The 135,062-nt window shown below is 50.7% G+C and overlaps 40 protein-coding genes across 40 annotated transcripts in view; 21 read left to right on the top strand and 19 right to left on the bottom strand.

The window, feature by feature from the left end:
* Positions 1 to 3,194, top strand: part of KD926_003958 (putative HEAT repeat protein (DRIM)) — a gene marked incomplete at both ends in the record, with an annotated part of 7,897 nt that extends 4,703 nt beyond the window's left edge. The window contains one exon of the mRNA XM_053098774.1: positions 1 to 3,194. This exon is cut by the window's left edge and continues 3,293 nt beyond it. Coding sequence (XP_052961101.1) covers positions 1 to 3,194 — 3,194 coding nt within the window.
* A 356-nt stretch (positions 3,195 to 3,550) lies between these two features.
* Positions 3,551 to 4,144, bottom strand: KD926_003957 (DNL-type zinc finger protein; the record flags this gene model as incomplete). The annotated part of the gene is made up of 1 exon (XM_053098665.1): positions 3,551 to 4,144. One exon carries the CDS (start codon positions 4,142 to 4,144, stop codon positions 3,551 to 3,553), a length of 594 nt encoding a protein of 197 aa, XP_052961100.1.
* A 410-nt stretch (positions 4,145 to 4,554) lies between these two features.
* KD926_003956 (cullin family protein) lies at positions 4,555 to 7,330 on the top strand (the record flags this gene model as incomplete). Its single annotated transcript, XM_053098555.1, has 4 exons — positions 4,555 to 4,596; positions 4,776 to 5,162; positions 5,230 to 7,103; positions 7,159 to 7,330. The coding sequence occupies 4 exons, from the start codon at positions 4,555 to 4,557 to the stop codon at positions 7,328 to 7,330; spliced, it is 2,475 nt and encodes an 824-aa protein (XP_052961099.1).
* Positions 7,331 to 8,454: 1,124 nt separating this feature from the next.
* sld5 (putative GINS DNA replication complex subunit Sld5) lies at positions 8,455 to 9,321 on the bottom strand (the record flags this gene model as incomplete). The annotated part of the gene is made up of 2 exons (XM_053098444.1): positions 8,455 to 9,093; positions 9,145 to 9,321. The coding sequence occupies 2 exons, from the start codon at positions 9,319 to 9,321 to the stop codon at positions 8,455 to 8,457; spliced, it is 816 nt and encodes a 271-aa protein (XP_052961098.1).
* A 1,277-nt stretch (positions 9,322 to 10,598) lies between these two features.
* nimT (putative tyrosine protein phosphatase MIH1) lies at positions 10,599 to 12,484 on the bottom strand (the record flags this gene model as incomplete). Its single annotated transcript, XM_053098335.1, has 4 exons — positions 10,599 to 11,733; positions 11,806 to 12,007; positions 12,091 to 12,152; positions 12,231 to 12,484. 4 exons carry the CDS (start codon positions 12,482 to 12,484, stop codon positions 10,599 to 10,601), a joined length of 1,653 nt encoding a protein of 550 aa, XP_052961097.1.
* A 9,075-nt stretch (positions 12,485 to 21,559) lies between these two features.
* Positions 21,560 to 24,800, top strand: KD926_003953 (DNA-directed DNA polymerase POL5; the record flags this gene model as incomplete). Its single annotated transcript, XM_053098226.1, has 5 exons — positions 21,560 to 21,931; positions 21,996 to 22,590; positions 22,647 to 23,455; positions 23,518 to 23,823; positions 23,904 to 24,800. 5 exons carry the CDS (start codon positions 21,560 to 21,562, stop codon positions 24,798 to 24,800), a joined length of 2,979 nt encoding a protein of 992 aa, XP_052961096.1.
* Positions 24,801 to 25,040: 240 nt separating this feature from the next.
* On the bottom strand, positions 25,041 to 26,183 carry KD926_003952 (MOSC domain-containing protein; the record flags this gene model as incomplete). The annotated part of the gene is made up of 1 exon (XM_053098115.1): positions 25,041 to 26,183. One exon carries the CDS (start codon positions 26,181 to 26,183, stop codon positions 25,041 to 25,043), a length of 1,143 nt encoding a protein of 380 aa, XP_052961095.1.
* Positions 26,184 to 26,596: 413 nt separating this feature from the next.
* KD926_003951 (putative pyroglutamyl peptidase type I) lies at positions 26,597 to 27,520 on the bottom strand (the record flags this gene model as incomplete). The annotated part of the gene is made up of 2 exons (XM_053098006.1): positions 26,597 to 27,346; positions 27,410 to 27,520. 2 exons carry the CDS (start codon positions 27,518 to 27,520, stop codon positions 26,597 to 26,599), a joined length of 861 nt encoding a protein of 286 aa, XP_052961094.1.
* Positions 27,521 to 29,126: 1,606 nt separating this feature from the next.
* KD926_003950 (cytochrome P450) lies at positions 29,127 to 31,057 on the top strand (the record flags this gene model as incomplete). Its single annotated transcript, XM_053097896.1, has 6 exons — positions 29,127 to 29,351; positions 29,431 to 29,547; positions 29,598 to 29,706; positions 29,769 to 29,837; positions 29,898 to 30,500; positions 30,567 to 31,057. 6 exons carry the CDS (start codon positions 29,127 to 29,129, stop codon positions 31,055 to 31,057), a joined length of 1,614 nt encoding a protein of 537 aa, XP_052961093.1.
* Positions 31,058 to 35,216: 4,159 nt separating this feature from the next.
* KD926_003949 (uncharacterized protein) lies at positions 35,217 to 37,202 on the top strand (the record flags this gene model as incomplete). Its single annotated transcript, XM_053097785.1, has 1 exon — positions 35,217 to 37,202. The coding sequence occupies one exon, from the start codon at positions 35,217 to 35,219 to the stop codon at positions 37,200 to 37,202; it is 1,986 nt and encodes a 661-aa protein (XP_052961092.1).
* A 2,052-nt stretch (positions 37,203 to 39,254) lies between these two features.
* On the bottom strand, positions 39,255 to 43,265 carry KD926_003948 (putative checkpoint protein kinase (SldA); the record flags this gene model as incomplete). The annotated part of the gene is made up of 3 exons (XM_053097674.1): positions 39,255 to 41,566; positions 41,738 to 42,110; positions 42,273 to 43,265. The coding sequence occupies 3 exons, from the start codon at positions 43,263 to 43,265 to the stop codon at positions 39,255 to 39,257; spliced, it is 3,678 nt and encodes a 1,225-aa protein (XP_052961091.1).
* A 605-nt stretch (positions 43,266 to 43,870) lies between these two features.
* KD926_003947 (DNA-(apurinic or apyrimidinic site) lyase APN1) lies at positions 43,871 to 45,623 on the top strand (the record flags this gene model as incomplete). The annotated part of the gene is made up of 5 exons (XM_053097563.1): positions 43,871 to 44,252; positions 44,326 to 44,362; positions 44,422 to 44,541; positions 44,596 to 44,730; positions 44,804 to 45,623. 5 exons carry the CDS (start codon positions 43,871 to 43,873, stop codon positions 45,621 to 45,623), a joined length of 1,494 nt encoding a protein of 497 aa, XP_052961090.1.
* Positions 45,624 to 46,434: 811 nt separating this feature from the next.
* On the bottom strand, positions 46,435 to 48,311 carry KD926_003946 (putative nucleotide-sugar transporter; the record flags this gene model as incomplete). The annotated part of the gene is made up of 2 exons (XM_053097452.1): positions 46,435 to 47,778; positions 47,850 to 48,311. 2 exons carry the CDS (start codon positions 48,309 to 48,311, stop codon positions 46,435 to 46,437), a joined length of 1,806 nt encoding a protein of 601 aa, XP_052961089.1.
* A 3,201-nt stretch (positions 48,312 to 51,512) lies between these two features.
* On the bottom strand, positions 51,513 to 55,487 carry KD926_003945 (uncharacterized protein; the record flags this gene model as incomplete). Its single annotated transcript, XM_053097343.1, has 9 exons — positions 51,513 to 51,656; positions 51,751 to 52,282; positions 52,388 to 52,580; positions 52,909 to 53,037; positions 53,455 to 53,863; positions 53,939 to 54,367; positions 54,434 to 54,885; positions 54,962 to 55,149; positions 55,471 to 55,487. 9 exons carry the CDS (start codon positions 55,485 to 55,487, stop codon positions 51,513 to 51,515), a joined length of 2,493 nt encoding a protein of 830 aa, XP_052961088.1.
* A 1,460-nt stretch (positions 55,488 to 56,947) lies between these two features.
* KD926_003944 (RNP domain protein) lies at positions 56,948 to 58,093 on the top strand (the record flags this gene model as incomplete). The annotated part of the gene is made up of 1 exon (XM_053097234.1): positions 56,948 to 58,093. The coding sequence occupies one exon, from the start codon at positions 56,948 to 56,950 to the stop codon at positions 58,091 to 58,093; it is 1,146 nt and encodes a 381-aa protein (XP_052961087.1).
* Positions 58,094 to 60,777: 2,684 nt separating this feature from the next.
* On the top strand, positions 60,778 to 61,946 carry KD926_003943 (uncharacterized protein; the record flags this gene model as incomplete). The annotated part of the gene is made up of 3 exons (XM_053097124.1): positions 60,778 to 61,340; positions 61,394 to 61,503; positions 61,702 to 61,946. The coding sequence occupies 3 exons, from the start codon at positions 60,778 to 60,780 to the stop codon at positions 61,944 to 61,946; spliced, it is 918 nt and encodes a 305-aa protein (XP_052961086.1).
* A 37-nt stretch (positions 61,947 to 61,983) lies between these two features.
* Positions 61,984 to 62,418, top strand: KD926_003942 (uncharacterized protein; the record flags this gene model as incomplete). The annotated part of the gene is made up of 1 exon (XM_053097014.1): positions 61,984 to 62,418. One exon carries the CDS (start codon positions 61,984 to 61,986, stop codon positions 62,416 to 62,418), a length of 435 nt encoding a protein of 144 aa, XP_052961085.1.
* A 1,015-nt stretch (positions 62,419 to 63,433) lies between these two features.
* KD926_003941 (putative chromate ion transporter) lies at positions 63,434 to 66,139 on the top strand (the record flags this gene model as incomplete). The annotated part of the gene is made up of 5 exons (XM_053096904.1): positions 63,434 to 63,667; positions 63,721 to 63,842; positions 63,905 to 64,470; positions 64,534 to 65,150; positions 65,537 to 66,139. 5 exons carry the CDS (start codon positions 63,434 to 63,436, stop codon positions 66,137 to 66,139), a joined length of 2,142 nt encoding a protein of 713 aa, XP_052961084.1.
* Positions 66,140 to 68,705: 2,566 nt separating this feature from the next.
* KD926_003940 (NUDIX hydrolase) lies at positions 68,706 to 69,284 on the bottom strand (the record flags this gene model as incomplete). The annotated part of the gene is made up of 1 exon (XM_053096795.1): positions 68,706 to 69,284. The coding sequence occupies one exon, from the start codon at positions 69,282 to 69,284 to the stop codon at positions 68,706 to 68,708; it is 579 nt and encodes a 192-aa protein (XP_052961083.1).
* A 455-nt stretch (positions 69,285 to 69,739) lies between these two features.
* Positions 69,740 to 70,605, bottom strand: KD926_003939 (uncharacterized protein; the record flags this gene model as incomplete). Its single annotated transcript, XM_053096685.1, has 4 exons — positions 69,740 to 70,233; positions 70,299 to 70,351; positions 70,398 to 70,452; positions 70,509 to 70,605. The coding sequence occupies 4 exons, from the start codon at positions 70,603 to 70,605 to the stop codon at positions 69,740 to 69,742; spliced, it is 699 nt and encodes a 232-aa protein (XP_052961082.1).
* A 554-nt stretch (positions 70,606 to 71,159) lies between these two features.
* On the top strand, positions 71,160 to 76,494 carry KD926_003938 (putative ABC transporter; the record flags this gene model as incomplete). The annotated part of the gene is made up of 14 exons (XM_053096574.1): positions 71,160 to 71,669; positions 71,743 to 71,914; positions 71,966 to 72,869; positions 72,921 to 73,043; positions 73,095 to 73,193; positions 73,247 to 73,371; positions 73,430 to 73,477; positions 73,524 to 74,193; positions 74,255 to 74,332; positions 74,381 to 74,840; positions 75,003 to 75,254; positions 75,309 to 75,598; positions 75,662 to 76,115; positions 76,366 to 76,494. The coding sequence occupies 14 exons, from the start codon at positions 71,160 to 71,162 to the stop codon at positions 76,492 to 76,494; spliced, it is 4,314 nt and encodes a 1,437-aa protein (XP_052961081.1).
* Positions 76,495 to 77,006: 512 nt separating this feature from the next.
* KD926_003937 (uncharacterized protein) lies at positions 77,007 to 78,777 on the bottom strand (the record flags this gene model as incomplete). Its single annotated transcript, XM_053096462.1, has 2 exons — positions 77,007 to 78,126; positions 78,185 to 78,777. The coding sequence occupies 2 exons, from the start codon at positions 78,775 to 78,777 to the stop codon at positions 77,007 to 77,009; spliced, it is 1,713 nt and encodes a 570-aa protein (XP_052961080.1).
* An 82-nt stretch (positions 78,778 to 78,859) lies between these two features.
* gmdA (putative general amidase GmdA) lies at positions 78,860 to 81,363 on the bottom strand (the record flags this gene model as incomplete). The annotated part of the gene is made up of 6 exons (XM_053096351.1): positions 78,860 to 79,157; positions 79,441 to 79,558; positions 79,617 to 80,028; positions 80,092 to 80,139; positions 80,200 to 81,033; positions 81,088 to 81,363. The coding sequence occupies 6 exons, from the start codon at positions 81,361 to 81,363 to the stop codon at positions 78,860 to 78,862; spliced, it is 1,986 nt and encodes a 661-aa protein (XP_052961079.1).
* Positions 81,364 to 82,009: 646 nt separating this feature from the next.
* alkB (oxidoreductase, 2OG-Fe(II) oxygenase family) lies at positions 82,010 to 83,151 on the bottom strand (the record flags this gene model as incomplete). Its single annotated transcript, XM_053096241.1, has 2 exons — positions 82,010 to 82,785; positions 82,857 to 83,151. The coding sequence occupies 2 exons, from the start codon at positions 83,149 to 83,151 to the stop codon at positions 82,010 to 82,012; spliced, it is 1,071 nt and encodes a 356-aa protein (XP_052961078.1).
* A 650-nt stretch (positions 83,152 to 83,801) lies between these two features.
* On the top strand, positions 83,802 to 85,029 carry nimX (cyclin-dependent serine/threonine-protein kinase CDC28; the record flags this gene model as incomplete). The annotated part of the gene is made up of 4 exons (XM_053096130.1): positions 83,802 to 83,838; positions 83,970 to 84,478; positions 84,530 to 84,693; positions 84,762 to 85,029. The coding sequence occupies 4 exons, from the start codon at positions 83,802 to 83,804 to the stop codon at positions 85,027 to 85,029; spliced, it is 978 nt and encodes a 325-aa protein (XP_052961077.1).
* Positions 85,030 to 86,390: 1,361 nt separating this feature from the next.
* On the top strand, positions 86,391 to 89,190 carry KD926_003933 (calpain-like protein; the record flags this gene model as incomplete). Its single annotated transcript, XM_053096021.1, has 7 exons — positions 86,391 to 86,825; positions 86,881 to 87,067; positions 87,120 to 87,384; positions 87,433 to 87,693; positions 87,743 to 87,848; positions 87,898 to 88,089; positions 88,141 to 89,190. The coding sequence occupies 7 exons, from the start codon at positions 86,391 to 86,393 to the stop codon at positions 89,188 to 89,190; spliced, it is 2,496 nt and encodes an 831-aa protein (XP_052961076.1).
* Positions 89,191 to 90,163: 973 nt separating this feature from the next.
* KD926_003932 (thioesterase domain-containing protein) lies at positions 90,164 to 91,135 on the top strand (the record flags this gene model as incomplete). The annotated part of the gene is made up of 3 exons (XM_053095911.1): positions 90,164 to 90,416; positions 90,535 to 91,016; positions 91,079 to 91,135. The coding sequence occupies 3 exons, from the start codon at positions 90,164 to 90,166 to the stop codon at positions 91,133 to 91,135; spliced, it is 792 nt and encodes a 263-aa protein (XP_052961075.1).
* A 78-nt stretch (positions 91,136 to 91,213) lies between these two features.
* Positions 91,214 to 92,194, bottom strand: KD926_003931 (uncharacterized protein; the record flags this gene model as incomplete). The annotated part of the gene is made up of 1 exon (XM_053095800.1): positions 91,214 to 92,194. One exon carries the CDS (start codon positions 92,192 to 92,194, stop codon positions 91,214 to 91,216), a length of 981 nt encoding a protein of 326 aa, XP_052961074.1.
* A 1,142-nt stretch (positions 92,195 to 93,336) lies between these two features.
* KD926_003930 (cytochrome P450) lies at positions 93,337 to 95,312 on the bottom strand (the record flags this gene model as incomplete). Its single annotated transcript, XM_053095689.1, has 10 exons — positions 93,337 to 93,578; positions 93,664 to 93,741; positions 93,798 to 93,899; positions 93,945 to 94,039; positions 94,093 to 94,401; positions 94,454 to 94,686; positions 94,737 to 94,783; positions 94,832 to 94,904; positions 94,949 to 95,118; positions 95,165 to 95,312. 10 exons carry the CDS (start codon positions 95,310 to 95,312, stop codon positions 93,337 to 93,339), a joined length of 1,497 nt encoding a protein of 498 aa, XP_052961073.1.
* A 544-nt stretch (positions 95,313 to 95,856) lies between these two features.
* On the top strand, positions 95,857 to 97,755 carry KD926_003929 (flavin-containing monooxygenase; the record flags this gene model as incomplete). Its single annotated transcript, XM_053094821.1, has 7 exons — positions 95,857 to 96,022; positions 96,076 to 96,086; positions 96,164 to 96,560; positions 96,617 to 96,681; positions 96,751 to 96,972; positions 97,049 to 97,374; positions 97,506 to 97,755. 7 exons carry the CDS (start codon positions 95,857 to 95,859, stop codon positions 97,753 to 97,755), a joined length of 1,437 nt encoding a protein of 478 aa, XP_052961072.1.
* A 351-nt stretch (positions 97,756 to 98,106) lies between these two features.
* Positions 98,107 to 99,942, bottom strand: KD926_003928 (MFS transporter; the record flags this gene model as incomplete). Its single annotated transcript, XM_053093717.1, has 6 exons — positions 98,107 to 98,457; positions 98,526 to 98,671; positions 98,725 to 98,869; positions 98,925 to 99,262; positions 99,328 to 99,623; positions 99,704 to 99,942. The coding sequence occupies 6 exons, from the start codon at positions 99,940 to 99,942 to the stop codon at positions 98,107 to 98,109; spliced, it is 1,515 nt and encodes a 504-aa protein (XP_052961071.1).
* Positions 99,943 to 102,297: 2,355 nt separating this feature from the next.
* On the top strand, positions 102,298 to 111,311 carry KD926_003927 (type I polyketide synthase; the record flags this gene model as incomplete). The annotated part of the gene is made up of 21 exons (XM_053104279.1): positions 102,298 to 102,380; positions 102,432 to 102,837; positions 102,889 to 102,967; positions 103,020 to 103,059; positions 103,111 to 103,630; positions 103,681 to 103,804; positions 103,857 to 103,969; positions 104,019 to 104,961; positions 105,013 to 105,650; positions 105,703 to 106,884; positions 106,934 to 107,257; positions 107,306 to 107,402; positions 107,449 to 107,474; positions 107,526 to 108,392; positions 108,439 to 108,717; positions 108,771 to 108,845; positions 108,896 to 109,112; positions 109,168 to 109,291; positions 109,341 to 109,815; positions 109,876 to 110,719; positions 111,019 to 111,311. 21 exons carry the CDS (start codon positions 102,298 to 102,300, stop codon positions 111,309 to 111,311), a joined length of 7,749 nt encoding a protein of 2,582 aa, XP_052961070.1.
* Positions 111,312 to 112,044: 733 nt separating this feature from the next.
* On the top strand, positions 112,045 to 114,368 carry KD926_003926 (fatty acid activator Faa4; the record flags this gene model as incomplete). The annotated part of the gene is made up of 4 exons (XM_053103175.1): positions 112,045 to 112,451; positions 112,521 to 114,075; positions 114,130 to 114,203; positions 114,344 to 114,368. 4 exons carry the CDS (start codon positions 112,045 to 112,047, stop codon positions 114,366 to 114,368), a joined length of 2,061 nt encoding a protein of 686 aa, XP_052961069.1.
* A 1,478-nt stretch (positions 114,369 to 115,846) lies between these two features.
* KD926_003925 (uncharacterized protein) lies at positions 115,847 to 118,301 on the top strand (the record flags this gene model as incomplete). The annotated part of the gene is made up of 5 exons (XM_053102074.1): positions 115,847 to 115,860; positions 116,014 to 116,103; positions 116,252 to 116,701; positions 116,792 to 117,939; positions 117,997 to 118,301. The coding sequence occupies 5 exons, from the start codon at positions 115,847 to 115,849 to the stop codon at positions 118,299 to 118,301; spliced, it is 2,007 nt and encodes a 668-aa protein (XP_052961068.1).
* Positions 118,302 to 119,713: 1,412 nt separating this feature from the next.
* Positions 119,714 to 120,127, top strand: KD926_003924 (heat shock 9/12 family protein; the record flags this gene model as incomplete). Its single annotated transcript, XM_053100971.1, has 3 exons — positions 119,714 to 119,747; positions 119,826 to 120,018; positions 120,088 to 120,127. The coding sequence occupies 3 exons, from the start codon at positions 119,714 to 119,716 to the stop codon at positions 120,125 to 120,127; spliced, it is 267 nt and encodes an 88-aa protein (XP_052961067.1).
* Positions 120,128 to 120,793: 666 nt separating this feature from the next.
* KD926_003923 (map kinase) lies at positions 120,794 to 122,397 on the top strand (the record flags this gene model as incomplete). Its single annotated transcript, XM_053099874.1, has 9 exons — positions 120,794 to 120,849; positions 120,921 to 120,968; positions 121,052 to 121,181; positions 121,237 to 121,280; positions 121,334 to 121,433; positions 121,498 to 121,854; positions 121,929 to 122,007; positions 122,070 to 122,253; positions 122,328 to 122,397. The coding sequence occupies 9 exons, from the start codon at positions 120,794 to 120,796 to the stop codon at positions 122,395 to 122,397; spliced, it is 1,068 nt and encodes a 355-aa protein (XP_052961066.1).
* A 191-nt stretch (positions 122,398 to 122,588) lies between these two features.
* KD926_003922 (PP2C family serine/threonine-protein phosphatase) lies at positions 122,589 to 123,826 on the bottom strand (the record flags this gene model as incomplete). The annotated part of the gene is made up of 4 exons (XM_053098773.1): positions 122,589 to 123,074; positions 123,200 to 123,485; positions 123,561 to 123,670; positions 123,788 to 123,826. The coding sequence occupies 4 exons, from the start codon at positions 123,824 to 123,826 to the stop codon at positions 122,589 to 122,591; spliced, it is 921 nt and encodes a 306-aa protein (XP_052961065.1).
* A 2,215-nt stretch (positions 123,827 to 126,041) lies between these two features.
* On the top strand, positions 126,042 to 126,806 carry KD926_003921 (uncharacterized protein; the record flags this gene model as incomplete). The annotated part of the gene is made up of 1 exon (XM_053097673.1): positions 126,042 to 126,806. One exon carries the CDS (start codon positions 126,042 to 126,044, stop codon positions 126,804 to 126,806), a length of 765 nt encoding a protein of 254 aa, XP_052961064.1.
* A 353-nt stretch (positions 126,807 to 127,159) lies between these two features.
* Positions 127,160 to 129,051, bottom strand: KD926_003920 (cytochrome P450; the record flags this gene model as incomplete). Its single annotated transcript, XM_053096573.1, has 5 exons — positions 127,160 to 127,636; positions 127,700 to 128,435; positions 128,488 to 128,504; positions 128,557 to 128,665; positions 128,741 to 129,051. 5 exons carry the CDS (start codon positions 129,049 to 129,051, stop codon positions 127,160 to 127,162), a joined length of 1,650 nt encoding a protein of 549 aa, XP_052961063.1.
* A 656-nt stretch (positions 129,052 to 129,707) lies between these two features.
* KD926_003919 (extracellular exo-polygalacturonase-like protein) lies at positions 129,708 to 131,263 on the bottom strand (the record flags this gene model as incomplete). The annotated part of the gene is made up of 3 exons (XM_053093716.1): positions 129,708 to 129,947; positions 130,026 to 130,375; positions 130,468 to 131,263. The coding sequence occupies 3 exons, from the start codon at positions 131,261 to 131,263 to the stop codon at positions 129,708 to 129,710; spliced, it is 1,386 nt and encodes a 461-aa protein (XP_052961062.1).
* Between the last annotated feature and the right edge of the window lie 3,799 nt (positions 131,264 to 135,062).

The following is a 135,062-nucleotide window of genomic DNA, read 5'->3' as shown; positions in this document are numbered from 1 at the left end:
GCAAACTGCAAGCCTCGAACATCAGCACTATCTTCATTCCTCTCAATGAGCACTTTGTGTTCGACGAAGAAGTCGAGGAGAGTGCCCATAACCTGACCGCAGAAGCCGTGGCCACAATCGGTGCTCTTGCCGAATCATTAGACTGGAGCCAATTTAGGGCTATCTTCCGCAGGTACCGTGGATACATGCAGAGCAAGTCAGAGATGGAAAGGAACATTCTCAGGCTCCTGGGTAGGATGTCCGATGCCTTGACGACCGCTATGAGCCAAAAGAGCGTGCCCAAAGAAGCCACCGAGGATGGAATGGAAGGAGTCGAACTTACGACTTCTTCGAAATGCAACCTAGCTCGAACCTTGCCCTCTGCGGCCAAGGTTGCGACTGAACTGACCACGAACTTCATCCCTTTCCTCACAGACTTCATTCACCACAAGGATGAAGCGCAGATGAGTCTGCGACTACCTGCCGCGGTGACATGTATCAAACTTTTGAAGTTGCTGCCGGAGGCAGAAATGGCCATTCGACTACCGCCTGTTCTATCGGATGTCTCTAACACTCTTAAGAGCAAATCACAAGACGCTCGAGACACGGCGAGGAAGACAATTAACGATATCGCCCTGCTCCTGGGGCCTGTCTACTTTGCTTATATTCTCAAGGAGCTCAGAGGTACCCTGACAAAGGGTTACCAGCTCCACGTTCTCTCTTTCACCGTCCATTCCATGCTCGTGGTGACGACAGATGAATTTAAACAAGGAGACCTGGATTACTGCTTGGGAGATCTCACAGCGGTGGTGATGGACGACACTTTCGGAACCGTTGGTCAAGAAAAGGATGCGGCAGATTATATCAGTAAAATGAAGGAAGTGAAGAGTAGCAAGAGCTACGACTCGATGGAACTGCTCGCAAAGAACGCCTCTGTTCGCAATCTGGCTCGCCTAATCCAGCCTCTCCAGTCGCTCCTCCGGGAGAAGCTGAATTCCAGCATTGTGAGAAAGGTCGACGAGCTTTTACGGAGAATTGGAGTCGGTCTTCTGAGAAACCCCGGTGCGGAAAGCCGTGAACTTCTGGTGTTTTGCTACGAAGTCATCAAGGATTCGTACAAGGACCCAAAGCAAAACGAGAAACGAACCGATGTTTCCGCCGCGGAGGAGCGCTTCTTGGTCCGGATTAGAAAACGGGGCGAGAAGAAAGATACAACTTCTTCTCATGTTTACAAGCTGACCCGCTTTGCGCTGGATATTCTGCGCTCAACTATCAACAAGTTCGACTCTCTACTCACTCCGGCGAACATCTCCGGCTTCGTTCCGGTTATTGGCGACGCATTGGTCCAATCGCATGAAGAAGTAAAGGTATCGGCCCTTCGGTTGCTATCAACAATCATTAAACTTCCCTTGCCCGAGCTCGACAGCAACTCCCACGTGTACTTCACTGAAGCCGTGAAGGTGGTCAAGGAAGCCCCCAGCACGAATACCGAAGCCGCGCAGGCATCCTTGAAATTGATATCCGCCATGCTAAGGGAGAGAAAGAGCACCAAACTCAGGGACGGACACCTTGCCTACCTTCTCCAGCGTCTCACATCTGACATCGAGGAGCCGGATCGCCAGGGCGTGACTTTCAACTTCATCCGGGCTGTCATGGCTCGAAAGTTTGTGGTGCCTGAAATGTACGAGCTGGTCGACCATATCGCTTCTATGATGGTTACCAACCAGACTCGCTCTGCGCGCGATCTCGCACGCGGTGTTTACGTTCACTTCCTTCTCGAGTACCCTCAGGCTAAGAACCGGTGGACGAAACAATTAAGTTTCATGGCCAAAAACCTTGAATACAAGCATCCCGAAGGCCGTCAGTCCGTTATGGAAGCGATCAATTTGTTGCTGTCCAAAACAGGACATGAGCTGGCTCAAGACATTGTCGGCACTTTCTTCCTGCCCATCGTTATTGTCATGTCGAATGACGACGCACCCGAGTGTCGTGAGATGGCAGGTGCTCTGCTAAGCCAGTTCTACAGCAGGGCGGACAGGGAGACGATGAAGACCTTCCTCACGCCCCTACGCTCGTGGCTTGAGCAGACGGACAATATGCTCCTGACCAGCACCGGTTTGCAGGCCATGAGGATTTACTTCGAGTCGGAAGAGACAGAAAAAGAGAAGCAAGCTCGTTTCGTCAGAGAGACTCTACCGTCTGTGATGAAGCCTATCCTTGAAGCCGAGGGCACGGAGAACTGGCAAACGCTCTATTTCTCGCTCCAGCTCTTCGCCAAGATCTGCAAGGCCGTCCCTTCGATTGCGATTTCTAAGGACTGTGCTAACATCTGGTTCTCTATCCGGGAGAGTCTTTTCTACCCCCATGCTTGGGTCAAGACCTGCGCCGCGAACCTTGTTGGCACTTGGCTTGCAGACCTTGCCCGATCGAATGCGGAAACCGGCTACGGTTCAATTCCCTTGCCCAGTACCGCCGGGTTAGCGCTAGACAAGGACGCGATGATTCATCTGATCCGTGCCGGTTTGCGCTGTCTCCGTACTCCCTACGTCAGCGAGGAGCTTGCCATGCAGAGCGTGCGCAACATCATCTTCCTTGCCCGCTGCTGTGCCCAAAATGGCCTCATGATCTCCAAGACAGATAACCAGGAAGCCGACTCGGACGATAGCGACAGCGACGAGGATGCCGATGAGGAAGAGACGACGCCGAAAGAACAGACCGCCCTTCATTATATCTTCGTCCAAGCGTCTTCTACCCTCCGCCGAGAGTTCATCAACACCCGGGCAGCGGCTTTGATCCCCAAGACCGCCTCCATCGGACTCCTGGCTGCTCTTTTCCGGCATCTCGAGGCCGAGCAGATCAAACCGTCCCTTTCCGTTATCCTTGTTCCTCTTCAACACCTGACGGACGCGTCAATTCCACCTCCTCGTTCATCCGACGAGGGCTTCCGCAACTCGTACAAGGCTCTTGTGTCCAGCTGCCACGAGGTCCTTGACCTCATCCAGAAGAAGCTGGGCACCACGGAATTCGTGAACCAAATGGCCCTTGTCCAAGAATCCATCAAGGAACGACGGGAAGGCCGCCGAGCCAAGAGACGCATCGAGGCCGTAACCGAGCCAGAGAAATATGAACGTGACAAGAAGCGCAGAAACGACCGGAAGCATGACAAGAGACGGGAGAGGGGAATGGAGCACCGGTCCAAGAGACGGGGCTGGTAAGCCGAGCCCTGCTTGGGTCTATTATCTGATCACTTTTGCGAGCATGTTTTTGTGATGTGAATATACAAAATAAAAGTCCGGAGTTCGGAGATCTGGGATAGATTTTCATTTCATAGTACAAAATATTTATATCTTATGTTCACTTCTTTTTCTTCCCCCGTCTTATCTTCAAGCTAGTTTATAGTACATATCGGAGCAGAGTGTGTAATGTACAACATCGCCAAGGTATCTAGGACAAAATCAATCAATCTAACGCCAATCACTTTTCTCTGTACCTTGCGCACGAAAAGCGCCAACTTTGACAAAACACCAGCAGTAGTCAAATCATTCCAAATCATTCCCCAGAATCAAATCATTCACGAAGACGACTCCCCAGAGCCAGATCTCTTATGCGCCACACCATCATCCCAGAACTCCATATCTCCATCCACATACCCCTTCGTGACCTTTGCACCCTTCTCGGCCAAGATATCCTCTATCGTGGTCTTCTTGTCAAAGAAGATATTCAAATGGTCGCTCATGACATGGCGGTTCTGGCACGTCGGGCACTTAATCAGGACTGTGCCGCGGTGATACCCGTGCTTAGAGACACGATGCGCCGAGCGCTCGCCGCACGGCTTGCAGGTGAAGACGAGCTGGTAGGCGGGTTCCTCTTCGCGGCGCTTGCGGTTCTGTTCTTCATTCTCGGCGTCGCGGGCCGCGCTGGATTCCTGGTCTGTGAGGGGTTTGTTGGCGGGGGCGGAGTTTGAGTTTTGGCGGATGGTAGTCGTAGATGTTGGGAGGAGTGCTCGGTTCTGGATGTTCAGGGGAGAAGAGAACGAGGCGAGGGAGGGACGAGTCGAGCGGTAGGTCAAGTGTGAGAGAGATCGTGAAGTCGAGGGAGAGACGGTGCGAGGGAAAGAGTGTTGAGTGGCACGAAGGCCACGGAGGAGCGAGAATGCAGAGCGCATGGTGAAATTGAGCGTGGTGAGTGTTGGAGTATTCCGGCGCAGATTAAGGGACGAAAGTTGCCAGAGGAATGTTCAGGAAAGTAAGGAAAGAAGATCCGTCTCGATGACGGAGTTTGGCCGGAGTTGCGCCGGAATTACGTTGTTCCAGCTGCGGTGTTCCTCCGCGGCGTCAATGAGAAGCTTTATCTTCCCCTTCCAGTCCTCGAGGCTCGTTGCGAATCCAGTGAATCGGTGCTCTCATTGGTGGTCCCTGCCAAGAGAACTCCCTGCCAGAAGGACTCGGTCGGTCTGCGTCTGGATCGTGATCAGTTCATTATTGCCTTGTCTGAGAGCTCTCATCCTCAATTAGCCCCGCTCAACTGAGGTCTTCGCGAGTGCAGGTGGATGGCAGTTCACCATTGCTTAGCAGCATGGCTATGAGAGCAAGACACAAGATTCGGGCCCCCCGACGGGTAAGATATTTCCCCTATGTTCCGTTTTCAAGCTGGAATCGTGTTGGTGGATGTGCTCAATATCCTCGTGGAAGAACTCTCCGATGGCGACGGATACTCGGGCAACGGCAGAGAAATTCCATGACTTATATCCTGGGGGTCTAGGTCTCAGAGTGCCTATCCTAACTATCTACTTGTAGGGCCTGACCTCGAGCAAAACTGACGAATTCGAAACCTACTGGAATGTCCTCTCCACGTCTCTTAAGATGATCCACACCAAGAACGCCTCCAGCCTATCCTTCGAGCAGCTATATCGAAATGCCTATAATACTGTTTTGATGACGCGCGGTAATGATCTTTACGAAAAAGTCAAGGAGTTGGAGCAGGAATGGCTAGATACCGATGTCCAGAAGCGAGTCACGGAGGCAATTGCTCCTGGACTTCTTCTGACAAAGGACACTGGAGATGCGGGAGATCAGGCAAACGAGAAGAGGGCGGCAGGTGAGAAGTTTTTGGCGGCTCTCAGGGAAGTGTGGGAGGACCATCAATTATGCATGAGCATGATCACCGACGTTCTCATGTACATGGTAAGTCCACATGTGTTATTGAATGGCTATCTAGGATGGGAAGAATTAACGAGTTTCGTTGAAATAGGACCGAGTGGTTTCTACGGATAAGGGACGGCCATCGATCTATGTTGCCGCCATGGCTCTGTTCCGTGATTCTGTCCTCCGAGCCCAAATCCGGTCGGATCTAGAAACGAGCGTCGTTAGCGTCCTGGAATCCACAATACTCTTCATGATCCAGCTAGAACGGTCAGGGCATATCATAGACCGGACATTGATTCGACACTGCGTCTACATGCTTGAGGGTCTCTACGAGACTATCACGGAGGAGGAGTCATCGAGACTCTATCTGACTATCTTCGAACCAGCTTTTCTCGAGACAAGCCGAGCCTTCTATCGAGCGGAAGGCAAACGATTGCTGGATACGGCAGACGCGGCTACATTCTGTAAAGTCGCTTCCGAGCGCATAGCGGAAGAAAAGGAACGCTGTCTATACACGCTATCCCCTCTGTCCGAGTCGAAAATCAGAGACGTCCTGGACAATGAGCTGATCCGCAACAACATTGCCGAGGTTGTTCAACTCGAAGGGACTGGCGTCAAGAATATGATCGACAATGACCGCTTGGATGTCTTGCGAAGTGTCTATACACTCAACGCGCGAGTGGACAGCAAGAAGACCCCTCTGACTGCGGCTGTTCAAAAGCGCATAGTGGACCTGGGAAGAGAGATTAATGCTTCTGCAGCGTCCGCCCAAGCACCCCAGGCAAAGCCGACAGAGAAGAACGCCGATGGTGGAAAGAAACCGGAGAAGGAGAAAGAACGGCCTGTGAATCAGCAGACGGTCTCTGCTATCAAGTGGGTGGACGATATCTTGGCTCTCAAAACGAAGTTCGACAAGATCTGGCAGAACTCGTTCCAGTCCGATCACGTCATGCAAAGTGCTATCACCACTAGCTTTTCGGAGTTTATCAATACAAACTCACGCAGCTCGGAATACTTGTCTCTTTTCTTCGATGAGAACCTGAAGAAGGGTATTAAGGGCAAGACCGAAAGCGAGGTTGACTCTCTCCTTGATAATGGCATTACGCTCCTGCGCTATGTCAAGGACAAGGATCTTTTCGAAGCATACTACAAGAAGCATCTGTCTCGGCGTCTGCTGATGAAGCGCGCAGTCAGCATGGATGCAGAACGGCAGATGATCTCGAAGATGAAGATGGAGGTTGGCAATCAGTTCACGCAGCGTTTAGAGTCCATGTTTAAGGACATGACAATATCCGAGGATCTGTGTGCCAGTTACAAAGAACACATTCGACAGGCAGGAGACCCTAGCCGCAAACCAATCGATCTGGAGGTCAATGTTCTTACCAGTACCATGTGGCCGATGGAAGTGATGTCCGCCACCAAGGGTGACGGCGCCGCCCAGTCCTCTTGCATCATCCCGAGGGAAGTTGAGAGTGTCAAGCAGAGCTTCGAGAAGTTCTACCTGGGCAAGCACAGCGGCCGGAAGCTCTCGTGGCAAACCAGCATGGGCTCGGCCGATATTCGCGCGACCTTCCAGAGATCCAACGGCAAGACTCAACGCCATGAGCTCAATGTTTCCACCTACGCTATGATCATTCTGTTGCTATTCAACGACTTGCCCGCCGACAAGTCTCTTACCTTTGAAGAGATTCAAGCTCGGACGCTCATCCCTGAACATGACCTGATCCGAAATTTGCAATCCTTGGCTGTTGCACCTAAGACACGAGTCCTGAAGAAGGAACCGATGAGCAAGGATGTGAAACCTAACGATGCCTTTTTCTTCAACAACGACTTCCACAGCCCGTACATGAAGGTCCGCATCGGCGTTGTCAGCGGCGGTGCCAACAAGGTCGAAAACCAGGACCAGAGAAAGGACACGGAGAAGCGCATGACCGAAGAGCGTAATTCCACGGTCGAGGCAGCCATCGTGCGAATCATGAAGTAAGCTGCTCTGCATTCGGTCCTATTCCTCAAACATTCAGCTAACGTGCAATAGGCAACGCAAACAACTCGCGCACACCATGCTTGTCGGCGAAGTCCTTAGCCAACTCGCATCCCGCTTCGTCCCTGACGTGAACATGATCAAGCGACGTATTGAAAGCTTGATCGACCGCGAATACCTGGATCGGGTGGGAGAAGATCCTCCGACTTACGGATACCTCGCCTGAGAATCCCTCCGAGTTCTTTCCCCCTTTCCTTTTCCATTCTTTCTTCCTTTTTAGCCTTGATTCATTGATCTCGTTTTCCCATCGATCTGGGAAACCTTGTTATTTCGGTATAACTTTGTGGGTTTGAAACATATTGAGCTTAGCGGTGAAGGGCGCATAATGAGGCTTCATTTTTATTTTCCTGTTCACATAGATTTTGGCCTGGTCGTTGTTTTTCTGTTTTCTTTCTTCCTTTTCTTGTTTTCTCTTCCTCTTCTATCTGCACCTTTATGGTCAGTAGATGGATGGATCGACGAGCTTCCGGCGATGCATGACCAGCAATATGAATTATTATGATTTGCTCTTCTGGGATGAGCTGAATGATGTGAACGATCAGAGACAAGCGGTGTGGGAGTGATCAATTTCATTTTTCATCAAGAAAAGAGAGGGGAAAAAAGCAGTAAAATACATTTCAAAGTTCATGGGAAGAACTTCACTGTGTTGAATCCTTCTTTGTAGGAAATCTATTACATTATGTATTTAAGGCGGAAGAGTATAGAGCCCTCCCTGAAGACCCTCTTCTCAAGACGGGATTTTGACATACAACCTAGTAAGTTTTCTGTAATGTTCTCGATCATATCTTGAGCAGGTAGGTAGGTAGTTGATAGATTTAATTGATTATGCTCACTCTTAAGACATACGAGCAATAAACCATCACACCATTTGTATAAGATACATAGTTACCTTTTTTCATACATACAACCTACACATCAATCAATCTAGACGATCAATATCAGGCACTCCCTATCTATATTTCAAATATAAATTTAGATGAGCTCCGTGAAGGAATTCAGATATGTAAAGCCCCAAGGCACGACACAAAGATGAAACAAATCAACCCTCGGGATATAAAGGCATCTAGGCATCTATATCTATTATCACATCATAATGGAAATACAACAAGACAGACAGATAGAAGCAAAACAGAAAGTAGACACCCCATGCTAACGCCCTAGAAAATGCTAAAATGGCATGGCAGATGCATCATTCCCATAACCAACCAACAAGACCAAATAGAAAAGAAATGAAGCAGGTATCCAGAAACACCCACACCCACAGAGAGTGGTCGAGAGAGATCAATTCCCCTATAGAATCTCAACCTCCCCCCTCACCCAAGCCCCCCGAATACCCTCCCACCGAACCGCCCAAACATCACCCATTCGCATCGCCGTCCCGAACTGCTCCTCCTCGATGCCATCCCCCGGTGGCACAACAACCATGACCTCCTCCACGAGACACCTCACGAACACCACCTCCTTCAACTCCGGACCCTGCACCATACTCGTGCCGCCGGCGTTATCGTCCAGACGGCGCAGCTGCGGAGGAAACGAGGAGAGGAACGAGGCGCCGAAGTGGCCCGCAAGAAGCGTCTGGTGGGCGTGCAGGAATGTGACCTCTTGCGGGGAGAGCGGGGAGGGGTCGGTGACGGCTGTGAGGTTGGGGATGGAGTCTTCGGGTTGTTGCTGGGTGGAGGGCGGTTGGGAGGTGGAGGTGGAGGATTGGGGGTTCGTGTTGGCGGGGCTGGAGGCGATAAGGAGGAGGTAATGCATGCTGTGGGTGGTGAGTTTGGAGAGCCGTTGGCGGAGGAGAGAGCGGATGAGGTATTGGGTGCGGGCGAGGTCGGTTTGTAGGATTGAGAGTTTGAGGTTGAGTGTGGGATTGTGGGTGGTCGTGGTGGGGAGGGGGTCGGATGAGGAGGCGGCGAGGTCTTCGATTGATTCAATCTGAGAAGATATAATTAGTATTGATAGAGAAGGTAGAGGAAGGCAACTGACTTGTCTTTTCACGCGCTCCATCATGCGCTCCATCAGTGGTCCCGGCCATGGGAGGAGCTCCGACACGCCGCGTTCGGCGACCCAGAAGCGCGTGAGGAGCTGGTGGTCGAGACTGGCGGATTCCGGCGTGGAGACATCGCCGCGGTCGACGGAGGCAAGGATGTCGTCGATATCCATGGCCGAGGGAAAGGATTTGCGACTCGGATGGTTGAGCGCGCGTGGGACGGAGGGAAATGGAGAAAGGCGGCGGGATGGAAAGGCGGAGCGGAATGAAGGCGGAGAGGGATGCTGCCTCAGGCAGACAGTCCAAGGATCTCCGTTCGGGACGTTCCGCTCGAGATTTCCCCGGAGACCGACATCCTTCTAGAACAGTTCCAGGTATACGCTACTATGACCACAGACTACCATTCTACTCTTGCACAGAAAATAGTGATCAAGTTTTTGTTCATTCCAACAAAGGAAATTACTATCTTTTTACCCTCGTATCCTCCCCAGGTTATGCCATTATATGCCAGTGATGTACCGACTGCCAGTAGTTATGTATGTATGTACAGCCGCATGGATCAATCCCGGTCCTTTCATCTACCTAGATCGCGGGTGATAAGGCCTCGCAAGGAAGCCAACCATGCTTGTCGAAATTATCGCCTTCATGACGAGCCGTGCATGGATATGTACTGCGTACGGCGAAGTGTGACCTGATCCCTCGAGTGTACAGGAGGGAACGGGGAGAACGGATTAAAAGACGGTAAGGGTGAAATAGCCCAAAGATGTTTGAGAGAGAAAAAGAGATGCCGGATGGCGTGGTATCATGAGAATGTTCGGACCAAGAGCCGAACTCGAATCAAAAAATCAGGTAGGAAAGTCGTCGAAGACATAGGAAAAAGGAAAAAGGAAAAGTGGTGAAGGAATGGTCGCTGAAATGAGCAAGAAGATTCGAAACTGGCGGCGAAGAAAACCCGGTGGATCGGGTGGTGGACAATCGGTTCCTGGTTCGAGAAGGAATTCACAGGTAATCAAAATCGAGAAGATTGTCGTGTCGTCAAAAATCAAAAATGTTCTATCACTGGCGCCGGCCGAAAAAGTGGAAGAATCCGAGAAGAAAGATAAGGAAATAAAAATCAAGCGAATGGACAGGACCTTGAAGTGGCGGGTTTGGCCCTGGTCTATTATCATCGCAGATCCAGGGGCCTACCTAGTGGTTTCAAGGTCCAAAGTAGAAGAAGCATGCTACACCAAGAGCTTCATGGGTTTTTGCCGACCCGGTGTCCAATTGATCGGTAAACGATCTGTGCAGATCGATATCCTGAAGGCGTGTAAAATGAGGAAAGCTGATGTAAAAAGGAAAAGAGCCGGACGAGTCGGCGGTGGCTAAGGCGCAACGCTTCAAATAAAAAGTCATGTCATCAAACTGTCGTAAGGCAATGTTAGAAAGTCGGAAGGTCAAGGTCCGGGTTTCAGTACGACAGCATACGGCGTCCGGGGAATCGAGCAGACCCGGGGCTCTCTCCGAAGGGAGACCCAAGGAATCGACCACGATCGCCGGGGGTGTTACGGCATCTCCCAGTAGGACTGTCTTCCATTCCGGGCGAATTCTGTCCGAAGGCAAAGGTTTGAGCTCGGTTGAGCTTGGACCGTTGCTTGACCTTTCCAAGGCCACGCTCGCATGCAAATTCGTGCTCCTTGGCGGACATTTCGACGTAATTCTGGGGATAACAGAAGGTTCGGTGCTCGGCGAAGAATGAACTGTAGCCTCCTTCCAGGATGTACATATCCGGATAACTCAGGTTGGGATATTGGTCAATGTTGAACGCGCGATCCCGATGGCGGATGTACTTGGCCATGATGGGAGCTCGGTGGGCGGAATATTCGCAGTGCAGAACCAGGGCAGTCCTCGGTTTGGGGCTGGCAAAGAGTTCCGCCGCCAGGTTTTCCTTGTCGTTATAGTTCACAGCGCCGTTGATATGTCCTCCCTCATACTCGTACTCAAAACGGCAGTCGATAACCAGGATGTTGTCGAACTGATCGTTGAATTTTCCATCCATGAGCTCCAAGAGAACGGTTTTGTCGATACGGGGCAGAGAGTCTCCTTGATCCTCATGGATCACATGAGGCAGGTGGAGGCTCGGGGTAGCTTCAATGTCGCAAACGGACTGAAGTGGTGCATTTGATGTAAAATTGGCCTCTTTTTCGACAACTACATCCTCTGGATGCTCATACATACTCAACGAACGCCTGCACTGTTTACGAGGGCGCATCAGGGGGTGGGAACTTTTCCGAATGGACGCGGCGGAGGGCGATCCATTTCCACGAACATGGCTGCCGCTATTACTGGACAGCAAGGGCGGCCGCAACCGGGGGTTCATCAGCCCGCTCGACGAATGGTTTCTCAACAGAGGCCGTTCACGCTGCGGGGATTCGCCAAACATATCCTCCAACGACGCCGAGGTGCTCAAGGATGTCTTGTTGCCTTTGCTCTGGAATCGAAACGGGGGTGCCTGACTCTCTGGGGCGGGCTTCGTCAGGCCTAACTGAAAGGACTGGGCTTTGCTTTTGGCGAGGCTGGGCCGCAGGAACGTCGGACGCCGTCTCCTATAGATCACACTCGGATTAGATCCCATGCACAAGCAAATATATTTCCAACTCTGCAGGCAGTTCTCTTACTCTGGCTGAGCATCCTTCGGGGGCACCGAGGGTGAATCCTCCAACGGGCTGGCCATAGGCGAGTCCTCCATGGTTGGTGTAATAATCTCGATCTCGCTTGTCACGCAGAATGGCGGTTTATGGGGCAAAGGTGACATTTCCATAAAATCCAGAGCGGGGGCAGGCGAGGAGGACGGAAGGGGAGGGGTTGTCATGCTGTCTTCTATTTAAGGTATGGTAAGTAAGTATACAGGAGCTTTCCATGGTTGAGAGAGGCTGAGGGGACAGTGAAGCATGACCACATACCGTTGCCATGGCCAAACAGGTTCGAGGAGAACAAAGACCGCCGGGGAGTTGCTAATTGCGGACTGTCTGTGGTCAGCCGGAAAGTTCTTCTGTCGCGAACCGTTGTCCAACTGGAAGGACAAAGAGCATCCGGGACAAACCTTTGGTCAATATGAAAATTTTGAGAGAGATCTGCAGCTAGACTCGCCGTGGGCGACGAACCACGGACCGGTTTCACGTTAAAATAGTCACGCTGGGACTTCTTCATGGACAGGTCTTTGAAATTGAAACTAGGAGGTTTCAGCCCAGACCTGGGACCAAAAGAGCCATAGGATGTTGGTACATCCGAGCGAAAGCAGTGTCCGAACATCACTGACGGAGGCTGCATCGCAGCCAACGGTGATGAATGTTCCATTCTTCTTCGGGAGGCCTATCTTTTCCCCTTCCTCTTCTTTTTTTGGTATTCGAAAATTTTTCTGGCTTCCTTTTCTCTTTCCTGCTTTCTGTTTTTCTTTGTCCTTGTCCTAATTGACCTAGACACCGTCGGGGTAGAAAACTCGCAGCAAAACAGTAAAGCCAGACAGTCAAACTGCACGCTATCTACCTGGCATGTACTACAACGACAGAGCAGAGTTCTCCGTCGTCACGGTGTCTATTCAAAGATCCTTCCGCCACAGTTGTCGAGTATTGAATCCAATTCGTAGTGTTGAAGAACGGCTTTCCAAAAACCCGCACGCAGCTAACCAGCAGGTAGCGGCACTTCCTGGTGTCGAAGCCGAACTCAAAGCGACATGACTGCCAGATGAGAAAAGTGTCGATCAGGGCTGAGTGGGAGACGGCAGAAGGAGGGAGGGTCCGAGGTGGGAGGAAGACCAGGAAGAGGAGGGGCTAAGAGGAACAGAGAGCCTTGGAGTCAGCAGATTACTTCTATAAGCATCGGCAATAAGCAGGGAGCAGCAGCAGCAGCAGCAGCAGGACAGTCAGACGGCATCAGGGGAGGAGGCATAGACGTGGTACGCTAATGCATTGGGGGAAAGTTACCGAAGAAGAGGGTGTGAAGAAGTCTGGACACGGGATTGGAGTGGAGGAGCGTCTGGTAGATAAAGCATGGGAGTTCGAGGAGCGACGCAGGTCTTAAGAGGGGATAGAAGAGAAGAAGAAGTTTAAACAAGGCTGAAAGAACGAAAAGAAAGAAAGCGAGGAAAGAAAAAAAGAAAAAAAGAATTTAAAAAAAGACCTGGAGAAAAGGTGAAGCTGAAGGGATGACCTTGTTGCAATGGCAACGAAAAAGTGGGGATGCGATCTCCAGATGCTCAGGAAAAGACGAGCTTAAGCGACGACGGGTTTAGGCCGTGTCAGAATCCCAGCGTCGAACCGGTTTGGGGGGATTTGCTATTGGTTCTCGAACCGCCCGGGATGGGTAGGGGGAATTGGGTGGATTAATTGATCTTCTGGACTGGGTATCTAGATCTAAGAATTGAATGTCTACGGGAGGAGCGTCTGTTCATAGTCTAGGAAGCAGTAGAAGTCGAAGTAGAAGCAGCAGCAGAAGAAGAAGAAGCTACTCCGTAGGTAGGTGTTACTGTATGTATGTACGGTCCAGACGGCGTGACGGAATGGAGGTCGTACAGTATGTACGGTATCGGGTGGAATCGACGTATGTATGATGTACTTGCGAGGTACCGCCGTGATCTCCGAACGGCAGGTACGTCGGGGGGGGTACCATGCAGGTACTCTGTCCTGTCTTCGGGGAGGTACCGTACTTGGCCGACGACATCATCGATGGATACCATACCATACTGAATTAACAATTCAGGTACCTACTGTACCTATCTGTAGGTAAATGTATGTACTCCGAGTACGTACAGAGTACAGACAAGTCACTTCTAGGGCTTCGTTGCCCGGACTCCCTTGCCGCCATCGCCAACGCTAGCCGCTGCTCAGCAACCCCCCGCCTATCAGCGTCCTTGCGGTCGTCTCCGTTCGCTCTCTGCCAATCTGCGCTGGCTGGCTGAGGCATGGATCGTGCCTGTCTCACGGCCTACCCAAGGATCATCCTTTTTCATTACTTACCTCGCTCCTCTCGCCGTTTCGTTTCTACATACCCCGTAAGTACGCATTCCTTTTTGGCAGGTTTCACCGGTCTTTACCGCTGAAATCCCGTTTGATCTTGATTACGCCCCAGACGCTCCTGCACTGTGCTGTGTGCACTAACTTTGACACTTCCTGCTGGCAGCTTGCAGCTTGCCCTAGGGTATCTACTCTGGAATTGGGTGCATTCCTATGCCCTTCCTCAGAGCTCCTGGCATATGCTAGGTGAGAGATCCTCTCTTAGTCTCACTTTAAAAATTTTTGAGGGGGGTTTTCTTCCCGACTTAACCTAGATGGGACTTTTTTTCTTTCTAGAGGAAACAGAGGACTACGAAATGGTCCGACAGGACGGTTCCATTTGACTACTAGAACAGCGAAAAAAGAGGACCTCGGCCAATAATCGACGCAGTAACGAAAATTTCACCTTATCCGTGTGTGCCGTTTTTTTTTTTTTTTTTTTTTTTTTTTTCTTTGGGTCCCGTTTTATTATACATCATTCCAAAGAGCCCAAATGAGAGATCGAATCTAATAAAAACTCCACCAGAGCTCCACTCGGTCGGAAAAAAGAGCTTGTCCGGAATCTCTCAGCAACGAGTCGCGCCGGCCAATGGTGAAGGCTCGAAAGAGCAAGCTGTCAGTCGTGAAGCTGCCGCATTGGGTACGTCGACAGGTCCCTGGCCTGGGGAAACTGCATCCCTGGGGACCGGTATAAAACTTCCGAATCTAAGATATTGAAGCCCTGCCTTCGCCAATCCTACCTCGCCGGGCGAGACGGCAAGCTGCGCATACCGATTATCTCATCTTATTCGACCCTGGCCGGTCGGAGAACTACGGCTTAGCCCAATGCGGTAATGCGTGCGACGGCCAGTAACCCTAGGATAGATTGATTTGCAGCACATACCAATTACCAGGGCAATCATCATTGATCGATAATTCGATCGGCCTGTGCAAAACTGCAATGCAATTATCGAGTGCAAATCTGGGGGTTCATTCCCCCTCTCTTCTGCATCCCTGTTCCTCACGACCAAGCATTTTCGATGAGATCGCTTCAAGCCTTCAACTATGATCATCGCCGCCCCCTTCCCCAGACTCGCCCAGTAAGCGATGGGGACTGTACGGTATACATGCCGCCCGGACATTACTTGCGCATAATTATTATTGTTCCCGCATTCCCGCCGATCTTGACCGGGTGTATTCTATCCCTGCCAGTATCCTTTTAAAGGGCGCTATCGAGCTAGGCACTATCACTTGCCCCCCTGATACCGCAAATGGTCACCTTACAAATCAATCTATATTAAGGAATTGAGACTGAATCCTTATCATCGGCGACCGATGATAATTACGCGGTAATAGTGCCTCCGACGGCGCCTGGTCGAGCTGATGTCTTCGGTATGATTATTGTGGAGATCTCATAGCTCCCAATCGCACCCGAAGAGCTGACGACGTCACGACGAGGGGCTAAAACTTGCTAGGTCCGAGGCTCTGGCGCGCGAGCTCAGCTCTCAGTTGGGTCGTTGCTCGTCTCTCGTCGCCGTCATTGAAAACTGAGAAGAAAGCGATACCATCATCGTCTCGTCGAGACCTACGCAGTCGGGATTAGCGTCGCGCCCGCACGTGTGTCCTGATGGTCCGAGATCCAAAATAGCTCGTTGCATCCCTGATTCAATCGATGCACAGTGCATAGATTAAAAAAATTAAAAATAACCAACACTTCGTCCCGCACACCGCCACTAGTAATATGACGCTGATATGGGATGAGGTCGACTTACTGCTGGACGATCGCCGGGCCTGCATTATCGGGGTTCTGACGCCTCGCCCAGAGCCCCTCACTTGTGAGACACCGGCTCAAGTCTTAGGGAGGCAAAACAAAGCCCAAGAAAAGGGCCCCAGAGCTGAGGAGGATCCTTCCCCCTCCGTACGGTATTATTTCTTACGAGGGCCGAGTGGGATGATGCTGACCGGCCGGCTGCGGCTCGTCGGCTCTTGATCTCGAAGTAAGAGGAGCGACCTAAACAAAACAATCGATTGCTACGGAGTACAATCGACAATCACCAATCCCATTGAATTTGGAATGCGGCGTGACAATGGTGAATGGAGGTCCTCGACCTGCATCTGCAGGCCTAAGGCAGTGTGATCGGCCGTGATCTGACGGGCGCGAGGCGCTATTTGACGGCGTAGGCGCCGGGCTCGAGACTACGGTTGTATCTCGGACCCTCCGATCTCTTAGTTAGTGGATGGAGCCAGGATTCTGATCCATCACCTGTGGTGACATGAGCATGTGCCCGCCTGGCAGATTGCTTTGTTAACCGGAGGTTAGAGATGTAGGCTTAGGTGTAAGGTGTAAGGTTCACGCAGTATGTCCATAGTTACATCCTGTGTATGAACCGAGAAGGTATGGACGTATAGGTAAGGTCCTCCCCGATGGACTTGAAATTACAGCGAGACTCTTCGGCCGCCGACGGAGACTACGGGGTACACGCTGAGGTTCCAGACCCGTCGCCTCTTGGCTGCCAGTGCGGGGTTCTGGTCCGGTTTTGGCCCCTGATTGGGGACCACTGCTCACACTGCTCGTGCCCGGCAGAGTCTGGCTGCAACTTTATTCTCCCAAACCTGAAAACCTGAGGGTCTCGAAAGTCGAAACATGTTAGAGAGAGAGCGAGGGTGATGTCACCCAACGAGGGGATCCGGTTTCCTCTTCCCCTCTCCCGCACCTCACCTTAAGGTATGATGTGCTGCGTAGATGCGCTGGCCGTGCTTGTTGTTGTTGATTTCCCCATTTGGGTGTTTGCTTACGTTTTTCTTGTTGTTTTCTTCCTCTTGCTGTCTTCTTTTCTTCTTGTTCGATGGCTAGTCATGTCCCATGGCTCGCGTCGTAGAAAGTAAATAAAGCAGAGGGTGAACCGTGGTAGCGTGCCGTGTGTTGCGGACAGAGAACAAACGCGACCGTCATGCCTTCTCCCGTGACCCTCCCCTCCCGTCCGGCTGTATGAGATCATCGATTTCCCGTTCCTTGTGCCTTGCTTTTGCCTTCTCTTTCATGACGATGACACGTGCAATGTTTACTTGTTTGGTGTTGATATTTTCGTCGCGTCTATCCTGGACACCTGGATGCCTGACCTCTCGATCGCACCGTCGCAGTGGTACTGACTACTGAGCGGAGGAATCAATAATGGCCCCTCCCAGGAAGATGACCACCGACTCCTCCCTACTACTCCGCTAGCCATAATACTACCCTCAGCCGCGTTATTGGCCATTGACCCTTAAGACAATCGGGAAGAAGATCGACATACACTATTAATATTCAATATTCGGTCCCCCTCGATCTCAATCAAATTCTCCAGGGGCATCCATCCCTCTCGGCCCATGTGCGCTGTTCCAATCCACGCCCAATTCTGGTCCGTCTATTAGCTATCGAACCTTATGAGCTCCCCTTCAACCCCTCTACGTAGAGCCCTAGACAGATAGCACTTGCATACTGGAAGGAGTCCGCCCTCACGGTGGCGTTTCCTTATCGATGCCTTGCACGAGCTTTTTCTCCGATCCCAAGGCCGTTACCAGTCAACCAGTACTCAGTAGTGCCTCCGTGGCTTTCCCTTTTCTTTTCTTTCCTTCTCTAAGTTGGATCATCCGTTCTAAATGGTTAGGTAATTCTCCGTAGATACTCCGACCGAACATACTGTGTAGAGAGTAGGTTCTGGAGAAGGGTTTGTCCATCCCTTGATAAGGGCTGCCGCTTATCGAGGGATATCAAGTCGGAGATTCTGTTCGCGACATCGAACCTACTCCGTGCTTTGTGCGTGCTTTATTGATCGTTATCATTTGGTTTTTCTTTTTATTTATTCATCTGTAGAATTGTGTTCATGTGTCTATTTATGCCATCGGGTTGTGGTTGAGACGAGTAGGTTAGGCGCATACACATGCCTCACCTAGATATATACTTCCCGTTGCACCAAGTATACAATCTGAGCATTTATTTATACCTTCTAGACCTGTACTTACCTAGAGAGTTCATCAGGTTTTCCAGTCCTAGAAAGAGAGCATCCCATCCCTACCATTAATCGTCAAAGCTCCGTTATATAAAATAAAGTTTAATTGTCCCTAACTACACTGCATACTGTACCTACGCAGGCACCGTAGGGATAAAATATCCCGTTCGGAATATAAAAGCCACAACGCAAGCCAATATATGCACATACATATATACATACATAAATACTCCCCCTCTATCCCTATTTACCTGGATTCAGTAGGTAAGTAGGTAACCCGTACGTATTTGAACTTACCATGCGGTGTCTTCCAACTACGCCCCCAAAGCATCCACAAAGCTTAGTTCTGCGCGCTTCGAGTCGAAAATCGCCCCAACCCACCATTTCTGCTTCGAATTTCTCCGCAGGAAACCATAATCAAGATATATACATATAATTGAACTAGGTGCATAATTAATCAACTCCTTCTTCAATCCTAGCTAGCTAGCTACCTAGCGAGCAGAGACTGTCTCCAGATCGATATCGATCTCATCAATTATAGAAATCAGGGAAGATAAAAAAGAGATTCTTATCTAGACCCTTACATTCAACAAACACCACATTCACCCTCACCGATAGCCATCAAGTTCTAAACCGGGAAGCTGTCATCTCCGCCATGGAAGGGGATAGAGTTGACAAGGGCGTCGCGGCGTCCTTGCTGGCCAAACTAGACTTCTTCTGCACTGTTGGGTTTTAGAAATTAGGCATTAAACATTAAGCCTTAGGTCTTGGGCATTGATATGTTCTCACTTTTCAGTAACACCCTCACTTCAGATAAAAGAGCGGGGAGTGTCTTGTCCCGGTCTCGGATTTGAGTTTGACAACTGCGTCTTATGTATGTACAGTATATGTGTGTACCTGCTTACCTAGTGTATGGTGTATACTAGATAATGGAGTTGATAGGAGATATATTTCTACTTGGAGATCTGGATTCCTTTTTCGCTTCCCTCTCCCCATGTATCATGTACCCCGTATCTCAGACCCCGTACATCCGGAGGATACCTTCTTATACTTGGGGGATGATGTGCATGTTTCATAGACGCCACAGACTAGTAGTTAACAATAGGCGAAGGTTCAGTCTACGAAGGATTGTTACGCAGCGTTTGTTTTGCCGGGCTATAGTACTGCACATTACACTATACCCAGTAGCAACAGAGTAGAATACACGTAGTACTTCAAGAGAACATACCAAGCAATCTACATTAACCCATAGACGAGGTAACTAGTATGTAGACCTCAAAGGCGCTACCCAAATCGGATCAAACAGTCGTCCAATCAACCCAGCATTCCTATATTCTTCAAGAAAAGATCCCGCATTCCACGGCCCGCATTCCTTCATCGTCAATCTTCATCATCTGGCCCTACATGAGATAATAGACTATGCCTGAAAGGTAGTTAGGTAGAACAAGAAAGTGGAACCTCGTCAGGTACCTGGAATGTTCAACCTTGGAAAAACATCCACTAACTCACTAACTCACTAACCAATTAATTGACTATACCTACTAACCCTCACAATCTAAGGCATCCCAGCTACCCGACGACACCGTAGAGACGGGATCCCCACATTCCAAAGCAAGCACTATACGCCGACGAGCAAGGGGTTGGAAATCGAGTGGGGAAGAAGCACCGTTAGTTACCGTACCTAGGTATGTATGTAGTGTATGTACAGTATGTATGTATATCTGATGGAGATCAGTATCGGACCTGCATGTCCTCTGTATTATTTGCAGGCTGCAGGAACAGTACGGGGTCGTATGTATGTGAATATGTAAGTATGGATGTAGGTACAGAGTAGACCTACCTCTGTCTAACCTCTATGCGTTACTCGCAGCGTGCAGGGACCATGTTGCGTGCAAGGGATATGTACGGAGGTGACCCCTGTCGGGGTCTTGGGGGAGGGGAAGGTCTTGCTTGGGTAGATTTTCTGGGGGCTGGGAATGTAAGGGAAGGTGGGTGAGTAAGTGAGTGAGTGGTCTTTTGGGAGGGAGGGGTTAGTAGTGTTTAAGGTGACAATGGATTTGGAGGGTTGAGGTTGGAGGAGGGTATGTATATGATGGTGATGTGTTCTCGGTGAGGCCATGGGGAGGAATGGATTATCAGTATCACCGTTATCTATTCTAAGGTGGATATGAATGATATATGGAAGAAGAAAAAGCGCTGTGAGTGGTTTGTTTGAACAATTGATCTATATCATGTTGCTCTTCTGAAGATATTCGTTTGACGAAATAGATAAGCTAATAATGTTCGTGAACAAGTATAAGCATCCGCTCTAAGTATTGAACAAGTTTACTCTGCGTTTAAACATTGATTTTTCTTTCCCATTCCTAGGTCTTATAAGTGAGTAGCCTATACAAGACATCGAGTCTGCTAGCTTCCGAAAAACATAGTCGTACATAGCAGATCCGGTGAATGTATAAAATATTGAATTTCGTAGAGCTCATAGACGTAGGTGGAGTCAGTGAGCTATATGAGGGTTTTTTTAATAGCTGTTTTGCTAGACTAATTCTTGTTCTCTCAATGACATTTGTGTTGAGCAATATCAAGAACGATTGATTCTATGTGAGTCCTCTTTAGTTTAACTATTGCTGTTCGATGGCCGAAACTTTTATGTAAAACCTACAGAATATTTTTGGTCGGGTTTATAATGCATGCATTGTAAATGCTCCTATCAGTTAGAGGGTTTATATTGATCTCATAGTTGAGGCTACGACAATGCTTGGTGAATATAATAAACACCTTTTTTACCACCAAGAGGACTGTCTTACAATTTATCTGGATAAGCTAATGGAATGATTTTGCAGGTAGTCATGTCGATCTGCCGTATGCCTAGAATCAACAAATCGCTGCATATATAGAGCAAGAACCAAGTGAATTCAGTCAAACACCTTGGTAGAAGAAGAGATTTTTGCGCGAAGACTAGGGAAGCAAAACCAATGCAACTGACCTCTTGAGTCAATACCTTCAATTAATCAGGTCACAGATTCTTCGAAAAGTTCGAAGGTTACTTAACCGGAAATAGTGGTCTACTGCCGCTTTCGCCTTAACAAATAGATGTACCATGTGCATTTATGACAAGCCACTTAAGCAATACAACATTGAATGATGAACAGAATAGAATCTCTTATAATATCATAAATAATTTCAATTGACAGAACTAAGAAGAAGCTGTATAGACAACCAATCACATGACGGCGATCCGTTGCTATAACCAATGGCGCTAACCGGATTCGGCGCTGCAGCTCATATTTTTCACGGCTCGTCACCAGCAACCCGATCACTGTCCCCCAGCATCTAGAAGCTGATTCTTGTGCGGAGTTTGGCTTCACAATTCAAAAATACTTAATTGAATTCTTACCGCCAATTAATCTCGCACAATGGCCCAAAATTATGCCGCCTCGAAGAAGCGGCGTCGTGAGGCATTCAATGTCGACACCAAGTTGGTCGAGATATACGAGGACCTCGCCAGCGAGAAAGACGAGATTCGTTTGAAGTCCGCACAGGCTCTGGTGTCGCAGTTCACCCCCGACAAGAACCCGACCGATGAGCAGATCCAAAAGGCCCTGCAGAGACTCTTCCGTGGTCTCTGCAGTAGCCGCAAAGCTGCCCGAATCGGCTTTTCGATCGCCTTGACCGAGATCCTCACGCAGGTTCTTGCTTCCCCCAGAGATTCGTCCGACATTACGGTGTCGAAGGTCATGTCCATCTGGGAGTCGCAATCGAGTTCCTCCGGTAGTGAGTCGGGTCAGGTATGTTTTGAACCCCGTCGTGGAAAGTCTTGTACGAGTCGGTGTGCTGAATTCTTATCTACAGGAACAACGAGACCACCATTTTGGACGTCTCTTTGGAGCGGAAGCTATCATCAAGTCTTCCATTCTGTTCAAGCCTGAGGCACCGTTCAGGGAGTGGACTAAACTCTTGGACCTAGTATTTGAGCTGGCCAAGAGGAAGCCATGGATCAGGGAAGAGTGCGGCTGGATCGTCTATCGCTGTATCTATGAGCTTTCGGCCCAGAAGGCGGACACCAAATTCGTGGAAACTGCTTTAGGACAGTTGTGCTCGAACGACTTGGCGAAGACGCCTGAGGGTGTTTCCATCTGGCTGGCAGCCAAGGAACTGTTCCCGAATGTCAGCTTTCCCAGTAAAGTGTGGAAGCATGATGACCCGTTGGACGCGCGGGAGAGGAAAAGTCTTGCTAAGGTCATGAGGGACTCGTCGTCCTCTGAGTCTGAGAATGGCGACAATGCCAACGCTACTAAATCCTCTGGAGTCTGGAACTCCAAACTTCATTTTGCTTGGGAGGCTGTTATCTCTAGATTCAGCGCTGCTCCTGTGAAGGAGAAGTCTAAGAGCAAGAGCTCCTCGTCCCGTTTGAGTTTCATTGACTTCTGGACTGAAGTTGTTGACAGTGAGTTTGGTATCCTTAACCTAGTCTAGAACACTTTCTCACCCGTGACCTTACAGATGGACTTTTTGCTTCTGCTTCCTCGGAAGAGCGCAAGTACTGGGGCTTCCTTCTTTTCAACAAGGTCCTCAACGATGGCCCCTTGCACCTGGCTTCTCAGATCTTCACAAAGAACCTTGTCAGATGCCTCATGAACCAGCTCGCCGTCGACGACCGCTATCTTCACAAGATGGCCGCGAAGTCGGCAAAGACCATCCAGACTCGCGTGGCGAAAGAGCCCGAGTTCGCCGGCGCCTCCGTCATCGGACTGATGGGCTCAGCCGGATCCGTAAACTTCGACCAAGTGACCAAGACGAAAACCGTGGAGAAGATTGTGTCCGAGGCCAGCCTGGACGCGCTCAAGCAGATCGTGCCCCTTTTCTCCAAGCTGATTGCTAGCCCAGGAACGGACGACAGCAAGACTGCGGCCTCTACCCGCCAGATCCTGGCCGGCTTGCTCCTGGCTATCGTCAGATCTCAAGCCTCGACGAGCGGTGATTCTCATGGGGAAGCTGAGTCTTTGCTGGAGCATATCCTGTTCACTTTTGTTCAGTTCGCCTACTTCACTGAGGGCGAGGACAAGAAGGCTGCCGCGCAGCCAGCCCTCACTCAACAAACCCAGGAACTGTTCCGGAGCAGGATCACTTCTTGTCTCAACAGCCTGATTGCCTCTCAGAAGCACGCAGCTACCCTCCCCTACGCCGTGGTTAAAAAGATCCGCGATGCCGTCAAGTCCGAGGAATTCGGCAAGTTCATCATCAATATGGACGACACGCTAAACGAATCGGTAAAGACCGCATTCAAGTCTCTGAAGAAACTCTCCAACACCGTACGTAACTAATCCACCTTCTAGACCCGTTCAATCTCCAATGCTAATTCATTTCCAAACAGGAGAAACACAAAAACGCCGCTGGCGTCGACGCCTTCAAACTGCTCTACTCCATGACCATCCTACAGGTCTACAACGGCGACGCCGACGCCGTGTCCATGCTTGACGAGCTCGACTTCTGCTACACCAAGATCTTCGGCGACAAGAAGTCCAAGAAGGAAGAGGCTTCGGATGCATCGGACGCGCTGGTGGAAATCCTGCTGAGTTTCGCGTCCAAGCCCTCGCAGCTGTTCCGTCGTATGAGCGAGCAGGTGTTCAATGCTTTTGCGAACCAGGTCACGGAGAATGGTCTGGAGTCTTTGATCTCTGTATGTCTATCCCATATCCTCCTGTTACGAGTCTAAATGCTCCGTGTAATGGTGAAACTAACAAGGTCATTTCCATTTAGATCCTCGAAGCAAAGGAAAGTCTTGCCGGCCAACAGGAAATGTTCGACCAGCAAGACGACGAAGAAGGCGACGAGGAGATGATGGACGTGGACGGCTCAGACGATGACGAAATGGACAGCGACGTGGAAGTAGTCGACGCCGAGGGCGGCTCCGACAACGAAGACGACTCGGGCTCCGAATCCGAAGACAACGGCGCCGGCGACGAGGATGACGCAGAGACCGTCGCCTTCGAAGCCAAGCTGGCTGAAGCCCTAGGCACCCACCGCGGCGACCAAGACCTCGACGCAGAGTCCTCCGATTCGGACGCCGACATGAACGACGACGAGATGGAGCAGGTCGACGACGCACTGGTCAAGGTGTTCAAGGCGCGCCGGGACGCCCTGGGCCAGAAGAAGGACAAGAAGGATGCGCGCGAGAACATGGTCAACTTCAAGAACCGCGTGCTCGACCTCCTGGAGATCTATGTTAAGAAATGCCACTCGAGCATCCTGGCGCTGGATCTCATCCTGCCGCTGCTCCGCCTGACGCGTCGGTCGACCGTCAAGCAGGTCTCGAACAAAGCGAACGCCGTGCTGCGCGAATATACCAAGCTGTGCAAGGGCTCGTCGCTGCCTGCTATCGAGGAGACCGAGCCCGTCTGGGAGCTGCTGAAGTCCATCCATACCGAGGCGACCCGGAGTGGGCCCCCGGCTCATGCGTCTGGTTGCAGCCAGTCCAGTTTGCTGGTGGTCAAGGTGCTCGTGGCGCAGGATAAGGATGCGGTGGCTGGCGTGGTGGATGTGTATGCTGATACGCGGAAGCAACAGCTTCTGAGCAAGAAGTGTCATGTTCAGCCGTCCTTGTTTACAGACTGGAATAACTGGTGTGTTTCGGCCAGCAAGCAGATGAAGAACTAGACGGGGCTTTCACGGTGGTCGCTGTTCTGAGGAGAGTGGGAGACTGGCTGCGATGGACACAGTATGTAAAAAGACTAATTGATCATATGTACGAATTGAACTCTCAGAACTATAAACATAAAGTCGTAGCCACATCATCTGTAGACGTTTCAGGTAGGCAGTCCGAGCACATACTCATCGCCCCTCAACCAGAACCTCACTACACAAGCAAACTTTTTTATATACATGGTCGACGCCAAATCAGAAACCCTTCACATACCGATGATTCCTCGTCTCCTCCAACACCTCAAACTTCATCCCCACCTCAATGGACCCCTCGTTGCGCGGCGCACTCAGCATCCCAAAGCACGGCTTATACGTAATCCCCTCATCGATGCGCCGATACCTCATCAGCGTATTCCACGGCTGCGTCTTATGCTTGTCCGCCGTATCCGGATCCACATTGGGGACCTGACACCGCGCACATCGCGCCACAACATCAATCGTCAGCGACGACCTCCTCCCGTCCTCACCGCATCCACTAATGCGAACCACCTTCCACGAATCCTCTATCCACGGCGCACTGCCCCGAATGATCACATTCGGACGGAACCGCTCCACGGTAATCTGCTCGGCGCCGTTCTTTGCCAACCTTCCATTCAGCTCCTTCAGCGAGGCCTCGGACGCAATCAGCACCGGATGCACGTCGGGGAAGTTCGTGCTCTGCGTGCGGCCCAGAAGTCGCGGGTCGCCGTTGCCCTGGAGGACGCGCGGCGTGGGACCCTTGTAGACGAGACAGACGTCGCGCTTCAAGAAGGACGAGAAAAGGTCGTTGACCGAAGCCCCGTAGACGTGTCCGTCCGTCACGGTGTCCCAGATCTTGACCTGTGCGAGAGTTGTGTGCGCGGCCAGCCACGCCTCGTCGGGGTAGGCTGGGATGCGAACGCAGCCGTCCACGCCGGTGATGGTAAGGACGAGGGTGTCGATTTCGGCATCACTGCTGCCAGTAACATTTCCATTGGCAGTGCTATTACAGGAGGAATTCTTGTTCTTGTTGCTGTCCAACGCCGTGTTAATAAGCGTCATCTGCGGAATCTGGCGAATCGTCAAAAACTCCTTCGTGTTCGCATCGACAATCATCCACCTCCGATCGAGATCCAGACCGTGCATACGCAGCTTAGTCTTCGGGAGTTCGAGCCCGCGACATGATTTGATCGGGTACACGCGCAGTGACACAACCTCGCTCGGTGGCTGACGGGATCCTCGGAGGCGTTGTAGGAGACTGGATGCAGTGGATTGGTTGGGCTGCGTCCGGCCGGATGAGAATCGCGGAATAATGAACGCCGGGGCGGCAAGGAGGAGCAACAGGACAACTGCCGAAATAGGCGAAATGGAGTCGAACATGATGATGAATTATGGCTGGGATTTGGCTCGTTCTGCTTCCTGCAGATGGAGGGGAGGAGGGGAAATAATTACCCTTCTGCCAGTTGTGACCGCCTTGTTATCGGGGGTGGAATGATGAAGTCATTGATAAGAGATCGACAACACTATTCAGTATGCAATTATTGTAAGATCGTGGTGAATTTCCATTGGGTTGAGCTTGGTTTATCAATTCATTTCCAATAATAATGCTCTTTCGGAACATATTCCGAGACTTCGAGATACGAGTCCTGGCCTCTCCACGCTCTTAAATCCATTCACCTAATGTTGAAGAAGTTCTGCAGTAAGAAAGAAAACATCAAATGCATCAAATCACGCTACAATGCAGTTTCCTGGTCATTCTCCCCATAGATAAAACGCCCTAAATCTCCCATGCGTCATTCACTCTTCCGGCCAGTCCAATGCATGACCAACCCCTTGATCAGAGCAATTGCCGCCTCCTTGCCTTCTCGAATGGCGTCATCGCCGCAAGCCGCAGGGACGTGAAAGAACACGACATTGCGATCCTGCCCTTCCCGAAAAGCATGGGCCATGCTGGTATAGTAGATAAATTCGCACAAATAACGTCCCGCGTCATCTGAGATGCGAACGTCGGTTCCCGCGGGAACGAAGGATTTCCATAGCCCGAGAAGATCGTCGTTAGGCTGGCGAGGGGTCAAGGAAGGACGTTGTACCTGGAGGGGATCCTCCGTTGGTGATGGTGGGATTGGTTCTGCAGAAGTTGGTTTGGGGTTCGTTGCAGGTCCAGCTTGCAGCACCGCAGGCAAGCCTAGTTCGCGCCACAGCTTTTCGCCATCCTCGTAGCCGCCTTTGCCTTTGATATCGGACATGTGGTAGGCGTCCCGACGGGCCTGTGTCTCGACCGAGTAGAAGTTCCTCATGGCCGCTATACCCATATGCATCACGATGTCTGGCCGACGGCCCCCGTGGCACTTAACGTAGTCCTCGAGTATGACCGGGATGGACTCGCGCACTGTTGAATAGGCCACGGGGATCGGCTCGGGATGGGCGTGGATTGCAACCCGCCGGGACACAGACCCCGTTGCATCCGTTGTGGATAATTCAAATGATGGCGGCAGGGACGATGCAATTAAGTACGAGGCATTGACTAGGTTGGTTTTGAAAGGCTAATCGTCTCAGTCAGACAGGGACGAGAGGGTGAGATGAAACTAAAAAATTCTATCACTTACTCCGAAACCAGTAACCAAGACCGATATCTCATCAGGTTCTGCGGCATACCGAGGAGGATTGGTCGGGATTTGTGCCTTGGGTAAGGACACGTCTGGCCCATAGTCGCCCATATCTAGGTACGAAGGGGGAGCTTATCTGGTCGGAGGGGACGGATACTATACGAGATGCGTTGGGAGTAAATAAGAAGGGAGGATAAGGATATAGTACGACTTCCAGTCTCGCTGACAGCGAGAAAGAAGAGGATGGAATGACAAGATGACAGGCGGGAAAGAGAGAGAAAGGAAGAAAAAGAAAAGGTGAGAGAGAGTCAAACGTTGGTCGATCCCCCGCAATCCGAATGCGGGGCTTGGCGTCACGGGAGCAGTTTGCTTGTTTGTTTCATCTTCCAGTCGCTTCGAGATGGAGGTCCTCCTCTTGCATCGGCTGGAGTCATCCATGCAGCGTCGACAGAAGAGACGATGATCTGGCTCCATTCAGCTATGGCATTTACTCATCTACCCCTCACGGTCCACCATGATCATGCCGTCAGTCAGGTGTCAACTGACAGTAAGCGAAGTATATATCGACTGTCGCAGTCTCTACCATTCCATCGTGGGAAACCCAATGGAATTCTATCCTGGGTCAAGATATCGCTGATAATCGATCGGGTAGTATAATGCAAAGGGCTAATTATGCATTAAATAGGTAAATGCACATCAGTCGGGAATCACCGCGAGAAGACCCACAGTGTTTAAGAGTGGCCCTCCGATCTATGCTCTATCAGTAAAGAGTAAAGACCACATACATACTTTTGAGGCGGCTTTGGGAAAGTCTGTTTCGCCGAATCACATCGATATTATTAGAAAGATCTAGAATCTCGGGCTCAGACTCTTTGTGTGCACGCGACATGTCCAACATTCTCAAACGCCTAGAAGCCTTCGCTATTTCCCGGGCCGCGGATAGATGCGTTTAGGCCAACATTCAAAGAAAAAAGATGGACAACTAGAGGTAGATTCTGGACTGGTAGAATCCTGTCGGATTGTGCGGAGTATACGCTTTCCATCCTCCAAGACATCGAGGATCGTCGCACGACGCGGTGTGGAGCTGCTCGGTTAGAGTCCATCTGGGGATTTTTCCTCGCTCAGGCCCAATCGGATGGCACTTGGCACCGCCCAGCGTGGATAGTTACATGGTTTGATAATGAGGTTGATACATAAACCTTGACCTACACTTTCCGATCTTGGAAAGAGGCCAATCGCTCTGCATTGTTTGTCTGGCATCCTCAGCCGAGACCCACGCAGGGGAAATGGCAAGTGCTCCAGAAGGATCTCCCGTTGGCCACCGGTGCAGATCCCTCCTTTCTACTTAGACCGCCGTATTCTGCGTATTCAACGTTTAGGCCGTATCCAACGTATCCAGCTCTTTGCGACCGCCCCCCTATTCCGGCATCAATCCGCAGCCCCGAAGTAGTGAATGCCAGTGCCTATTCTCAATGGCTGCCTGGTTAGTGAGCGGGTTGGGACCCGGAGATTGGCGGGCAGCGCATAGGTCAATTGGCTGTCGTTCAATCGGGTTGCTATCGGAATATTCCCACCTACGCCCTCTACCTCCACGAATTTGACTTTATATACTTCCCTTAGTTCCTTTCACTTCCCCTCAAACTGCGCAACCTTTTCACTTTCATTGTTCCTTGGATGTCCATTAGTCCCCTTGACGCCTCCGACTTATTCCGCCACTATGGCTTCCATCGTTGACATTCTCGACATTAAGTCACTGATTCGAGGCCTCTCTTTGGCGTTGGTTATAGTATTTGTATCGCATTTTCTCAGAGAACTCGCAGATGGCTTCCCTTATTGGCACATTCCTATCGTGGGGCGCGGCAGATGGGAGCTTTCCAATTCTAAGGCCAAAGCACGCTACGTCCATTCGGCAAAAGAGCTTCTTAGCCAGGGTTTTAGTGAGGTATGTAGCGACATGACACCAAAGGTTCCCCTTGCTGGATCCAAAAAACAAGCTTTGCAGACTGATGGTTGAGATATAGGGCAAGAAAGTCTTTCAGCTCATGTTCGCCCACGCGATAGTGATTGTTTTGGACCCTTGTTTCGTTGATGAAGTTAAGAACAATGACAAATTTAGCTTTTCGCTGGTCACCAAGAAGGTACGTCAGTATATGAAAGGTTGTTTGTCTCTGTGCTGACTCCCGTTCAGTTGTTCTTTGGGAAAAGAATCCCGGGTTTCGAGCCCTTTGAAGGTGGAGATGATAAATACAACGTTGTTCGTGAAATGATCGGCAAGAAGCTCACATATCAAGTGCTCGGTCAGTTAAGCTCTCATCACCACAAGCCGAAAGGCTGATCTAACTTCGCCGTTCTCCTACAGGAAAACTCGTCTTGCCTCTTTCTAGAGAGACCGCCCTGGAGTTGAAGGAATCTCTTCCCGAATCACAGGGTAAGTAGCTCGTTGTGCTCAATGATCGACAGCATATCTAATAGACGTGGTCATGTTCAGAATGGCAGGAGGTCACATTTGGGTTTAAACTCCCGTACATCATCGCTCGCATATCCTCGCTAGTTTTCATGGGAGACTCGATCTGTCGCGACAAGGATTGGCAGAACGTATCAGTGATGTATGCCGTCGACGCATTCGAAGCCGCTCGTACCCTGCGACTCTGGCCAGCCATCCTGCGTCCAGTAGTGCACTGGTTCTTGCCTTGCATGCAGAAGATCCGGAGGCACATCACAGTGGCCACGGGTATCATTCAAGATGAGATAAACAGAAGAGACATGATTCGGGATGGCAAACTACCTGCAGGTCCCCCGAGAACCCACGAGGATGCCCTGGACTGGTTACCAGAGGTCGCTCGTGGCCGGCCCCTCGACCTCACGCTCTCCCAGATTGGATTATCTCTGGCCTCCATCCACACGACCTCGAATTTCTTGCTCAACGTCATGTACGACCTTGCCATGTACGATGAATATGTGCCGATATTGAGAGATGAGATTAAGGCTGTCGTGGAAGAAGATGGGATCCTGAGGAAGAGTTGTCTCATGAAGTTGAAGAAAATGGATAGCTTTTTGAAAGAATCTCAGCGGATGAACCCCATCAGTCTGGGTATGATATTGCCTACCTTATTACCTCACATCCTTCCTAGTCACTGATATGGCAACACCAATGCAGCCTTCCTCAACCGCGTCGCCCTCGAAGACGTCACCCTATCTGACGGAACTCTCATCCCGAAAGGCGCCACGATCTCCATCTCCGCGCACGTCATGCAGGACGAGACTGTATACCCGAACGCACAGAACTTTGACGGTCTTCGCTTCTGGAATCTGCGCCAAAAGCCTGGGAACGAGACGCGGTACCAGCTGGCGTCGACGAGCGCCGAGCATTTCGGGTTCGGTCACGGCCTGCACGCATGCACGGGACGATTCTTCGCCACGACCGAGGTCAAGATTATGCTCGTTCACTTGCTCATGAAGTACGATTGGAAATTCGCCGACCGCACGAGCCGACCGAGCTCGATCATGCACGGGATGGAAATTCTCAGCGACCCGACGGTCAAGTTGATGTATCGGTCTCGGGAGCCGGAAATCAGCCTTGGGAAGTTGGGCGAGGAGGTCGAATCGGGTGTATCTAGCAGCAGTGGCGAGAGTTCTGATGTTCTGTAGCGAAGATTGTCCCTATCGATGATTGCTCAGTGGGCAGTGCCTTTGCCATATGGGGTATCGGGTATCTCTATTTCTTTTCTTTTGCTCATCTGATGACCTCATGTCCTTGCTGCTTTGGATTTTTGAATTTCTTTTTTTTCTTTTAAAGACTTTTTATCTGTTCTCAAACCCCCTGGGTGGAAGCGCATTGTGCTTGTCAATGCTTTTTTCTTCTTCTCCGAACACATGCTACTACTACGTACCTACCACCAAATCGTCATGCCAGAATCGATTGCTACCGGTGAGGGCTACCGGTAGCAAACAATCCGGTTTCTCAACTACATTGATGCAAGGGAATCTCAAGTGTACATGTACGCGGTAGAAGCTAGGTAGATACGTAAGCACAGGTGCATATGTACATAGGTACAAAGTCAACGTTTCCACGCGCATGTCCCGACAAGGCGCTGTTTTCTTCGACATTGGAATTTCGACTTGAAGATTCAAGGGCAGCGATGAAGTCCATCAGGATAACATGGGAAATAGTAGGAATGAGCTACGGAATGCGAGCACAGAGCCCGCTCAGTTGGCTATATGTATATACCCTCGTCCTCTCTCTCAGGCACTAACGGGATGGGTACTACTTGACTACCTACTGCCACCCCCTCCACTTGAGAGAGGACCGAGCATGAACCACTGCATGCATCTGCATCTGCATCTATTCCATTCCTAACGTACCTGTGCATTTGCAGGCAGAGCCAGCAAGGGAGACGAGGAGATGAAGGATTTGGTTGGGATGGGGGAAACGGGTTGGCATTTCTGAATTTTGGCGTTTGCTTTGATCGAGGACACGCCAGCCAAAAGCAACAGAAAGTAGAAGTAGAAGCTAGGTAAAATCGGAATACGATCAAAATAAAACGTGGCACCTGTCCCGGGATCCAGTGTCCACAATCAAGCTGTGTATGACTATGACAGTATGACTACTGTTCTGAAAATCCATCAGCTAATGAAATGATATTCACACCAAAGAAAAGATGACATCGCCAAGGGTGGGGGACGACTTCACCGAAAACCAGGAAATTCCTGTATAGATATTCGATGGGCTGGTTAGCAACTTAGCAAGTGGCAAGACCCCGCTGTGCTAGGGAGAGAAATCAAGGATATTATTAGAAGCTGATGGCAGATTGGCGGTGGGCAAGCTCCTCCCGAGTTCTCCAGTGAGACTGAGAAGGATGGGTTCCTGCATAGACCCATTGGGAAGTGGTTCCCAGAGGAGGACACAAAGAAAAGGCCCCCAAGGCCGGCGAGGGAGAGGTGATTACCGAAGAGGGCAAAGACGATGCCGCTACGCAGACGATCTAAAAGGGCCTTAGGGCCTTAGTGCCTTAGTCCAGGAACGGGCCAGCCATGAGTATCGGCGGAACGAGCAGCACGGACACTGAGTGGCGAGATCGCGCCCGGAGACCGTACCGTTACCTACGCGCGCGTGTACGCGTGCCAGACGCGTTCGGACGCGACGAACCCCACTTTGACGCGACGGGCACGGGACCAGCGTAGGCCTTAGTCCTCAGGCTTACCCTTTCGTCCCTTAGTCTCTAACCTAGCGGAGTATGGGAGTATGGAGTGCTACTCCGTAGCCCGTAGTTAATAATGAAAGGAAGAGACAAAGTCTTTGACCCGTTCCCTGGATGATCTCGCGCTTCTTATTTTGACGTCCGCACATGCCCGTCGGCAGAAGTGTCTGTCAACTGTCAACCGCCCATCAATCACCGTGTCAAACTTGGTCGACGATAACTCAGGAAGACCGCCTTGTCAGCCAACGAGGCGGTTAGTCGCGTCTACCCATCGTTACAGCCAGTATCTCTGTGTACGTGGTCGCACTAATGCACGCCCTGTCCATCTTGGTTCGTTCGTGACTCGGTGGGGAACGCTTCTGCAGGAGACTGGAGTTCACTTTTCTTTTTTTCTTTTTTCAAAATTCGAATCTTTTTTTTTTTGGCCCTCCTTCCACCAAGCGAATTTTTTTTTAATAAAAAAAAAGAAGACGGAGACTTGGACGGCTCAACGACTGGCGTGATCCCGTCGAATTTTTCCCAGCCCCCCGACATTTTGGTTGATCAGCCGATTCACCAAGGTCAACCGACTCGAGGTCAAGGAATACCTTTGCACGAGCCCATGTAGATCACCGGACGCCGTGCACAATTGGGGAGGAGATGAGATGAGATGTGATGATCAGATACTGAGAAGGCACCGCCTCTGGTCAACGCTCAACAAATTCCTTGTCGAATAAGAAAAATGACTGGCAACGAAAGTGTGACCACCGGATTTTCCACGCCCTCTCACTGGACGCGGGATGGACCAACCTGGCTCGAGTAATAAAAATTACTGTGCCGTTCAGTCGATTCGCTAGCGCTCTGCAGTGCATCCTTTTCGCGCACCCTTGCCGCAGGTGGAAGCAAGCAGCTTTGCGAAGATACAGTAGTGATTTTTCTTTTTTCTTTTCGTTTCTGAAAGTGGGACCCCCGGACGTGCAGCTGTACTCGAGGCCGTAAATGACCCCATAAGGACCGATGTCATTTGTCGACGGCTTTTCTAGCTCTGGAGAGACTATCGTTGGGCGGCGCAGTGAGGCGGTTGCAAGTCGACCATAACCATTTACCAACCTCCTGGAATAATCATTAGACTCGAACGAACAACTTGTTCTTCTCTCCCCATATCGACGAGTGGAGTCAACACGCTGTTTTTAGAAAACGGGAAAAAACAAGAAGAAGAGAAAAAAAAGGGTGAGATGAGACCGGAGTGGTTCACGCGGACCTTGACTGAGCACTCCAGCAGCGAAATTCTCCGCATTCCACAGCGCTACACTTGTGATGATGACCCGGAATTCCTGATTTGTTTGGCTGTAATTTGGACCTCCGACTGGGTTTGATTGAATTTTGCTGGATTTGCGCCCCCCTGCGGCATCCCCATAAGGAGGGTGAGATGCTCGTCTTTTATGACACCGTATCACTGCGTCGGGACCTGCGGATTGCTTGCAATTGTAAGTCGGACTCGAACGAGCACATATCCCATACTATATTATATCATATTATATCATGTCATATCATATCATCTCATAGCATACCTGGCCCGAAGTGGCAGAACGAGCTAACCAGCCAAGCGAGACAGACGGACAGGAAGTGATTAAAGCCAAACCCTGACACGAACAATTCGGGCAGTGGAGCCCCCAAACTTAGGCTGCTGCTGGCCTTAGCAGTTAGGCTCGTTCCTTCCCCTCTTGGGCGATCCTCCCGGTGCTTCTCGTCCTGCGCGCCTTCCCTTTCCTCCGCTTTCCTCCTTGCTTCGTCGCTTCCTCTTCCCTCTCTCTCTCTCTTCACTCTTCCTCTCCCTTCCTCTTCCTCTCCCTCGCCTTCTCTTGATTTTTCCTTCCCCCCCCCCTGCACCCTCCTCCCCTCGTGAACGGCCACTGTCGCTTTCTCGCGCGTGGCTCGTAGAATTCCGTCTTTTATTGTTTTCCTTTTTTTCTTTTGTGTTGGTCTGGCGTTCTCGTGTGCCAATGTCCGGCTCCCTTCTATAGTTACTCCGCGGGAACCCTTCGATGTGATCTCAACCACCAATCGCGAATTCACTTTGCGCATCGCATCGCCATTCACACAGAACCGGTCGCCGACTTTTCTGACCACTCACACCTTGACGAGTTATTTTCCTTTTTGTTGTTGTCTTCCCTTTGCTTTTCCTTTTTTTTTTTTTTTTTAGGAGGTTACGATTTTACGACATCCCTGTTACGCGCCCGGTGGAATTGGTCTCACCTCGATCGAAGACGCCTTGCATATTTGACGAAAAAAAACAATAACAACCCCCAAACAGATACAACTCCTCTCTTGAATACATTGCTTCACGAAACACTCGTCGGCTCTTGGGTTATCGCCGTTACGGAAATCCGGTTACGCATTCAATTGAGACTAGGACGACAATCGTGCGATAGAGAAATCAATTCCGCAAAGGCTTGGATTGGACTAATTGATATTTCGGACCGCGCAAGAATTTTGACAATAAGCGACATGTTACTGGTATAGAGGCTTTCGAACAACCTGTTACGCGAACGACCCTTAGATATCCTTGACGTCGCTCGCGAATTCGACTTTCTTGCTCCGGTGGCCACGACGACATACGAAGTTCAACCATGGCGTACCGACAGCAAGGTCTCTCGCGCACCCTGCCGAAAAACTTCACTTTCCCTTCGGCAGGGATGGGGGAACCTAGAACCCCCGAACGCGCCTCGACCTACCTGGACGTTCCGCCTCCCCCTCCTCGCCATTCTAGCTGTCGCTTGCGCAGGTCCCGCGTGCGCTCGGGGACTGACGTCTTTGCGCAAGCCGAATATGATTTCAAAACCTCTTTTTCTAGCCGACCTGATATTCCGTTACCCTCCATTGAATTTCCGCCCGGCGAAGCTTCAATGGCTCAGCCGCCTTTGGTGATGCCCGCCAGTAACGACCGCTTTCTAGCCCCTCCGCGGGATCGTGTGGCCTTGAAAACCCCACCCGCCCAGATCCGCGCAGATCCCATCGAGCCGATATCCGCGGAGCCTTGGACCACCGAAGATCCTCAGCTGATGGGAGCAGAGATAGAACGCCCCGGCTCCGCCTGTTCGCATGCTTCGGACTCTTCGATTTCGTCAATTGAAACGTTCTCTTCCCGGCGTTCGGTGGGTGGAAGCTGCACAAGTATGGAAAGTGACTCATACGATCCATTCTTCCACTTTGAACTCCATCCGAAGCCGGTCGTAGAGTCGCCGTTACCGAAAAGCCAGCGCAACAAATCACGGGCGTTACCCAGAGAAGCACGGTGGACATTGGATATGGACAACCACCTTTGGAACACCTATCAACTTTACCTTCAGAACCCGACAATTACCCCGTTTAAAATGACCCCGGGGAGCATCCCGCCACTGGGGGTGACCCACCGAGTCGCGCGAGACGCGAAGAGAACCTGGGAAAAGAGACCTCTCCTCTTCAGCAAGGACATGCTGTCGACGACGCAACAAAGCCGTAGCGGTGACTCCACACCGACTCAAAAGGCGGACCCGCCAAAGCCCCTCTGGCCTAAGTCGGAAGCCTCAACTAGACGGCGATTGAAATTCCTATGCAAGAGGAAATTCTCTATAGCCCCTCATTATCAAAGGATGATGCAGTCCAAGAGCCCGACGCCCGCGCTCGACTTTTTCTCGCAACCCTCGGGCGAGTCGTCGCACGTCGAGGCCCCGGGAAGCAGCTCGGCGGCCTACGCAACCCGCGACTTGGGCGTTTCGCTTGTTTCCAGCTCAGTTCCAGGCCCTCTCGCCCAACTTGCTTCGGAGACGGCCTCCCCTCAACAGACGAACAACGAGTGGTTCAACAATCCCGTCTCTCACGAACCCCCTCGCGCGACAGACCCCTTCGCAAACAAACCCTTTAGTTTCGACGAACGAGACGTGGCGCCTCCTCGGCTTGGGTCGCCGTTCACCTACCATACTTGGGGTCCTCATCATTCGAAAAAGCGAGCCAATCGCCACACCCCGCGGGTTAGACGCGAGACAATCCATGTTACCGGCTCACGACTGCAATCCCCGCCGCGCATGGATGTATTCTCTGGTATCACCAGGCGCCAGGATAATCATACCGAGTCGCCTCAGGAAGAGGACACCCGGCGTCATCTGGAAGAAATGTATCGCCAGGGTAAGCTGAGCGACGCAGGCCAGCGTCGCGTGCGGATCAGGAACCGTGGGGCCACAACCAGCTCTGTCAACCCCAAAGGCCTCGACCAACTATTTTCTCCCCCGTCATCTTCATCGAGAAACGAGGAAACATACGACATGGTGAAGCCTGTTGCCGACCAGCTGCGGAACCTGAGCGGGGAAAGTATCAAACGACTCGGCTCGCCATTCAAAGTGGAGACCTTCAAACGCTCCGGACCGGTTGCTAGATTCGTGAGACATGCCCCTTCGCGCTCGGAGCCATTCTCCCGTGAATTGTTATCTCAAATTCGGCCAAAAACACCAGATGTTCAACTCATGCCCCAGGGAATGCCCAATGCACTCCCGCATGATCCCACTGAGAAAGGCATATCTGATGCAGAACGGATCCGGAGACAAATATTGAACATGTCCCACTCGAGACAACAATTGTGAAAGTGGTACGACGAAGCAAAGAGCAGAACGGGTCTTGCATTGATAAATCTGTTTTCGACAAGGTGTCAACCTCACTTGAATTACCTTGCTTAATGACCTGGATGATTTAACTGCAATCTTGGTTTTCAAACTAACCAGGAAAACCTAATGACAGACATGGTTTTGACGACATTGATGATATACAAGAAAAAGAAAAGAACAAAAATATACACGGCAAAGACAACACAACGACATTAAGAAGGGTTTCCCTCGCGAAAAACTGCTTCACCCAAAACCAATTACGAAAAAAAAAAAAGTCTTTGGACGACCTTGCATTTGCAACTCTCGTCAATATAGCACTCGTCAACTACCTGGATATTGTACAACATTGTACAAGCGTACGCCAGTGTGGTTGGTCGGGGTGTCAAACTGAGTCGACAGAATTTCGCTCTTCATTTTCCTTTTCTCATTATATCAGATCTCCAACTTCTACTTTCTCTTTTTCTCTCTCCTCTCTATCATCCAACAAAGCAACATTGAGTATTGATCGATCTTGAAACGACCTCCAGCATGACACGACCTGATAATTGCATCTGTGTCAGATCCTTTAGGTTGTTCCCGAAATATCCATGCCGTTGTTGATCTCCAGTCTAGACGACATTTTTCGATTTTCTTTTCCTTTTCTACAAACCCAATCCTCGTCACTCTTTGAACATATACATCATCGACAGAATATCTCGACCCAGAAGATGAACGAACAAAACGCCAAAAAAAAAAAAGAAGAAAAACCAAGTTCAGGGTCATCACAATCTTTGAAATTTTTCTCATATCTTTCTATTTTCTTTGAAATTACTCCCAGGAAACCCGCTCCCTCAATACCCAGATCATCATATCGTTGTTTTGTCTTATGATGAGCCATGTTTGCGATCTTTTGTCTTTTTCAGCATGCATGATGATTGGAATGGAGAGATGCCGATATTGAATGAAATGACTCATAGATGAAATGTTCATGATGCTGCTCAGCAACGTTTACGAAAGCGTTTACAGACTTTGCAGCGCTCAGTCCCAGTCTGATTTTACCTGAATGACTGTTGTTTTTTATTCATTTATTTTATGTCTTGCATAAGTCGGACGTTTTATCTTTTTTTTTTTTTCTTTCCTTCAACTTTCTTCTTTCTTTACACTGCAATTTAACTCAGATGTCAATCTTTCGTTTAATTGCTTTCCCTCGATTGTGGAGTGTCTTTTATAAGAATACAACATTAGCATTCGTTCCCGATTTTATACGATCAATTCTAGTCAATCTTGCCTTCTAGACGCAAATGACCTACCAAAAATTGAACTTGCATTGACATTGTACATGACCTTGCCTGATAGTAGCTTGTAACACTTGACATGGATAGAATTTGCGTTTGAAGTTGGAACCTGTTCCCTCAGAATTCCTGACTGTACTCAACAAGTGATATTATTAGTACACAACCTGACAGAAAATCAAATTGAACATGTAGAAAGAAGCCAGAAATCTCCTTGAGTGAAAGTTTACCGCGGAACGAAAATACAATATCCAGATCTAGATAAGATCAAATACCCTAGAATCATGTGACCTCATCGAGTCGTTGGCTCCGAAAGAAGGGAAGTATACTCACAAGCAACCCATATACGATAGAATAGAATAGAACAGAGCATATTAGAATACGATCCGATTTGACAAGATATAGTACGAGAAGGGAAGAGAAGAGGAGAGAACGATACATGAAAAAAAGAGAATATGATCGGTTTGTATGATAGTATGTATGGATTCCATCACCGAAAACGCCAACGACAACGCCAACGCTGCAGAGAGCAAAGACCTAGTAACTAGATCAAGACTAAGACCAAGCAAGTAAGGTGGAAGGAAGAAAAACGATGTAGGGGGTATTAGATAGATAGTGAGATCGTGATGCATCGTGAAAAGAAACAAGATGGGGAGAGATCAGAATGAGTATGAATATGAGGATGAGAATGGGTATGTAAGGGAAAAGAGAACAAGAAATGGAAGAAAAAGCAATGACATGGTATGAGGGCCGTAGAGAACTAAGACTTCTCCATCCTCTTCTTCCTCTCCGAGAAAATAGCCTCCAACTTCCGGATCTGCAAACCAAGACTCTTCTTCTCTGCGTTGACGAGGAGCCACGCTTCCATTCTTTCGCGGAGATGGCGCATGGAGTTGAGGACTGGCAGGATGGGAGCGTGGGGATGAGCGTTCTCGTCCGAGATAGGAGCATTGACGGGATCGCTGCTGGCTTCCAACTGAGTCCAACGCTCAGAGCCAGGGTTAAGAAGGAGATCGAAGACGTCGCTCCAGATCTCTCGCTCCCAGTATCGCTTGAGGGACTCGCGAATCCGGTAGGTTCGGGGGCTACCAGCAGAAGGGGCAGTGCCGTCGCGGCTGGGGGACGGGGCGGCACCCTCGCTCTTTCGACCGGGAGTCGACTCGAGGTATTTCCCAAAGAGCATGACGTGGACGGTGCCGGCGACGCCGTAGAGATCGATCTGGTGAGTCCAGGGTCGGCCCTCGCGGATTTCGTTACATTCGTGCTTGCCGGTTTCCCATTCGGCGATGAACTGGACGGAAGGCTGGAAGGCGCGCATGTCGATTCCACGGCCGAAGTCAATCAGGGAAAGGCCCTTGTTCCGCCAGCCGTACAGGCCTCGAGGGGAGTAGTGCACTTCGCGCGGATCGGAGTAGTCCTCGCCACCACCAAGGTCAATAAGCGAGGCATCTGGCGCGGTTGGTTTATCCTCGAGTCGGACCAGACAGTTATCGGCCTTGATGTCTCCATGCAAAATACCACAGGCATGAAGGGACTCCACGGTGCGGAACAGTTCGACTGTGAAGAACATGGCAAGGGCTTCGTCGAGACCGCCATCGGCGGTTGTGTTGGCCGTGAGAGGCTCGTTGCGAACGAGATTGACAAGATCCAGCAAGGTTCCCTGACAGCGGTAATCTTCGACCAGGATACTCTCTCCCTTGAAGACGTGAAGCTCGTGAGCACGGATGATACTTTCAGCAGCCCGAGACAGCTCGATTTTCTGGTTCAGTCGCTCGTGTGCGCATCGAATCATGTAGAACTCCCAAGGATTTGGAGGCCCGACTTCCAGTTTAATTGCCTCGAAGCCATAGCGCGATGTGTTTCGTTTGATCGCGTTTGAAGTGCGGGAATCTGCCGCATCGTCATCCATGGACTCGCTCTCCGAATCGGAGGACAGATTGTCAACGCTCTCGGCAAAGTATACTGGGGCATAGGCGCCAGCACCAAGTTCTCGCCTAATGATGTAGCTCCTGCCGGCCTCGGGAAATTCGAGAATGGGCACGTCGAAGGACGCTTCGTCACCGCTCCGAGGACGCTTGACGTGTGTCTTCATTAACTTTTGAATGTCGGAAGCATAGTGAGTCTCCATATCGGGGAAGTGATGGAAACCGGCAAAGACAGTCGAAACCGGATTCATCGAATGGTTGAGAATAATGTCACGGATGTTTTTGTTGGTGGGGTTGCACTGCGCATCTGGGATGACCGGAGACTGCTGGCTTTTGTCGCTCAATCGAAAGGAAAGCTTGAGACCGAATTGTGTCTTTTTGAGAGCCGTTGGACTCAAGGTCACGTCTTCGGGCAGGCTCTCGAGGTACGGCGTCTCGGCGACCAAGGGAGTGGCCAGGAGGTCAATCTGGGGCATGTGAGGTGTCTTGTCGACGGGATGCGTGGGTTTCGACGGCGTCTTCGCATTGTAGAGTTGGTTTCTGGCTGCTGTCATCGAGGCGAATGAATGCTCGGTCTGCTCCACAATGGGCGTCATGAAGGGCAGGCGATTCTGTGCCATTATGGCAGGATCTCGATATGTACCGTAGGGTGGATTGTAGTCATCGGGCATTTGGGGAACGAATCGCCCGTCGCTTGTCTCGTCATCAGAGTATACCTCACCGTCTTGTCCCTCGTGCGACTCGTATGGCGTTGGTGAATGAGTGGAAGTGGCCGTTTTCGAATCGACGGGATCCAAGTCGTGAATGTCCTTTGTAGGAGAGAACTGAGTCAATTCACCATCTACAACACTCTCAGCTCTTGTGTTGTCATCAAAGCCGTCCCCATCAAAGGATCTATGAAACGTGTCGTCGCCGAAATCACTGGAAGCAGCTGAGATTCGTCCCGTCACCGTACTTTCACCGGCACTTGTATAGTCGTCATCCTCAAAATCACTGCTTTCTGCTACTTCTGTCTCCGCCTTGAGCGGCTGATTGAATATACTATAGATCTCATCTGTGGCGGCCCGAGTGTGCATAGTCATAGTTGGTTCGTGTGTACTCTTGCGTCGAATCTTGCCGCCAGTGGGCGAATCAAATTTCATTTTGACTGTGCACTGATTAGTTTCAAGTGAAAAAAGAAACCCCTGGAAGTGAATGCATGTATGTTTATAGGCAGCCACAGAAGGGAAGGCCCAGGACAATGCATGATTCTCTGATGATGAAACACAAAGGGAACAAAAGACAAAAATCAATAAAGGGCTGTGCGATTGTTGCTCACCTGTTTGTGTTTCCCCTTTAACCTCGCGGACTTTCAATTTCCGCGACTTGCTAGATTTGCCATCGATGTCGGCAGCCTGTTGCTGAGAGGCCGACTCCGAATCTTTAACTGTCAATTTACGGTTAAACTCTTCAGGCAAGTCTCTTTCTTGCTCAATCATGTTCTCGTTGCCAGAGATCTGCTTCAGGGGCTCTTTGTGCGCGCGCCAGTTCTTATCCAGCCAGCCCCGTTTCATGGCCCGCAGCTCTTCAAAACTAACCTCGACATTGGCGTTGTGATAGTCGGGGTACACGGCATCTAGGTTGACAAAGACGCGCTCCCGTCGCCCTGTACGTGGGTTTATGGCCTCCCTTACACGGTGCTCTGGAACATGCTTTGATTGCACGGGTTCTTTGTTTTGTAAATTTGAGTTTGACTGAATACATAAAATCGTAACCAAAAAGGGGTTCATGTCACCAATTAGTCCTGTGATCGTAAATATAAGGAATTCAGAAAAAGGGGAAGACAGCAGGTATAATGCCCGTGTTTGACTTACCTCATCCCTGAATATCGCCATCTTCTGCGCTGGCGCAGCCTTCTTTCCAGCCTTGAGGGTCTCCCCAGCCCACGGCTTCGCCTCTACCTTGTTCTCCTTCCGCCGCTCGCCCATTGATCCAATGCTCTCCCAGCCCTTGGTCGGCGCGGACACTGCAGGCTGACTCGCCGAAGAGCCAGTATCGGAAAATATGGCCATCTTGGCCTTGCCGGACTTCGTCTTCGCGGGGGCCGCTGCAGCGGGGGATGGCTGCTGCGCTTGCGGGTCACTCGTCGCTGGCATTGCCGCCGAAAAGGGGTCCGTCTTGGCAGCCAATGCCGGGCGCACCGCCGGCAGTGCAGGGGAGGAGGGGCCGTTATCGTGAGATTTCTGCTCGTAGCGTTGCTGGAATTCGCCGTATTTGCGGACTAGGCGTTCGACCGGCCGCGCCTCTCGGTCCACACCTAGGCGGTACACTTCGTCCGCCTGCGTCCATCGCCCCGCGCCCTCCAGCCAAGCGGCGAATTCCTCATAGAAGAGCGCCAGGCCTTCTCCGATGTGATGGCGCGCCAGGAACGCGAAGGTCTCGCGCGGCGAGTCCGAAAAGAGCCGAATATAGTGAACCCAAAGGCGCAGGTAGCGCGGGTCGTTCTTGTAGTGGTTCGACGACAGGAAGGATTTGACGGCGCGCTCCAATAGCGGAAGCAGACCGGATTCGGCGGTTGCTTGGGCGGACGGGTATGCGTTCAGGGTCCATTTCACGTAGCGATCGTAGATGTCTAGCGGGTCGTCCGACTCCCCGATCGTGTCCAGCTCGGCCTCGTACTCCTGTCGGATAGCGTCGTTCAGCGTCCGCGTGTCATTTGGCGACGGCACGGCGTGCTTGCTGTCGGTCTCGCGCGGCGAAAAGATGCGAGCTAGCTCTCTCGCGGATCGGCCGCCTGGTAGCGACTGAATGTTTTCCTTCTGCGTCTCGATGATATCAAAGTCGATAAGGTCGTCGTTAGCCGCCATAGCGGCGACAAACGGGGACTTGTTGAGTCCGAATAAACAAGATGATCCGTGGTGGTTAGTGGTGGTGGTCGAGTCCTGTCAGCGTTGGGCTGAGACAGTTCAAATCTGGCGGGCGTCGAAGTCGAGGGGCAGTCGTATTGTGTAAGGGCTGAGGGAGATTGGCGAAGGTGGAGGTTCGTTTTTTCGAGTTTATCGATAAACAAGCGCCCTTCGTTGCCCAGGTGATGCGTCACGTGAAAGCTAGTCCCGATCGGGATCCTCGTCCAGTGACGTTCGGCATTTCTTGCGCTCTGAAGATGTATATCTCAACCGCTGGATTATTGAAAACCCTTTGATCAGAACCGACAAAGCGCAATAGTCATTGCATCTGACACCCTGGATTGAACTCGACTATACCACCCAGTCCGATTATTCAACCCCGATATCAAGATACCAAGATACAACGTCTCCAGCATCAAGTTACTAGCGCCTTCAACGGACAAGTAATCATCATTAACGCTGAGAACTCGAGTGCGCAACTATATCTACATACTCGGCTCACTCAGGTAGCTCTGCATATACTCTAAACCTAAAACCTTTTTCAAATCAAAGTACAAAACAATCCTATGCCTCCTCGCACAACGCGCAAGGCATCCGGTGGAGCGCCACGCGCAACTGAACCAACCAGTCCGGCAAACAAACGCAAGACAAATGAAAGCGCGGAGCTAAGCTCTCCAGCCAGAAGATCGAAACGATTCAAGTCAACGGACGAGCTTAAAGCCGTGTCCGCGGGGTCCGCGAAAGCAAACGGAACCGTCAAGGAAGAGGTAGAAGAAGAGACTAAGGCCGCAGTGGTCGAAGAGGCGAATGATAAGCCCGCGGAGGCTGGAAAAAGCACCACGAAGAAGCGAAAGACGAAACAGGAGAAGGAGGCCGAGATGATGCCTCTGAGAGCGAGAACCCCGGGCCTGCGCATGTTTGTCGGGGCGCATGTTAGTGCAGCGAAAGGTTTGTCGATTCTCATGATTCTTTTTAATCCTAAGGGCAAGAGCAAGATTTCACGTGTTCTAATATATTGCAGGGGTGTTTAACTCTATCAACAACAGTGCGCATATCGGGTAAGGATCGCTCCCTAGGGTCAACCGTCCTCAAGCTTATCCGTGCATTTCCATCCCAGTGGCAATGCCTTTGCGCTTTTCTTGAAATCCCAAAGGAAATGGGACAACCCGCCGCTCAAAGATGACGATCGCGATCAGTTCCGCAAGCTCTGCGCAGAGCACAACTACGACGCAGCGCAGTAAGTAAAACCGCTACACACCTTGATCCTGTCCCTCCGCTAACCTTCCACTAGGCACGTCCTTCCTCATGGCTCCTATCTCGTGAACCTAGCCCAAGAAGACAAAGCCAAAGCCAAGCAAGCCTACGACTCATTCCTCGACGACCTCCGACGATGCGAAGCCCTCGGCATCAAACTCTACAACTTCCAGTACATCCACGCCTCCCCCCATCCCCTTCTAAACCCTCCTCCCCTCTAGATGGCCCAACTAACACCATCACAGCCCCGGTAGCGCCAACCAAACCACACAAAGTTCCGCACTCACCCGACTCGCCAAAGCGCTCACTGCCGCCCTAACTGCCACGACGAGCGTGATCCCGGTCCTCGAAACGATGTGCGGCCACGGGTCTACGATCGGCGGCAACCTTTCCGAATTCCGCGACCTCCTCGCCCTGATCCCTTCCGATCTACACCCCCGAATTGGCATCTGCATCGACACATGCCACAGCTTCGCAGCGGGCTACGACCTCTCCTCCCCATCGGGGTTCAAGTCCTTCCTCTCGGAATTCGATTCCCTGATTGGCCTGCATCACCTTCGCGCCTTGCATCTCAACGACTCTAAGGCTCCCCGGGGCAGTAAGCGGGACCTGCACGCGAACATCGGCACAGGGTTCCTGGGTCTCCGCGCGTTCCATAACGTCATGAATGAGGCACGGTTTGAGAATCTGCCTATGGTGCTGGAGACGCCGATTGATCGGCCCGATCCTTCCGCGAAAGCGGGGGCTAAGAAGGCGAGCACGGTGGCGGATCCGAAGGTGTGGGCTGATGAGATCGCGCTGCTGGAGTCGTTGATCGGGATGGATCCGGAGGGGGAGGAGTTCAAGGCTCTGGAGAAAAGGTTGCCTGAGGAGGGAAGGGAGATGCGCGAGAAGCAGCAAGAGCAGTATGATCGGAAGATGGAGACGGAGAAGAAGAAGCAGGTGAAGGCGGGACAGCGTTCGTTGATGGATATGATGGGTGGGTCGAAGGGAAAGAAGGGAAAGGGGAAAAAGCAGGAAGAGGAAAGCGAGGATGAAGGGTGCCAGAGTCATTCTGAGGAATGATCAACCCATCGTGTCGGTGTAGCATAGAGTGTTATGAGTAACTATTTACTTTGGGGATTGATAAGGATAATTAAGCAAAAGGATTACGCGTTCGATCCCCTTGCAGATTGGCATACTACTTTAATCCTTCTTATGCATATGTGCACACTGAAATCCCGCAGATCCTCGACGGTCTGACTGCCCGCAGCGAGGAAGATTGCCAGCCATATCATAGGTGTACAGCCTCGCCATGAAGTCGCGGAATATTGTTACAATTATGTATGCACTGCTTATCTCGGATAAAGAATCATGTAGGACCGTAAGGTAAGCTCCTTGAGCAATTCTTATGCATGCATCCTGCAAACACTAACGGGGAATATACATCATCGCTATAAACCAAAGAGTGTTGAGTGAAATGATTGTGAACTGTAATCCAAATGGGTATTTTGTATGTAAGACATTCAAACAAATATAATTCAAGCCAGACGCTGAAAGATGCAACACCGCCACCTGCGGTAGATGATGATGCAGATGGCAAACCAGGATATTGCTCTGATAAATCTTTCTATATGAGACTTCGGTCCATATGTGCGGGGCTTCTTCTGCGCTTAAAATCTGTCTTCCTCTGGAGCGTTGAAGGTGACTTTTTGCAATATAGGGGGGTATTTGTGTAGGGCACGAGTAGCCGTACTGTAACGCCCCGAAAAGGCACTCCGTTCAGAGAGAGGGAAAGGGGTGAGGCAACCAGGCATCAACAGAGGCCAGAATGAACCATGCCAGTGGTTCTAGAAAAGTGAGAGTGTGGAGGGGAAAGAAAGCATGGTAATCCCGCCTAATGCCTTCCGCTATCAGAGAGTCTATCCGGAGAAGCCTGCAGGTGTCGCCCCGGAAGTTCGGATTCTGCGGAGAAAATCACAGGGGGTGCAGAGCGCAGGGGCGATGGACCAGACACTCGGGGAGAGAACGGCCGATCACCGGCACTAAGATTCGTCGTGTTAATGCTGAGTCCGTGCATATTGTTGGAGCCGCTGGCTCGGACCCGGAAGGACCGCCGATCGCTCGTTAGATCATCTGTAGGGGTGATGTTCACGTTATCATCGACATGCAGAGACGGTGAAGATTGAAGCATGCTGGTTTCCTGGTCGGCGACCTCGTGGTACCCATGGTCTCTCGAAGGAACCAGATGTTCCGTCTCGGGGTCGGAGTCCGGGCTACGTTCCCACGAAGGGCTTCGCGCTTCGGCTCGCATCTTAGAGATCTTCATGTAATTGTAGGAGCCGATGCTGAGGATCGTGATCACCAGGCCCGAAATGTTGATGAGGGTGAGCTTGTCGTGGAAGACTACACCCGCCGCACTGATCGTGATCACTTCCTTGAAGATACCGCAGATGCTCAAGGTGACCACGGATGAGCGCTTCAGAAGGGCAAATTCCGAAGCAATCATGCAAAACGCCAGCATTCCGGGGAAAATCAGAAGCAGCATGCCCACCAAGGGTCCGTGGACATCGGCGAGAGCCACGAAGCCCGTCACAATATTGGTCGGACCCTCCACGGTTAGAGCGATGAGGATCAGCGAGATAAACATGATGGGAGTCAAGAAAAAGAGTGTCGAGAAGGGGTTGGCGGTGGCCGGGTGGCGCAAGAGAAGAATCTGGGTGAGGCCCCATCGGAAACCCGAGAAGAAGGCTGAAGCAATGACCAGCAGGAAGCCAACCATGTTGAATGCTGTCTCGCCAGCAACCATCATCACCACACCTAGGGTCATCGTCGCGATGATAATGATCAATTTCACGGATGGAGTCTCGAGGCGGAAAAGGAAGGCGAAGATAAGCACAAAGGCTAGGGCGGAAGATTTACACATGGTGAGAAAGGTCAAGGAGATGAACTTCAACGACATGTTGCCCAATCCGATATCAAGAGAGGTCGCCGTGCCGCAGGGAACCAGGCGTGTGAGGTAGAAGAGCTTGGTAAACAGCGGAGGTTTGGACTCTGCTTCATCAGGCTGACTGACGGGGGAGCCGGACGGCGTCTGCGGAGCGGCGGCTTGCGGACGCAGCGAAGGAATCAGGTAGAGAAGTATAGAGGAGAGCGTAAACTGGACGAGCATGTGCAAGCTGGTGGTGAACAACGGGAAGGGAAACACGACTTCATCTTCGGAAAACATCCATTTATTGTACTATTTCAGCCATCCCAGTTAGTCAGAATCCAGAATTCCATTTCGTGTTCACCAAGAGGGAAGAAACTCACAATTGAGATCGCCAGCGAAAAGAAATACCACAGCAGAATCAAGCCAGCGTTGACCAACAGCTTCTGGGTCACCTCGTTGTCCCCAATCAACGGCTTCAAAAAGTTATACTGGGAGGCTTTGACATCGGCGATGCGAGCATCCAATTGTCGGCGTTGCTTTCTTCTCCGACGGCGTTGGCGCTTCTGCTTGGCCGTGAGACCGGTCTCCTCGTCATCGTGAAGGTCATCGTCAGAGCTCATGAAGTCCATCTCGACGCTCTCTGCAATGGACGAAAGGTCGGAAGCATCGAGGTCCTCGGCACCTCCAGGCTTTAGGTCCTCCCGTTTATTATAACCAGCGCTATCGGCGGTGGGGGTCCGGGAATGCTCATCCCTTTGGTCGGTCGCGGGCGGTTGTGACGGTCCAGCGCCCGTCAGCACGGAGCTCCGCCGTCGATGGTGATTTCCCGACGGAGGGGCCATCCTGGAACGTGGAATGGGATTTTCGAGGAAGGGGAAATAAAACACAAAAGGATGAGAAGGGACTAATCAAAAGAAAAGAGGATAAAGAATCTGGGGGGTATTGGATTAGAATGAAAGGGACTCCATCGGTGATAGGGAGTAAAAAAGAATCGGTTGGGAATAGTTAAATCCCCGTGAGCCAGCGATTGAATCCAACTTCACAGTCGAGAAGGGCGAAGATGGAACCAGGCCAGGCAGGCAGAGGGGCGACAAGCCGAAAGGAGCGAAGACAACCGGTGAGGGCCAGTCGAATGATGTCAAAGGACGTGGAATGGAGAGGAAACCGGACAAATCAAAGGACACAGGAGAGTCGAAAAGGAAAGGAAAGGAAAGAATCCAGGACGAAAGGAGCAAGAATGGAGCCTGGGGGAAAGAAGTCATGCAAGGGCGACCGATAGACGCCGCATGAGCTGGAATTCCCGTGCAGTCAAATGCGAAAGGGAGGAGGCGGCGGCGGAGAGTACAGGGAAGGATCAACTGGAAATAAGAAAGTAAAGTAAAGTAAGTACAAGGAGCGAGGATGCCCAGAGAGAGGGAGAAGGAGAGAAAAAAAGAAGAGTAGAAAGAGTAGACAGAAGGGAAAGAAGAATGATGGAAAAGGGACTTGAACTAGACCCGAGGGATCGTCTCCTGACCCTCGCCAGAACTTTTCCTGATCTTTTGTGCCTGAACAGGACTAACAAAACTATGACTACTCCGTAACATCCACTGGGGAAAGTTAAGTTAATTCATGATTTTATGAGGTATGAATAATCAACAATGATCAGGCTGACCTGCTTTGGAAACCAAGTGACATAAGTCAACGAGAGAATACGAGACCCTCTCCCGATCTCCCACGCTATGATTCATCGCAGGATTTCCCAGACTACTAGGAATCCCCAGAGCCGAAAGCCATCAAGCCATCAACAATTAGCAAATGATGATGCAGGCAGAAGCTTTCCCGTCAAGTCTCGTCACTTTGTCTCTCCCTACTCCGAAAAGTCAGTCTAACTCGATAGTCTCGAATCTAGTCAGGATCTTCCCAGGCGGGGACTCGACCCTACCGATGAATTAAAAATCACCGAAAATTCATCAGAAAACTAGTCGAGTTAGTTGGACTTAGCCGTCTTAGCTGCTCAGTTAGCTACCTGCTAACTCTCTGCGCCCCCTTCCGGACGATCCGGGGTCGAATGCTGGTTGGTTTTGGGCGTCCTCCGTCCCTTGGTACTTTCCACGCTTATCCCCCGGATGGCTAGACAAATGTCTTTGTCTCTGTTCCCCCGACCCGTGAGATCTGAACGAGTCACCGTCGTTTTCCAGACTCCAGAATCCAGGCTCAAGAGAGAGGAAGCGACAAAAGACCCTTTTCGATTTTCCAGGCCCTCGTGCTTTCCGGTCGGGTAAGTACTCCGATAACTACCTGACTAGCCCGGGTCAACCGAAACGCCCCCATCGACGGTGGTTCCAAGACCGAGGGGCTGAGTCCCTCCAAAGGGCCCTTCGAATCCATTTCGTTTCTCACACCGACTTCTTGGCGAGTGGACCCGGCCTTTATGAATTAGCATATCGCATGCCACCCTTTGCCGGACTGTACCTGCAGCCCTGGTTTGCTGAATGCCACAGTTTACTTCCTCCGTACTTCGTTACCTAACATGCCGTGCATCGGGTCCCGACGTGCTTTGACGAACGATGCTGCCTGCCGTCATGTGTACAGTGCTCAAGAAAGGGGCTAGCCTTTTCATCGAACGATGGCTAGGCTGATGGGTGCCTCCCCCTCCTTTTCTGAATTTGTGGTGCTCGTATTCGGCGACACATTAGGACTCTAAACTCAGTCGGGGTCTGATCTTTGGTGGTCCCTCGGCACGCACCGAAGTAGCGGTATACACTCGGTCGAATCGAAGGAAGGGCCCATACAACGGCCCTGGCGCATATGATGTATAACATGAGACAATATAACTATTGCTTTGATGGTCAGTGGGTTGCACGCAGGGGATTAGAGACTCATCAGGCTGGAAAATCCTCCTGGATAACTAGAAGACGATAAATAATATGATATGATCCAGGTTATAGATCAAAACGAGCCTTAGGTGGATGTACTCTTCACCGCACGTACCTACATACAATTATACCTCCTTTCAAAAAGATCAACCTGTAACGAACAAGGGTTTGTCGCCTGGCCAGGGCGCCTGGTTACATCTGTCATACATGGCGTCTTCCCGCTGAAAGGCTGAGAGCCCGTGAAACCTTTCACTGGATGAGCATGGAGGGACAGACCTTGGGGGCTGAAAGGCTAGCTATGTACATACCTAATAGATAAGGGACCACATACTGTCTAATTTTGTCAAGCAGACACTACGGAGAACACAGCCTCCCCGTCAGCTAGAGGTGAAGAACTCGTTCATGACCAGGATCTTCTAGCAAGACATTTGCCCCCCGGAAAGTCTCAAAGGAACGAGTGCAGGTATGAGACTCGCGTGATTGGGGGTTTCGGGCGAGTCATGTCGATGTATATGTTTGGACGCAGGCCAGTGCGTTCTGAAACGCTAGGTACTTTGCGTGTGTTGATGATCTGGATAGGGGATTGTAGATAGACTTGAGGAGGTGCCTCTAAAGAAATGAGTCTGCAATGACCATGATAGTTTGACTCCTCAGGGGTAAAATTTCACGGACGGACAAGGTTTTCATTCCAATCCATCCATGTCTTGCTCGCCTTGCTCCCCCCTTTAGGATGAGGTGAAATGCTCAGTAAATATACAGTGAGACCCATGTATCCAGCACTCATACCACCAACTCCTGCATCATGGCCTGTCGCTTGATTTTCCCCAGCCAAAGGACATATAGAAAAGCAGAAGAGAAAGAAGATAAAATATGTCAAAGAAAAGGTATCCCCGATTCATATCATGCTTGCATCTATCACATCACACATCCCCGCTTACATTATATTGCGTGCTGCTACTGCCTTGTGGTTTTAGTTTTACCCTTCCCCTTTTTCATCAGCCCTAGCCGCATTGATGCTGGTTCAATATAATTGATACTCAAACCAAGGGAGGCGCTCTTTTTCTGATTTTCATATCTCCCCCTTTCCCCCCCCCTTAGCCCGACGCTAATCGATGGTTTTCACCCCACCCGACAAGAGCCGTTTCGCGCTTCGTGCGGCAAAGAGGTTTGGTAAAAGAGCTCAGCTCAACCGCCCTTCCTTTGTCCAGTAGCACCGGGTCCTGAGGCTGGGTTGGCGTTGCCGGCAGTAGAGTTTCGTGAGAAGGTATTGGTGCCACCGATCGTGGCGCTGGCAGTCCGTAATTCGATCTTCTTGCGTTCCATCTCAAGCTATTGAAACCGGATGATTAGTTCTTGTCTAATATTTTGAACCGGGATCTGCTAAACAAAACAGATAACAGGGAGCCAGGAATTCTTTACGTACCACCTTGCGCACTCGAGCAAGAGCAGCCGTGTCACCCGCCACCAGCGGTCGACAGTCATCAACGCGGTATGGGGGAGCAATGGCAACGGCATCCGCTACGATGATATTAGGACCGTCCCACCGGGCCGGCATTGTACGACTGAATGCATCGAATAGGTCCTGGGCTTCGCGTGTGACGCCCTTACCACGGCGCGCCTCGTTCTCCTGTAACTTGCTGACAGCAGTAGCCTCTCGAGCCTTCAGGGCGCGGATATCAAGCGCATGGACCGAGGGCACGGCGTCGGAGAAGGACGGTCCATCGGAAGAGGCGGACGACGGAGCGAGGGAAAGAAGCTGGAAGGATTGTATACGCGACACGGGAATGATGTGGTAATCGCCGCCCTGCGTTTGCTTACCGTCGGCAGTGTTGATGGCAACCAGGTTGGTGATAGGACAGGCCGTGAAGAGGGTTCCTTCGATCGTAGAGGGGGTGGGTGCGGCGGTGCTGATGCGAACACTTTGGGCGGACACGGAAGAGAGAAGGTTAGCATCCCTGAATGGCAAACAATTTCTTCGCAGACATAGAGGCTCTACAATTTCCTTTGAGAGAAGACACCTCGTAGCATTGCAGGAGTCGAGAAAGATCGCGGCGACTTACCGTGCGCCAATTGCACCGCTCAATGCAGCCTCCAAAGGCACCATGGTTCCAGCCATTCCCTGACCTGCAGCACCTGAAGTTCCTTGTGACGACGCTCTTACTCCTACGCTGTGTCGCTTGCTGTCTGCCATAAAATTACCCCTCGGAAGAGAGTAATTATCGATTCCGCCGTGCGAACCAAGCAAGGCAAGACCTGGATTCCACGTGAGCAGTCACCGGAGACGCTGTGAGGAGCGTTCAAAGAGGACGCTCTGGATGTCCTGTGTTCGCAAGCAAGTAATCCTCAATATGCCTAACGAAGCCAATCCGTCACTCAGGATGCAAGTTATGCGATTCCAGGTTTCGCGGGAGCCGCTATCGTTTGGAATAGAGATGGGAGGTTCGAGCCCAGTCAGGCAAAGTGGGACGTAGCGGGAACCGGAGCTAAAGGAGCGACGGAAATGACAACCCAAAAAGACGAGCCAAACGAAACCGAAAAAAGACAAAAGAAATCCCGTCAAATCAGAAACAGCCAAGCAGACGCGGGAGATTCAACTCGGGCGGCTGGCATGGATCTGGAGGAGGTAAAAGGGGTGGGCGATGGTCCGACTGAGGATGCCAGCAAGAGCGAGCGATGGAGGAGGTCGTCGCGGCGTGGATCTGCCCGCCGCCTGATCAGGTTTAGCGCCACACAGCGTTGCGGCCTGACCCTCCAGGTGTCGACTGTGACGGAGTTGCCGGGAACTCTCTTCCTGTTTATTATTTCCTACGCAGTACTCCGTACAAGGCTACAGCCATCCTCCCACTAACTATTAACATGAATTGAACAACTAAAACACATTCATTTCATACGTTTCAGCATAACTAATAATAGAAAGGCAAACCCGTCATCTAAATACATTGGATTATCCCATATCATTTTGATATTTGTTTTGGTTCCGTCATCATTCTATGTGCTCAAGAGAGCTCGACTCAGCTCTCCCGATCCTCGGCGTGTACCGTCATCGTTTAGGGCGAGGCTCCACGTCCAGCGCATTGCATCGTTTTGTTCCTTATTTAAGCCACGTAGGTCGAGGCGGACACGTCACCACCACGGCCGGTCCAGTTAACGTGGATGTCCTTGCCCTCGGGGTAGTTCTCGTTGGCGTGCTCGGGCTTGATGCGGAAGGTGTGAGCACCGAAGTAGTCACGCTGAGCCTGCAGCAGGTTGGCGGGGAGGTCCCGGGTGCGGTATCCGTCGTAGAAGCTGAGGGCGGTGCTGAAGGCAGGGTTGGGGATACCCCAGAGAGCGGCCTTGCTGACAACGTTTCTCCAGCCGCTCTGGGCCTTGTTGATGGCGGCCTTGAAGAAGTCGTCGAAGAGCAGGTTCTCAAGGTCGGGGTTGGTGCGGTAGGCGTTGGTGATGTCCTTCAGGAAGACGGAGCGGATGATGCAGCCACCACGCCACATGAGGGCGATGGAGGGCTTGTTGAGCTTCCAGCCGTACTCTTTGGCGGCCTATATTACAGAAATCATGAGTCAAAATGCTTGTTCCCCTGTGGCGGTCTCCAAAGAACGATGGTCAAAACTTACCTCCTGGATGAGCATGAAGCCCTGGGCGTAGGAGATGATCTTGGAAGCATACAGAGCCTGCTCCAGGTCATCGATGAAAGCCTGCTTGTCACCGGTGAACTCGGGGGTAGGGCCGCTGAGAAGGCTGCTGGCGCGGATACGCTCGTCCTTGAGGGCACTCAGGCAACGAGAGAACACGGCCTCACCGATGAGGGTGACGGGCATGCCCAGGTCAAGGGCGTTGATGGCGGTCCACTTGCCGGTACCCTTCTGGCCGGCCTTGTCGAGGATCTTCTCAACGAGGGGAACACCGTCGTTGTCGTTGTACTTGAGGACATCACGGGTGATCTCGATCAGGAAGGAGTCCAGAACACCGGTGTTCCACTTCTCGAAGACGGAAGCGATCTCGTTAGCAGACAAGCCGAGACCACGCTTGAGGAGGTCATAAGCCTAATCAAGAGTACCCCGTTAGCTTCCACATTTCGCTAGGAGTCGATCTATCAACGGGTGACTTACCTCGCAGATCAGCTGCATATCACCGTACTCGATACCGTTGTGGACCATCTTGACGAAGTGGCCGGCACCCTCGTCACCGACCCAGTCGCAGCAAGCCTCGCCGTCGCTCTTGGCGGAGATGCTCTGGAAGACGTCCTTGATGTAGGGCCAAGCCTCCTCGTTACCACCGGGCATGAGAGAGGGACCGTAACGGGCACCCTCCTCACCACCGGAGACACCGCTGCCGACGAAGCGGATGCCCTTCTGGGCGAGATCCTGGGTGCGGCGGTTGCTGTCGGGGAAGTGGGAGTTACCACCGTCGATGATGATATCACCCTTCTCAAGGAAGGGCAGGAGAGACTCGATGAAGGTGTCGACGGGCTTGCCGGCCATGACAAGGAGCATGATACGACGGGGGCGCTTGAGCTTGGAGCAGAACTCCTCAACGGAGTGGGCACCAACAATGGGCTTGCCTGGATAACGGGTCAGCCGAATTGAGTCGGATACAAGGACCATCTGGCGGGTCAGAGTGGGCGGGTATTTTCTTACCCTTAGCCTCGTTCTCCAGGAAGCGGTCAACCTTGGAGGTGGTACGGTTGTACGCGCAGACAGTGAAACCGTGATCCGCAGCGTTGAGGATCAGGTTCTGGCCCATAACGGCCAGACCGATGAGGCCGAAATCAGCACTAGGCAAAGGACGCGCCGGTGCGCCGACATTGATGCCGGCCAAGCGGGCGCTAAAGTCAGTTGCCAGATTCTTCTGTCAATAGGTGGGTGGAGATGCCAAAAGATTTAGGGAGAGAGGAGGGGGAAGAGGGGTAGTTTCTGCGAAGCTGGAATCAATCCCGTCCACCGCGGGGTGGGGGATTAATTCCCAGGCGACATTTCGTTACGAAACAGACCCAGACTTTGTTCTGGCGACTCGAACGAGACATACACAGCGATGCGGAACACACGTGTCCCAGTGGCATTGCGATGGGGAATGAATGGGCAGGTGCATTGTGATCGGGGGGAGTTATGGATGAGTGCGGAGGGGGAAGGTGACGAGGAGAACTTACACAGCCTGGTCAGCCATGATGAAAGAGTAGGGAGACTGGATGGAAGAGATGGGAAGGAAGTTAACAGCAAGAGATAGCTGCCCCAGAAGGAAGATAAGATGGAGGAGAGATGGAGAGGAGAATGAGGGAAGAAGAAGAGAGAAGGAGGAGAGAAGAAGAAGAAGAAAAAAGAGACGGAGAATAAGTTCGAAGATGTCAGAGACACAGACGGCTTACGGAGCAACTTTCCGTCACGAACGGCGTGGGAGGGGCTTTCAGGGAGCAGAGTCGTCCGGGTCCGGTGAGGCCAGGCGTGGGAGTTTGGAAAGGGAGGGTATGCGACAAATTACTTGGTTTTGCGTGGTTATTTCCTGGGAGCGTTATCGGAGACCAGGCAAGTTTGTACTTTGTATGTAGATTAACATGATCAGAGTGATTCATTCCTATTGATTCTATTCACTATACTCGGACAATGCTTCCATTGAGTCCTCAACCTCAATTCCGACACAACCATTCCCTTGCGGAGAGTTCGTGAATATCAGCAGTTCTCGGAGACGACGGAGGACAAAAAGCTGTGACGCTGCTGATGGCGGGGCACATGGAGGGGCAAAGCAGGAGGGAAATCGGCCTCTAGTCGCCTTAGTCGCCTTAGTTCGTCCCAAGCAGAACCGGGAAATTTGGGTGCTTTCGGTGAGGCCAATTCGGCGCCTCCCCACTTCTTGTCATCATCGCTTGCCTCTGCCTCCCTCCGGAATTTTGTCGCATTGGGGTGATCTGCTGGGACGAGAGAAAGAATCCGCGATCGCAGGGCGGAAAAATAACCGCAAGTTTGTTTTTCTTCGTAGTTCCGGCAGGTAGCAGAATAACTAACCAGTACGGAGGTAGTCAGTAATCCTGAAGATCGGCCTGTTGGGTCGGCAACTGCTCTTCCCGAAAGAGCTTAGAGTGGGGGTGTCGCGATTACATCATTCATTTTCCGTTGGGGGCTGTCCCCGTGACCCGGAGTAACCGGCTCCTTGCAGTTAGCCTGCGGGATGGCACTCTTTGCTGAGTCACTCCGGGGATCATCATTGTTCCGTTCCCGTCCAGCTGTTTGCTCGCAATGCACTGCACGGTGGCCAAGATCTGCCAAAAACGTCTTTTTTCTTCTTATCGGCCTAACCTCTCTTGCCTCTGAGTCTCTACCAACTATCGACCGTCGATTTTTCCGAACCCTTTCGACCGTCACAGATACTCGTCCTGATCTCGCGGAACCGATTCCGCCTGGTCCCTCCGCTAAACCGATCCCTTCTCAGTCCTCAAGCTGAGCAGACAGATCGCATACCGCCGTTCAAAGAACTCTGCCCGCCCGCCTTTATTCGCGACTCGGAACCCTTTTCAGGCGTGACGTCTGGCGTGTGACTGTTGCGTCAGTCAAGCCCTGAAGGTACGTGTCCGTTGCTAATCTGCACACGGCGCATCACATATCCTTCAAGTCTCTACGAGCATTCCGTTCATCATGTCCTTTCCGCCTCCTCCAGGTCTAAACCAAAACTCGTCGCTCCCTCCGCGACCACCTCCGCCAGCCGGTACCGCGTCGGCTGCGTCGCGCCAACCCGCATACTCGGCGGCCCCGTCGTATGCATCGTCAGGTACTAGCAGTGGCTATGGCGGATCCGGGTCCCGGCCGGGCTATAATGCGTTCACCGCATTTCAGCCTCGCACCGTAGCCTCGAGCCAGCCCTACCGTACCAACAGCCCCGTCGTGTCTGCTCCGCCGGCTACCTCGGCCGGTTACTCCACCCCAACCACCACGGCCGGCTACGGCAGCTACTATTCTCAGCCGCAGCAATCCTACCAGGGAGGATCATCGTACTACGGGTCCGCTCAGTACAACGACAACTCCTACGGCCCGTCCGTGCCGCACATTCAGAACCCCTTTGGCCCGGGAGGTGACCAGTCCAACAGCTATGGCTCGCGCGGGAAGAGCTACGGACGCAACGAGTCCGGCTTGGATCCCGAAACGGAAGCGCAGATCGCGCAGTGGCAGAGCGCCTACGCGAACAGAGAAGAAGTCCCTACCATGGGTAAGATGCCCGGTCGCCCAGATCGGAATCCCGCCATGCCCGGAGCCCCCTCGGGCGCCAATACCCCGTCTAGCAGCACCCCCACCGCTGCGACCCCGGCGCCCATGGCTGGTCGCCCCGAACAAAACCCCTCAACCGTCTCCCGTTCCGGCGGCGGTCAAAACTGGACCGACTCGACTCTTTTGGAGTGGGATCCGGCGCATTTCCGTCTCTTCGTCGGAAACCTCGCGGGCGAGGTGACGGACGATTCCCTGCTGAAGGCGTTCGCGAAGTATACATCGGTGCAGAAAGCGCGCGTGATCCGCGACAAACGTACGCAGAAGAGCAAAGGATACGGCTTCGTCAGTTTCAGCGACGGCGACGACTATTTCCGCGCCGCCCGAGAGATGCAGGGTAAATATATCGGATCGCATCCGGTCCTGTTGCGTCGCGCCACCACCGAGGTCCGCCCGGTTTCCAACTCGAAGAACGGCAAGAAGAATGGCGGCTCGGGCGGTGGCCACGCCGGCGGCAAAGTGAAGCACGACGGAATCAAGAAGCCGGGTAAAACGAAGGGTGGATTGAGAATTCTGGGATGAGGCGCATGGAAATTGCAATTGTTTCTAAATTTGCTGCCAGTGAGGTATTAGATCTTAATGACATGAATGTACTGTACACGGTTTCTCAGTGTGTCTGATATCTTGATTTCAACTGTATTTCGTCTGTTCATTCTATAGGTATATTTTCTGCAGGCAAGGACCTACATTCCTTTAATCACTCATGGTATATTTGGTGAACTCAACCAGACACACTAAACCCAATATATGCAACCCAAAACAGAATAATAACCAATATCATACATATATAACTAAAACGCCATGTACGGGGATTGGGGCATTCACTTTTCACATAACATCACTCTCAACAGTAAATCATAAATAAGACATGAGACATAACACAGACATTAAGGAAACTAATCGGAATCAAAGATATCACGATTAAAATGGAACATAAAGACAGGGAATAGGAATAAGATGGATATCATGCTGTCTCGCGTAAACGTCGCCACGACTTGTCTATCGGTTGATGAATCGATAAGCGTCGGGTGGAATAGCAGACTCCTCTGCATGGTCGGGGTCGTAGATGTGATGAATCAGAGGTTTGAATTGATGCGGATTGATCAATTGCTTAGGTCCAAGAAAAAGGAGGTATGAATGAGGCGGTTCGAGGATGGTGACCCCAATCGTCGATAGGAATTGGAGCCAAAGATAGGGATAAGAATGGATTCGTGAAGCGTAACGTCGTAGATCGTAGGAATATGCATAAATGTACATATACGTATGCAGACAGGTAGGTAGTTAGATAGGATGGGAAAAATGTCGTAGTGTCCGTAAATCCGTCAAGATCATAAACAGAAAAGGAATAGAGATTCGGGCCCAGACTGGGCCCATGCAAGACAAGTTTTCAGTCTCACGGAGGTAGGTACCAAACCAGGCTCGGGCCCAGTTAAGGTAGCTGGACAAGCGTATCAGTCACGATTACGCATCTTCTCCGCTCTCTTCGTCGACGGCTCGCTTCTTTGAAAATAACGAGACATGGTTCTGCATGGCGTAGATGCCGAACCCTGCGGCAGCAAGGACCAAGAAGAGGATGATAATGATAACGGCGATGGCGATGTTTCTCTTCATTGTGGAGGTGTTGGTCTGATACCGATGCCGGTACCCTGATCGGAAAAGTAGGATAGAGCCTAGTAGGGTATTCTAGGCACTGCAGGGCCCGAAGACGAAGGCAAGGAGAACTTGTCTGGACACGAGACGACTCAACTCAGAAGGCGGATAGGCGGCAAACGAGCGAAGGGATGCAAAAGAGGGAGGAGTATAGATCAGGAATGAGATAGAGAAACCGTTCTAGACCGAGCAAGTAGGTCCGATAGGGTTCGATAGGGTTAATCGACGGTCTTTCCTGGAATGCGATTCCAGAGACAGTTCAAGGGATATCAATATCGACCAGAATGTGGAAAAGAGCGAGAATGTCCGGGGCTCACCCGCTATAAGGGAGGAGCACGATGTGGCCCAGCCATGTTGATTTCGGCTTCGATGCGGGTGGCTGGGCAAATCTAAAGACACGGGAGGTCCTTCCTTCGACGCACGGTGGGGCCGCCCCGGTGGTCCCTTGATTGGGTCACGGGTGCTTAAGCTGTCCGCCCAACTATTAGCAGCGTCAGGTACTGGGTACTTTTCTTGTCCCCAGCCTCTGCATTTGTTTCTTTTGTTTCAGGTGCTACCAAGGTATGGTGCTGGGCCCTTTTTATTACTCCATACTATCTTATCTTATTTTATAGCTTTTTCACATCTTTCTTTTTATAGCTTACTGATAAGATAAGGCAATAAGAATCCGCAACTATGCATAACATGAAGCATGGCAGCACTAAACTCTGAATGCAATAAAGATATTTGAAGCTACTGTAGTTCTTACTGCAGACACCGTAAGATCAAGAGGTATTTGATCTCTTGATCCTCGTTTCCTACAAAATCATTCGCCAAAATTGAACTCCCATTTCCCCCTGGAAAAGGAAAAGAGAATACTTTCGTGAAGAGCCCTGACTAATTACTTAGTATCAAATGACAATAAATGCTCCAGGTAACACTGACTGTTGATATTTGGTTAAACAGCAACCCCATGGTTATAAGTGAAGAGAGGCTTCCCCACGGGGGATGGCGACCCTAAAACTCCATCCATCTTTGCGAAATACACGTCGAATCTAGGACATCAAAATTGGAAACAAAGCTGAACTGACTAGCTACCTGAATACATCCTATGTGATCCTTTAGCTCCCGAAAACCTGATATGTACCTAGCTGTGAATTTCCATTTGGTCCCGAGCTGTCTTTTTCGGCCGCAGATGAGGCCAAAAACGGCGGTGCCGGCCCAACCACTGACCCACGGCTGCGCGCACGACATTTGGCAACTCGACCACGCACCCTGTTCCTGACTGGCGTGGGCGCTAGCATGGTGAGCCCTCAGCCAGCTTTTCATCACCGCAGCGATCTCACTTTCACATTTTGTGCCGGACGCTGAGGGAAAGCCGAAAATGGCCTCTCCTTCCCTGAGTAATCGCCTCTCTGGCGGTTGCTCTTTCTCACATATAACAGAGTCCTTCCCCTTCCCCTCTACCTTCGTCTCTAATTCGCAAACCCCTTACCACCGCCGTGAACAAGTCATCTCCTATTCTCTCGACTACCGTATTATCTCGCTTTCCCGGCCTCGCTTCTTCTCCTTGAACCATGGCTCCGCGTCAATGTCGTCACTACGCTGGCCGTAGCAGCGACTATGACGAGACCGCCAGCAGCGTGTCTTTCCGCATGGACTCAGATGATGAGGCCAGCGCGGATTCGGAAACGGACGTCACGGACCCTGATGTCCGTTCCTCCCCTCGCCGTAAAGGCAAGGGTAGACCTTGTCGTCGAAACACCTCCAAGCAGACGTCGCCGGGAAGGAAGCCCCGTGGGCTTCAAAGGCCACCTTCCCCAAGCTCCATGGGTACGGATTCAGACTCTAGCAGCGATGACGCTGATGAAGAAACCAGCCCTCCCCGACACCCTGGGCAACAGCGTTCCCAGAAGCAATGCCGGAAATCAACTGCCGTATCAGGCAGTGAGAGGAGCCGGGATGTTGATTCGGGCACCAGCCCCAGTGATGACGACTCCTGTGACGATGACTCCTGTAACGACTCTGATACGGACCCCGACGTCGATTCGGACAATGACACTTCGTCGGACAGTGAAGATGATTGTTACGCGGATGGCACCAGAAATATGATCATGCGGATGGATGATCGGTGGGAGCGGTAGGTTGACAATAGGTCCGCGGAAAACCATCGACAAGCTAATGGACGATCAGATACTGCCGCAAGAGAAATAAGAAATACCGGTCGTTGCCGGACTCGAAATGGGCGGATCCTGTTACGGCGCTTCGCGCTGCAGGGAAGCGAGATTTGACCCTGTTCTTCCGTTGGTGCCTCGGATTGTAGTATGAGAAGAATGGCTGGAAGCTGAAGGGCATCAAGAAAGCCAGCTCGTTAGATACCGACTGGAAGATGTTCCTCCGACACTATGAGAAGGCAACCGGGGATCCAATGGATGAGACCCTTGGCCGGCGGATGAGAAAGGTTGAGACAAAGACCTCATCTCTGCCGTGACTTTTTGCAGCTAACGATCTTGGGATCCGGCAGAGCATTCGAAATACCGTACGGCGGAAAGGCTTAGACACCGAGGAGAATGACAAAACGCCGATGTTTATTGAAGATGTGGTTCCGCTGCAGGAGACCACCCTCCGCACGACGGAGAAACGGTTCTACATTGGCCTGCAACGCATGCAGCAATGTCTCTACCATCTGATGGCGTGTTTTACGGTCAACCGCATCGATGCCATGCGATTTGTCGGTGGAGGCTGAGTGGCGACGGCGGAACGAGGCGACGGAAGCGGTCCGAATGTATTGCGATGTCCTGGAAGGCGGCCCTCGACGGGGACGACGACCGAAGCGAACCGTTCCGGTGGATAACGATATCCAAATGGATGATGCTCCCAGAGAGGACGTCGCGCCGCCAGCGCCATCTCTCTCCCCGTCCCCGTCGCCATCACCGCACGAAATCGCCTTGCGAAAGGCAGACGATGACATTCGAAAGGCAGACAAGCCTCGTGTGTGTTTCCAATGTTATGGAAACCCTGCAGGGTTAGACAATCAGCGTATCCAGCAGTACTCGCGTCACAAGGGTCTGTTGCGACACTTCCGAACTGTGCATCTTGATGACCGTCACTGCAACTACTGCAACGAGTCGTTGGATCACGAGATGCAATGGCGGAGACACCCAGGACAATCACCGCTTGCGTATTCGATATCTTGGGGACGTTCCTCCTGTTCATGATCATTTATAATATTGATGGTGTTGCAAGTATATAGTTCAATGAAATAGATTGTGCTTCTGAAAGATACCGAAAATACACCCCTGGAGAAACCAAGGTCTCCAACCAAACGTCACCAATTAGGATTATACCCTCGATCACGCAGCAGTTCACTGCAATGTCCGGATCTTAGAGGGATATGTCTCATCATGTTCGACGAATGATACCGTCCTCTGTCCGCAGCACCAAAAGGCGAAAACAAAACGGACCAATGATATCTCATTTTCGATGCTTGGCAGAGCTGGCTGAGGCACTAAGCCGTCCTCAATTGAATACTAAGGAAGCCTGAGGCGCTAGCGATCAGGATGTAGCCGCCAGGCCCACATGTTTGCTGCTCGGAGGGATGATGCTCCTTGTTTATCACGTGACTCAGATAAACTGTGGAAGCATGGAGGAAGGGGTGCGGATGCACAGCGGAAGCTAGGCTAAATACTAATGAGATGCTGACTAAGGCTGTGCAGCCCGGCACCCAAGGACAGGGGAAGAACCCATGTTCCGACACCCCATAGACCGAATTTATGTTAAGAGGTTCTGTGATGATACTCCGTCGCTCTTCTGGTGCTCCCAAAGGGATTGATGAGTGGTTTCTGGAAAGAAGTTATCAAGACTGCCGGGGAGGCACGGCGTGATTAAAGGGATGGGATGACTTTCGTCTCTGAATTGCGTTCTGACGCCAGATCCCGCCTACGTTGGTGGGCCTCATGTCGATCCTGGCCCTGGCCTGCAGTGTTCCCCGATCAAAGCGCGGGAGTGTCTTTCTGATTTAAACCCGAAAAGGAGCCCGAAAATCAAACAACCAATCAGACTTTAGCAGTGACAGGCAGCAGACCACGTGAACAGTCAGCTTCCTATTGGATAAATGCAAGGCTGATTTCAATGTTAAATTCAACTATCTTAAGGTTGAGTCTCGATTTCTCTTGATCAACTGTTTCGTCTTTGGAAAGCTGATTCCCGCGTTGGATTGTAAACCAATCCAAAATGATCCTCCTAACCCGGTCGCGACTCATCTCGTCCCTACGAGCGCTGAATCGAACATGGCGCAGCCATGCAGAAGACCATGGAAGCACAGGAGAACACCTCCTTGGACGCTTGGTCGAGGTCGTTCGGCAGACGTGGTATCTGGGATTTACGTCCTTCGGGGGGCCGCCGATTCATTTCCAGATCTTCCATGCCCGGTTTGTCGAACACGAGAAGTGGGTTGATGAGCAGACGGTAAGGTTGTTTTTTTCTAAAGTCCGATATCGTCAGGGACTAACAGGTGTAAGTACCAAGAACTCTTCGCTATCTGTCAGGGTCTGCCTGGACCGGCGTCTACAAAGATGTTATTCTGCCTGACGCTGCTTCACGCTGGTTTCATCCCGGCCTTGCTAGCATTTATCCTCTGGTGGTATGTATACGGGTTTAATCGCAAGTCTTGCGATTCGGATGATGTACTAATCGCCTCGCTAGTCTGCCCGGCGCAATCGGCATGTATGCCCTCTCTCTCGGCGTGCAACGGATCGACGAAACCCTCCCCACGCCAGTCTACGCTCTTCTCTCCGGTCTGAATGCCTCGACTGTAGGCATTATCGCCCTTGCTGCCGTCCAGCTAGCTGAAAAGGCAATTCGCGATAATATTTCCCGCATCTTAGTTATCTTCGGCGCATGCGCTGGTCTCTGCTACAGCGCTCTGTGGTATTTCCCTGTTCTAATGGTCGCTGGTGGTGTTGCTACTGCCCTGTGGGATGGGTGGATGTATCAACAGATTCTTAGGGTGAAGATTGCGTGGAGAAATAGGAATCGGCAGCCCGAACCCGAGAGTGATGCTCCAGGACCCGCAGGCCGTGAGCGTTTGTCTTTGCGGAATTCAGGACAGGGGGCTGGAACGGAGATGCTACGGATGAGAAAGTCCGGTACTGAGGCGTCCCGGCCGAACTCAACTGATATCCAGGCCATAGAAGAAAGAGAAGCGCCTCCTTCACATGACCATATCATCCGTATCCGTGTCGGGTCTGGAATTCTCATTTTCTTCTTCGGTAAGTTCTATCTAGAAGTTTGCAATATCACTCACTGTACAATGGCTAATCCTATAACTATAGCCTCCTTCGTCGCCATTCTTGTGTCAAGAGCCAAACTCTCAGCACCCCCTGTGTCCCTCGACCTCTTCGCAAATATGTACATAGCCGGCACTGTAATCTTCGGCGGCGGCCCCGTTGTCATCCCTTTGCTCCGGTCATACGTCGTAGACCCCGGCTGGGTTTCCAGTCGAGACTTCCTGATCGGCCTTGCGATAATCCAGGCCTTTCCCGGCCCAAACTTCAATTTCGCAGTCTTTCTCGGCGCTCTTGCCCTCCGAACCACACCCTTCCCGACAGTCTTCGGTGCATTTCTCGGCGGGTTAGGGATTTTCTTCCCTGGGATTGCCCTCGCTGTCGCGATCCAGTCATTCTGGCGTGTTCTGCGGAAACGGAAGTATATTGTTGATTTCCTCCGCGGTGTGAATGCATCAGCTGTAGGATTGGTCTTTACAGCCGTGTACCGGCTTTGGGAAATCGGGTATCTGAATCCGCGAGATCGTGAGGGACAGAGTCTGGGGAAGGAGCCCTGGTGGGTTGTTATTGCCGCTGTTACTTATGCCCAGAGTGCATGGTTCAACGTTCCGCCTGCGGCTGCAATTTTGCTTGGTGCTGTGCTTGGGTTGTGTTGGTATGGAGTCGTAAGTCCTGCCTGGTGATACCGTCCAGATATACGGAGAAACCGGTTGAGCGCTGGGCAACGCTGAGATCTCAGGTCTTCTAATTCGTTATGGAATGCTTGGTATTAATCACTCTACCAACGGTAACATATAACCCTATAGTAACGGCCTCTGTTGATACATCATGGGGGTGAAAGCCATGTGTATCCAGAAGCATCTAATCTAATCAAGACCTCGGCGCTCACATTCCCTCAGGTAGATTAGCTGGTGAAGCAACGGTTGGCTGCGGTGCCTTGCGGTGCACTGCGGTGGGTACCTGCATTCCGCAGTAACTTCAATGTACTAGTCTGGATCATAATCGTTGCCCTTAAGCGCACGTCATGATCACCAGATTGCTCACACCACAGCTCACTTGGGATGTCTCCATATATCTGCTCCCCGGAAAGCATATTTTGATAACTAACCTCTTACAAATGTACTCTCACGATAAACAAACATGCCTCGAAATTCCTGTTCCTCTGTCGGTGAAAGACCTAGTTCGTGCCCCGTCGGTCTGCCTTCCTAACCGCGGAGATCACGAAGGCGTGGAAGTACTCGAGAAATTCGGCAAAGCTCTACTTCTACCCGAAGAAGAAATCGCTCAGGCGCAGAACTTGGCAGCCGGCCTTTCGGACATAGTGGTTCTATTGGAACGTCCACGCCACAGAAGGGACCACAAACTCAACATCAGTTTCGAAGACTTTATCAAAAGTTGCAAGACATTGTTAGCAGTCGACGAGCTCATTCGCTTCGCTACCAAAGGTGCCCGAAGCATACATACTGTAACCGTACTGGACGCATTCTCTTATCGACCTGATAAATGTGCAACGGAGGAAGATAAACAATGTCATGAAGTCCTCGCGCAAATTTTGAGGGCGAAGAAACCAAAAGTTAGATTAAAATGTTATCGTGACGCATATCGCGACGAGTGGCTGAAGAAAATCGAGCTGCCAGGCGAAATTATCGACTAGGGCGCAAGGAAACCTCTATTGTCGACGGTCATACCACAGTCGTGTTACAATCTTTTCATCCATCATGCGCTGTGAATAATGCAGACTGCAGACCCGAACACAGGGTCTTACTGATGTACCACTTTGTGGCTACATTTTCTGAACTGACATCCAAGTTTACTCTTCCGGAAACAGCGGAAGGGATAAGAAAGCTGTGCCTCGCTAAGGGTAAAAGAAGGCCCGACGACATCCACAAGTATGAACCATGGCAAGCTGCGAGTCTCATCTCACGAGTGTTAGAGAAGCCGTAGGAAGGCCGAACGGATGTGCAGTTTATTGGGTTTACAGACGAGTCTTCATCCGAAAGTCGCAGCAAACAGATTAAAGCGTTCGGTGCTTTGTACGGGTCGTTAAAACGATTGTTTGGGAATGCCAATTCCTTTGGTGGTCTCGCTATCGCAAAAACCGTCTTGTTTCTCTGGAAACGACATTTCCAAGAAGACCCCTTATATCACCACGTAATGTCAAGGCTTATATTACGTGGCAATGAGCAAAAGGATTGGTTCGCGTGTGAGACTTATCTAGTATCCGACAGACGCACTATAGAAGAGAAATTATCGGGCCTTCAGTTGTCAACACCATCTATCATACGCGACATGCTGACAGTTAAAGACGAGGTCTTAATATTACTCTGTTGGGCATCTGCGACCCGTATAAGAGGGAACATCTTACGGATGATTGTCGCGCTCAAATAATCGATGCTTCTGAGAAGCACAATGAGCTCGTTCGCAGACATTTAGGCGAACTGTCGATGAGCGACATCAACCATGCAATGTATATCAGGATTCTGCTGGTTTCTTGCGAGATGTCTTTATCCGCAATTAGTGACGGGACTTTTATACCGGGAAAGCGGGTTTACATCGACGCCATTCTCTGCCTTAGAACATTGGCAGGGGTTATTGATCCTACTTTGCGAAAGTGATATACCATATATACGAGAATAGTTTACCCTGGTGTTACGCTGAATGTATTCCATAGTCATGGAATTACTGGCACTCTCAGGCCCTTCCGCTTCAGTAAGCTCAGCGACATTACTTGCGTCAACAGGAGCAGACTCAAGTGATCGAACTATAGAATCTTTCGTTCTCCGCGGCTGCGTCTTACTTATGATAGTCGGGTAACATTTTGATCAGTAGCGACGAATGGACCCGAATGCAGATGTATTCACCTTTAGGCAGCCCTTAAATATGTTTTTTAGAATTGTAATACAAAGCATGGGTATGCCATCACTTTATATGCACTAACAACTTCATACACTAGCAGTAAGCGTGTGGGCATGCTCAGTCAACGTTCTAATTTCGGAGATCTGAATGCGGAAACGAGCCGGGGCTCGTGGCCAATGACGTTTGAGGATCAATAGCCGGGATTGGACGGACCACCCGTCGAAGAAACGAGTGGCTGCAGTGCAGTGCGGTCCATACCCACATCCCGCAGACACTTACCCGAATGGTATTAAGAGCAACCAATTTAGCCAAACATCCGTGCCCGTTGACAAGGAAAGAACAAGACGGAACATCTTCCGCATGTTAATAAAGTGCTGAAAGCTTTGTGAACTCCATCTCGCAGTGAGGACATTTGTAAAGCCAGCTTCTATCTTCAAGTTCTTTATTGATATACTTCCTACTTTGATAACATTCGCGGGCTATTTTATCAATTTCTTCCTCGGTAATGTTTGATGGGCAGCTCCCAGACTCGAGATGGATCAGAACTCCAGAGAAGGACTTGAAGGTCTTGTAGCAACCGCAGCATTCCATCGTTCGGGCTTGGTGATTCTGTTGGTACTGAAGAGACGGATATATCAGCATCGAACATACAACATTAATCGAGACACTTATACCATTTCTAAATTGTTCTTGTTCGCAAAGTATTTTCACATTTAACACACAAGTGATGCTTGTCAATACCATGCTCTTGAAATTTCTCAGCGGACTCATGGTAAAGGTTGTAGTCTGAACAAAAGTGATAAGATCCCATTAAGTGATTCTTAAGCTCGGCATGAGTGTGACGAACGGCTACGCAGGCGATAAGGAATCGCGAGAATGTAGGGTATGCATTCAACGAAGAAACTAAGCTAGGTTGTGATGCTAGTCCCGACCGGGTAGTTAGGTCATAGGGTATCACGAAGGAACGTCTTCGGAGGCTGGTCACAGTCCGTGACACTGTCGGAGCATACAGTATTTTCTTACTGGGGATAGTTTTATGTACTTGTTAACTGGACAGGCATTAGGTACAGATGAGGTTCTCGAACCATAAATTACCTTTCCTAATCTAGCTCTCTATCCCCAGTCTCCCAGCAATATCACCTGTTGTCGGTACAAATTGGTCATGTGCATGTTTCCTTGATGACGAAGACTGGTTTTGCAGATCTCGTCTTCCATCATTCAAACCACCATATTTGCACCTTATCCACCGATCTCAGACATTAAACCGAGCGATTCTGAGTCACTGTCGCAAAAGCGTCGAGGATAGCCCTCTTGTGGCTTCCGAGCATTTTGTACTTGCCACTTCGCACCTCATCCTCTGTTGCTCATGTAAAAGCTTGGTGCTCTTCAGGATCCAGTCGTATTGCGTTCTCCCATCCCACCGGCTGAGGCACATATTGGCTAGTTGCGTGTTGTCTGGAGACCTCAATGATGTACGGGAGGCCAACCCATTCGTGCCACTCCTCTCCCTTGGATTTCCTCCACGTCTGAACCGGGAGAGCATGAGCGACCACCGACAGTAGCAGGCCATTCTCTTCTTGAACCTCGCGTGTGAGAGCATTTCGGGGGCTTTGGTCTTGTTTTTCGACTCCCCCACCAGCTACCTCCCAACACCCAGATTGCGTATCACAAAGAGCGCGTTGAAGAAGGAGACGAGGTTTTGGCGAGTCAGTTGTTTCATTGTGGTTGTCATCCAGCCACGAGAACACACGAGCGCTAACCCTAATACGGTAGGTAGTGCCGCGGAATCTGAATCGACAAGGTGGTTCTGCGATGCGAAAAGCGGAGAGATCTGTCTCACTATCAAGATCGAATAGCCCTCCCGTCACGTTGCGCGCTGCGGCAGAAGGGTCATGCGGCAGCATGCCGGATGGCACGCTCGTGGAATTGATGCTAGAAGCCATTTAACTTAGGATCTGACGAAGTAGTCTGGACTGATGGCATTTGGTGCTCATTCCGGGAGGAAAGCTAACCCCCCTTTATACAATCCAATCCACGGCGCGCTGGAGCGACTGATGAAGAAAAAGACCACTTTCATTATTGCCCACCGGCTCTCGACCATTGTTATGGCGGACCAAATCTTAGTCTTCCATGATGGTGCTATTGTTGAGAGAGGAGGTCATCAGGAGCTATTGGATAAACGCGGAAGGTACTATAATCTCTAGCAGAAGCAGTGTGTTGGCTCGGAAGACGAACGGGGGCCTCTATTGGTAGCGGTGTAAATGAAAATAAAGCAGTTTTACCGTTATCCAAGCATCATTCTGTTCAATCAGTAGTCTGTGTAGCCAGGCAGCGACATGAAGATTTTCTTTTAGACTCTATATACAGTCTTCAAGGTGAAACCCAAAAATAAGCAACGCTACACTGTGCATGAAACCAGTTCCGCTGCTACTTGCAAGGGCACTACAACAGTGAGATCAATAGTGAGTATAGCTCGCCCGAAAATGTCTCGAGTGTTACAGGGGCCTGCGGACGGCAGAGGGGTCGACATCGGCGTTGGGCCAGGTGGAGAAGTTGGGAGATGTTCAGAGAATGCATGGGCCACCGCGAACGACTTCCGTCGAGGTGGTGGAGGGACCACCACGACGAGGGAGGGCAGATGTTCACGACCAGTCGGAAGCTGTGCCACTTGATTGGGGCTTGCTGGAATCATATGACAATCGGATCCTAAAATATTCTTCTCTGACCGCCGCAAGCCGCGACCTAGGCGATTATTAAGACCATTTGATCTTCCAATATCACCTTGGTCAACCTTGCCCGAGGAGGAATAGTCACCATTAGAGATAATATTTGCGGAAGCGTCAGGAATAGGGTCGTGGTTGTCAATATCACTGTAAGTAAGGGGTGGAGCTGCTAAAATGAATCAGAAAGTATTGACGACAACAGGGGAGGGTATACACATTGTAATAAGCACTTACCCGAGTGATGACCTTGCTCTCTCGAAACAGGAGTGGGAGGGGTGGATACATGACTGTCGGACTCCGTACGGATTTCAATACTTGGTCCGATCGTTGTACCTTCCAAGGGGCGGGCCAGATCCCCCACCTAGGGTGGAGAGAGGCTTAGTTGGAGCTGGAATTTGAACGTTAGTAAAGCACCTAATATCACGACAGAAAGGCCCAACCTACAGAAAGGGACGGTATCTAGAACCAAACGGCTATCGCCAGTTCCCTGCTGTGTGACGTCGTTGTCCGTCTGTGATGTTTCTGGTCGCTTCAAGTTCATGGCTGGTCTACCCCCTGGACAGCTGATGAGTAGCTTGCCAATAACATCTCACAACCGCATCTCCATGCAATTAACAAGGGTTCGGATCGGAATAGCTGCGAGCGACCGAAGCCGACTTCTGTTTGCCATGTTCGTCATGTTCGCCATGGAAAGATGGCAAAATATCCATCGCATTAGTTGGCGCACCAAGGGATGAGCGGATGATGACTTCATCATCACCGCATCCGGCCCTCAAGGTCTGCGATCTAGACCAACAATGCCTATGATTCCATTCGATCGTCTCGGACACTCGGGTCCTTAGCTATCCGATCACATTTAGGCTTTGATCGGTGTTGTAATCTCCGATCTTAACTACGAGATGGCCTAATGTCCGGTGCTCCCATTCCGTATGTCTTGTTTTCGAAGCATTGGCATACCTGACGTAATTGGCCTTCGATCGATCCTTCCCATCTGTTCAAGACTAGGATTTTTGCGTCGAGTTATATTATTCCAATGTTGGTTCGATGTTCTCGCACACATGCACTTGATGATGATTTGAAGCAAAACTCGTCAGAATGGATCACAAGCGCCAGGACGAAGTAGACTTTCGGGGAGAAAGTCTCGCCGCTCAAGATGCAGCTTCCGACACGTCAGTAAGCACGCACTCGAATTCCAGCTCGACAGCACACGATTCCCCCATCCAAAATCACCCATCGGGCCTGTCTGAAAAGCCAACACCAGAGAGGAGACCCTCTCTGACGCGACAGCTCACCGACGATGAGATCGCGCGAGCCCTATCGCAGCGACGGACCGGATCTGTCCAAGGCGAGACAGATGAGGATACGGCTCAAATTGTGAGACTGGTGTCTCGCATGTTCGGACAAGATCGAAAAGCAAACTCGGACGAAGAGAAGACGAGACATCATGGTGTTGTATGGAAGAACCTGACGGTGAAAGGTGTCGGACTAGGTGCGGCCATGCAGCCCACCAACTCGGACATTCTTTTCGCTATCTCCAGGTTTATCAAACAACTTAGTACCCACGGCAACAGGCACCCGTTGAGAACAATTCTGGATGATTTCACTGTATGTTTTCCGCAGGAAATGCCCTGATCTATTTGAGACGGCGAGCTGATGCATATCTATTCCGGGCGAATAGGGTTGTGTGAGACCGGGCGAGATGATTCTAGTCCTTGGTCGGCCGGGTTCTGGATGCTCGACCTTCTTAAAAGTCATTGGAAACCAGCGATCTGGGTTCAAAAGCATCGAAGGCGATGTCCTATATGGTGGCACAGATTCCAAAACGATGGCCGATAAATATCGCTCGGAAGGTACGTGGACTCAAGGACAGTTGAACGAACACTAGATATTGAGATTTTCAGTGTTGTACAACCCTGAGGATGACCTCCATTACCCTACGTTGACCGTGAGAGATACTCTCATGTTTGCTCTCAAAACAAGAACCCCGGACAAAGCGTCGCGACTACCCGGAGAAACCCCTAAAGAATATCAGGAAACGTTCTTGTCGACTATTGCGAAGCTATTCTGGATCGAGCACACGCTGGGAACAAAAGTTGGCAACGAAATGATTCGTGGGGTTTCTGGCGGCGAAAAGAAGCGTGTATCGATAGGGGAAGCTCTGATAACCAAAGCAAGTACACAATGCTGGGATAACTCTACCAAGGGCCTGGATGCCAGCACCGCACTCGAGTACGTCCAGAGTCTACGGAGTTTGACCGACATGGCAAATTCGTCCACCCTCGTGGCTTTATACCAAGCCTCGGAGAATCTGTACAATCTTTTCGATAAGGTCATTCTGATCGAAGAAGGAAAATGTGCATACTTTGGGCCTACCAAAAATGCTAAGGCCTACTTCGAGCGTTTAGGATTTGAATGCCCGCCGCGTTGGACGACGCCAGATTTCCTGACATCAGTTAGCGACCCCCATGCGCGGCGTGTGAAGAAGGGTTGGGAAGATCGTATCCCAAGATCTGCGGGAGATTTTCAAAAGATATATCGCAAAAGTGACATACACAAAGAAGCCATCGCCGACATAGAGGACTTCGAGCAGGAGGTCGAGTCTCAACAAGAAGACCGCGAGGCTGCCAGATCCGACTTGCCGAAAAAGAACTTTACTGTCCCATTCTACAAGCAAGTCATGATCTTGACGCACAGGCAGTTTCTGGTTATGTATGGCGACAAGCAATCGCTCGTGGGAAAGTGGAGTATTCTTACCTTCCAGGCGCTCATCATCGGAAGTCTCTTCTATAACCTTCCGCAAACCAGGTAAGCGGAGATCTTTGCATCTTCTGAACACCTCGCTGACAGCTCATCAAGTGGCGGAGTGTTCACCCGCGGGGGTGTGATGTTTTTTGTTCTTCTTTTCAACTCACTACTTGCCCTGGCTGAACTCACTGCGGTATTCGAAACCCGACCTGTCATGCTCAAGCATAAGAGTTTGTGAGTATCAGCATGAGAATCCAGGGTTAGACACTATACTAACTAGCTTAGCTCATTTTACCGACCGTCTGCCTATGCCTTGGCTCAAGTGGTCGTTGATGTACCCTTGATCTTTGTCCAAGTGACAATATTTGACTTGATTGTCTACTTGTAAGCTCCAGCAGTGTTACGGTCCATTGCTCATCGCTAACAATCTTGCTTAGCATGTCGAACCTCTCAAGAACAGCATCTCAGTTTTTCATTAATTTCTTGTTCATTTTCATGCTCACGATGACCATGTATTCGTTCTTTCGGGCCATTGGTTCCGTATCAGCATCGCTTGATGTCGGTACGTTCTTGTAAAAGGATGCACCTGATTTTAGACCTCTACTGACCTGATCAAAAAGCTACACGAGTCACCGGAGTGGCGATACAAGCACTGGTAGTATATACAGGTAAGCTGAACCGTGAAGCATTCAATCATTTTGCTAACTCCTATAGGTTATCTGATTCCGCCGTGGAAAATGCACCCGTGGCTGAAGTGGCTCATTTGGATCAATCCGGTTCAATACGCCTTCGAAGGAATTATGGCAAACGAGTTCTATAACCTGGACATCCAATGTCAAGCGCCAAATATTGTACCAGATGGACCGAATGCATCACCCGGACACCAAACCTGTGCGCTACAAGGAAGCGACACCGACCGGCTGACAGTCCAGGGTGCAAACTACATCCAAACTGGGTTTACCTATAGCCGCTCTCACCTGTGGCGTAACTTTGGTATCATCATCGCATGGTTCATTTTCTTTGTCGCTTTGACCATGCTTGGGACCGAGCTTCAGAAGCCCAATAAGGGAGGAAGCGCTGTTACTATATTTAAACGGGGAGAGGCGCCTGCGGCGGTTGAGGAAGCTGTCGAGCAGGGGGAACTTCCCGAGGATGTTGAGACAGGAAAGAAAGAGATTGACTCTAATGGTGTTCTGGACAGTGAGGGTTCGGATGACACCGAGGATAGAGTCGAGGGCATCGCTAAAAGCACATCCATCTTCACTTGGCAAAATGTCAATTACACCATACCGTATCAAGGAGGACAGAAGCAGCTCTTGCAGAATGTTCAAGGATATGTCAAGCCAGGTCGTCTCACCGCTCTAATGGGTGCTTCTGGAGCAGGGTCAGTATCCTTCATTGTTCCGAGTTGGTCGATCCTAGCTGATTATATATCTTTGTGGCAGAAAAACCACTCTTTTGAACACGCTGGCGCAACGAATCAACTTTGGTATAGTAAATGGGTCGTTCCTTGTTGACGGAAAGTAAGTCTTTCCACTTGCTTTATCATGGTCAATTGCTTATTCTTCTAGGCCGCTCCCCAAGAGCTTCCAAAGGGCCACAGGCTTTGCCGAGCAGATGGATATCCATGAGCCTACAGCAACAGTGCGAGAGTCACTTCGGTTTTCTGCACTCCTAAGACAACCCAAAGAAGTACCGCTTCAAGAAAAATACGACTACTGCGAGCGAATCATAGATCTCCTAGAAATGCGGCCGATTGCCGGTGCAACTGTGGGTGCTGGAGGCGTTGGTCTCAACCAAGAACAACGCAAACGACTCACGATTGCGGTGGAATTGGCAAGTAAGCCAGAGCTACTACTCTTCCTGGACGAGCCTACTTCTGGGCTTGATTCCCTAGCTGCGTTTAATATCGTCCGTTTCCTTCGACGGCTTGCCGATGCTGGACAAGCAATTCTATGCACCATTCATCAGCCATCAGCAGTACTGTTCGAGCATTTTGACGACCTGATATTGCTGCAGAGTGGAGGTAGAGTTGTATACAACGGTGAATTGGGAAATGATTCGGAGAAGTTGTTGGAATATTTTGCGAGAAACGGAGGCAAGAAGTGTCCTCGTCATGCAAATCCTGCAGAGGCAAGTCAATCCACAAACTCCAACTGACCCAATCATTCTTGTGCTGACTTGAGATAATAGTATATGCTTGAAGTCATTGGTGCCGGAAATCCTGACTACAAAGGACAGGACTGGGCTGAGGTTTGGGCAAATTCTCCTCAGGCCAAAGAACGATCCGACGAGATCGACCAAATCATCGAAACTCGACGCGACAAGCAAGACACAGGACGAAAGGATGATAATCGGGAATATGCAATGCCTATCTGGGTCCAGATGCTCGCTGTTACGAAGCGCTCTTTTGTCGCATACTGGCGAGCTCCTGAGTATAATGCCGTAAGCTCTCTTGAACCTCTTTCCTGACATACTCGGCATTGACACTCAGCTTAGGGCAAATTCCTTCTGCATATCTTCACGGGACTCTTCAACACGTTCACGTTCTGGCATCTAGGAAACAGTTACATTGACATGCAATCGCGCTTATTCTCCATCTTCATGACGCTAACAATCTCACCTCCTCTCATTCAGCAATTGCAGCCCAAATTTCTACATTTCAGGAGCTTGTACGAGTCGCGCGAGTCCAATTCCAAAATCTACTCCTGGGCAGCCTTCGTCACGAGCGCCATCCTCCCAGAGCTGCCATATTCCATCATCGCCGGATCCATCTACTTCAACTGCTGGTACATTTATCTCCCCATTCTTCTTCCCTTCTATAATAGAACCCCTCCTAACCACACAAATAGGTACTGGGGCGTCTGGTTCCCCCGGGACTCCTTCTCATCCGGCTACGTCTGGATGATGCTGATGCTCTTCGAGATGTTTTATGTCGGCTTCGGCCAATTCATCGCCGCCTTCTCGCCCAACGAGCTCTTCGCTTCCCTCCTCGTCCCGTGTTTCTTCACCTTCGTCGTTTCCTTCTGCGGTGTTGTCGTCCCCTACGCGTCTATGATCCATTTCTGGCGATCCTGGATGTACCATCTCAGCCCCTTCACCTACCTCCTGCAAGGTTTCCTCGGCGTCGTGACGCACAAGGTTCCCGTGCGGTGCATACCCCGGGAAGAGTCGACTTTCATGCCGCCGCCGGGTTCCAATTGCCAGGACTATGCGGGCTCGTTTGCCCAGCGGGCTGGTGGTTATGTTCGAAATATCGGCAACGGAATGTGTGCGTATTGTCAGGTTTCGGATGGGGATAATTTTGTACGTTGCTTCCCTTTCTTCTATTCTCCTCTCTACCTTTTCCTCTGCTTCTAGTCCTTGGTCAAGACCTATCACCGTAATATCGAACAAGTATACTCTTTACTAACCACCTTTCTCTTTCAATCAAACAGGCCTCTGCATTTAATGTCTACTATTCGGATAAATGGCGCGACTATGTATGTTGTCCCCTTCTCTCCTACCTCTCCTACCTTCTCTACGAGACCTATCTGACTAACAAACTTCCCAATAGGGTATATTCTGGGCCTTCGTGATGTTCAACTTCGCCGCTGTGTTCTTCTTCTCGTGGCTTTATCTTCATGGCCTCGCAGATATGAAGAGATGGTTTAGTAAGAGGAAGGCGAGGAAGGCGACCGCTTAGACTCAAAGTAAGGAGGGTATTTAGTTGGTCTTCTATTCATACTGTATATGTATATGTATCTGGGAAGTTTTTTTTGGAGTTAAGGGGTTGGGAAAGACGGTTCTACTTTAACAAATTTTCTTGCCATATAAATGGTGGGCTTTTATATGTGGGTTGTTTACTTTTCTTTTCCAAATAAATGGTTTACTGTGGAGGTGAAAATTGGGATGATTAGAGGGTTGTTGATATTGAGATAATAGTATTGAGAATAGTATTGAGAATAAAGATAGATCGACACAACAGGACCAAATCCGGTGAGTAGCGCTAGCTGCTTAGGCCAGTTGAGAGTTGAAATATATATGTACATGAAGACTGCCAGGTACTGGTCACATTCTTAGGCAAAAACGTCCAGTGAATCGGATACTAAAATGAGCTAGACAAATAGTGGGGACCGCTCAATAGGGACAAGAAATATATTGGCTTAGTGATAATCGGTGGGAAAGAATAGTTTCCAATGACGGCTACCATGTTCTTCATGTGCCTGAAATCGAAGACGGAGGCGTGGGTCCCGACGAGGTCGCAAGATTAGAGACCATCAGGTTCTGCTGGGGGTTCCATGAGTTTGTTGAAGAGCCGCTAGGTCCTTGATTGCTGGATGAGCTAGCGCCCTCCGTAGTGTTCGCTGGGTGGTGACCGTTCATCAGGCGAGGCCGTTTAGCCTGGGGGCCGGCGCTGGGGCTTGGATTGCTGTCATGCTGGTGGTAGGGAGAGGTGTGTTGGTTGGGAGACGCGGATGCGCCACCGGTCTGGGAGGGTGACGGACCGCCTGGGGGGCTCATTGCCGTGGGAGGCTGCAGAGACCTGGGCTTAGGTTGAATTGCTGGCTGCTCATCGCTGGCACGATGCTTGTCCGTGGGACTGGTATCGTCGTTCATGGGGTTCGCGTATCCGACGCCCACCCGGCCCATGCTCTTATCGTGCATGACGACGCGCTTCCACTTGGTTACAACGTTGTCGTAGTCCCAGTGAGGCGAGCCCGGGCTAATCTGACTCTCTTTTGCGTCTAATTCCCGGGCGACTTCTCGAGGGAGAGGCAGCGTATCCGGTGGGAAGAGAGCAAACTCCCGCGGCCATTGGCATGATCCGAGCCGTTCGACTTGCGCGCGGAGCTGGTTTGCCTCCTGCTGGACCCGCGCCAACTGATCGTCGAGCGACTTGCGTTTTTCCATTTCCCGAGCGAACGCGCGAATAATCTCGAGTTGCCAGGATTCCTGCCGCGCATCTGGAGCAAGCGACACCCAGTGTTTGAATGCCAGCTCCAGATGCCTTAGGCTGATATCTTCGTGTTGTTGCGCACTCCGATTAATCATGTTTGAATCCAAGCCAACACAGGTCCTCCCCGATTGAGAGCTTCTGCTCGAATCGGCAGCAAGCTGATCGGATTGCCATCGCTCAATTTTGGCACGCAAAGCTTGTCGAATGATGTCGACATGCTCGACGCCGGGGGGTTGAAGAGGAAAGGAGGATGGTGAAGCGAATGGATTCGTCGAGAACAGGCTGGGTGGAGGCGGAAGCAACTGCAGACAGAGCGAAGGAAACGTTTGCGACTGGATGTCGAATTCAAACGGTGATATCGGCGGACGCATCCTGGATCTATTGTATATGTTAGTAATTGGCTTGATGGGCCAGTGTAGGTAAGGGTAAAACACACGTAGCGGCCTTGATGTTGTCGAGGACCTCCTGCAAAGCCAATTCTAACGCCCTCACAGTATCGGGATTGCTGCCACTAGCACCTCTGCTTGCGTACTCTGGTAAGTGCAGGGAGCTTGCCCTAGGTTGGACGGAGCCTAATCGGGATGAACTGGAGGGTTCTTGCGGGTGACTCGGGTTGGGGATATCGTTGATAACACCGGTCGCATGCCACGTCGGAGTGTTGAACATCATCCGGATCCCACTATCTCTTTGTTTCCCGCCTGATTCACCACCGGTATAAGAATCTAACTGGCCTTTCCCAGTCGTGCGTTCAGGAGTGTCACGTTTCCCCGACGAGGTGCGAGCCTGTCGCCGGGTGATACCGCTCCGAATGCGCCGAATCTCCTCCACATCATGAATTCCATCCGGCTTCTTCTTGAACAAAAACTGATCCAAGTGGCGCCCTAACGAAGACGAAGTAAATGCCTGGTCGCAGTACTGACATTTCCGATCCTTCGAGGCCGCGTTTTTGGCGGCCGACTGGGCATTATCGTCGGCGCCACCCGACTCTTCGGGGGTGTTTGTCGGACGAGTAGATGCGCCTTCATCCATGTTTCACAATGACACGAAAATTTGAGCTGCAGGCGATTGTCAAATGTGGGTAGAGTGTTGGAGGGGGTGGAGGAAGACGCGTTCACGGAAGCCAAAATGTAGAGAACTTCTGCAAGCTCAATGCATGACAAGCGATAGGCAGATGCGAGGGAGTAAGCTGCGACAATAATGCAGTTACAAAAAGAGAGTGATAGTGCGCGGCGACGCGAGGGGTTGCAAGCAGCTGCAGGCGAAGAGGTGGTGGAGGACTCGAAGGAGTGGAGAGAAGAAGAGAGCGGAAGAAGGGAGGAGAAACGTGACGATCCTCGCCAAGCTTTGGCTGTGGGGGAGTTTCAGCCTCCTCGTCTTCTGCCTTTGACAAACACCAACCATCGACTGTCCTGACCAGGGATGATCTGTCATTCTGATTGAAACTTGAGATTTCGTTGGAAAATTCATATCTACTCTATTGATCTGCTCTGGAATACGCTCGACATCGTCAACCTGCCCTACGGTGTACAAGTGCTCGTCGATCAGAGATGCGCGTCGAGTGTTATCAGTACGAATCGTACATTCCAGTAGAAAAACCCAAAATATCATGCTGTTGTGATGCCTCCATAAATCACATTGTCTGCAAGTCATCGAACACGTCATTCTAGTCGCCAAATCCGTGCCTCGGCTTACAGGCTCTTAGGCACGTTACCACCAATATATTCAGCCAATGTAAGCACCTTTTCTTCCTGAAGCCGTCGTCCAATGAGCTGCAGTCCGGCAGGTGCGCCGTGATAAGCGTCAGCATCGTCTAGTCGATGGTTAGCGAGTCTTGATACCCTTGGCCTATCTGGAAGCAATCCACTCACATTGGTCGTGTATCCGTTGGTCTGTTTCACTCAAGAAATTGGTTTCACACCGAGGCACGTCGATGTTCTTGTCAGCCCGAGTTACCGGGAATACAACACCCGTATAGTCGAGGAGGTTGACAAAGGAACTGTATCCGACATGGTCGTATTTGCAGGGTAACACCGCAGCATGGGGCGCAGCAGGGCAAACAAACCCATCGACTGGTCGTCCAGTGCCAGTCAGCTGGGCTGTGCTGTTCCAATAATCCATGTACTGTTTCTGATATTCGCGCTTCTTCACATTGAGCGCAGCAATCTCCAAGGCACTCTTTTGTGGTCCAGATTCCACAATGCATTGATAAGGCTGTTCTTCTCCCGACAAACCAAAATGATGTACGAGATCAGCTCCCCCATCGAGGTTGTACGTTGCACTCTGTTATTGTTAACGGTGTCTCATTATATGCAAACCACAGGGTCAAGTCAAACTGAAACATACAGCTAATTGATGTGCAACTATGTGAGAGGGAGGGCTCCATTCGATGACCTGTCCCAGAAAATTAGCACCATCAACCAATAAGCTTGTCCTTTTCGTTTCTTTTCATACCTTGTGTCCTAGTCTTGTCAGGGTTTGCTCAACAATTTTCAAAGCCCGGGCAATCGGGGGATGAGGTCGCACGACACCGTCGTGGTGCATGAGGCCAAATGCCAGCTGAGAAGACCCTGATTTGGACTTCTCGATCAGCGCGCGCGTCTCCTCTTCGACCGCATCCCGCCATGGCAGTTCCAAAACTAGCGGGTCATGATACCATGGTTGCTGGCTGAGCACGGCCTTGAAGAGCAGCCCCAGGGAGCGCGCAGTGGTTGCCAGGGGTCCAATGACCGACAGGATCGTATTCTGACCATCCATTGAGTTCGCCGCACCCTCATAGGGCACCCTGCCCGCTGACGGGCGCAATCCATAAAGACCGTTAAACACCGCCGGGATTCGAACACTGCCGCCAATATCAGTACCAAACCCTCCCGGGGAGCCCTTCAACGCAATGAGCGCCCCTTCCCCTCCAGAGCTTCCACCCGATGATAGGAGCCGATTATGAGGATTGGTGGTGTATTTGATGATATTGTTCACCGTTTCACCCGCCATCAACGTGGCAGGAACACTGGTCTTGCAGTACAACACAGCTCCCAGGTTGCGGAGTTCTCGGACAAGTTCGCTTTCGAACACTTGGCTCCGGGGGTCATTCTTCTCTCCTTGGAACGTGCCAATCCACCCCACATATCCCATCGTAGTCTCGACGCCTTTGACATGGAATTGATCTTTCAAACTAACCGGCAGGCCGTGCAGAGGGCCAATCGGTTTTCCATGCTTTGCGAAGTAGTCATCGAGCCGTTTCGCATCGTCAATTGCGGCATCAAAAAACACTTCGTGCAAACAGTTCACCTGCAGTTTACAATTAGCTAGTTATCACTACAACCATCCATCAAAGGTCGATACCAGCTGGTGAGCAAGTGCAGCTCGATGACAGAATGCCTCTGTCACCTCGACGGCAGTCCAAGTTCCCGACGTTGTTTTCTCCGCGACACCAAGGGCATCGGTTTCAGTGATTTCTATCTCTCGGGGAGTCAGAAACTGTTGGATATAAGCCCCAGTTACATCGCGTAGCTCTTCTGTGGGAGGGATGGGGCCCTGAATCCTCCATTTCTCGGAGATGGCGTCTAAAATTGATTGGCGTTTCGAATCCGCCAACTGTTTCCAGCCTGCAAGGGTCATGTTGAGAGAGCGAGGCTGATATATATCTAGCAGAGGGTACGTTGTTATTTTATCAGGACGGACAGGGAAAGGGTAAAAGGAATCCAGTGAACAGATTGCATAATATGGGATCTCAAAAATGGCTTTATGATGTCTCATGCATGGTCGAGAGGGTTAGCGCCGAAAATCGTTGGAGTAGCTTGGGGGATCCCCTCAAAGTCGGGCGGGGTCAATCAGAACAAAGACTGACGCCTCGGATTGCATGACGGCTCGTGTTGATGACTTAAAGGTACTTCTCATATAAAATATCCACTTTGAAAGCCGTCTGGATGAGGATAATTGGTGAAGGATTTCCGAACTGGAAGTTCTGATGTTTCGCGGCTGTCCCCAGTATGCTCCCAGAAGGGTTCGCTGATGGGCCTGGAATATGGATCTAGGAAGTCAATTATACACACAGTTATACCTCGTATGTACAAGTTAAACCGCTTTACATCATCCCCTTATGCACGATACGTTTCTGAGGCGCCCAAGGTTTGACTCCGGGGTTACCCCAAGGCCAGAAATCCGAGGCCTGATCAACCAATTCTCCGAGCTTTCCATTGTATCTCGCATCTTGGGTATTCTCTCGAGCCCCTTCTCGAATGAAACACTCATGATCCGAGCCGGTTCATGAGGCCATCTGCCGGACGTTCAGATTGATTCTCTTCCGTGACATCCAACCCTTCCAGGTGTTATAATGTGATGAATCCTGCTCGTCAGAGCATACCGGCCAATCCGCCAGCCAGTCTGGACAAGTATCAGGAATGATCTTGGGGACTGCGTGCCACGCAAAACGGGATGTACCATCCATATACACAGCGTCTCCGGAGCGGAGTCGAATGATGTCGCAGCCAGTGCCATCGTCATGGCTGATCAGGAACAAGCCATCGCAGCCAAAGCTGATACTGATTAGACCCACGTCGCATTCCTCACTGACATCACGATGGGGGCTCAAGGTGTCTCCCGGGGTATAGAAATTCAAAATCGCTGCCTGAGCATCTGTCTTGGGAAAGGACGCGCGCAGCAAATTGGCTATATCCTCCGGGAAGACTGGAGGGTGCTCTTCTGGGTATTCTTTGGTCGTCCAGTTGTACTGGCCCCCAAGGGTGATCCACCGGAGCTTCTTATTCAGGATATCCTTGACAGCGAGCGGCTTGTGCACTGTTGCGTCTTTGGGGTATATCAGGCGGTTCTGGTCGTCTTCGAAGAAGGACAGGGTGCGAGTGTCTACTGAACTACTCTCGGACTGTGTTTCATCTTTGTCCACCGGCCGGGGATATGTGACATCGTAGTGCAAATGGATATTGGATAGGTGGTCCGGATTAGATACATCGCGGTGCAGTAAACGTGACAATAGTTCTTTCTGGAGAGCCGGTGGGAATAGCGACGGGATAATTTGCAGACCTACCATTTGTTAGGTGCTTCATCCTACAATTTGTCTTTCTAGTATTCATCTGAATTCCAAGGTTGCTGACCGGAAACGGATTTATGTGTGTATATAGGTATATCTTGAACAGTATGCAGCCCATCCTCGTTTTTCCCATTGTCCGCTGGCATAAATTCTCGGAAGGCAGGCCGAAGATCTTCACCAGACATCCATTGAGAGAGCGCAATGCCCGTGGGCAGGTCATGGGGATCTAGGGTCTGGAGATCGATGATTCCGACATCCTGCTGTATCTCTGCAGTCGTTGACTTCTGGTATTTCTTGTATCGCTGTCTTATGGACTCGGGAGGGCGCTCGTGAGCATTGAGGTCATTGATGCGGGCCATCCCCGCACTGGCTGTGAGGAAATTAGTGAATGGGATTGATCTGTGGTTCAGACACCTCGCATGTGCATTATTCTCGAGGAATACAGCGGCAGTATCCAGAACATCCAGAGTTGATCATCCCTTGATGAACCTAGGATCTTTGGCACCCGGACAAAGGCAAACGAACAAAGACCAAGACGAGGGAAGCCGGTAAAAAGTCAGCGAAAGTCCGCCGGGGACGCGCTCACCGCCTTTGGGACGCGGGTTTGTTTTGTTTGTGTTTGACCGCCTTCGCTCCCCACCAGGGATGAAAAGACAACAAAGTGAGCCTTCATCTCGTCAAAAAGTGCTCTCGACAGCCTGTTGCCGCCAATTTCCCGGGTTTTGGGTCTCATCATTAGTCGACAATCGATCTCTCACATCCCTTCGGTCCCACCAATCCTCCCCGGATCCCCCAATCCCTTCTTGCCGTGCTCTCGCCAACCACAACCCTCCTTGTTTTTCTCCTTCTCGCTTCTTTCCCCGGGCAACAAGCACCCGGTGTTGTGTAGTCCATTTGTGCCCTCCTTACACCCCCACGTGCTGGTGGGCTCAGACTTGGTTACTTCCGTGATCAAATATCCGACAGCCTCGTTTCAATTGCCGTCAAGGCCGACTGATAATCATTCATCATGGAGAACTACCAAAAGATCGAGAAGATCGGAGAGGGTACGTATCCGACTGATAAGGACATGCCTTTTTTTTCCCTTGGCCTTTGATCCCCAAGCTATATCACAATCTTAATTGATGGCTTGTCTGTACTCAATGGACAACGAGTTAACTGGTTATGTCGTGATTAGGAACCTACGGTGTCGTTTACAAGGCCCGTGAGCTCACACATCCCAACCGTATTGTCGCCTTGAAGAAGATTCGATTGGAGGCGGAGGATGAGGGCGTTCCCAGCACGGCCATTCGTGAAATCTCCCTTTTGAAAGAAATGAACGACCCGAACATCGTGCGACTGCTGAACATCGTTCATGCCGACGGCCACAAGCTCTATCTCGTTTTCGAATTTTTGGACCTCGACCTCAAAAAGTATATGGAGGCTCTTCCTGTCAGTGAGGGTGGACGTGGTAAAGTCCTCCCAGATGGCTCCAATCTCAGCAAGAACATGGGATTGGGAGATGCCATGGTTAAGAAATTTATGGCCCAGTTGGTCGAGGGAATTCGTTATTGCCACAGTCACCGCATCCTGCACCGTGACTTGAAACCCCAGAACCTGTTGATCGACCGGGATGGTAACTTGAAATTGGCGGATTTCGGATTGGCGAGAGCCTTTGGTGTTCCGCTGAGAACCTATACCCACGAGGTAACATGATTCCCTACTCACCATTAACCGGACCGAAATTGACCTTTCTAGGTTGTCACATTGTGGTACCGCTCTCCCGAGATTCTCCTGGGCGGGCGTCAGTATTCCACCGGTGTGGATATGTGGTCTGTTGGAGCTATCTTCGCGGAAATGTGCACCCGCAAGCCCCTGTTCCCCGGTGACTCCGAAATCGATGAGATTTTCAAAATCTTCCGGTATGTCATCCCACAAATTAAGTTTCTTAGGTTACTCCCACTAACACGGACCCTTTCTCCCTCGATAGACTTCTCGGCACCCCCGATGACCACGTCTGGCCTGGTGTCACCTCCTTCCCCGATTACAAACCCACATTCCCCAAGTGGAAGCGTGAAGATTCCCATGCCCTTGTTCCTGGCCTGGAAGAGGACGGCCTTGACTTGTTGGATTGCCTGCTGGAGTTCGATCCCGCCCGACGAATTTCTGCCAAGCAGGCTTGCATGCACCCCTACTTCCAGAACGGCAGCTCATACTACTCCGGCCGCACGTCTTCGCGAAGAAACGGCTTTCATTAATTGAATGGTGAAATGACGGACTGTGGATTGATACCTTACGTGTAATGTATGTATGTGGGTGGCTTATGGCAGACAGCAGTGACTTGGGGATGGCTGCCCGATAGATTCTACCCTTTGCTCTCTTTTTTCTGTCCCCAGTGTCGGCCAACAGCCCCTCCGGATGTCCTTTGATGTTTCTGATGTCTCCGACTTTATTTCCTTTGTTTATGGCGTTGCTCATGGTGTGTGTTATGGCTCGAGAGAGGCTAGGTTACTGGATATGCAAGGAGTGTCTCTTTTTTCTTTTTCTTTCTTAATCTTTCGTGTCTATTCTGACTCGCGTACATACCCATCTGAATGAGTCCTTTAGTGCAAAGCGTACGGACAAGGAGCAGGAGAACAGGAAAAGCCAAGCCGTAGAATCCTGGTAGTCCACGTGCGCCTCTCTTCATCAACTCCGCCTCCGCCATTCTTCTCTCTTCGCTCTCGGCATCGACGACAATCCACACCGCATTCTTGACAATTGGAACCAGATCTCAGCCTCTCGTAAGAAATTGGCCTTTAGTCCAGAACACAGCCTCAGGCTAACATCTCGGGATGGCCTGGCCCGCCCGTTTTCTTTGCGTCAGGAATGGTCGAATCACCGGCGGCGTGCCTGAGCGCTTGCCAGCCGCTCACACAGCGCTCGTATCCCTTCGCAACGCTGCGCTAGGTATGGGCTGCTATTAATATTGACCATTCATTGCTGACTAGCGGGTCTCGTCGCTTCCACATCGTTCACAATATGCGGACAAAGAAGATTTCTCCCTCTCTCATAACAGTCCAGCCCGTCAGCTTAGATCTCGCCGTTCAGCTTCAATCTATCAGCAAGAAACGGTCGAGTCCGGCCACTCAGCGCACTTCATACGTATCTAGTGCCGGATTTTTCTCAGCTTTCGTCACGCTTAGATGACTCGGGCCCATAAAATCATACGGAGTAAGCACTACACTGCCTTTCGGTCGCGACCAGCGGCCACCCTCTCGGCACTCCGTATGCAAGGCTCCCCAGTCTAGAGATGCAGCGATTGCTCAGCGCTTCCCATTGGTGGGTGATCCCTGGGATGCCATTTAGACCCTAGAGATGATCGCCGTTTCGTGATGACCGGCAATCTGGTTCGCTCAGATTTGAGGGGACCCGGTCGAAGTGGTTGCATTATGGCTCTCCTGCTTTTAAGGCGATGGATTGCGCCTCCGAAACCTGTCCTCGATGTATCACACTGAGTCCGAGTGAGAAGCTTTTCCGTTCGCTTATTTATAAAATCTCATCGAATGCCCGTTTTCTTTGAAAGGATCAAAAGAAAATCTCCCGAGGACTCTCACAATTTGAAACACCCGCCGGCATCATGGATCACGATGACGATCTGTCAGACATGGTTTTCACCCCTCCCCTTTCCACCCGGTCTGGGAGTCGAAGCTCGCGGCGAGTAAACCATTCACCGCAAGAGACCGTGCGACAGTTCTGGGATCAATTCAATACTAAATATCCGGGGAAAGTGTACACCGTGCTACCCAACAACCCATACGCACGCACCAAGGCCGCGAAGCTTCCTAAGGGGGTGATTCAAGCACAAGATGCGGGTAAATCATACGAGCAGATCAGAAAGGAATGCCGCCGGACTGTTGATCGCATCATCAACGAATGCAAGCGATTGAACCAGAAGTACACAGATCCCCATTTTGACATCGAGGTCGATCTCAAATCTGGGAGAAGGCATTACCTGGATGGGTTAGAGGAGAAGAACATGGAGATGCGCCCGAGGGGAGTTAAACGGGTTACTGTGAGCTTAGACCATGAGCGATGGCCGGCCGATCGGATCTCTAACACCCTCGCAGGAAATCTTTGAGAAGCCGCAGTTTTTCGTTAATGGGCCTACTGCTTCCGATGTCCGACAGGGCCGGGATGGAGACTGTTGGTTCATGGCTGCTCTATGTACCATGGGGAACAAGCAAGGCTTGATCGAGAAGATCTGTGTTGCTCGCGATGAGAAAATTGGCGTCTACGGGTTTGTGTTCTATCGAGGTATGTGAACACATCATCTCGCATATGAGATGCGGAGATTGACAATATTCAGATGGTGAATGGCAGCAATGCATCGTGGACGATAAATTATATCTACGAGCAGCAGACTATGACGAATCGATTGATGAGCGGCCGATCTGGGACGACATCAATCGGAACGACACCGAGGAAGAGTATCGCAAAGTCTGGCAGACAGGGTCTCGGGCGTTGTATTTCGCCCAGTGTGTGGATGAGAATGAGACTTGGCTTCCGCTGCTTGAGAAGGCTTACGCAAAGGCGCACGGCGACTACTCTGCTATCGAAGGCGGGTTTGTTGGGTATGTTGTTCGACATTGATGAGTGAGACTAGTACTGACACATTACAGGGAAGCGATCGAAGATCTTACTGGCGGTGTTACTTCCGACATTCTGTCCAGCAATATCCTGGACAAGGATAGATTCTGGGAGGAGGAGCTCATGAAAGTCAACAAAGAATTTCTGTTTGGCTGCGCTACTGGGTTGTTCTCCAACTGGTTGGACCCAAAATACCAAGGACCCCCAAGAGACAGAAAGGGTATTTCGGAGAATCACTCTTATTCGATCATGGATGCGAAAGAGATTGACGGCCATCGTCTGATTCGATTAAGGTAGGCTCACAGCTACTCATTCAAGTCTCAGTGTAGCTGACAGATGTAGAAACCCGTGGGGCAAAAAGGAATGGAATGGAGCCTGGGGCGACGGTTCAGAGCAATGGACTCCTCAGTGGATGGAAAAGCTAGGCCATAAGTTTGGAAACGATGGGGTGAGCCTTGTTCAGTCTTTGGAAATGACTGCCTACTGACAGGGCCCAGTTCTTCTGGATATCCTACAACGATTTACTCAAGAAGTATCAACATTTCGATCGAACTCGCCTCTTTGGCCCTGAATGGACTGTCACACAGCAATGGACTACTCTGAACGTCCCATGGTCTGCCGATTACCACAGCACCAAGTTCATGGTAAACGTGACCAAAGAGGGCCCGGTAGTCCTCGTCCTCTCCCAGGTACGTTGGGCTCAGTTTGATTCACTCAATAACCTACTGACAACGAAAAAGCTTGATTCGCGCTACTTCAAAGGCTTAGCCGGCGAGTACGACTTCAAAATAAAATTCCGGATCCAGAAAGAAGGGGAAGACGACTACATGGTCCGCAGTAACTGTAGCTACGTGATGAGTCGATCTGTGAATGCGGAGGTTGATCTCAGCCCCGGACGCTACCACATTTTGATGAAGGTCACCGCCTACAGATGCAGCGACATGGCGACGGAAGATGTCGTCAGTCGAGTGGCACCAGTCGGGAGAGAAAAGCTAGTCCAGATCGGACTTTCCTACGACCTTGCTCACGCTAAAGGTCTGGTCTTCGAGACCGAAAAAGAGAAACGGGCCCGCGAGGACCGCGAAGCACGTCGCAAGGCAGCGGAGCGGCGCAATCTGCGGAAACAGACTAAGAGAAGGCTGCAAAAGGAATGGATCCGCGAGCGCAAGATAGATGGTCGAAAGCAGAGACGAGCAGAGCGACTGTCCGCCAAGAGCTCCGCAGATAGTTATCACCGAGTAGACTCGAGCCGCAGCGTACAGATCCTCTCTGACGGACCAGTCCAGTCACCCTTGGACATGGACTACAGTCCGGGCATCGGCTTGGACATGAAGCACGTCCGCAACGGCAACGGCAGCGTTCCTACCATCCAGTGCAACGGAGTCCATGTTACCGAGTACCACATGTCGAGTAAGAAGGACTCGGGACGCTCAAGTCTCGACACCTTGCATTCGCCGTCGTTCACGCAACCGCACTTCAATCAACAGGAGCTGGAACTCCTGGATGGATTCGAATTTGACTCGGACCTCGACATGCCGCCCGAGGAACCGACCGAGCCAAGAGTCTGTCAGCTGTCACTGACAAGCTGCACGGAGGAAAGCAACATCGACACCTGGAATGCGGTGTGTGTCGTCGGGTTGAGAGTGTACTCCAAGGATCCGCAGCTGTCACTGGAGGTTGTTCGTCCTGTGCCCGAAGACGAAGCCGAGGCTGCGCTCGACATGGACGATCCGGCCGCGAGTGCTGCTTGCGAGAAGGGCCCTTTTGATCGGAATGCAGTATTCTTTTAGATAATACTACATAAAGGTTTGGCCTTGAGGGATGTTGGAGGAATTTTGATATTTTGCGTAGCTGGCTAGGCTTCGTTTGGCATTCATCTAGGCGTCTTTAGACGGATTAGAATACTATCATCAGAATGAATTGTTCGGTTATATGTATCTCACAACACTTGCAAGCGAAAGGTGTCAACATATAGTCCACTGGGTCAGCACTACCAAGAAGGAAGACATCACACATGGTTAAGACTGGTCAGAGCCTCCAGCAAGGCTTTATCCCGCGGGGTATCATTGACTCCGAATCTGTTAGAAAACCCACTCTACGCTAGAATAACTAATCACAAATCCCAAGTCCCAAACCCCAAAACCAGGGCCAGCCCGGTCCTTCAAAACTTTCTCGAGCTCCCCGCAGCGTAAGAAAACACATCCATTACAGGGATGTCCGTCCAGCACGTTTTCTTGGCCAACTATGCCCCATCCTTGCTTCCGCGTGGTATCTTGGATGTCACGGACAATAGAATATGGAATCTGGGATACAATAGGTATGGTATGCGAGGATGGGACCATAGCCAAATGGACATGATATCGATACTGCAGGCTGAGTGGCGGAGTGGTGTTGATCCTACGAGATCCTTTGGATGAGATATTCGTCAGACTGACGCCTCTGAGAGAATCAGGATCAAGTTCCTGGTCTTTGGCTCTCAGAAGTACCTAGTACATTTGCCATAGAGTGTTTCAGAATATTAGGGTATGTTGGTAACCGATGTGTTATTGCATACCGACAGAGTGTATGTATGGTATAGTAAGTAAGATAGTATTCGGCATCTGACAAAACACAACGGATATGTAAATTGCACTTCCCCGCATCGAGAATTACCACCAGTGTTCCATGGGGCATCAGCCCTCCAGCAGGGAACAACTCAACTCCTGATACTCTGTTCGCTCTACTCTCTTACACATACTCACCCCAAACTCCCCCATTCTTCCAATGGAACACACCCTAAGCCCAATCCTTCTCCAAAAAGGAGACTCCTCTCGCACGCCGCTCTTCCTGCTCCACGATGCCGGCGGCACGGTATTCAACTACTACAAGCTCGGAAACGTAGGCCGACCCATCTACGCGATCTCAAACCCGTGGATCAAATCGGAGACAAAATGGGAGGGTGGATCGATGCGATTCGTCCATGAGTATATCGAATTGATCAAGAGCGTGGTGTCGTCGGGGGAGATCCTAGTCGGAGGTATGTCTACACTGACGGACAGAACCTTGCACATGAAAGCTCTTGCTCACGGCATACTATTTACATACCTACCTACCCTCCTACATGTCAGCACTGACACGAATGGAATATCAAACAGGCTGGTCCCTCGGCGGCCAACTCGGCATCGACATCGGACGCGTCCTCGCCTCAAACCCGCGCTCGCGACTCTCCGTCGTCGGCGTCGTCATGATCGACACCCTCTACCCCTACTGGGGACCACCCGAGACCCCCCACGCCGAGTTCCCAGTCGACTTAGTCCTGCGCAACTGCCCGGATGACTTACGCGCGGAGATGCTCCGATGCATGCAGTGGTCGAAGGAAGACAGCGACGAGTGGGTGCTACGGAACTGGAAAGACAACGCGGACGATCTAGAGGAACTCGAGGCCGAGGAGCCCCCGCCGGGAGTGCTGATCCTAGCTAAGGGATATGTCCCTGTGGGAGAAGGACAGGGGGAACGACGCGTGATGGTGGACTATTTGCGGGAGAAGAGGGTCGGGTGGGATTTGTTTCCGCATCAGTTCATTGCGGCGGTGTGGGAGGTTGGAGGGCACCATTTTGGGTTGTTTGAGAAGGATACGGTGAGTCTTTGTGCTTGGCTTTTGCCATGATTGATGATAGGAGAGAAAGGCTGACTGAATAGATCCGAGCAACGACGGAGAAAGTTCGACTGGCTTGTGATCTGTTGGCGGATGACTGAACACTCATGAATACCACGCATATAGACAGCCATCTACTACATTTCTACTAGACAACCCATCCTAAGCTCATAAACTCTCTACCAAGCACAAATAACCATACCCGGCCCCGACAAAATCCCGGAATCCCACAAATGCATCACACTCGCGCGAAACCTGCTCTCATCCTGCAGCAAATGTCCCGCATGACCACTGTCCCCATACCGCACCCTCAACACCTCATACCCCCCCCTCTCCGCCTCATCCGCATGGTCCTCCACATCTTGTGCACGCACTAACTCATCTTTCCCGCCGTAGATGTACAACCTGGCCGCGTCATCTCTAAACAGGGCCTTAACATTCAACTTCCCCCTCACCACTCCCACCACATTCTCGATCCCCATCGTGAACTCACCCAGGAACCACGCAGCGAAGAACACCCTCAATGCTACACCCACCATTGGAGTTTTCACTCTCCCCCAGATCCAGCTCCAACTCCAAGGTACCGAACCATCCTGACCAGATGCAGCTAATCCAATTGAAAATGCCCCCACCGTACTCCCCCACCCCTGTACACCGGGACAACTATCCAGAATCATCTTCGCAATAGGTAGCCTTCTCCCAGACCTTGCCATGTACGCCTCCGCGATCTTCGTCGCCGCCGTGGCGCCTCCGGTAGAGATCACATGAAGTAGGACTTTCTGGCTCCCTTTCTCTGTTCCTAACTGTTCATCTGGGCTTTGATTTCGAACTTGGTCTTGACTGTGACCTGATAAAGAAAGAAGAGCCGTCACGGCGGGATCTAGATCCGCGTCCCAGGACTTTGAGGACTGGAATAGGAAATGTGAGGAGGATGTCGTGACGAGAAGAATTCGCGAGGTCGGGAAGAGGCGTTTGTAGAAGGAGGCGTATTTGTTGATGTGCGCAGCGGAGGCGTTGAGGTATGCGCAGAGGAGGATGAGCGGTGGAGGGGGGTTTATGGTTTGACGAGTGGGTTTGGTGAGGGATGATGATGGCGGGATGTAGATGGATGTACAGGGGGAGAGGGGGGTGAAGGATGGGATTTTGAGGGGGGTGGGCATTTGGGTCTTGGGATATATTCTCTACAGGTGTATGGGTTGTATGGTGTGTAGAGTATTGGCTTTGCTGTGCTGAGTGTAGAATGTAGAGTGTAGGAGAGGGTTGAGTTGAGTTGGGGGAGGTGGTTGTGGTGGACTGTGCTCACTATGAATGCTCGATTAGAGATGGAAGGTTGATAGCAAAAGAAGGCACGAATGTATGGAGTATGAACAATTGAAGTGAGCTGGAGACTTGAGAGGAATTGAAAAGGCAGACATTCTATTGCTCAATGGACATTGGACATTGATGCTTATCCTCAGCCATAGGTAAGTCAGGGCTTCAAGATGAAATTTACGCTATACACTCATACAATACCAGCTCCATCAATTAAATACCTTGGCGGCGTATCTTAACGGTCGTTCATTACACCCCAGACTCCCCCAGCCGTAATTTGCAACACCTGCATCCTGCAGAAACCCAAATTAGCGGTTTTACTATCAACCATCAAGCCAGCATTTCGGATAAACAGTCCTACACCGTACTTCTTAAGTCAATCTATCTTGGCACCTAGTGCCTAGTGTCAGACCAACACCGACTCCCGGCCTTCCATCCGTCGAACGGTCCAACCTAGTCGTCTCTATTCCGCATTGACGTGCTAGATGCCGACACGGCTGTAGGAACGGAGCTTACGTCGGGGACTCTCAGACGACTCTTCCAAAGCCTTGCTTACTGTGGAGATCTATGTAAACTCTGAAGGTAGGATTGGAGACCGGACTATACCGAGTCTGAGAGCTCACTTCCGTTTGTTTGTTTGCTTGCTTGCTTGCGTGGACAAATATTGAGAGACAAGGGTATTGTTTCGGTGGAATCCTTCCTTCATCCTTCAAGGCAGGATGCGCTAGACGGGAACCGCGGTATTTGGTCCGGGGAGTCTAAAGGAATGAGGTGAGGATGGAAACAATCCAAACAATTTGAGGCTTGAACTCTTTTTCCGAGGGCTGTTGAGACCTCGCATACTGAACCATGTCTCATACTATACGAATAAAATATCATTATCAAGAACACGTATATTCCTACCTACTCATAGCTCCCCTCTCCCCAACCAATTCTATCTATCTACCTCAAATACATGGTAGACAAGTCAAGGCAACCGAGTAAAAGTAATCTAGCCCTTCACCCTCCTCACCGACTTCGCAAACACCGGATGCGCCATCTTAGTATTCAGCTCCAATTTCACCATGCCCTCTTGTCTCGGCGACTCGGGAAGTAAAGTCACGCTCTCGAAATCCTGACACAGTCGCGCGAAGAAATACTCCATTTGGAAATTGGCAAATTGTTGACCTAGACAGATGCGTGGTCCGTGATTGAATGGTACGAATTCCCACTTGTTGGTGGGCTCCCATGTCTCTGTTCCTTTGGTTAGTTTGTGTTCTTGTGTAGAAGTACTGGTTGGAGGTAGTAAGGGCAGCGAGAATGAAGGAGGGAGGAATACCCCATCGTTCCGGATTCCAGACAGAGACGTCGTCGACACCCAGGTCTTCGCGCATTTGGAGAGAGAGAAGGCCGTATACTTTGAACTTGTCAGTATATTCTCGAGTGTAGGTAAAATAGAAAGGGGAAAGCTACAGATCTGTGTGCCTTCCAGCACCGCAATCGGGGATTTTCCATCTGGACCGCCTCCGCGAGGAAGAGTCATGTCTTTGACAGGGACGCGGGCGTTGAATCCCACTTGTCTATGTTAGCTGGCTCCGAAAAACTGTAGAAAGAACTTACAAGGATGATGGACTCGCAAAGTCTCCTTGATCATTGTCTTGATGTATTTCAATTTATGGAGATCGGACATCACGGGCAATCTCTCGAATCCGATACTAACCAAACCGTTGTTAGCGAGGTTCGTCATCTCAAGAATCATGAAACTTACTGATCCCTGACCTCCTCCCTCATCTTCTCAAACACGTACGGATGACGCGCAATTTCGTAGTACGCCCAAGCCAGCGACGTCGTGGTGGGATCTTTCCCAGCCAGCAGCGTCGCCGTGACTGCGTTCTTGATATCCGCACGTCGCTTACCTTTGACGATCAAGTCGTCGACCAGCGTCAAGGAGTCCTTGGCTGTCTTGCCACGCACGTTCCGAGCGTATGCCTTTGTCGCGAAGTTCTCGAGGTAATTGTCAATGAAGGCGACAGCTTTCGGGGCGATCCATTCATCTTTCAGGTAGACGCCGACTTTTCTGGTAGGGATTAGCGGCGCCAGATACAGTACAGCGGAGGGTTGGGTTTTACCCGAGGAGTTGTCGGAAGCTGGCGACTTTCAGTAGAGTGTCCATTGCGTTGCGGAAGGGCTGTTGGTCAGAGGTCAGGGAGTTTGTCGATTCGCCGCAGAATACCTCCGTTACGACGTCGAGCTGTAGACGGTCGATCACGTCGAAGGCGTCGACTCCTTCTTCGAGCAGTTTGAATGCATTCTGGATGTGGCGTTCCGTGACTTCGAAGTCGGATTGACGGACGCGGTTCATCTGGTAGTGTTTAGGATGGATATGCATGTACATGAAAGAGGTAGACGTACGTGTGGGCGGAGGAGTCCGGCTTCCTGTTTCCATTCCTCGCCATTGACTGGTCTGGTTAGCCTGAAACCGAAGAGAGAGATAGAAGAGGACCTACGTGCGAAAATAGCATCCCCCAGAATATGTTTAAAGATCTCATGCTGTTCCTTCGACTTGGCGACTTCCCAGAACTGAACCCATTAGCAGACGTTGCAACAACAGCAAGTCTCCGTACCTGAGTATCCTGAATCGCCTTGATGTTTTCCGGATCATCCGTCAAGAGCAGATTGGCCCCAAGCAGATGCAGCTGCAGCGTGTGATTGTTCTCATCGAGCAGGCGTTTCGTCCAGTGCCAGAACCGATGTTTCCTCAACTCGCTGAACATTTGGATCACATAATTGAGTCCTTTCATCGTCAGTCAAGTCACAGACAGCAATCAGACACGACATACCCAAGGTGTTGGAAGGCAGAATAGCCGGTGGTCCAGCGCCGACATTGTTGTATCTCTTCTGTCGCGCGTTGGCCGAATAGATATGGAAGAGTATAACAGCTCCGAGGGTGACTCCCGCTAGAGCGATGGGAGATGTAAAGATGCCCATTTTGCACTGTCATGCGCATACACATTCACCTCCACATACAAGCTGGTGGGTGTTCTCTACTTGACTTTTTTTTTCTATCCCCAATATAAGCAGAAATAGCTCACCCCCATCTTCTCACGCAGACCTTACCCTATTTGATAAGAAACATCAATCCCCACATGACACCTCTTCCCTGCTTTGGTGGTCTTCCATAAGCCCCATCTGCGAGGGTCTCGATTTCGTCAGTGGAAAGTTTGTGTCCGCGGGTTCGGTCCAATCAACAGGGGGACGACGTTGCTGATGGTCTGATCATTGAACTGTTGGTGAGTGGATCTCAGGTAGCATCGTAAGATTCTCGTATCACTCGGTGGTAATTTGAATCTGACTCTGACCAGACCGTATTCTCGGCTTACCTGCTGTCAGCGCTTGGCTAGAATCCGCATGTGCCAATGCTCGAGATTCTTTTTTTCTTCACCGTGACTGGATTCCGTGGTATACTCTGTCTATTTCGTAGTATAGTCTGTCCACCTACACAATTGACAGAAAGTCAGTCCTCTCCGACCAAATGGCCGAAAAATCCCAAGTCCTGCCCTTCCGACAAGTCGTCATCATCGGCGCCGGCTTCGGCGGCCTCGCAATGGCCTGCGAGCTGAAGCGCAAGTTGAATTTCCACGATTTCATCATCTACGAGCGGAATCCCGGGCTCGGAGGGACGTGGTACGATAACAATTGTGAACCTCCTCTCTGAAGTTAAAGTCAAGATAGCTGCTAACGAAGAGTGCAGATCCCGGCGCAGTATGTCTGCCCTATCCTCTTCTTTTCAGGAATCCTGATCCATGATACATAGCTTCATGTCCCGCTAATGATATCAGGCAGCAGATATCCCTGGCTCGGTATACCAGCTTTCATTCGCCCCAGAGCCAAACTTCACGCACGCATTTCCCGATCGACAGCAATTACATAACTACATGCTGGATGTCGCGCAGCGATTCCACATCCTGCCGCATCTAGAGTGTAATGTCGCCTGGGTGGGAAGCACCTGGCTGGAAGATCGAAAATGTTGGATTGTTGAGCTCCAAAACACGCAGACGGGCGAACGATACGTTCAGGAGTGCGCTGTTCTTATCAGCGCCATCGGTCATATGGTGGATCCCAAGCGATTCGATGTCCCGGGGAAGGAGACATTCCAGGGCCAGATCATTCATTCGAGTAAATGGACGAACGAGGTGGACTTGAAGGGGAAGAATGTGGTGGTGTTGGGAAATGGAAGTATGTTACCTTCTCTTGTCCTTCTATGCATAGCCATGTTCCTGATAATGAGCAAGGTACTGCGGTGCAGATCGTCCCTGCGATTCTGGATGATGTTAAGCAATGCACGCAAATCCAACGAGTATATCACCCATCCTGCTATCTCTCATCTCATAGCTTGAATTATAGTCCGTGACGCTAAAATATACAGGCCCCCCAATGGATTCTCAACCGCCCAAACCCCTACGTCCCCGAGACCTTACGAAAATGCCTCGCCCTCTTCCCCATCCTCTTCATCTTGCTGCAGCATTGCGGATTTGCGCTCGCAGAACTCTTCTACCCCCTCCTGGGCCGGCGGATCCCTCGGCTGAGTAAATCGCATCTCCGAGCCTGCGGAGTCCCGGAGAAATACCACACCCTTTTAACGCCATCGGTTCGTCACCCTCTATCCCATACCCATACTCACCCAACCAAAAACCCACATGCTCAAACAAAAATGGAAAAAATAGTACGAACCCGGCTGCAAACGCCTCGTCTTCGCCTCCTCATACCTCCAAGGTCTCTCGAACCCGAAACTCCAACTCCTACAGGACGAAATCACCTCCCTGTCCTCTTCCGCCGTGGAATTGAAATCCGGCGTCTCGGTGCCCTGTGACGTGCTAGTTCTCGCGCACGGATTCGAATCCGAAACGTTTACTTTCCCGGTAAAGGGACGAAAGGGCCGCACGACAGTGAAGCATTGGGAGGAGGCCGGAGGGCCGAGTTGCTATAAGGGATGCGCGATGAATGGGTTTCCGAATTTCTTTATGATCAGGGGACCTAATATGGCGTCGGGGTGGGTCTGCTTTTCTCTCTGTCTCTCTCTCTCTATCTACCCGCTGCCTTTCTGTCTGCAAGATTCATTTTAATGGTTTGATCTGTTGGTGAGCGAGTATTGTGTTACTGACGATTGACAATTAACGATAGACACAACTCTGTGATCTACTACATCGAAATGACCGTCGCTTTGATCCTCAAGGTCGCGTCCCCGCTGATTCAAGGACGCGTACGGAGTGTCGAAGTCAAGTCTCAAGTCGAGAAATCATACGTCGATGTTGTTCAGGAGGCGTGCAAAAAGGGCGTCTGGGGACGGGGATGCTCGACGTATTATGTTGACGGGACAGGGTGGAATCATACGATTTATCCGTGGAGTGAGTTTCAGTTCCCCCCTTTTTAATTGCCTGCTGAATTGGGTGTTGAGGTATTTGTTTTGGGATAGTTGGCTAATCTTTGGTTGATTGAATTATGTAGCGAGTTATTGGTTGTGGTTTCATCGGTTTGAGAGAGTGAGGGATTGGGTTTTGGAGGTTTGATTGGGGGTTTAGCTGTTGGTGTTGAGTTGGACTGGGATGGAATATAAGGGGTCAGTCAAGATGGAGGATTAAAATAAATAGTTGGAGGCTGAAGAAATAAATCACAACTCCATAGCCATCTGAGTTCATTTAACCCATCACATCACATCCAGCATCTATCTATAGCCATGTCATACCTCCGTAAAGCCCAACAACCCCAACCCCAACCACCGTAACTAATAATCAACCGTCTCATAAAAACTTCTCCTCCTCAACTCCCGTCCCTTCCAAAAGAAAATCCACGGTACGGGAATCATCGCCACGCTAATAAACGCAAAAATACTACCCGCCCAATGCACGCCCAGATTCTGATACATCTGCAGCGTGAAGAGCGGAAAGACCGCGCCGAGCAGGAATCGCAGGATGCCGTTCGCCGCGACGGCCGAGGCGCCGTTGGCCACGCCGTACGTGTCGACCAGGTAGCTGACGGAGCTGAGGAAGACGGCTAACGTGCCCCAGCCGAAGGGGACGCCGGCGAGGACGGGTACGATCCAGTGGACGCTGGGACGGGGGGTCCAGGCGAACCACTTTTTTTCATTGGTGTTTTGTTAGCGAGAGGGGCAAGAAGGATGGAGGAAGGAAGGGAAAGACGTACGAAAAGCCCGATAGGAAGCAAGAGACTGCCGAACATGGCGGCATAGAGGCGGTGTTCTGGCGCGACTTTACCATTGGTGCGAGCGACTTCTTTACGGTATCGGGTTGCGTCGAAGAAAGCGAAGGTGGCGAGGGAGAAGATGAAGCCTGTCAGGTGTTAGAGAGCTTGTCCTGCTAGATGCCTGGAGGGGGTAACATACCCACGACGAGACCGATAAACGCCAGTCCGTACTCCTTCGGCGTGAAGTGATAGTACGTCTGATAGACATAGGCATACGATCCGAAGAACGAGAAGATCATAGCGAAGTTGAATCCTGTGTAGATACTCAGGAAGAAAGCAAGCGGCTTGTCTATATGTCAGTTTTAACTCGATTCTCTGGAGCAGACAAGCACAGCATACCTCGAAAATACACATATGCAAAGGCCGCAGCATCGCCTCCTTCACTTTCTTCATCTTCGGCCCCTGATCCTGCTCCGCGAGGGCCTGTTCACCACGCTTCTTCGCCCGCAGATACAAGATGCGACTCTTTGACGTCTCTTTCATAAACAGGATCGCGAGGCCAACCGGCGCGCATAGAATCAGAATCACCCAGATCGAATACTTCCAGTTATAATCATACTGAGCGATGATATACGCGCCGACGAGCGGACCCAGCGAGGGGCCTAGAAACGGAGCCAGGATGTAAGTCAATCCGACGCGGCCTGCATTTTGAGGATCCCATAGATCGGCCACGGTGCCTGCATCTAATCAGCACGAACATCGTGATATGAAGCAATAAAAACAAACTCAAAGAAAAACATACCAGCACCCACAGCCAACACGCCCGACCCTCCAAAACCCGCCAGAAATCGAAACACCACCAGCACCGCAAAGTTATCCGACGCCGCGGCGATGGCATTGAATATCGCCAGCAGGGGAAGGTTCGTCCAGTAGACGATCCTCCGCCCGTACAACTCCGAGACAGGCGCCGCGACCAGCGGACCGAGCGTAAAGCCCACCGTATACAGCGAGACAGGCAGGAGGGCGACGGTCCTGCCGACGCCGAACTGGCGCATCACGTAGGGCAGGCCGGCGACGTAGGTTGACGTCCCGACCGTTCTGCAGCCATCAGCACGGGCAGCGCGAACATAACAGCTTCATCCACCAGCAAGAACGACGTAAGATCAGGTAGGGCCTACAAAGCAAATCCATAGATAGCAGGAATAGCACTGTGGAGGACCCTCTTCCACATTGGCCAGTTGTGCGGATTGTCGACATCATCGGGCCCGTCCCAGTCCAAGGCTGAGGAACTTGGGCTTCCATCGGACCTAGGACTCGAGGCTGACGGATCCAAGAGACCCTCCTTGGAGCCGATGCCCACGGTCGGCTCCGTAGCCTCCGTGTCGGGCGGATTCTGACGGACGGCGAGTTCGACCATCGTTGCTGAGCAGCGAGGAGCGAATGGTTACGGACAGGAGTAGAAAGACATTGATTAGAGGGGTTGAGGGATAAGCCAACGTCTTGGAGCTTGTAACTCTTTAGCACGCCATGGTAATGTGTGTTGTCTTGGCTCAGACCGGGGTCTAGTTTCTGTCATTGTAGCTGGTCGTATAGACAGGACCAGCCGAGGTTGAAACCGAAAGTTGTCCAGGAGCTGTCAGACGAGCAGAAATAAAGGTCCAGAAGATTGAACCAATGGATCCGTTGATACGAATCCTGTATCGAGCACGTCTCTTCCTATTCCCCGGAGTATAAGTCCATATGCATCCCGGAGACTCCGACCAGCCATTATCTCGGCGCGACCAGGATCATCGTCATCCGTTGTCTTGGCTTGGGGCGATTATTGTCCCGAGGCCGAATGATCGCCCACTCTTCTGATTAGGCTCGGGTTTCAGTACGGAGTATGGAGTATACGGAGCGCTGTTTTCGTGAATGTCTCTGGGTGAGGCTGAATCCAACGTCTCCGCCTCCGCCTCAGGTGTTAACGTTCACAATATATTGTGCACATCACGAAGCTCTATCCACGGCTCAGACACGGACAATTCGCAAGACTGGGAGTTAGGTTTCAGAAGTAAATTCCCCGATTCTCGTCTGACATCCATTCCTGCAGGATGCGGTCCACGAGGGAATTCCTGCGGTCAGCCAAATCCTACGAGGCGTCAGCAGACTTGAAAAATACAGACATCCGACCCCGGATACGGGGTAACTTACCATCTGACCCGGTATATTACATGAATACCGATAAAAACAGCTCATACGATCGGGTAATTTGCAATTCATCTCATCCCATAAGCCCCAACTTCTACTCCAGGCGAGGATCCACTCAATCCCTGATCTTAATGCAACTCTGTGCAGGATCTACGAGATACTAACCACTCGTCTGAGTTAGATATCTCCGTGCTGATAAAGAAGATACGGAGTAAGCTGACATAGATCCAACTACTACATGTGTTTACAGCTGAGGACCGAGGGACTAGTTACATGCTCGGCATAGATGGCAAACAAAATTCCTGTTACACACACTAACGGTTTCATCCTTGAGATGGCGGTTGGGAGCCTTGCGCCGAGAGCTAAAAAAACAAGATCTTCCGCGTGATATAAGCTGACCGGATACTGGGATACTACTTTACATTTCAGGGTACTACTAGTGTAGTATAAGTTGTTGTATCGTGCGGATACAGACAATTTGTGTCTCTACTACAACGAATGAAACATGAAGAGAGAGATATTGGACCAAGACACGGACAGGAGATACAACACCGAAGCAGGTTTCGGGGGAAAGAATAGAGTTACAGAGTTCATTGGATCGGTGGGGTCGCTTTCGGTAGGAGACTCAACTACCTCACGGAGTACTTACTGTGTACTCCGTACGAGTTGATAGTTAGGTACTCTGGTTTAGACTTACGAGCTGGCTGCGTCATGTTCAATTAGCCTTCTGTTATTCACGCGTATGGATGTGCTTACGCGCCATCCGCGATGTGCATGCAAGGCTACCTGTAGGTCTTTCGTGTCTTACCTGAAACAACCTTGTTTGCGAGAACTACCAGACAGTAAACATTGAACCAGAGCTCCAACTATCCAATAACAGATATTTCCAAGTTTCATTGCCCTTCTATACGAGATATTCAAGCTGGTGCCGAATTCAACCCCCTCATCCGGTCGCATGTATGATAAAATCTCCTACCATACCTGCGAACGGATTCAGCGCCATCGTCTCATCTCTCATCCTCTGCAACCTGGCTCCATAAGGTCCCCACAGTAAGATGGCTTAAGCTAATGATGATAGCTCACATGGAATCAGACCAACACGACAAGCGTCTTGTGCGGCATTTGAATTCTCAGATCCATGTCATTGGGGGGGGAGGCAACGTGGACAACCCCGGTACTCCACGAGATAGTTTATCTGGCGTCTGTCAGAAAACATCTAGTGGGGTGGTGGGGTACAGCTGTATACCGCGAATCGTAGGTCTGTCTGAGCCATTCGCGTATGTTGCCTCAGTAAGACGGAATGAGTAGGCTGGATGGGCCTGGGGCCTGGGCTGGCTTAGTTTGGAAAACATTAATGGAGTAAAGTAAGATGTGTATGTTAGTTAGATATCAAATACAGGTAATAAGTTACGGCGGAGATCCTAGGGCGGAAATGGAGTGTATGCCTAGTATCTGCTCCTGCCTAGGTGGCGCGGTCATCGTATATAAGGCCTAGATCTACCCTTGCCTGCGACTTGGTGAGCTTTCAGGAGACCGAGAGCTTAGAATAGGCTGGTAGAATTGAGCGACGAAGACAAACAGCAACATGGGTCAAGAATTAAACGGTAGCGCCAATGGAGATGGACTGAATGGACTTACCAATGAACATTCGAATGGATACACGAATGGGTGTGTAGCAATCACCACCCCTCTAAAGGCCTTAGCTGACAGCCTGATCAGACACACCACATCACAGAAGCAATCCACAACCCCCCCTCCCCCGATTGCCATCATTGGCATGGGAATGCGTCTACCCGGCGGCTGCAATGACACCGAATCATTCTGGGATCTTCTCATGAATAAAAAGGAGGGAATGATCCCCGTGCCTCCTACACGCTGGAATGAAGATGGCTTCCATAATCCCTCCGGGAAGCCGGGTACTATCCGCAGCAAAGAAGGCAACTTCCTGCAGCAAGATCCTGCTGTTTTTGATGCGGGTTTCTTCTCTATGACTGCGTCACAGGTGGAGCAAGTAGATCCGCAACAGCGAATTCTGCTAGAGACTGTGTATGAGTCGCTAGAAAATGCCGGAGAAGGAGACGTTAGGGGGAAGAATATCGGAGTGTACGTGGGAACTTTCGCAGAGGTATGTTGGCCGTGTCGAATTGCGGTGCAGGGATCTTGCTAAGTGACCCAGGACTGGATCGAAATGCACGCAAAAGACTCAGAGCCACATGCCTTCTTGGCTCTGACTGGTCACTTGGACTTGATGACGAGTAAGTTAAACGTCGTTCAGAAGAAAAGGATGCTTGAACTTACCAACAATAGGCAATCGTGTATCCTACGAGCTCGATCTGAAAGGACCAAGGTGGGTGGCCAAATGAAACCGAAATTGATAATGGTCTAACCAGACATATAGTATGACGATTAAAACTGGCTGCTCAGCCGCAATGGTCGCCCTAGATTCGGCATGTAAGGCTCTTGTCAGTGGTGACTGTGAATCCGCTATCGTCGGCGGTACAAACCTGATCCTTAGCCCTGCCCTCTCTTGTGTACTGGGCGCCCACGGAGTGAACTCAGGTGATGGGCGTTGTCGCTCTTTCGATGCCAATGCATCCGGCTACGGCAGGGCAGAGGCTGTCTCGTCTATCGTAGTTAAGAAGCTTGATGATGCTCTGCGGGATGGCAATCCCATCAGAGGTATCATCCGCTCGACTGTCTGCAATGACGATGGAAAAACCGCCGGCATCACACAGCCAAACACTGAAGCACACGAGGCATTAATGCGCGCAGCCTACGCAGCTGCCGGCTTTTCCGAAGAGGAATACTGCCAAACCGCGTTTTTCGAGTGCCATGGAACGGGCACTCCAGTTGGTGACCCAATCGAGGCCAGCGCCGTGGCCCGGGTCTTTGGAAAGGAGGGCATGATCATTGGATCGGTGAGGAGCTCTTACTTGATCGTCAGTTGATTCACACTGACACACCCAAGGTAAAATCCAACATTGGTCACTCCGAGTCCGCAAGTGCCAACTCGGCGATCATTAAAGCAGTTCTGGCACTGGAGCATCTGACCATTCCACCGAACGTTAACTTTCAATCGCCAAACCCTAAGAGTATGTTGAGAACCAAGTACCTTTCTAGCTTCATTTCTAACAAAATGATTAGTTCCCTGGGATGAAGGCAAGCTCACCGTGCCTCTCGAGGCGATGAAGTGGCCAGCCGGTCGTCACGAGAGAGTCAGCGTGAATTCATTTGGCATTGGTGGCTCTAACGGACACGTAAGACATCATTCCTGGGATTTTAGCTCATAATCGGCTGACATCTCAGGTCATCGTGGACTCGGCTGCATCCTTTGGGATTAAACAAGGAGGAAGTGTCACCGAAGCCGAGGCCCCGAGACTCAACTTGCTCCTCTTCTCCGCGAAGAGTGACGTCTCTCTTCAAATGTCCGTCGAGAAACACTCAAAGTATATCGAACGACATGGACCATCTCGTCTCCAAGATCTGGCATACACCCTCGCTACTAGAAGGCAGCATCATGACTATCGCACTTTTGCTGTGTCTGACGGCGTCGACTCTCTACTGACGCAGTCTACCGCCAAGGCAAAGAACACCCCGAAGTCGCTTGTCTTCGTCTTCACGGGCCAAGGTGCTCAATGGGCCCAGATGGGGAAGAAGCTGATTGAAGACTTCCCTCAAGTTTACGAGGACATTCAAGACATGGATAATATTTTGTCGCAATGCCACACTCCTCCGTCGTGGAATATTCTAGGTAAGAACGGAATTCTTTTGAATGGAACACCTATTAACAAAGACACAGACGAACTTTCTAAGCTAAAGCTGAAGAGTCAGATCTCAAAGGCTGAGTTCTCTCAGCCGCTTTGTACTGCAATTCAGGTCGCCCTTGTCAACCTCCTGCGTAGCTGGGGGGTCAACCCGGCTGCTGTCGTCGGCCATTCCAGCGGAGAGATCGCCGCCGCATACGCGACCGGCGCTATAACCAAGAAGGACGCGCTGCTGGCAGCGTACTTTAGAGGTTTGGTCACGCGGGAGAAGCTAGCCGATGGTGCCATGGCCGCCGTAGGACTTGGTGCCGAGCAATTGCGGTCGTCTCTAATCGATGGTGTCGTCATCGGGTGTGAGAATAGTCCGAACAGCACGACCATATCCGGTGATCGCGAAGCACTGGAAACCTTTATCGAGAATCTGAAAAAGGAATCTCCAGATGTTTTTGTTCGTCAGCTTCATGTCGATAACGCCTATCACTCGCGTGAGTGCCTTGTCGTTGCGTGTGTAATTAATAGATACTAACTGCTCTCAGATCACATGAAGGCATATGGTGCTGCCTATGAAGAGTCGATTGCTGAGATTCGCACGAGCGAAAAGCCCAGCATTCCATTCTTCTCGACTGCAATCGGGAAATTGATTGACACTGCCAACGTGTTCAATGCGTCCTACTGGCGGCAAAACCTGGAGAATCCTGTTCTCTTCGATACCGGAGTACGGAATATCATCAAGGCTAATCTCCAGAATCCCATCTTCTTTGAAATTGGACCCCATTCCGCACTCGCGGGGCCGTTGAGACAGATATTCCAGGCCGAGGGAGCCTCTCTCACATACTTGCCAAGTTTGCAACGTGGTAAGGACGACACTGAGTCGATCTACAATGCCATCGGAAACCTCTGGGTGAACAATGTGTCCGTGAATCTGGAAGCTTTGAACCCAGTTGGTACTGTACTTACAGATCTGCCGGCTTATTCGTGGGACCACTCGGTGAAATACTGGGAGGAAAGCCGCATCTCCAAGGAGTGGAGAGAGCGAAAGTTCCTTCCTCATGAGACCCTTGGTGTTCGCCTCGGAGGTAGTAGCCACCTGGAGCCAACATGGCGAAACCTGTTGAGACTCGATGAAGTGGGCTGGGTTCGGGATCATCAAGTCGGCACTGACATTGTCTTCCCCGTGAGTATTTCTTGATATCCGCATTGGTCATTATATGCTAATGGTGGAAAAGGGCGCTGGTTACGTCTGCATGGCGGGTGAAGCCATCCGCCAGCTAACCGGAAGGTCAGACTACTCCGTACGAGGCTTGGCCATACGCACTGCCATGATTGTCAGTGACTCCAAATCGAACGACGTGGTGACCACATTCAAAAAAGCCAAACTTACTACCACGACGGATTCCGACTGGTGGGATTTCCGCATCACCTCCTTCAACGGTTCGACTTGGAGCGAGCATTGTTCTGGCCAAGCAAAGGCTGGACCAATTCATCCAACAGAGGACCGTAAAGTGTCTCAGCCAGACTTCCTCCGAAAGATTACTGCGAGTCGCTGGTATACCACGATGCAAAACATCGGCTTCACTTATGGTCCGGCTTTCCAGGGACTGCGAGAAATATCGGCTGACCCCACAGGCAACGAAGCCGTTGCTATCATTGAAAACGCCCATCTTGACACCGAATCGTTTTATGAGCTTCATCCTTGCACATTGGATAAGCTATTGCAGTTAATGACAGTGGCTCAGCACGAGGGTAAACCGTCGCTCTTCAAACAACTGAGCATGCCCACATACATTGATGAGATTTACATATCTGGTGGAATGAAGGAGCTGAGAGCGACCGCTTCATCTTATAAAGACTTCATGGATGCGTGGTCAGGTGATGAAGTTGCCACCGTCGATGGTAGAATTGTGTACGAGATGAAAGGTCTGAGAGTGACCGGCTTGGGAAACAGTACAGACGTCGAAGAGAAACCCAAGAACGCTGTTCAACTTGTGTGGAAGCCTGACGTTGATTTCCTTGACACCAAAGATCTCATTCGTGCGCCGTTGGATCTTCGAAAATACCTAATCGCTCTGGAGAAATACTTCTTTCTGCTTGCAACGGATACAGTGAAGGCTATCGAGTCCATAGAGACCCAGGAAAATCACCTCGTCAAATTCCGAACCTGGCTGAACACATTCGTTGAGACGACGGGGAGAGGAGAGAACAAAATTCTCCCTGAGGGTAAACAGCTCGCCACCCTGGGTGCACAAAGCCGTCTATCGCTGATTCAATCCATGACGGAGGAGTTCAATGCCGGTCCCGTTCATTGGGTAGCAACGGCTATTCGACGTGTTCATGAAAACGCCCAGGCCAGATACGAGGGATCAGTTGATACCCTGGAGCTCCTGATGGAAGGAGGTGTCTTGACACAGGTAAGCAGGCATAAGACGAAAAAGCAGAAGGCCCAATCTGACTCTCCAGATTTACGCGTTTTTCGATTTATGCTGGGATTATTCTCCATTTCTGCAGAGTCTCGGCCATAACAAGCCCACCCTGAGGGTGCTGGAGATTGGAGCTGGCACAGGCGGCACGACTTCCAATTTGCTTTCGGGACTTCAATCGGAATTTGGCGAACCACTATATTCCAAGTACAGCTATACTGACATCTCTTCCGGGTTTTTTGTGGCGGCCAAAGAGCGCTTCAAAGATCATCCTAACATTGATTTCTCCGTCCTGGACATTAGCAAGGATCCCCTGGGGCAGGGCTTTGAAGAGGGCTCTTATGACTTGATCCTAGCAGCCAATGTGGGTTTCCCGCTGATATATCGTACCTTCGAGCTCTGACCTTGCCAGGTAATCCACGCAACTGCATCACTTCAAGAGACACTGAGGAACGTGAAGAAGCTACTTCATCCAAAGGGCCGATTCCTCCTTCAAGAACTGGATATACGTAAGTCAGTCCCGTCATTGATTGGCATGGCTAACAAAGGTACCAGAGGCGAAATGGATGAGCTTCATCATGGTAGGTGGCAACAACGCTTTGCGAAATTATTCGGATTGCTGACAGATCCAGGGTGGCTTCCCGGGATGGTGGCTTGGGGATGAAGATAATCGTCTTGAGGCACCATTTGTATCACCAGAGAGATGGAACCAGGAGTTGCGGGACGCCGGATTCACAGGTGTCGATGCCCTTGCCTACGACAATGAGCTCCCGTATCAGGTCACCGCCAGCATGATTTCCTCCGTTGCTCAACCAGCGCCCGAGAAGAAGCGAGTTACCGTGCTGTACCGAGATGAGGTCAACTCATTGGTGGAATTGTACAGACGTGCTTTTGAGAGTGCCGGTTATCCCACGGACCTTCGCTCCTTGAAGGAGAAACTGCCTTCGGATCAAGATATCATATCCTTGCTGGAACTGGAGGCGCCCTTCTTTGACAATATTGATCAGCAGAACCTTGAGCGAGTGATACAATTTTCCTCTAATCTCGAGTCCGCACATTTGTTATGGCTAACCCGACCAATTCAAATGGGTGCCAAGGATCCTCGATATGCACAAACTCTGGGATTTGCGCGAACCTTGCGATCGGAGAAGCAGGCTAGCTTTACCACTTTCGAGATAGACAACGTCCAGGATTCTGTCGCAACTGAGAAAACAGTGCAGGTCTATGAGCAGATATTCAGACCCGACAACGATCCCCAATTGGACCCAGATTATGAGTTTGCTTTGCATGAAGGCACCGTTTACTCTTCCAGATATCACTGGGTCTCTGTCCGTGACGAACTTGCGTCCGCAGCCGAAAATGTCGTTGACAAAGTCCTCAAGATTGGACAAAAGGGAATGATTGACAGCCTGCGCTGGGAGAAGAACGTTGATGCATCTAGGCCACTGAAGGGGCAAGAGGTTGCTGTCCGTCCTCACACTGTTGGTGTGAATTTCAGAGTAGGTCCATTCTTTCACGCCCCAAGTATATAACTAACAGTTGCAGGATGTTCTTCAAACTCAAGGTCTGATTGATGGTGATGATCTGGGAGGTGAATGCTCTGGAATTGTTGAGGCCGTCGGCCCTGATGTGACAGACTTTGCTCCTGGTGATCGGATCTTCATGATGGTACCTTACTGCTTCTCGAACCGCGTCATTACCACAGCAGAGCTTTTGGCCAAGATTCCTAATGGCTTGGATCTAGAGGAAGCAGCAACAATGCCTATCACATTTATTACCGTGATATACGGTTTGCTTCATTTGCGTCACCTTGAAAAGGGCGATGTAGGTGCTATACGCAAGTTACTATCAGGGGTCTGCGGCTAACTTTACTACAGACCATCTTAATCCACTCCGCTGCCGGTGGTGTGGGTATATCAGCCATCCAAATTGCTCAGATGGTCGGAGCAAAGGTAAGACTCCGTCGACAAATATATGTAGCATCGCTCACCAGTCCTTCCAGGTCTTCGCTACCGTGGGCAGCCAAGAAAAAGTGGATTTTCTCATAAAGAATTTCGGCTTGCCTCGTTCTCAGATTTTTGACTCACATAGTAACTCCTTCCTGCCATCTGTCCTCGAGGCAACAGGTGGGCGTGGTGTGGATGTTGCACTAAACTCCCTTGCCGGCGAGTATTTGCACGATACCTGGAAGTCAATTGCTCCATTCGGTACCATGATTGGTGAGTATTACAGCTATGGTCGAAGGAATGCTCCTCCACTGACCGCGTTATCCAGAAATCGGCAAACGAGACTTTTATGGTCATGCAAAATTGGACATGATGCAGTTTACTGAAAACAGAACGTTCATCGGCCTTGATGCTCGTCACTTGGAAGCGGAGCGCCCAGCACTTTGCGGAAGGTGAGACCAAATGAGCCGGACAGTTGATACGATTTGCTAATTTTGACAGGATTTTGCGTGAATGTGCGAAGTACTTCGAGCAAGGCTTTATTCAGCCCATCCGACCTATCAAGACCTTCGCAGCGAGCGAGATCGGAGATGCGTTCCGGTTCATGCAGAGAGGAACCCACATCGGCAAGCTTACGGTTCGCATGCCGGATGATCTCAAGGATCTTCCTTGTGCTGCCCGCCATCCAGATCTACCTTTGCATGAAGATGCAAGTTACCTGCTTGTCGGAGGCCTTGGTGGCGTAGGACGATCAATCGCCTCTTGGCTCGTCGAAAACGGTGCTAAACATATTGTCTTCCTTTCACGGTCGGGGAGATCTGAGAAGACTGAGCATTTCATTCAAGAATTAGAAGTTCTGGGCTGTCAGGTCCAGGTCTTCAAAGGCTCGGTCGCCAATCTTGGTGATGTACAACATGTAGCAACCCAAGCAGAGAAGCCTGTTCGTGGCGTTATACAGTTGTCCATGGCTCTCCAGGTATGATTCTTGTGATGTCTCCCAAGGACAATTTTCGGGCGCTAATTTTCACCATTACAGGACCGGGCCATTGACACGATGACATACGAGGATTGGAAGACCGCGATTCTTCCGAAGGTCGACGGTACTTGGAATCTGCACAATGCACTGAGCGACCTCGACTTCCTAGTGTTGTTTAGTTCCGTTAGCGGACTGATGGGCCAGTTTGGTCAGGCAAACTATGCAGCTGCCAACACGTTCTTGGACGCGTTTGTGCAGTATCGGCATTCACTGGGCCTTGCCGCGTCCGTTATCGATCTGGGTGTCATGGAAGACGTTGGCTTTGTCTCCGAGTCGCCCAACCTGATCGAGTACTTCAAATTCCTGTCCGCAAATCTGCTAACGGAGGAAGACTTGGTGGAAACCGTCCGCCTCGCGATCGCCCGGTCGCAACCCAGTCAAGCGGCTAACGCCCTCACCAACCCCAGCGAGATCTCCGTGGGCGTCGCTTCCTACATGCCCTTGGCAGATCCCAACAACCGCATTATCTGGAAGAGGGATCGCCGTTTCTCCGTGTATCGAAACCTCGAAACCACCTCGGACGCTTCGTTGACCACTAACGAAGGGCTGAAATCGTTCCTTTCGCAGATCACGTCGAGAGGAGTCAGCACTCTCGGGGACGACACGGTTGAGTATTTAGCCAAGGAGATCGGAAAGACCTTGTACGGGTTCATGATGCAGAGTGCGGACGACATGGACTTGGAACAGCCTCTTGCCACATTGGGGTTAGATAGTTTGGTTGGGATTGAGTTGAGAAACTGGTGTCGACAACAACTGGGGTTGGAAGTCAGTATTCTAGAGATCATGCAGAGCACGCTCAAAGACATGGGCAAGAGGGCGGTGGATTCTTTGGTCGCGCGACACAGTTAGAATTAGAAGGCCCAGTGGTAGATTGTGGGCGGCTTTGTTGAATGCAGTCTTGTTTTTGAACCTTATTGTAAAGGTGCTTTCATTCACCTGGCGGGCCACTCAAACTTAATCTGGTCGCGAAACCGAGGTGTCACAAGATGGGCGATAAACAGTCCGCAAGACCTGTCGTCCGTGTTCGTTCGCAGACTCTCATCCTTGTGTATCTCCTGGCCAACGTGACGCGACACAGGCCTCAGGCAAAAAAAAGCCCCGACGCCGTCTAATTGGGCCACGATCGGGGCGTCCTCCTGTCAGGAGACTTGGCCGCAGCCGAGCTTCAGGGCCCTAGGGTCAGAGAGGGTCCAGGAAGAATGATTGGGGCTGTGCTTGCAACGAAACCTGCCAACCCAGACCACCTCACGAATCTGGCCGATGCACGCGAAAACGAACGCTTTGCATCGCCCACTAGTCAGTCTGGTTGCCGTCGTGGGTCCCGGTCCGTTGATCCACTTGAAACACCCACTTGGGCCGTTGCGATGTTGAGCGAGGGCCAGCTGGAATGGAGTATGAAGTATGAAGCTAGCTTGCAGGTACCCATGGCCACCTAGATCAGGAGAAACCGAGGCTCAATCGGCGGAGAGCGAGAGAGGAGAGAAAGAGAGAAGAGGAGAAAGGCAGAGCAGCCGACGCCAAAGAGGGGAACCGCGGCGTAGTCAGCACTTCCCCCGGGGGCCACGTCCAGCTTTTTTACAGAGCTGGAATTATGAATTATGATTAACGCCGGATGAGTTGGTCAGCCGACAATCATCATCGTAAATAATACCCAACACGTTTTGACTTTGACACCTTTCCTGGGGATTTTCCAGCACAGCGTTACCCAACGTCGATCACCTGGGTACTTCCAGTCGGCGCACGAGCAGCCTTTCTGCCGAGACACTGGGCGACTTCGTAGTCTGGAGTCTAGTCCGGTCTGGTGTTGGTGCTGCCTGCAGAGCGACAGAGCTCTCTCGTTTCCCCGCGACCAGTCCATCGTTTTTAAAATTAATCGATTCCTGTCCCTGCCGTGTCTTCTCCGCTCCTCCTTCGCTCGCTTTCTTCCTCTCTGTCTGTCTCCATCCTCATCGCTTGCGTTGTTTTCATCGACTCTTCCCTCCGCAAATGAACCCCTGTAGCTCTTGATTATCGTGATCGCTCTCGATTTTCTTTGTCATCAGCTGGAAGCGCCCCCAAGCTTGCAAACTCTCCCTCTAACTTCCTCTTCCGGTCGGCCTACGGAGCTCCGATCGAGCAACGCGCACCTCCAAGATGACCTCCAAACAGCAGACGAAGATTCTGCCAAAAATGGAGAAAAGGGCCCCCTTCTCCTACGAGGTCCCGGGAGTGGAAAAGGTTGACGGAGAAACAGCTCCGCGCCGAAACGTTCGGTGCAAGGATGGTCTCATCACTCAGCCCGATCCGTCGGTCAGGACCGTCTACGATATCGTGACCTACGCCGCCAACAAGTTTGGTAATGCGAGATGCATCGGTTCGAGAACCCTACTCGACGTACACAAAGAGAAGAAGAAGGTGAAGAAAATCATTGACGGCCGAGAGACGGAGGTCGAGAAGGAATGGTCGTATTTCGAATTGAGTCCCTACAACTTCCTGTCTTTTGTCGAGTTTCAGAAGCATGTCGGCACACTCGGGGCGGGTTTGAAGAAACTCGGATTGACAAAGGGCGACAAAATCCATCTTTACGGCGCAACCAGGTAAGAATTCTTCGCTTAGCTTCTCACTGCGCGCGCATCACTGGGAAAGATTACTGACTGGGTAAATAGCATGAACTGGCTCTCACTTGCACATGGCGCTTTCACTCAGACTTTTACGATTGTCACTGCGTATGACACCCTGGGTCTCGAAGGTCTTCGGTCGTCGCTCAAGCAGACCAAATCGAAAGCCGTGTTCTTGGACGCTGGTCTCCTACCGGTTCTCATAAAGGCACTGTCCGAAGCACCGACGGTCGAGACTATTATTTTGAACAACGAAACCAAAGTCAACCCGGAGGAGTTGGAAAAACTCAAGGCGCAATTCCCCAACATCCACGTGATCGAGCTCGACGAACTCAAGACGCTTGGGGAGGAAAACCCGGCGGAACATGTCGTGCCGGAGCCGGACGACTTGGCCTGTGTGATGTATACCTCGGGAACTTCGGGTACGCCGAAAGGAGTGACCATTAAGCATAAGGCTGTTGTCGCCTCCGTCGCCGGTGCCACTTCCATCGTGGGTGACTATATAGGACCCGGCGACGGTCTTTTGACCTACCTCCCCCAGGCCCACATCATTGAGTTCATCTTTGAAAATGCCGCCCTCTTCTGGGGGGCCACGATGGGTTACGGGTCTCCTAAGACCCTCACCGACACCTCGGTCCGCAATTGCAAGGGCGACATCCTTGAATTCCGCCCGAGTATTCTCGTCGGTGTTCCGGCCGTCTGGGAGACTATCCGAAAGGGCATCGTCGCCAAGGTGAATGCAGGCAGCTTCCTTACCAGGAACTTATTCGGGTACGCTTTGACATGGAAGCAGTTCTTGCTTTCAACCGGCATTCCTGGAGTTAGTCTTCTGGATGCCATTGTGTTCAGCAAGGTTCGGGATGCCACTGGTGGCAGACTCCGCATCTGCATGTCCGGTGGCGGTCCCCTTGCCAAAAACACCCAGAAGTTTATCTCCACGGCTATTTGCCCGCTCATAAGTGGGTACGGACTGACCGAGACCGGGGGTATGGGCGCACTAAATGACCCTCGTGCGCTGACTTTCGAGGCCCACGGTGACATCCCCGCATCCGTCGAGGAGAAACTGGTGGACTTTCCGGAGGCCGGTTATTTCACTTCCAATAACCCCCCTCAAGGTGAACTGTGGATCCGCGGTCCCTCGGTCACTGGGGGATACTATGAGAACGAAGAGGAGACTAAGGTTGCTCTGCGAGATGACGGATGGTTCATGACGGGCGATATTGCCGAGTTCGACAAGAACGGCCACGTCAAGATTATCGATCGCAAGAAGAACCTTGTTAAAACTCTGAACGGCGAATATATTGCTTTGGAGAAGCTGGAATCCATCTACCGCGCATCGCCTCTGGTCGCCAACATCTGTGTTTATGCCGCCCAGGATCAACAAAAGCCTGTCGCAATCATCGTCCCGGCTGAGCCAGCCTTGCTGCGGCTTGCTCGGGAGAACAACATCCAAGGCCATGACCTTGAGGATCTGGTTGACCACCCACAGATTAACAGCCTTGTTCTTCGGGAACTCCAGAAGGCCGGTCGACAGGGCCAGCTCTCTGCCTTCGAGATCATCGACGGAGTCGTTTTGGATAAGGATGAATGGACTCCCCATAACGTAAGTTTGATTTCTCGCTTCTAGAATGATTATTCTAACATAAGATCATCACAGGGCTATGTTACCGCTGCGCAGAAGATCCAGCGCAAGAAGATCTTCGAGAAGAACAAGAAGGGCGTCGACAAAGCGTACGGGAAAGAATAAATTGCCTTCCAGCGCTTGCCATCGCCGTTCGAGATATAAACTAAACTTCCGCATATTGGTCATTTCGGTTCAATGGGCTCCTGGTTAGTGGAGATGATCTTGGTACTCACTAATGACAGCTCAGGTGTGCACCGGCTGTGGGTCTGTAATGTGTTCTTGTATAGCGTTTCTTTGATATTACGTCTTGCCATAGTATAAATATATCCATTATTTTCTCTGCTCCTCGACCTTCCTTGTGTTACTTATTATCATGACTTTTTTTGCTTGAATGATTTTCCATGCAGGGTAGGACTCCCCCACCAACAATCGGTGTAGGGGAGTGGGATGAAGACATAAGTAGGACTAGGTAGGATAATGGTGTCGATGCCGGACCATCAGCGGCTACCCTCCTCAGCCCACACGCCTTGATCAGTATGGGCCCATCCCACTCACTCGCCTCGTGACAGAAGAGCTAAAACAGAAAGCAGAACACTCATGCGTTTCAGCATCTTCCCAACAACCTGATGAACATGATGAGCTGCCAATCAGTCGAGCTAAGTCGACGCGGCTGTATCCAATATTCAAATTGCACTATGACTGCACAGACGATTCCGTGCTAAGCGGTCGGGCCAGTAGTTGTCCGGTGTCAAATCTCAGCACAATCTCGAAAGATAGAGAGGCTCAATGCTTGCAGTTGGAGAGAGGTATTCTAATCCGTTTCTAACTTTGGTCGGTCAGGCTCTCCGTCGTGAGCAAGTGAATGAAAGTCCCCTATATATAATGGTTGAGGGCTGAGCAGATGGCGAAATGCTTGGCATATTTCAACCTCAGGCATCAAGGAACACCGACAGCCATCGTCGATGGACAACGCAGCATACTGACAACACAATATCAAAAAAACCATCGATAATGGATGGTGAGGTGAGCAGTCCTGTGATCCAAAAAGTCATGGACGGTCGACGTGATTGTCGATGATGTCAGTGGCTCTCCAGAGGGCAACGCGTAGGGACCATCTGCGCATCGGATCGGATCTTCGTCTTCTGTTCGTCGTTTCCACCCTCCATCTTCCCGTCCACGCTACGTGCTATACCAGTATTGCAGATTGCAGATTCACTTTAATGATCACCCCCTCATCGCTGCAGAGAGGCTCCCCATATGTCAGCAAGGTATTGTCTCCCCGTACTCCGGACAGCAGGGGATGAAACGGCCTCTTTCGGCGCTGACTCGGTAGGGAAAATTCTCGTCCCACTGTGGAGAACGAGCCCATCAGGGACCAATTCAGGGTGGGACATGATCATTGGATCGCCCCATCAGCTTTTCCCTCTGCGTCATCGTGGCTTTCGACGCTCACCCAATTACGATGTGCCATTGTGAAGACTGAAATCTTTTCCGCCTTTGGACGGCCTTCGTCCAATGACGGACGCCAGGGAGAAGAGCTCCGTCACATTGAGGGACACTTGGACTCTTGGAGCAACTCCCCCCCTCGAGCAGTCTAGCAGATTATCCTGCCCAATTATAATTACCGCCCTCCCGCCCTGATGTCACCTCTGTTTTTCCTCTTCTCCCCAAATCCTAGCCGTGCTGCTTGACCGCACCGTCCCTTTCAATCTGAGAAACACCACTAAGCTCTCACTCAATTCCCTGCACCATGTTCACCAATAGGTAGGAATGCCCTTTACGTCTCGATGCCTGAGCCCCGCCGAATGCAATGCGCCTTAACCATCCCGCCAACTTGTGAGCATCAATACGGGCGCGAAACAACAGCCGTGATAGCTCAAGTCACCCATGTGCTAACTTATCTGCCTCAAAAATTAGGGAAAACAAGAAAAAGCCGAATCAGAACCTCATCAATAACTTCCAAGAGACCTTTTCCGACGTTGTGCGACCGAATTCCGACGCCACTGGGTACGAGCCTCTTACCTCCCTCTCCCCTTTCCGCTCTCTGCTTCTCACAATGGACCGATCGTTCTGTTTTGTTTTGTTTCTTTTTCTTTTTGCCTTTTTCTTCTTTTTTTCCCCCCCGCACATCACTGACTACCTCATTGATTTATAGTCCGGCTGCACCATCGGTTCGCGTTAATCCCACCCTAGACGACGCCTCCCTTCCTCCTACATGTATTCGGAAACAAAATAATCATGACGATACATTGAATATAACGAACCCCGTCTCTCATTTTTCAGCGGGCGACTTGCTCACCCCATCCAGCAAGATGAACGCAATGTTCGACGAGACGCTATTTGACCAATTCACCAACAACTCGCCGGGCACAGTAGCCCACGACACCTACGACGCATTAGGAGGACAATATTATTACGGCCTAAATCAAAATCCGGATCAATATCTCAACAATGTATCTTTTTCCACTGAAGGCTTTGGGTTGCCTCGACAAGAAGGTTCAAACACTATTTCGTTGAAAGATGTGAGTAAGCAAGGCGACCACAGTCCAAATACGGCCAGCAAGATGCCGCAGTCGACCGAGGCCTTTGAGGCTAGCAATGAGCAGTAAGTTTTTTCTGCCATCTTCGGGCGTGTTCTTTCGATCTCTTGTGTCTGTTTCTTCTGTCGGCAAAGTTAACTTTTTGCTCGATATAGGTTGCGGTATAATGTGACGCTGCATGCACCAACGGCCATGATCAAGGATCAAAACGAAGCTCCGATGACATATCTCAACAAAGGTCAGACCTACATACTTTCCATTGCGGATTCAGTCCCACCGCCGGCGGGTAGCCGGCCTGCCAGGTACCGCACATCGGTTCGTGTCGTCTTCGATGAAGCGGCACAGGCAATCGATCCCTCGGCTTGCTGGCAACTTTGGAAGGAGGTACGGGGATCGAAGGACGCCCAGGAAAGGGGTGGCGATGCACAGGCAGTTGACTGCCTCGACCCGGCAGAAGGGGCAGCGGGTAAACCTCGGAACCAAATACAGTTGGAAAGAATTTCGGTTGATGGATTCTGTTGCACGTGGACGGCAGACATCCAAACAGGTGCGCGAGAATGCAGCATTGGCGTCCGGTTCAATTTCCTGTCGACCGACTTCACGCATTCCAAGGGTGTTAAAGGTTACCCAGTCCGACTATGCGTCAAAACCGAGATGATCGCGCCGGATGAAGAAGACGCAGGCGTCGACAATGCTCCTGAAATGTGTTCTTGTAAGATCAAGTTATTCCGGGACCACGGAGCGGAACGAAAGCTCCACAGCGATATTTCCCAAACGCAGAAGTCCATCAGAAAACTTCAGAGGGAGACCGCGATGTCTCAGACTGGAGAGGATGATCAACTCGGAAAGCGCAAACGGGGTAACCTTTCAAGCGTTGCTAAAAGCGCTGCAAGGACGGATGAGGAACAGCGACAGGCACAGATCTACCGTGATGCGGAGATGCACATGCTCGGCGACTCGCTCACTTCCAACCTGCCAATGACTGGCCTCACCCAGCGATGTGAGCCGAAGGACGATCCGGATCAATATCCAATTCGATTCCCCGGGGCTTCACAGAGCCCTCCCAAATCAGGCGATAGCCTCGAAAAATCAGACGATAGTCCCGATAGTACGGGTAGCACGGGGCCATATTCTAATGTGACGTCGACAAGTTCCAATTCACCTTCCACCGTCATCACCGAGCCATCGAGAGTATCATCGTCCGGTGCTGCTGTGGAACAGGAATCCCCACAACCGGTGTTCAAAATACCACCACTCCCTGAAAAATTGTCCAAACGTCCTGAATTACCCTGTACAGGATCAGGTAGGTCGATACAGGTTAATGCGTCCAGGGATTGTATGTGCTGACAAGAGTCTTTAGCGGTTTGCTTCTATGTTCGGTTCCATCACGACTGGAAGAGACAGGACCAATATCATCGAGCTTTGTATTTGAAGGAACGCACGGTTCATGATTTGACGATGCAAATCTGCCGGAAGCAGAACATGGACCCGGACTCTGTAGCCCGTGTGCTTCATGTCAACCCGGGCGGTTTGAAAGTCATCATCGATGACGATGTAGTCCAACAGCTTCCCGATGGTCAAGACATGATGGCCGAGATCACGCGAGCTTCGAGGCCAACTGCGCCGGGCAAGGACACTGAAGTGGAGATCATATTGAGTTTTTGAGCTCTTATCATCTTTGCACAGGCGTCTTGACCCAACGGTCCCTATTTCTCCCACACACTCCCAGACACACACACGCTTTACTCCTCTTTCTGAATTCCTGAATGAGTCATTTTAGCTATGATAGTCTCACGAGTAATGATCAAACTTGGCTTAACGACGCCAAACCTTTTATTCATTGCTGAGCATTTTTATTTAGACTTCTCGAGCCCTGTGTGCAATTAGCCTTGTGCCCATCAACCACAATGGCCGGTAATCTCTCAAATCGCCTGTCATGCATTTTGATCCTCCCTCATGAAAAATAACAGCCACATCCACGGAACTACGCCCTCTTATCAAGTACAGATCCTAGCCTTACTCAGCCTGACCGAGCGTGGTCGTAACAACAAGGAAGCAAAGAGATCAATCCGGTAGTAAAGGTCCATTACAGTGCAATGACGTATTTGGATCGACAGGCAGTAAAAGTAACTACTACGGAGTGAGTGCAGTACTATAGTATCTCATAAACCTTTCTTTCCGAAGGCTACACCAGTAGAAAATAGGAAGTAAGATAGATATAGCCGGACTGTGCATGGATAAATTGTGTCCTCAACGTGCCACCTCATCTCGATATCTAGGGATGGTGAGCAACCAAACCAACAGTAGGAACTACGCTAACGCTCTGGACTACACCCCACTGGGGTCGAGACTTCACACATCGAACTTCCTGAATTGTTCTAGAATATTAGGCTCTATCTTACCGTATGATCTACATGGCCCTTTGTGCCTCGACACCGTATTCTGTAGGCCCTTCGGCTACCTTAATCTTGCCGGGACATGCACAGCAGCCCACTCCTCCGTAGTCCGTACACCTGTTGAGTGTAGATCGTGCATGCAAGTTCAAAAGGCGCTACCCTCTGTGGACCTGACTGCCATGTTATGAATCTGCGGAGATCACAATCTCCTTATCTCTTTAAACACGATCTTGATTATTCTCGCAATTAATCAAGCACCGGGCTCTTCTGGTTGATGACGTCACTCATACGTCATGGAATATCTACTCGTGCTCCGTAAACATGGAGAAGTTACACTTGATGTATGCATTACGTGCATGTACTACCATGTACTACCATGATAGCATTCCATGGCGAGCATCATAGGACACATGCAGAGCCGGAAGGGGAGAGAGAAAGAGTCTGACATGAATCCCACGTCATGGACATTATTACTTCACGCGTCATGCAACAACGCCTCTTCCTGGAATAGATGCTCTGTAATAATGAGCTGAGTAGAACAGGACGATATAAAAAGGCGTACTTTTGTCTATAATTCCTCCCTCAGCATCTTTCTGAACTGAGAAACAAACACACTCGAGTGACTTTTTTTCAACTACATCTACATTTCACAAGTATATTATATCAACTTCATAATCCAAAATGTCTGACTCGGGCCGCAAAGACTTCTCTACCAGTACGTCAAGCCCTGATCATGCTTCCCTTGGTCTAGATTGACCTTTCCTCTTAACCATCCCGATCTAACACACTGCAGAGGCCAAGGAGGAACTTACTCCCGAGTCTATGAAGTCCACACAGGACAAGGCCAAGGAGGCGACCACGGACACCACGGACCGCGTGGCGCGGGGATTCCAGTCTGATGAGAGCAAGTCAGGTCCTCAGGAGGCATTCGACAAGGGCCAGCGGGCTCACGATAACAAGGAGCACGGTGGTGCTACCGAGTCTGTGTAAGTCTTACACTCTGCAGATCGTGGAGATCCCATGATTTGGTCAGTGCTAATGGCATCTCGATGTAGAGGCGATAAGGTGAAGGGTGCTTTGGGTATTGGAAAGTAGATGAATTATGGGTTAACAACGATTTCTACATGATTGTGCTATAGCAGCTCATGCTGGTTTATGGGTTAATAATGACATAATTGAAGATTGATTCCGCTGGTTCATCAAGGACTTGAAGCTATTAAGATTATTAAATTGCTAAGGATGCAATATCCGAACCAAAGGATCACTTGCAAAAAAAAAAAAAAAAACCGGGTAAAACGTCTGTCGAGTTGAGAAGTTGAGATGCATCCATGGATGCTTGGAAGCTGGGTTCAGTGGGGACTTTTACCCACTGCCCCCAACTAACCAGCTCCCCGCCAGCACCGGCTGTTGCTCTCAGCCTATCGGGTTAAAATGCCAACCTGCCTTTGATTGAAAAGAGTGGAACTCTTAACTGACAGAGCAAAGAGTGATGAATCGAGTGGAGTTGCTCACTCCCGTCCGGCTGTGCGACGATCCCTCTTGATCCTTGATCCATGCCGATGACATACTTGGTAGTCCAGGGCCCACCGGGGATTGACACGAATAACATCATTGCAACCCCATCGACCTTTTTCTTTTCTTTTTATCTCCAATTCACCTCTATGGGTCTCGATTTGTCCCTCCTCAGAATCCCCCCTCTCACATCATCCCACCTCCCACTTGGTTTCCTCAGTACACGCGAGAAAGAAAAGCAAGTCCATTATGCCTGATTTCGTACGCACTCAAGTCCTCGGTACGACTTATGATATCACCGACAGGTAAAGCTGCCATTTCTTTGTTGTCTTGTGACAGCGCAGCGATCGGAGCAGGGAGGCTTACCGGACTCTAGGTATGGAAATCTTGAACCGCAGGGTTTCGGTGCCTCCGGTGTTATTTGGTATGTTTATTATCTTCCAATCTTCATGATCAGGACAATGAAAGTGAATCGCGACCAGATGGCTAATGGTGGTGTCTCGCTAGCTCCGCACACGACTCCATATCCAAAGATCAAGTGGTCCTGAAGAAAATCGCAAAACCATTCGATAATGTCGCCATCTTGAAGCGGACTTTTCGAGAAGTCCATCTGCTGAACGGGTTGCGCCATGAGAATGTCCGTTTCTGAAAAGACAGGTCCTTTGACGGGAACGAGCGCTAATGCGACGCAGTTGATCAACATGCGAGATATCTTCATTTCACCGTCAGAAGACATGTACGTTTTGCTCCATCAGATCCTTTCTTCGCAAACAGTGCTAACCCAAGTAGTTACATGGTCACCGAAGCCATGATGACCGACCTCTACCAAGTGATCCGATCGAAACCACTCGAAAGCCAATTCGTCCAATTCTTTACCTATCAGATCCTCGTACGTCTGCCTCTGCCTTTCGCGAATATCGCAGCCCGAGCCCCGCTACTGACTATCTGTCCAGCGAGGATTGAAATACATCCACTCGGCCGGCATCATCCACCGGGATTTGAAACCCCAAAACCTCCTCGTCAACGACAACTGCGACCTCAAGATCTGTGACTTCGGACTCGCCCGCCAGCAAGACCACCAAATGACCGGCTACGTCGTGACACGGTACTATCGCGCCCCGGAGGTGATGTTGACGTGGCAGCATTATAGCTACGCGGTAGATATCTGGAGCACGGGCTGTATCTTGGCCGAGATGTTGCGCGGGACGCCTCTATTCCCGGGGAAAGACCATATCGATCAGTTCAGGATCATCACGCACATCTTGGGCAATCCGCCAGCGGAACTGGTCGATAGAGTCTATAGCCATAATGTTTGTCCTCTCTCACTTTCTATCCAGCAGTGTCAAATGTGGACTCGGATGGCTGATATTCGTTACCTATACAGACATTGAAATTTTTGGAATCTTTGCCACCACGGGAGCCTCGGCCGCTTTCATCATTCTTTGTCGGTGTCGAAGAGGAAGGTTTGTTACTCTCTTTGGGAAACTTTCTTGACACTTGGAAGTGATGCTAACTATATCAAAAGCGGTCGACATGATCGGAAAAATGCTCCAGCTGGACCCGTACAAAAGAATCACCAGCGAAGAGGCCTTGGACCATCCGTACATGGCGAACTTCCACGAGCCGGAAGACGAGCCCGTGGCGGAGCGCAAAATTGACATGTCATATGAAGAAATGGAGTTGTCAGCGGAGGAATGGAAGAAGAAAATGTAAGTCCTTCCTTTTGCAGTGCGCCTATAACCACCGACAGGAGAAGTATATGGCTAACGATACGACGCGCCAGGTACCAAGAGGTGCTAGACTTCCACGAGGGATTTTGCTCCAATGTTGCGCAAAGCATCGAGGAACAGTAAGAGAAGAGAGGCTACGCCAAAGCAACGAGACTTTAAACTCTGCGAGAACAATATTCTCATGCCATGTCATGTCATCTCAGTTCATTTCGCATTGTACATATCATTGTAGCGATATAGATAGCCACGGAATGCATTCACGCCGCCCAATCAGTTATTGGTAAACACTCGCTACCTATTGAATTTATCCGAACTCATTCATCATCCTCACAGCTGAGGAACACGATGATGCAAGTACAATTATCACTATGCTTCTCCCTCCCCACCAACTCGATCGTCGCGCGCGAGATATCCTTCGCCGAATGGCCCTGCTTCTCCATCGTCCCTACCAGCGTCATCAGCTTCTCGTCCTCCAACGCATCCGTCACGCCGTCGCTAGCCAGGATCAGGATCTGCTTGCTACTCGACCGAGACAGCCTCCTGGTCATCGTGAACGGAAATCGCGACATAAAGTCGGCTTCGGTGTCGTGGGAATCCGATTGGCCCGACACCATCTCCAATCCCTTGTCGACCGTCGCTTCGTTTAGCGGTCGCTTGAGTTGTAGGTCGCCTAAGGCGCGCGTCATGTTGATTGCACCAAGTCTGTCTTCACCGGTTATGTCGTTCAGCTTTCCGCCGGCGTCGAAGATGCGGTCGCGCTCGTCTGCGTCGGACGGTTTGTGCGAATGAGAAAGTCGTTGCTGGATTAGATAGCTTATTAGCCAATCCCCCTCATTATATAAATAAACCCATGGGTACTTCATAACCGAAAACGACCAAGAAAGATCCATCAAAGGAAGGACGAGAGAAAAAAACCGCAACTTACAACACGATATCCATCTCCATCCTTCTTCCCCAAAATAATCGGCGAATCGCCCAAATTCGCCCCCAGAATACTCCCGCTCGTGAGGTCCAGTAGACACAACGCAACCGTACACCCACACATGGCGGACTCGTCGCTTCCGCCGCGGAATCTTTCGTACAGTTCATCGTCGATATCTTTGAGACCCAACGCGATGGCCTCTTCGTACTTTCCGGAGCGGAACTCCTCGCGGTCCGCGATTCGGCTGTGGAGACTTTGACGCGCGAATTCGGACGCTTCGTCGGATCCGCTGGGTGGGGTGTTAGATATCAGACCAAGACCGAGCTAGAAAAAGAGGGTAAGGGGGAAGAGGGTAGAGACATACTGGCCATCATAGACGGCAAAATAAGCTATTTGGGCACCCTGGGGCGGGGAGAACTCGTCCGGGAGAATGCATTTGTAGCGGTCTTCTTGATGGTTTCGACTTCCCTGGGCCTAAGGGGAGGGTTAGTATTACTGGGTAGACTAATTTACGGAGTACGTGGGAAAGGGATGAGAGAGAGTGAGTGAGTGAGAGAGGGAGGGGGAAGATCAGAATATGCTATACCGCACCGTTTGCCCAGCTGAGTCTAAGATACGAAACCGAGGCATTTTATTGACGGATTTAGGAGTGTTGAGAGAGACAAGAGAAGAGGACTGTACGTCTATACAGGTCTAGCAGGCGGATGGGTTGTTCTGAAATATATGATATTCGGGGTCAAGTTGATGATCGGCTGAGAGATTAATTAATTAGCTGGAGGGGAGCAGTGCTTGGAGTGATGTCATACATTGGAGACAGGCTATGAAAATGAAGCTTTGGGTGATTGGACGGCAAATTTGACCGGAGAGCCGCTTGCGCAATGCGGTGGACCCACTTCAGAAGTACTTTGGGTACGGAGTAGTAGATCAACTATTAGGAATAGGAACTGATTACAATGGTGTCGCCGCGGGAATACATGCACTAATTACCCTTTGCTGAGAAGGGTTGACCCTTTTTGGTGTAGTGGTAAAATTCTGCCACAAATGGGGATCGCCAGCCCACGTGATACTAAGCATCTGTGGGAAGCGATGGATGGCTTGTGTATTGGGTGGCCGGTGTGGCCACATCCCGCTTAGGCCCATTCTAAGCACCGTGCTTAGAATAGATCTACAAGAGCCCTTTCGAATACTCATATCTAATTCTCATTCCGGGCACCGTGCCCGGGATCAGGGACGTCCGCCCACTGCCAGCCACATCCAACCCGACCGTTACGGGCTACGTGTCGCCACGATGGCAACACACAACCCCCAACCAGGCGGGCCTCTACAAGCTGCGCTACTAGAGACAACTACCGCGGCCTCTATTAGGGTTGGTGAAGGTCAGAGGATATTCAGCCCGATAGCAGCCTTTCTCGACAAACACCGGAGTCAGCCAGGCCTTGCGCCTCACCAGCGTGGTGCGCTTGACGCGCTCAGTAACGCCTTGGCTGATATAGCCCAACGACACTTCAACGCCTATATCAGCGGTGTTTCTCTGACCTCGACTACACCCTCCCCTGCCCCTGCCTCTCTCCCCCCCATCTCGTCCACCCTCCGGTCTTGCTCAGTCGACGTACGCAACAGCTGTTCAAACAACCAATGCCAAAGGCCCTGACACAACCAAGACCAGCACCAAGCTAAAGACTAGAATCTCTGCCTTGAACCAGCAGCCTGACTCTCGCCTCTTTGTTCGCCTTCCGCCGAATCACATTGCTAAAATATGGACGCATACGCTATTTATACTAGCCTCCGCTCCCATCTGGGCACCGACAACAAGGTACTCAAGGATGTCCAGTCTATCAAGACTGGATTCGCTCTACTACTTTCATCTCCTGAAACTCTTGCAGCTTTAGAGGCACAGAAAGAGACTATCTCTACTTTCTTTAATACTTGCCAGATCGAGCGTAGCTCCCGCTGGATTTCTTACCGGGTAACAAATATACCAAGAAAGGTCGGCCAGCTTAATGCAAGCCAATACTCTATGGTCCCTGTTAACCCGGAGATACTATCAGCTGAAGTGACTGAAGCTACTGGCCTTACCCCAGTTAATGTAACTGAAACTGCTGCTAGTGCTTCTGACATAAACACAATCTCTTCAAGCTGGTTTATCAACTTCTCTGAAGAAAGCAAAGCCAAGTTACCTGTACGACTATCTCTGTTTGGTATGATTACCAACGCCCAACCCTTATCTAGAAGAGTTAAGACCTGTAACGAACGGCTACGCAGGCGATAAGGAATCGCGAGAATGTAGGGTATGCATTCAACGAAGAAACTAAGCCAGGTTGTGAAGCTAGTCCTGATCGGGTAGTTAGGTTATAGGGTATCCCGAAGGGCTTCGGAGGCTGGTCACAGTCCGTGACATTAGAGAACTCTTCTAACAAGTAAATATCTTATATGTGAAGGGCTATGGCCGAATCGATTCAATGGAGCCGTGCCAACATGCAGTTTATCTAAAGCTTGGAAAAGTGTAAAAATAGGGGGGTGTAAATACCCTGGGGAATTGATAGATCACATCGCACAGGCTTGGCCTGGGCAATCGGGCCCTGGCACGTTACAGAACCGACTGTATAAGACCAAGCCTCTGATTCAATACTGCATGTACACTCCACCATCCAAGCTCAATATTGGACGAGGAGGATTGCGAGGCTACCTAGTTAATGGGCCCGATTAGGTGGCATTGAGCATACCCCGCCCTTGTCTTAAGTACTTTAGCACCCTCTCTCCCATATCCTATGCGAGTAAGTCTATGGTTCGTCTCTAACTTTACCCAGCCCCCAAAGCCACAACTTGAAACAAGAGCAAGAAAGCCATGGAAATCGCAGGCGACTACATTGATCCAGCCACATCCCTTGCACTTGCAGCGGGACTCTTCACCGGATGGGAAGAAATCTTCTTCGTCGTCGCAATTCTCTTCCCGTTCCCAGAGTCAATCCTCGCCTACGTACAAAACCTCCGAGATAATCAAAACCAACACATCCTCGAACTCGAAGCTACCAACGTCATCCGCCAAGGAGACCCCGCCTGCGCCGCGCAAATCGAGCACGTGAGACTCGAATACGAAAGACAACAAATCCTCTGCAGACGTACTCAAATCGAGCACGACCCTGCCGCGCGTCAGGTCCTGGAAACACTCACACAGTATATCGCGATGCGATATGGAACGCAGCTCATTACCGTCGAGGAGCGGTTTCAGCTTGCTTTAGAGGTGTGTGATAGTGGGCGGGAGGGGCTGGTGCAGGGGGGTTTGGAGTGTTGGATCCCAAATGCCATAGAGGTTAGTTTGGAGTTACAGAATGAGCTGGACGGTTTCCTGCAGGATACTAGTTGGGTTAATCAGTTGGTTGAGTACACGGTTCATACGGGGTATTGTCTGCTTTGGGCCGAGGAGGCGCGTCAGGCACAAGGTGTGATTGAGGAGCCTCAGCCATCTTGTGCTAGTTCAACTGGGGAGGTTGTTTCGTACAGCCGGGAACAAGAATGGGAGATTCGGGAACAAGCATGGAAGTTTGTGGAACCTGGACATTTGATGAGACTGGAAACTATGTCAATGTGGGTGTACAATGATGAAAACTAGTCATTTTTCTCCGGATTTGATAGGGGGACTCCCACTTTTGTTTGGGCCACTCCTAATTATGTAATGTCGTGATGTGTTGGAATAACTTAGTTAATTAACTAGTTAGTTAAGTTAACTAACTAACTAGTTAAGATATCTAGCTTACTAAGTGATGACTAGGCGAGGTCGAACCCCAGGGCAGGCGGAAGGGTACGTCCCTATGCTCCGACAGCATTGGCCTGTCCACGGAACGCCGGACACGACCCATCCATCTTACACCTATCCAAGACTTCCGTTTCTCTGCCTGGACTACGGCAATCATCACAGTCTGAAGACACGAATTCATGACCGTAAGTAGTCACCATGGATAGTGCCTACGCAGTCACCCATCGCAACTTCACCGATGCGTGATCTTTGACCGTGAGCGTCACTTGCGAAACTGCCTCCTTCAGCAACTCTTTCAACTCGGCCCGCTTGTCCTCCATATTCTCGCCCTCGGCAGCCAGAGGCTCACATCTCGACGAATGAAATAGGGTCAGAAAAGCGGCTACAAACTCCACCTGTGATATCTTGATGCCGGGGCAGCCTTTAGGTCCGCCTGACCACGGCAGAAATGTCCCCGAGGGAGGCGTGATGACTTCGCCGTCGCTGCCAATCCACCGGGAGGGCTTGAACTCCCAAGCGTCGGGGCCCCAGATCTCAGGGTCAGCGTGGATAGAGTGTGTCGACACGTAAACTGACATAGGGCCTTTGAGTAGATGGACTTCTTTGTCAGATGATACGAGCTGCTGCGACTCGGGGACATAACGAAGAGAGTGGAGAACGGGAGTGAAGAGACGGAGGGTTTCATGCTGTCACGCATTTGTTAGTCGGGGTGGAATTGAGCCAGAGCGAGAAAGGGACGAGGTACGGACCATTACAGCCAAGGTGCGAGGGCATTTTGAAAACACCTCCTCGTACTTCCATTGCGATACGTTCGAGTCGAGACCACTCATTTCCTCGCGCATCCATTCCTGCCATTCCGGATACACAGCCAGGAGAATCACCGCGTACCCCATAGTGTGAGCCGTGGTATCGTACCCGGCAGTGCTGACAATAAACAAGTTCCCGCTGATTTCGTCCTCAGTCAGCGACAGGGACGGACCCGACGCTTTGGTTTCGCTTTGCTTCGCCTGATCTGAAAACCGGACTAACATACTAAGTATATTGTCGTTAGTCGAAAATCCGTCTGCCGCCATTTTGCGTTCCTTCTCGAGCACCTGCTTTGTATATGATGGCATCTTCTCGATGTGGTTGCCAAGGGAGCGAAAAGCTGCCGGACAAACTGGCAACTTGAGCATCCAAGTGGGAACAAGAGCCGCAAAGATTAACTTTTCAGCTACCATGGCGACGGTTTTGAAGTACGATTCTCTTGCGTCGACACTTTCGTCCACGCTATCCTGAAGCTGGGGCGTCCATGCTGCATGTTGCCCGTAACTGGCTCGACCAAGCACATTGATTGCTAGACATCGCAGTCCGCTGAGAACTTCATTGCCAGGGTTCTGGAGCATGTAAGTACGCATTGATTGTGCCTGTTCGCAGCTTGTCTTCCAGACAACTGCACTAATGCGCTCGTTGAGGTTGGGAGCTATGATACGTCGTTGACGCTGCCTAGTTGAAACTGTTATTGTGATGTTCGATGTGGATAAATAGAGGTACGAACCACTCGTCGCCATTTGTCTGTATGATTGATTAGCAAATATTCACTTGGAAAGGCCAACAGGCAACCTACCTGAAGCAAATTCGATCCGAAAATTCCCATGAACTGAGCGACGGATGGAGGTACAGGGAAGTCCTTCCGTCGCTGCAGGACCGCCTTTCCAAGGGCTGGATCTGCAGACCTATCCCACCATCAGCTTCATTTTCTAATCAACATCCCCCAACAATCACACGCAACGGCAAACCGGTCCACTCACCAGAAGCTGACTTCATCTGGTGTGACCAACATAAATGTTTTGGCCACTCGACGGAAAATTGCCCCGTTTTGTCGAAACTCCCAACCATGGAGAGTCACGTCAAGTCGGTCATAAATCCCTTGGGGCAGATAATTCTTCAAATAACGCAGGAGAATGGGAGCAGTGACCATCCAAACTATGTTCTCAGAGGGAACCGGGGAGATGTACACCGGGAAGCCAGAACGACGAGCTCGACTGTAATTTTTGGCCAGAGCGACAATTTTCATCAGCAGATAGACTGCGATTAGAGCGGTAGTGATCAATTTCAGCATCTTTGCTACGGTTGGATCAACTGTTGAGAAGAGAGGTGGATTTCACAAAGCAGGTGAAGTCTTCGTTAAAGTACGCCTTTCTGATCTCTAGCATTTCAAATGGCCAACAACGTGATCACGAGGGTGCGCTAGTTGGTTCCTGTTAGCGCTAATAGTGAATTGTACGCCGTACAGAGGCATTATTAATTCTGATCAGGATCATTGGTTATTATATGTGGCTTTCTCTATTCGATTCGTTCAATTTAGCATCGGTGCCTAGCGTCCGTTTGGTGGTGTAGGTCCAGGAACGCAATGTCACTCGATGGATCGGATTCTCCTCGACGCACTAACCTGGTTTACCGGAATCTGGAGGTTAATCTGCGCAGGGAAGAACTGGATGATTCGTGCGTTCAGGGTCTTGAGCGACAAGTTCCGGCTGACTGAGATGAGCCTAGACCATGCTCCATTCGTCTTTGTCTTCATCTAGGTGGGTTTTTGCTCATCATCGGCTACTTACTTTCCGAAGAACTGGCATGACATTTTAATTTTAGCATTTTAGTGTAACCCATAATTAGGCCTCCACGCTTATAAATTGTCCTACCATTCCGCCCGAACTTGAAGCTTGATATATATATCCCAGTCTTAATCTATAAGTCCATCCCTTACGCAGGATCCTCTTAAGCAGGATTATAACCCTTACTCCAATCCACACAATTCAAATCCAGCTTCGTTCGATCCACATTCCGACACGTCACCAAATTCGATCCGTTAATCGACCGAATATCCACATCCTTGGCCTCAATCCCGGAACAAGTCTCCGGACTAGAACAGACAAGATGCGCAACCAACGGCGCAAACACGCGATTCGTCCGCCCCCGGATATTATGGAATTTCACATCGGTGATGTTCAATTTCGCCTGGTCACAGATCAGTCCACACGCTCCCAGTACCCTTAAACCAAAACCAAACAGAAGAAGAAAGCAAAGCAAACCTACCGGATGTTTAAAACACTCCTCCTCATCATCCTGCCCGTAGCACTGGGTGATTGTCAACCCGTAGTCAACATTATCCAACCACATCGTATCATAGGTGACGTTGCGCACGAGCCCGCGGCCTCCACCACCGGTCAGGCTACTGGATTTCTCGGAATACGAATCAGGCCAGACCTTGATTCGCGCGCCTTCGGACGAGTTGTACATGCTGACATTGAAGACGTGGATGTTCTCGACGTAGTCGACGCGCGAGGGGTATTGGCCCAGACTGCCGACTGAGATGCCGTGCGTGCCGTTGCAGTGCATGTTGCGGACGGTGATGTCGGTGCTGTTGGGTTTGAAACTGACGCAGTCTGTCATGGGATAAGGGATTTAGCTGTGGGTTTGTGGGGTGGGCATATACGACTGGGAAGAAGGAATCGGGGGAGAAGGAAGGCCAACAAACCATCACCATTATTTACCGTGGAATTCTGGATCGTAATTCTCGTCGAGCGATACGTATCCCATCCGTCGGTATTCTTCTCGAAATTCTCATTATCGCTGACCGAGTACATGTAGATATTATGAAACGTAACATCCTCCGAGTCCATGACGATGTTATGCCAGAATGGCGAACTCAGCATGTTCAGATCCGAGACCGACCCGCCCTGCAAGCCCGCCGTGGCCAGGAGGATCGGTCGTTTAATGGTCTTGTCTTTCGCGTAGGCGTCCCACCATAACTGCCCGTTACCGTGGATCGACCCGCCGCCGTAGACATTGACGTCCTTGCCGCCCAGCAGGACGAAGCTGGTGCTGTTTTGGAACTCTAGATCGAAGGTGTGGTTTTGCCAGTAGGTCAGGTCGTCGGAGAACTGGATCGCGCCTTGGATGTCGAGATCGACCTGTGAGAGATGCGTCAGGTTGAGGGGGCGACCGATCTGATAGCTCTGCTCGCGCGGAAAGAGAACGTGGCCGCCGGGGTTGCAGGCGTTGACGGCTTCTAAGATATACTCCGAGTCGTCGGTGGCGTGGTCATTGTGGCTCTCCACGACGCATGTGCGGTTGCGCGCCGGGGAATCCCTGGCGTGGAACGGCCGAGGCGAGCGAATACTTCGCAGGAAAGATTCAGGAACGCTGACCCTGTCGGAGGCGAGGGACCCTGAGAGTAGACCTGCTACTGCTAGGGTCAGGGCTAGTGCGGGGGACTTCATCTCTAGGGAATTGGGCTGTCGGCTGTATACATCTTCCCAGACCAGCACCATATGATGAAGACCTGGTTATATAGAAAAAGGCAAGCTCTATACGGCCGAATTATCCGCCCGACCATTCCTCCGGATTGCAATTTTCCGTCTTGTCTTTCGTGGCATTCGAACTCTGATCGTTGTTTGGTTATCCGAGATCGCCGGATAAGGCGAGACTCCGCATTTTCCCCACGCTTTTTTTTTTTGGTTATTGTGGGGAGATTAGCTCCTTGGGCGTTAGTCGGACGGGCTATGATGACATTACCTTTCTGCTGTACTTGGCAGATCTGGATATTTGCGGTGAGTGAGAGAGATACACCGCTATTGGCCATAATAAAGAGTACAACTAGGTACCTAGTAACATCTATCAAATTATGCAGGCAAGACTAACTGTGCTCTTAGATGATATTATGGCAAAGTCACCAAGTCATACCAAACTACACGATCACTGATATGTAGATAACTGGGCGTCCGGTTTCAATAATGGATGGTGCCGATAGAAGTCGCTAACTGACAAGGTTCATTCACTTGCACACCGGTGATCAGCTATTCTGGCTGTGATTTGGGGATAGAGAACAGTCCAACGTCTTAGATATGAAGTCTATTTAACCAGTCTAGTCAGCGGGGAACCTACTTCAATGGATTGCTGTAAACGCGGTATCACTCCATTCCAAGCACAAATCAAGGTTGTATGTATTCCTTCTTGTTCCTTGTCTATCCGAGTCTGTGGATACGCACTAATCCTACCAGGGATTCTCATGCTCAGGGGCTTTCAGCATTGATCCATACCACGAGAGACTGATCTGCGAGCAAAATGCCTATACTGTGAGTGTGTACTAGGCTCTATCTTTGATGTCACAATTCCAACCCTGACTATTCGTTCAACAAGGCATCTTACTATAAACAACAACGTGCTGGATGTGTTTGCATGCAAGTCAGAAGATTGTCTGGTGATTTCTCAATATCTGATCTTCATCTTCATCGTTTGTGGTCTATGGGTAATGGGTGTCATACTGTACCATATCTTGCCATGTCTCTCTTATTCATGAGAGATTGTTGTTGATGGGTATCCTTGGAGCTCTTGTGGTATTACGATGAATTAGTGAGTTCTACGAACCCATTGTTTGGTTCAAATTTGAGGGAACGCTAACAAACGCAAATTGAAAGATCTATGATAAGATCCTTTGTCAAATGCAGGTGAAAGATATCACAATCGCTCTGAATCTGCAACGGTCAACTACTTTCTGTGGTCATGATAATTATCTCTGTCACCCAAAGCCTACCGTTGCTAGGAGGTTCCTGCGACAAGGAAAAGATGATACCATGTGCCGCAAGTCTTCAGCCCTGTTCATTTCTACACAAAAATAACTTGAAACGGGTGCTAAGTATTTCTATCAGCCTGGTATATCCAATTAATCCCTTCAATCTATTTGTCCAACTCGTCACCTGATTGGTGGATAATTGCATTCCGGCTGGATTGAATCACCCCACTGGGTACTGACTCGCACTCCTTTACGTAGGCACTCCCAGGCATAGAAATAATGTTTAGACTTGGGTCCCTTCTCTACAGGTTCCACTTGAGAGTGACTGTTCAATACGGAGTAGTGGTCTGCTCCGGACAGAGATCTCTTGTTCTGGCCAGCACTGGTCATTACCAGTCTGGTTGGCTGATGCACACATAATATCTCTTACATTCCAGGAGAAATCTCCTGGCTTTCAGGTTAAGTCGAGGCCAAGAATAGTGAGGTGTATGAATCCACGCTCTTATTCATCCGGGAGTGATCAAGGAAGATTGGGCAATCTGTCATGCCCGATTTCTATTGCCCACGTAATTCTCCGGGGACCCACCTGTTGTTCAGCGTTTTGCACCTCACTGGAATAAGATATACAACTCTAATCTTGGCACATTCCGTTATTAAACTCGGGCCTGTTAGTGTGATAGGAATGCTTGAATCCTGTTAGCCAGAATGAGGTCAAGATTATCATATGCGTGCTGTGACCCTTTGTATGCTATGTGATCGGACTAGCAAGCAGTCAGACCAGAGGCCCCAATCGGCATAGTTCTTTGATCCAAGCTCAACCTAGAATAGTTAACCGGGAACCCCTAGCGCCATTGGTCATTTGGTTGATACTTACACACTATCTATGATAGTTTCAATCACATCTCTATATATGCAGATGTCAATGTTATATTACGAAGTTGCAAAATTTGATATTTGTTGGCAACTTAGGATTTTCTGGTATTCGGGCCGGTATTCTCGATGAGCTGCGATGTCTCTCAGCAATCAACAGATAGCATACCCCGTTTCTTTGAATATTTTCAGATCTTAGATAGCACTCTATTAGTATACAGAACAAGTCACCTAGTAAATGTCGGACCATCGCTCTCGCATCTCCGGCGTGATCCCTGCAACTGTATGCGCAAACTCTACTCCCAACAAACTATCCCAGTCCCAATCAATCCAGTCTGAGAACGGGGATTGGTTATCCTTGTTTTCATTCCACCGCAAAATGGGTGAAATATACTCTCCCAGAAAATAGTTCTGCTCCAGCGCAATGGGGTCATCTCGTCTCCGGTTAAAAAGAGCATGGGCAAAGTCAACAAAAACCACCTGAGGGCGAGGCTGGTCGCTCGCTGGCGAACGAATGATGACATTTCGCGGCTAGAGGTCCAAAAGCCATAGATTCTTCTCATAAATCCGACTTTCAAGATCTACGATTGACTTCATGATATACTGACGAACTGGCTGGGGGAAAGTCCTTGGGTCTGCACCCGCCATTGTAGTCCCCGAAACGTGCTCGATTAGAACCATTCGAACAGTCCGTGTGCGTAGAGAATCCACGGGCAGATTTAAGGAATAGGATCCGTAGTAGTTCGGGATCCATTGACTTTGCAGCTCGCGAAGCGCTGGATACGCGTTTGCCTCGTGAGTATAGTATTTGTCTATGCAAAGGAACGGGTTGAGGTAGCCCTCGTCGTCATTGAAATAGGGTGGGTCGTATACTTTTTCAACTGGCTTGGTTCCCTTGCGAGGAAGTAATGGTGACGTTGACGATAATAAGTGGATAGTGAATACCTGGGAGTTGTGCCTATCGCCTCCCTTTAAACGTCGATAACTTCAAGGCTGACCGTATCATCTCCGTCCTTGCCAGGCAACGGGGGTCGATTTAGACATCGATCGACTGGGCTCAGTCGCTCTCTTTCGTCATCGTCGCTTTCACTATTGATGCAGCAGTCTGTCACCACCGGCGTCGGAGCTGGAGCAGTATGAGATCTTGCAAGAAATTTCCATCCGGGGACGTACGGGACTGGAGGCTTAGAATGCTCGGTCGAAAAGAACATAATTTTCTTCAGTCCAGAGGTTGAGATATTATGCTCTTTTTCTGCTTTGACAGGAAACACAACTGCAATATGAACTCGGTATTGGGCCCCTTGCGATCGCCGGTGTTTTTATTTTCCAAGCGCCGGCCCAACATATCGGTAAGCGCCGCAAGTTTGTTTCGCTAGTCGCCTAAGGTACCTGAGCAGATCTATAAATATAGGGTCGTGTTAGACCGACACCTCCCCCCTCTCCCGGGCGAAAAATTCCTTTTTTGGCTGTATTATAGGGCTCTTATCATAGGGTAAGCTGTATATTCGCCACCAAGTGCGTATGCTGAATATTATATGTTGCTATCGCCGTCATCGTCATTATTACTGCAGCACGTTGCTGTATACAGTAATAATGGCTTCATTAAATGGTTATCTTCAAGGCTATGAGAGCGACGATCCTCCCAACGAGCAGTGGAATGAACAATTCGAAGAAGAGGAATTGAATGA

The sequence above is a fragment of the Aspergillus affinis genome, assembly GCF_023601865.1.
Source record: "Aspergillus affinis strain CMG 70 chromosome Unknown NODE_1_length_919884_cov_86_970707, whole genome shotgun sequence".
In the NCBI taxonomy this organism is placed as follows: Eukaryota; Fungi; Ascomycota; class Eurotiomycetes; order Eurotiales; family Aspergillaceae; genus Aspergillus; species Aspergillus affinis.
The sequence above is the reverse complement of the archived record's forward strand: the minus strand, read 5'-3'. Positions and strand labels throughout refer to the sequence as shown.